The sequence below is a fragment of the Bos mutus genome, chromosome 23, assembly GCF_027580195.1.
Source record: "Bos mutus isolate GX-2022 chromosome 23, NWIPB_WYAK_1.1, whole genome shotgun sequence".
Taxonomy (NCBI): Eukaryota; Metazoa; Chordata; class Mammalia; order Artiodactyla; family Bovidae; genus Bos; species Bos mutus.
In genome coordinates, this window is record NC_091639.1 from 29,420,243 (window position 1) to 29,564,421 (window position 144,179).

The 144,179-nt window shown below is 42.5% G+C and overlaps 1 protein-coding gene and 1 pseudogene across 1 annotated transcript; one reads left to right on the plus strand and one right to left on the minus strand.

Annotated features, from left to right (window-relative positions):
* Positions 1-11,907: 11,907 nt before the first annotated feature.
* On the plus strand, positions 11,908-76,064 carry TNFRSF21 (TNF receptor superfamily member 21). The gene is given in 7 exon segments (XM_070360763.1): positions 11,908-12,450; positions 29,684-30,335; positions 31,866-31,909; positions 31,911-32,361; positions 48,756-49,021; positions 72,401-72,629; positions 74,195-76,064. Coding segments are annotated over 7 exon segments (1,959 nt in total). The 5' UTR covers positions 11,908-12,363; the 3' UTR covers positions 74,425-76,064.
* A 26,133-nt stretch (positions 76,065-102,197) lies between these two features.
* Positions 102,198-102,509, minus strand: LOC102283645 (peptidyl-prolyl cis-trans isomerase A pseudogene; annotated as a pseudogene).
* Positions 102,510-144,179: the final 41,670 nt, after the last annotated feature.

Below are 144,179 nucleotides of genomic sequence, written 5' to 3' on the forward strand. Positions count from 1 at the left end.
AATGCAGGGGACATGGGTTTGATCCCTGGTCTGGGAACTAAGATCCCACATGCCTTGGGGCAACTAAGCCTGTGTAGCGCAACTACTGAACCTGTGCTCTGCAACAAGAGAAGCCACCACAATGAAAAGGCCAGCACCGCAACTGGAAAGGAGCTCTTGCTTGCCAGAACTAGAGAAAGTCCACGGGCAGCAAGGGAGACCCAATGCAGTCAAAAAATAAAAATAAAAAAGAGTGGCCTAGTATCACTGAAACAATGTGGACTGTGATATTAACTTTGTTTTGAATCTGGACTTGGCCACTTCCTAACTAGCTAGGTAAGCCTGAACAGTCCTTTAAACTAGTTAAGATTTTATTTTGTTGTCTATGTCAGTCATAACAGACCATGCAGGATAGTTGCGAAGCTTAGAAATTCCATTTATAGCATGCCCAGGACACGGTAGGCTTGAAAATGGTGATTATTACTGGAGTGTCTTCCAGGGACCCACAGCCAGAGTCATGGATCAGGGACTAAGACTCTATCTTAGCTTGGTTCTCACGGATGGGATGTCTGTTCCCCTGCCAAACATCCCTCAAAGGGGAGCAGATTTAAGAAAGTAATATACTAAGGGATAAGATCCATTTCCCCACCAGCTCCCCTACTTCCAATCTCAAACCCTGTTTAACACCATTTGGCAAAACCATGAAATAAGAAGAAAGTGCATCTCTACCTGGTAGAAAGCCTATGAAACTTCTGTGCAAAAAGTTAATTTTCAATCCTATGTTCTTCATCTCTCACATAAGGGTAATAATAGTATTTTCCATGGAGAGTTATTATAGATAAGAAATTAAATAATACATATAAAACACTTATCAAGGAACCTGGTAGACAACAAGAGCTCAGTCAATACTGTTGCTGAGGTCCTGTCAGCAGTGATAGTGATCCTGAGAGTGTTAAGGGCGAGGATGGTGAGGACCATGATAATGATGATGATGATGCCATGAATGTGGCTTCCTGATTAAATTCAGGGGACACCCTGGGAGCTGACAGTCCTTACAGTCTTTTCTTTGGAGGGAAGAGGAGGTTTAAAGAAACATGAATTTATTCTCATCATTGTGCAATCAGAACTTTGAAATCAGTCTCACTGAGCTAAAGTCAAGCTGTCAGCAGGGTTGTTTCCTCCCGGAGGCTCTAGGGAAGAATCCATTTCCCTGTGTTTTTCAACATCTAGAAGTCACCTCCCGTTGTGGCTCAGCTGGTAAAGGATCTGCCTGCAATGGGTGAGACCTGCATGCGATCCCTGGGTTGGGAAGATCCCCTGGAGAAGGGAAAGGTTATCCACTCCAGTATTCTGACCTGGAGAATTCCAAGGACTGTATAGTCTATGGGGTTGCAGAAAGTCGGACATGACTCAGTGACTTTCACTTTAGAAGTCACCTACTCCCCTGAGTGCATAGCTAGCTTTCATTCATCTTCAAAGTATATCACTCTTACCTCTGCTTCTGTCATCACAACTCCTCAATCCTTTGACCTTCTTACCTCCCTCATATAAACAGCCTTGTGATCACATTTATGACCCACCAGACAACCCCAAGTAATCTCCCCATCTCAAGATCTTTAACTTCATCACATCTGCAGAGTCTTTTTTTGCCTTATGAGGTAAACTTTCCAGGTTCTGGGAATTAGGATGTGGATATTTGGGGAGGAATTCCTGTCACAGCCACGGATGACCATCTGTCCCTTCATTCCCACTTTCTAAGCATACCTTTCGGGATCCATCTCTGAGGCCCTCCTTGTAGGTAACCTCCATACCCTCCCCTCTCCCTTCTGCTGTAAGCTTCAACTTAAACACCCAACTGTTGTAAGTTTCAATTTGAATACCCAGCCCTCCACCAACTATATGTCTGCATCCAAAAAGCTTGATCAGTCTGGAGAAAAGCGTCACTGGGACACTGGGTCCCACTTTACATTTTTAGTCCCAGATCTGACACAGGTCCTAAGAATTACAGCAGAGAACCTGACACAGATCAGGCCACAGGCAGGCAAGGGAGAGGCAGAACGGCTCCTTTGGAGACAGCTGTCCAAGAAAAAAGATAGCTAAGGTTAAATGGGGATAAGACAATCTCCTTTGGATTAAAAAATGAATTGTGAGGGACATTTACTCTGACTGGGAAGAGTTTTTATGCGAAGCCCTCTGGGTGGGTGATGGAATTCTGAGGCAGAGGGAAAAGGTCAATACAGAAAGGGGGACTCTTTCCAAGTCTGCTAAGTGCTGTGTAAGCACAGGGCTTAATTCTTATGAGGGAGACAGAGTATGGTAAGATAAACACTTGAAGATAAAATACAGTGCCAGGTAGAGAAAAACGCTGATCAAAATAAAACAGGGAAGATTGCAGAAAATAACACGGATTGCTATTTTAGAAAGAAGAGTTGGAGTAATGACCTATATGGGGAAAGAAGCTAAAAGAAGAAAAAAAAGAAAAAAGACTGGATATATGTATGAAAGGAAGTGAAAGTGAAAGTGAAGTTGCTCAGTCGTGTCCGACTCTTTGCGACCCCATGGACTGTAGCCTACAATGCTCCTCCGTCCATGAGATTTTCCAGGCAAGAGTACTGGAGTGGGTTGCCATTTCCTTCTCCAGAGGATCTTCCCAACCCAGGGATCGAATTTGGATCTCCCACATTGTAGGCAGACGCTTTACTGTCTGAGCCACCAGGGAAGTCCAGATATATGCATATGTATAACAAAATCACCTTACTGTACAGCAGAAATTAACATTGTGAATCAACCATATTCCAATAAAGTTTATTAAAAAAAAGAAAGGAGTTGGAGAGAACATCTCTGAGGAGATGGCAAGTGAGTGGTGAGGGAGGAGGGAAGAGATAGGGGAGAAGGGAAGGAAATACAAAAGCCCTGGGGCAGGATTTGCTAGGTGAGTTTGAGAACCAGCAGGGAAGTGGGTGTGGCTGGAGAGGAGTAACCTTGGATGGGACTGGTAGGTAAAGGTGAATGGGTCTCCAGGGGCCACAGCATTCAGAGCCTTGGAGGACCCTCACGCCTTTGCTCGGCTGCTCCTCTGGTGGAATGTCTCAAAGGTAGAGCCATGCGGCCCTTCAGGAAAGCCCTCCTCATGTGTCACCTCTACTGAGAAGTCCGCCTGTATCCCCTGAAGGTGTAACTGATCGCGACCTCTTACACTCTTCCAAGGCCCTTAGAGTCTTCACTTTGGGCAAGTCTTCACTTCTCAAGATCCCAGCCTCTGCATGGGACCAGCTCAGTCTTCCTGTGAGACAAAGGGACCCATCCTTTCCAAAGCCCTGATATCTGAGTCATCACCCTATGACAGGTTCTTTCAGAGGATTTGCTTCTCCCTCTTATGTTTGGGAAGAAAATTGGCTTTCTTCTCCAGGGAAAAATGAAAACACTAATTCAAAAAACAAACCCTGGACTGGAAGAAACACAAGCTGGAATCAAGATTGCTGGGAGAAATATCAATAACCTCAGATATGCAGATGACACCACCCTTATGGCAGAAAGTGAAGAGGAACTAAAAAGCCTCTTGATGAAAGTGAAAGTGCAGAGTGAAAAAGTTGGCTTAAAGCTCAACATTCAGAAAACGAAGATCATGGCATCCGGTCCCATCACTTCATGGGAAATAGATGGGGAAACAGTGGAAACAGCGTCAGACTTTATTTTTTTGGGCTCCAAAATCACTACAGATGGTGACTGCAGCCATGAAATTAAAAGACGCTTACTCCTTGGAAGCAAAGTTATGACCAACCTAGATAGCATATTCAAAAGCAGAGACATTACTTTGCCAGCAAAGGTTCATCTAGTCAAGGCTATGGTTTTTCCTGTGGTCATGTATGGATGTGAGAGTTGGACTGTGAAGAAGGCTGAGCGCCAAAGAATTGATGCTTTTGAACTGTGGTGTTGGAGAAGACTCTTGAGAGTCTCTTGGACTGCAAGGAGATCCAACCAGTCCATTCTGAAGGAGATCAGCCCTGGGATTTCTTTGGAAGGAATGATGCTAAAGCTGAAACTCCAGTACTTTGGCCACCTCATGTGAAGAGTTGACTCATTGGAAAAGACCCTGATGCTGGGAGGGATTGGGGGCAGGAGGAGAAGGGGACGACAGAGGATGAGATGGCTGGATGGCATCACTGACTCGATGGACGTGAGTCTGGGTGAACTCCAGGAGTTGGTGCTGGACAGGGAGGCCTGGTGTGCTGCGATTCATGGGGTCGCAAAGAGTCGGACCCGACTGAGCGACTGATCTGACTGACTGACCCCCATATTCACTGCAGCACTATTTACAATAGCCAAGGCATGTAAACAACTTAAGTGTCCATCAATGGATAGGTGGATGAAGAAACTGTAGTATGTGTGTAAAAAAAAAGGAAAACTCATCATTTATAGCACATGGATGGAACTCAAGGGCACTATGCTAAGTGAAAAAAGTCAGACAGAAAAAGACAAATATCGTACGACTCTCCTATATGTGAAAGTGTTAGTCGGTCAGTCATGTCCAACTCTTTGCAACCCCATGGACTGTAGTGCATCAGGCTCCTCAGTCCATGGAATTCTCCAAGCAAGAATACTAGAGTGGGTAGCCATTCCCTTCTCCAGGGGAGTTTCCTGACCCAGGGATTGAACCCAGTTCTCCTGCATTGCAGGCAGAATCTAAGCAACCAAGGAAGCCCCCGAAACAAAACAAAACTCCCAAAGGCAAGCTAATAGACACAGAGAACAGATTGGTGGTGGCCAGAGGTGGAGGGTGGGGATGGGAGAAATGGGTGAATGGGATCAAAAGGTAAAAAAACCAAATTTTTTTTTTTAAACTTTCAATTGTTTGGCTACCTAATGGCTGGGGGCAGTGTACACAGTGAACTGAGAGAGCTGTCTTCAGCGAGGGTTGAAGGTAAGAGGAGGATGTATCTCAGGTTCTTTTCTGGTCTCAGGTTCTTTAACTGAATAAAGCTGTACTTTTCAAACTAGATCTGAGTTTCTGCCACCGACAGGTATCATCGCTAAGCAACTGGGTAGGATTTTAGCTTTATCACTTGGCCATATGAGCTTAGACCAGTCACTTGCCTCTTTGAAAATCTGTCTTTTCATCTGTAATACATGGTTAAGGATTCTTACCTCATAGGATTATTATAGTATGATTTTGTAAAAATGTCTGGCATAGTGTAATCATGCAAAGTAAGAGTTGATGTATGACCTGAAATTTCAAGTTGTACCTTTTTCTGAGTTCGACAGAAATAACACTCCACCTTCCATCCCTGGCTTTCCCGTCCCTAAATTCTGTGCTCTATCTACCTTGCAAATTCCTGTGTTCAGTGCATCTGACAGGAGAATTTCAAAGAGTAATAAGGAATTCCCACGCAGTCCAGTGGTTAGGACTCTGTGTTGCTTTCATTGCCAAGGACTTGGGTTCGGTCCTTGGTTGGGGAACTAAGATCCCACAAGCCATGCTGCATGGCTAAAGACAAAAAGAAAAAAGAAGGCGACAGAAATTAAGGTGAAGTTATTTAAAAAAATTTTTTTAATTGCTTGTAAACAGATATACTTATTAGGAAAGAAAGAACTTAATGCCTTAAAATGAAACTAGTTTTTACAATTACTTCTAAGAGAAAAATTGCATAAATTACCAGTGAAGTGATTTACAATCTTTATTTTTAAAAGTAGTAACTGTTTCTAGATTAAAGACAGAGTCTAACTGATTTGGGAATAGACATGAAAGAAGGATAGGTTTTCAAACAACCCTGTTCATAAGTCAATTCTAGAACAGACTACATTAAGATGCAATTATCCATTGTATTCACCATTATGAATTTTTTATTTAATATTAGTTTCAGTGCTGTGAAGAGAGATGGCTGAAAATCTTACAAAGTGACAACCACTTTGTTGATTACTCTTAAGGCTTTTGAATATTTAAGATATTTCCATAAAACGATTATTTTCCAAGCAAAATTAATGCTGCTTTAAAACTGACTTCAGATATAAGCAAGTTAGTCCAACTGAGCCTAAGACATTGAGTGTGCAGAATGTCCCTCAAATGTTAAAAGTGGTTTTTAAGCCTTTCATTATTTCAACAATGTATATGTTACAAACAACAAAAAAATCATTTGAAAGTGTTAATATGTCAAGTTTTATACCTTTATGCATTTTGGTGAATTTTGAATGGCTAATGTTTTAATTTTTGTTTGTCAAATATTTGCTAACTTCGATGAGAGGGACAAAAATTAAAATTAAATGTGAATTTTTTAAAACATTAAAACATGTGGCAACTGTATGAAAAAGTTTAAAAAAATGAAGCTTTCAAATAGTTTTTAAAGTTTGTAACATTTATACTTCTGAAAGTATTAATGTTTAAAATTCCAAGAAGAACTTTAAGACACACTGTGTCAAATACTATATATAGTAATTGCTGTAAAGAATAAAATTGAAAAAATATCAAATCAGAAGGGAAAATTCCCTCTCAAGGAAAAAAAAAAAATCCCTTTTTCCTTAGATCAATTGATGCAGGTAGGGCACCAAAGACGAATCATGCAAAAAACCCCTATGGGCTCTTGAAGGGGTGAGGCAGGGTGTGTAGGGATGGTGAATTGGGTGGTACCGTGGTTATATTGTGGAGAAGGCAATGGCACCCCACTCCAGTACTCTTGCCTGGAAAATCCCATGGATGGAGGAGCCTGGTAGGCTGCAGTCCATGGGGTCGCGAAGAGTCAGACACGACTGAGTGACTTCACTTTCACTTTTCACTTTCATGCATTGGAGAAGGAAACGGCAACCCACTCCAGTGTTCTTGCCTGGAGAATCCCAGGGACGGGGGAGCCTGGTGGGCTGCCGTCTATGGGGTCATACAGAGTTGAACACGACTGAAGCGACTTAGCAGCAGTGGTTATATTGACTAAATTTCCATCAGTAAATGATTTTGGGTCCAATTTTCTCTTTCTAAAAAAGTTTGCTTCTCTGTCCATTTTTCAGATGCTGCTTTTTTTTCAAGGTCTCCACTTTCATTTTTTATATTTTTAAAAATGCTTTTGTTTTATTGTGGTAAAAGTCACATAATATAAAGTATACTATTTTAACCATATTTAACCATACAGTTCAGTGACACTAAGTACGTTCACCTTATTGTGCAACACTCACCATCATCCTTTTACTGAATTTTTTACCTTCCTATACTGAAACTCTGTCCCCATTAAACATTAACCCCTTCCCGTCCTCTGCCCCCCTCCCCCCAACCCCTGGCATCTACCAATGTACTTTCTGACTGTGAATTTGACTATTCTAGGTACCTTGTATAACACTGCTGGTGAGGGCCTACTATACAGGCAGAGGGAGCGGGGGGAAAGGTAGAATCTGTTCATAGGACATATATTAAGTTAACCTTAAAATTCACTCCAACATACATTAGGTGCAGACAAACACTGTCAGAGGCTTTTAATGCTGCTCTTATCACTTATAAAAACAGAGAATGGCTCAGGAGAGGTGTTGGAGTAACTATTTATCCAAAGGATCTTCTTCAACCAACAGTCAGTTACTGTGAGGCCACCTCCTGTGCATTGGCTCAGCAGGTGAGCTATGAAGCTGGACTGAGACCAGAAATCAAACCTCCTGACTGTTCCACTTCTCTTGACACTATATTACATCATGTCAGAGTAAGCAATTTTTCTTTTCTTTTTTTTTCATTCATATAATAAACAGAGTAAGCAGTTCTTCTATCCATCTTAACTCCCAATTCTAATGGGTCTTGGAGTAAATTTCAAATTTTCCAACCTACTGTTTCTTCTCTATTTACAGTAGATTATAACAGATAAGCCTCTCAAAAAAAGGAACTTGGAGAAGGAATATTGAGTACATAGTAAGGGACAAGCCTTGTGCTGGTAATTTTACATCTTTTATCTTACTTATTCCTCCTAACAGCACTAGGAGATATTTCTTACTATGTTAAAAATGGGTAAACTCAAAAAGTTGAAGGTACTTGCCCAAACTTAATGAATAAGTAGTATAATGGAGATTTGATCCCAGCAGCAGCAAATCTATTGTCTTTTGATTAAACTATTAAGTGACGCCTACTTTCTCATCAACTCACCCATGAAGTGAGAAATTATTTGGGGCCCTGTGTGGAAAAGCATATAGCAAAATGGGAACATTACAGGTGTGAAGTATTGCACGTGAATGATGGACAATTCAAGGTCAATGCCACCTTTCACAGTGCTCCAGGTGAAGAAGAAACTAATTTAATTACCTCACTGTCCCCAAGATTGAAACAAAGGTATTATACCTTCAAAAGATTGGCTATTTTACCTTATCAAATCATCCCTCTCTTACTAGCCAAGAGAGAAGGAAGCTTTCAGAACCATGCCTGCTTTGCAGTTCTATTCCCATTTGATCTTATGCAAGAATGCCTTCTTTGTAGAATGCCTCTGTGGAGACTTGATCAAATCATGCCCACGTGCTTAAAATCGCAATGTGCTGCCGAATGGCTGATATTCCTTCTTAAGCCAAAAAACAGCAAGTTCTTTTTTAAATTTATTTTTTAAAAATTTCTTGGCTGTGTCATACAGCACGTGGGATCTTAGTTCCCTGACCAGGGATTGAATCACCCCCTCTCCTTGCATTGGAAGTGCAGAATCTTAACCACTGGACCGCCAGGGAAGTCCCTAAGAATGACAAGTTCTTAAATGAACTGTTTTAAGGAAACAAAGCTGAGGACAAAACACTTAAACCCAAGTCCAGGACATGGCACTTTAGCAAAACACATATTAAACCTTTTATTATTTGTATAACACAGCTCAGGATGTTTGATTTAAGGCTTGGAAAAGGAAAAGGTACATCAGGTGTGTTAACTGTCCCATGGTTTGTCAAACTTTTCAATTATGTTTCACTTGACAAATATTTATTGAGCCAGGTCAATATCTTGAATCTTGACTATGGAGATGGAAGATGATTAAGACACAGACTTTGGCCCCACAGAGCTCAAAATGTGGCCAGCAACACAGACAGGAAAACTAACTACAGTGTCATATCATATAAATAACAGAGACATGTAGGAAAAATCTTGAGGAAGGAACAAGTGTCTTTCCATATAAGGGTATAGAAGGTGAAAGAAGATGTTAGGAAAGCATTCTTAGATGAGGTACCACTTGAGGCTGGTCTCAACGGGTAGATTCATAGGAAATCAACAAGCAGAGGTGAACTGAAAAGAAAACAAAACCTAACAAGGACTCAGAAGTATGACAAAGACAAGGCAGGTAAGAAACACAATGATCTAGAAGAATTAGCATGAAGAATCTGGGGTTTGTGGGGACTGGCAGGCAGTGGGAATGAAACTGGATGTAGGAAGTAAAGGCTCCATGTGCCTTATCTGTATATGTTTACTCAACTTGCAGCCATGGGGAGGATTGAACCATAATCAGAGATTAGAATGAATGGTTTTACTAGGCCTTTGCTCTTCAAATTGAGAGTAATGAGGAATATTTGTTGGGTTTTTGGTGAGAGAAGGACATAATCAGATTTAGGTGCTAAAATGTTCATTATCCTTAGGATGTTAAGAAAAGTTTCTTTTGCAGGACTGAGAGGTCCAGGCAAAACATGAGACAGATATCATGAAGTCTGTGTAATCGTCTGGGCAGGAGTAGAAGGGGTATAGAGGAGGAGCTGCTGCTCCTGCTAAGTCGCTTCAGTCGTGTCCGCCTCTGTGCGACCCCGTAGGTGGCAGCCCACCAGGCTCCTCTGTCTCTGGGATTCTCCAGGCAAGAATACTGGAGAGGGAGCAAGGAAGAAAAAAATGTCAGAGACAAAATGAAACTACAATTAAATTGGAGAGAAATAGCAGGTCTTCATGACCTTGAATGAGAGGGATGATGGACAGTTAAGGTCTAGCCAGGGAGAATACTTCCCAGAAGACATGCATGGCCATTCTGCTTGGCCAGAAATTCGGTCATACATGGGTGTACTGGAGATGGGAAAATAGTTTTATATTCTGGATAGTTGCTCCGAGGCACATGGAAGCTTCCGGGACCAGGGATCAAATCTTCATCTTCTGCAGTGGCAGGTGGATTCTTAACCACTAGACCACCAGGGAAGTTCCCCAACTTCTTTTAAACAATACTTTTTTTTTTCCTTGTCAGGCAGCTTGTGGGATCTTATTTCCTCTACCAGGTATTGAACCCAAGCCCCTGCATAACCGTGCTGAGTCCTAACCACTGGACCACCAGGGAATTCCATAAACAAGACTTATGATGGTACTGATTAGTCATTTTGAAGTTTTGAAGAAATAATTGAAGCTGTTATCTATGGAGATACAATGCATCTCCCTCCTTCTGGAACTAGATTGAGAAATTCAAGTGCAAACATAATCCTCTCCCTCACATTCCATATTTAGTAGTAATGTTTCCTAGAACTTTGATTTTCACCAGACGGTACACATTATGCTCCAATATTTATCAACAATCATTTTCTTTACTGGCAGATGTTTGAAAGAACAGACTGGAATTAATCCTCATTAATTTTTAGCATCTTTCACGTGTGCATAGTTCAAAGGCCAAAGCACAATATTTTAATAAGAAAACAAATAGTTGGCACCTTTCCCTTGTAGGTTACCTTCAGAGGTACTGTACTGATTCTTGAAGCAGATAATCGAGAAAGTGTATTATCTTTAAGTAGAAGGGGTCAAGGAAACTAGGAGAAGTCCAGCACCATAGAGTTCACAAATGAGTGGTGTGAACCAGATGGCCAAAGAGGCAATTTCAGTATAGTGTGCCCTGTGCTGGGAGAGACGCAGTGGTAAAGAATCTGCTTGTAAATGCAGGAGACGCAGGAGATGCGGGTTCGTTTCCTAGGTGGGGAATATCCCGTGGAGAAGGACGTGGCAACTCACTCCAGTATCCTTGCCTGGAAAATTCCATGGACAGGGGAGCCTGGCCGGCTACAGTACACAGGGTTGAGAAGAGTCAGACGTGACTGAGCAATTGAGCACACAATGCTGTCAGAATCTAGACGATGGACACTATACCAGAAATGGTGGTGCTGCCGGGAGACTCTGCCTCCCGCCAGGGGAGACAACGAAAGGGATGGCAGGTCCTCACTCACATTCAGAAATGCAGGCGATGCCAACTATGGCCAGGAATGCTCTGGCTGCTCTTGTTTCCGATCCACCCACCTCCCACAAAGGCATTTGGAACTCAACTCAAAAATGTTTAATATGTTTTTGGAGGGAGAGTGTTTCTTATCTTTGTGATAAATTGATTCAGAGCTCTGGATCTTTTATTTAGGAAAATGCACCTGCCCACATATTTCAGGGGTTTCCAAGGCCTCTGGAAGACCATCTATGGATCCAACTTCCGTGGACTCCAGGTTTGGAATTCTTTAGTCTGGATTTCCTTAATTGCATTTATTAACCCAGAGGATTTCAAATTTTGTTCCAAAATCTCCCCAAATCACCCGGAGAAGTTAAAAAAAAAAAAAAATCCCAACGCGCCCAGACCACATTCTATTCCGATTCAAACAGAATCTCTAGGGTGGGAGCAGGCATCAAAGTTTGTTTTAAACATTGCAGGTGATTCTAAAGCGCAGCCAAGTTTGGGAACCAACTCGCTGATCTCTTTATGGCACACCGTTGGTCTAAATGCTTTTTGCTTTTTCTCTTACTCATCGAGCCAGAAACAATAGAAAGGCGTCTGTCACAGAAAATAACTTACTGAGAATCATCTTAGTAAAAAGAGGGAAATTTGGGTCAAGGGTGTGCATACCTTCGCAACGTTTTCCTTGGGTCAGAAAGCAGCTGCAAGTTCTTCAGCGAACAGCAGGGGGCATCCTGCACCTCCTTGCTTGTTCTGGACCGCCTTCTCAGTTCTGCTCGCACAAAGAGCCCGGCCTCCTTCGCGATGACATCACAAAGGGCCGATTCCCCGCCCCTTCGGCGCCACCACGTGTTTCCCCGCGCTCGGCGGCCACACGACTCAGTCCCTCGCCGGCCGGTCAGGGCAGCGGAGGACGGTGGTTGGCAGCGGCCGGAGGCTTCGCTATGGGAAGTTGTTCCTTCGTTCTCTCGCGCCCAGCCCTCCTCCCTGGTTCTCCGCAGCCGCTGTCGGAGGAGAGCACGGGGAGGTGCGGGTTGCAGCAGCGGCTGCTTCTCCCCGTCCGGACAGGCGCTCAGCTGGGCAGGTGCTAAGCGCCCCCGGAGCCTCGCTCGCCGCCTCCCTCCTGTGTCCGGCCGTCCGGCTGCCGCAGTGCACATGGGGTGTTGGAGGTAGATGGGCTCCCGGCTCGGGAGGCGGCTGTGGATGCGGCGCTGGGCAGAAGCAGCCGCCGATTCAAGCTGCCGGGGGGCCACGCGCCCCGGGCGCCCTGCGAGCCCCAGGCTCAGCCATGGGGACCTTCACGAGCAGCAGCACCGCCCTGGCCTCCTGCAGCCGCATGGCCGGAGCCACGATGATCGCGGGCTCCCTTCTCCTGGTGAGCGGTCCGGGTGGGGTAGACGGGAGCCGGGGGCGGCGGCCGCGCTGGAGCCGAGGACGCCGCGCTCGGGGAGCGGGGCGGGTCCCGGGGCCGGGGCTTCGGGGTGCTGGGTGCAGGGGGGCGCAGGTTGCGAGCGAGGGCAGGCAACAAATCCAAGGGCTTGGATCGGGTCATTTTGGGGGAGCCGCAGAGCTCAGCCCGACTCCGGAATGAAGGCGAATTGTTTTCCTTGCAGTCTGGCTGCGCCGGGAGAGGCGCTGGAGATGGCCACTCGGCTTCCTGCGCATTTCAGGGTTTCTTCACCTCCTCCGCCCCTCCGGGGCCCCCATCTCCTCGGCGCACCCCCATGGCCACCAGCCGCTACCCCCTCCGCGGGGTGTGGGGCCGGGGAGCCGAGGCTGGCGGCGGCCGCCGCTTTGTTGCAGCTGCAGTGTCATGTCGGGATGCTACTGCAGTGGGAGAGCGCGGGACCCGGGCGCGCCGGCCCCCCAGAACGCCGGGTACCTCGGCGCCTCGCCTTCGGAGCGGGCGCCTGGCCCCCTTCCCCCTTCTCTCCGCCTTGGCTGGGTGGGTCCCGGTTTCGGCACGCCCAAGAAGGAACCCTGAGACCCACTCTCAGGCGCCCCCAAAGCGCCGGCTCCCAGCCAGGCGGCCAGCGCGCTGACACTTGAGTGGGGGAAGGGGAGAGCCCACCATAAAGGAAGCTGAGTTTCCCCCCCGTTTTTCTCCATCCCTCGCTTACCTGTGGCCGGGCAGGTGCGCATGGAGGGTGGAGCAGCTTCCTTCTTCTGCACCCGGTCTGCATTCAGCTCCAGGGCGTGCCCTGTAGCTAGTTCTCTCCATCACTTATCTGGCCAAAGCCTGAAAGCACCTTCGACCCAAAACTTGTCCCCAACTTCCCCACATCCCTTCCCGGCCTTTCCATATGTTGGCGGGGGGATGGGATGAATTAGGTGGAAGAAGAAAATTGATTTGAGATCAAACCCACGAGCCACCATAAGCTTCCGTGCTTATCTTTCTGTGTCCGCCGGGTGGATGGAGATTCTTAGCTAAGAACCGAACAAAAACAAAAAAACAAGAGCCTATTTTCATGGCAGGGCCGTGTCAGGGAGAGGCAGGCTTGCTGTCTCCTTCCCGAAAAGGGCTCAATGCCCGGCCAACCAAGATCTCTTAGATCCCAGGGCACTGCAGTTGCTATGGCCTGGGAATTCATCCTACAGACACTCTGGTTCCCTGTGCGAGGCTAATTTTAAAGGGGAAGAGAGACACTAAAGAAAAGTTTGGTGCTGTTCGGATTTATAATGAGGCAGGTCCCAGACTCCCTTCAAAGACCCTTTTCTGCCCATTCTATAGCAGTGGCAAAGTCAAGATTTGTGTCCTTGACACAAGGGTGCTGGATGGTGGGCAGTAGGCTGTGAGGGTCCTTGAAAGCAGTGGGCATGGATTGGACAGTCGGTGTGGAGAGAAACCCATCTAAGTCCTGGGGAACATCGAGCCCAATATCAGTGGAGGTAGGTCCATCCTCAAGCTGCCTCCTTCTCAGTCTTAGATCTACTGCCCTACACCTATGCTCCCCTTGGAGTCCACTCCTGGATTAAGTCTTAAGTCAGTGCAATATTTCATTGACTTTACATTTCTGCATGAGATGCTTTAAGTAAGGTCATGGTGTAATTAAAGCATAGGTTGCTTTAACCTCCAGAGAAAGTTCTGAAATCATTAAGTCTGGTTGACCTAAAAAATTGTGCACTGGATTTGCAACTGAAGACTTGAGAAAGTAAGTTTGCCTGTCTTTTTTTGAAAAGTAATTTATAGTGGAGCTTAGATGCAACCTTGAGATATTAACTAAAATGAGAGTCCTTATTCTCTTGCTAATTATAATAGAAAAGTTCCACTGGAGTTCATTGAGTGGCCTGAGTTGACCCCTTTGTCCTGAAGGGAAACTGAGAGGGTGGACAGGGGTCACCAGGGTGGGGAAGCAATGTCTTTTATTTTTCCCACTCTACCAGCTACAGTCCTTAGCCCAGGCAATGATAGCATATGAAATGATGATCTCATGGTTAAGACTCCACGGTTGGGCACGGGTTCCATCCCTGGTCATGGAACTAAAATCCTAAATGCTGTACAATGTGGCCCGAAATAAAAAATGATGATTTCATGATATTGTTATAAGGATTCTTTATCCCATTGGGATTCTTGGCCCCGTGAAAATGACAGACTTCAGGTACTGCAGCTCAGGTCCACACGGCAGCATGCTCAAGGCACATGGTTTTCTGTTACTCCTCTTTCAAATATTTCTTCTTTTAGGGTGAAGATATTTGTTACTGCCATCATTTTTGATTCTTTCTTGTGATGACAGGCTAACTGAAGGAGAACTTACTGTAAGCTTTAAAAACCCTTTTTATATAATATATATACAGCATATAACATGATTATTGTATGTGACGGGTGCTTTATAGATAGTACCTATCTTAGTCCCAACATCTCTGTGAAGCCAGTGGGATGAGCTCAGTTTTCCAGTTGAGAAAATGGAGACTGCAAAAACTTCACTGGCAGTTCTGGTCACCCTGCTCCCAAGTGTTGCGGGCACTGGTACTGGGACCCAGGATCACTTGGCTCTCTCTCACAACTCACTGCCTCCCTCCTGTGCCACTCTGCAGGTTTCACAACTCCAAATTGCCTGATGAGGAAATGTAACAAGAGAGAAGACTCACTGGGGGAGAGTTGAGGCTGGTGGTTTGATTTGTTGTAGGACACTGATGAGAATTGCATGAATACTTTTGGAGGAAAGTGTTCTTGCTGCTTGCACTTGTGTTTCTGATGTGTTGAGATGTCTGCATGATATTGGAAAGTAAACCACACACTGAAAGGCAAAATATTGTGTGTTTCAGGCCAAAAATCTGGAGAGCAGATGAATGAGACCTTGAGGTTTGTGCCAGTGTTAAGAAATGCCCTAGAATAGGCTAACAACACATTCAGAGATGTCTCTTGCCCTCAAGGAGCTTTGCTTTGACTGCACAGATAGAATATTGGCAGTGGGGCAGTCAGAAGAAAAAGGAGATGCTATTGATAAAGAAAATGAGGTCTGAAATTTTAGAAACCACTAATCTGCATATATTATGAATTCCAGATAGAAGGACAGTTACTGTAAGAGCTTTCAAGTGAGTGCTCTTACAGTAAGACCTAGAAAGTCCCACATATGGGTGTTTGTCACTGTTGTTGAGACTAAATGTCTTGGTGCCATCTCCTGACCTTTGCTTGTTAAAGTTAATCATCTAGCATCCTGGCATTTGACTTCGGCTATTTGACTAGATTGGTGTGGAGTAGCTGGTTGGGGCTGAAGTCCTGAAAAGATTCTAGACTAAGTGACAAGTTCAAGGAAAACTTCAAATTAGAGCTAATGTTATATCCAAAAGATTTTCTCCTTTATATACACCTGAACTTCACAGTCCTAGAGTGTGAAAGCTGCAAGGGAAAACTTGGAGGGGAAAAACAGCGTAGATGGGGGAAGCAGATTATTTTTTCATGTTAACAAACCTACATTGAGCGCTTACTCTGAGAGGCACTGTTCTTGGTAGTGGGAACCCAGGGATGAACTAGAACTTGGATCTTGCCCTACAGGTACGAAGTATATGGTGTATAAACGTACATAGCTATCAGGAGTGCTGGTTGAGTTTCACACTTTCAGAAAGAACCCACAGATGAATGTACTATACTCAAGTCATACACAAAATGTGATGCATGTTAGCATCTTTAAACTACTTGAGGGACTTCCGTGGAGGTCCAGAGGTTGAGACTTCGCCTTCCAACGCAGGGAGTGAGGGTTTGATCCCTTGTTGGGGAGCTAAGATCCCTGATGCCTCACCACCAAAAAACCAAAACACAAAAAGAGAAGCAATATAGTAAACAAATTCACTAAATACTTAAAAAATGGTCTACATAAAAAAAAAAAAAAAACCACTTGAAGAAATTGTGGCTTTTAGTCTGAAAGTCAAAAGAAAAATTTTTGTAGTCTCAGAATAACATCTGTTAGTCTTGGTAGAGAAAATGACTCATGATCACGCAAGTCAGGTATGTTGACCTGTCCTGGAAGGCAGGGTTTCTCACATACGATGTGAATCTCCCATCCCTATTGTCAAACTGTATAGGATGGGATTGAGCTTTTTCATCCGAATTCTCAGCTGTTTCTAAAGTCATATGGCTGAATCTGCCACAAGCCCAGTACAAAGCAAATAAACAAAGCTACAGTATAAAGAAGACACACAGGCACATCAAATCAGCAAGAAAACAATTCCTTGTCATGGAATGCAGACTACCCAAAGCTGAGAAAATACCAGGAGTAGGTCAGCCTCGATCCACCAACTCGCTAAACTGCATATTTTAGTGTGGCTAAATTTGGACACAGTCTTTCCAGCTGGAGGTGATCAGCACAGTTAGTAAGGTATTTTCCAGCACCATTTGCAGCAGGCCCCTTTCTCCAAGTAGATGGAGTGAGTGGGTGTGGGTTCAAGTTGGCTTCAGCAGGTGCTCTGCATCCTGTCTATTTGTAGATCAGAATGAGGAGACATCACTTTTCAGCCTTAGGCTTGACTGTGAGGGGGAGAGGTGAAGTTTCTTTAGAGACTCTGGGGACACGTTGCAAATAGGTTTTGTGCTCATCTGGCCCTTTGTAAAGCATGTTAACTATAATTGGCTTAAGGGAACTTTATTAATTGTGTGTGTGTGTGTGAGTGTGTATGTGTGCAATGGGAAATGGTCAGAGGCATCATCCAGGGCCAGAGTGAATTGAGTGGCTTTTTGTCAACTGCAGTGCCTCTTTTCCAGGAAGCACTGACTCTGCTGGCCCTCTTCCCCCAAGCAGGCCTGGCAAAGACTTGGTGATACCAGGTCACTCGGCAACTTCCTGGAAGATTCAGGTGCTTCTCTTCAGTGACAGAAGTCTCTCATTGCCTTTGGGCTTGTGCCTGATGACCATTTGGAATGGATTCGGTTTGGAGCGTTAGGCGCAGATAATGTCTGTTGGACAGAATGAAAACTGAAGCTGCAAGAGGAGTTATCCTGGCCCCCAAGTTGAAACCCCCTTTAGCATTCGTAGGACACTGGGCGTTGTAGTTGGAGTAGCAGCTGCTGAGCTGCGATTCTTTAGGAAAGGGGCGAGATGGTGAATAAATACTGGCCTTGCCCCAGTGTTTGTATTTGTCAAATACCAGAAAGTAAACAGGCATCCTAAATTGGCTTGTGTGCTGCCACCTGGCTTCCATACCACCTTGCATGTCCAGCCTGAATCCAAGAGAGGAGAGGATCTGGGCAGAGCTTGTAAGTAGGAAGGAACTGGCTGATGTCAGCAGGTATCTGCTGAACACTCACGGGGGCTGTAGAAACACGGGGCTCACGGATGTTTAGGCTGTTGCTTCAGAGCAGTGGTGATCTCATTCTTCTTTCTCTTCTTTATGGCCACATCAAAGGGTAGATATGTGGCATCTTAGTTCCCCGACCAGGGATCGAACCTGTGCCCCCTGCATTAAGTGTGGAGGCATAACCACTGGACCACCAGGGAAGTCCCGTGATCTCACTCTCCTTGAGAGATGCTAAAGGCCACCAGGAAGAGTCCTTTTTCCTGGATTCTGGAAAAAAATCCCAGTCATCAGCACCCTGGCCGTGAAGATGACAGGTGCTTCTGTGGTGGGAAAGTTGTGCTCAAAGTGTCCTCAGGGTGTGGCGCTTGGAGCCATTTGCAAATCTGTTTTGGGAAAAGGAGCCTGAGTTGAATGGATTTAGCAGGGAGGAGAGGAGTGAGACGGGTTCTGGAATCAAATGAGCAGCAGTGGCTCTAAGAGGGCTTTGGTCCTGATAGAGGGGAGGAATATTAACGGCTTTTAAGATGAATCATTGATATTGATTTTTATCAAGCTTCTATTTATTGAGCACATACTATTGGCATTGTGTAGAATAGCTTCTACAAATGATCTCAATAGACCCTTCAAGTCCATGAGGCAGTAGCATTAGCCCCATTTTTACAGGAAATGAGGCTTAGGAGAAGCCATGGTCAAGAAATTGGCAACTGCCAGAGTGAGGGCTCGGAGAAGGCAATGGCACCCCACTCCAGTGCTCTTGCCTGGAAAATCCCATGGACGGAGGAGCCTGGTAGGCTGCAGTCCATGGGGTCGCGAAGAGTCGGACACAACTGAGCGACTTCACTTTCATTTTTCACTTTCATGCATTGCAGAAGGAAATGGCAACCCACTCCGGTGTTCTTGCCTGGAGAATCCCAGGGACGGGGGAGCCTGGTGGGCTGCCGTCTATGGGGTTGCACAGAGTCGGACACGACTGAAGTGGCTTAGCAGCAGCAGCAGAGCAAGGACTCAGATCTAAGTCAGCCTGACTTCATACACACTGCTCTTTCTGCCAAGGTGTGGGTCAGGCACAAGCAACCTTAATTTACTGGAATTTTGTTTCCTGTTAAAGGAATACTTTTACCTGAGAGTCGAACATTCTCTTTCCACTGGGTGAGTGGTTCTGCTCCATGGTGGCATTTGGAAGTTTAGCCTAAAGGGCTGATTATAGCGTAAGAGTAACCTGTGTGTGCCGATTGAAAGGGAAGGGCGTGGAGCCACTGGCAAGCATTTTCCTATGGTGTGACTCTGACTGGCATTGGTTCCACAGTTAAGATGGAAAGATTCTCTTGCAAACTGAAATGTTATAAATAGGGAAGAGATGCTGTGCTTTCCTGCTTCTGGGGTCATTTTGAAAAATATTTGCCTAGTGAGTAACAGTATGACATGAATTCTGCTTAGCAGGCTAGTTTCAACTCATCCTGAGAACTCGAGGACCTCTCAGGGTTTCCTTTGCTGACGGCCTGATTATTCATACAGGATCAGTCCACAGGTTTGCATCATCTGTTATTAGCATTTTCTTTGTTAACTTTTCATTTCAGGTCTCTTAGAAACTGGTTGAGCTCTGTGATTTGCACAGTCTCGTCTCACGTGAGCTGTTTGTATGTGGTTTATCAAACGTGGCGCTCTCTCCTAAGGGAACTTTTCAGCATGTCTTTTCATAGGTTGTAGATGCTGAGTAGACTAAAGAAAGGCAGAAGGTGAGAACAAATTTGATCATTGCTCCTGGAAGGAGGTTGGCATTCTGATGAATTATCAGATGTCATCTTAGGTATGGCCCGGTCAGTATATCCAGGATTAAAAGAGGCAAGAGGATGAGGAGGAAAAAAGGCAAATGGTGACAGCTTCCCAGAATAATCTAGTCGTTAGTCACTCCTTGCTCTTTACTTCTGCAAGTCCATGGCTCCTCTCTCTCCTTTGGTTGAAATCTTCTGTACCTGGTCCAGAAATACTGGATTAGATGAGGATTGGGTTTGCTTCTCCATACAGCATGCTCAAGGCCATTATTGTTATTATTCCTTTTCAGCTCCTTATAGACGACAGGCAACGCACTATTCATCTTTGTTTTTCTAGCTCAATGCCCTGACACACAATATTTAAGCAATAAATGATTGTTGAATGAATTCCAGAAGGATTTTGCTCTAAACTAACAGTTCATTCATTCTGGACAAGTTAGAGTGTAGTGGGAGCTTGAACTGAGTCTCAGGACTTTGAGCTGTATCTCAAGGGTGTTTGACTTACTAACAAAGAACATTTTATTTTTTACTTTTTTTTTTTTTTTGGTCTCATCTGGGATCAAACCCATGCCCCCTGCAGTGGAAACATGGAGTCTTAACTGCTGGAGCACCAGGGAAATCCCATGATTTCCTTGTTCTTAAGTTGAGTCTCTGATGGTCTGACTGCTTTGAAGTGGTGGGTGGGGAAGGAGCGGATAAGATTGGGTCACCCAAAGTTTGGGTGTGAATTTGAGGCGCTGTGGTTCACGTCAGTGCAGCCTTCCTGCCTGCCGGTTTCTATGCCGACGTCTCCTCTGGTTGCCAGTGTGTTGCGTCACCTTACTGTCGTTGGACCCGTGGTGGTGGTTCTCATTGTTTTCCTGCTGCAAGCAAACAGCACTGACAGAGTTGTCTCTGTACAAACCAGTTGCTCTTTTGTCTTTTGGGTTGTTCCCAAAAGTGAGGTCCTTTTGATGTGTGTTCTCCAGAGTGGAATTGCTGGGTCACAGGAAATGAATGAACCATTTTCTGGCTCTTGCTGCATGTTGCCAGATTGTCTTTAGAAAGACCGATTTCATTTAGATTGTCACCAGCAACCTATAAATGTACCTACTACCCCACAAGCTGGCCAACATTGAAGTTTATCATTTTAATTTACTTATGCTGCTTTAATAGAGAGATGTAAAGGTCCTTGGTTGTGCAAATTTACATTTCAATAGTTGCAAGGGATATTATCAATTTATCCATCAGGAAACTCGGTAGTAAAGAATCCACCTGCAATGCAGGAGACGTGGGTTCGATTCCTGGGTTGGGAACATCCTCTGGAGAAGGAAATGGCAACCCACTCCAGTGTTCTTGCCTGGGAATCCATGGACAGAGGAGCCTGGCGGGCTACAGGCCATGGGGTCACAAAAGAGTCGGACACAACTTAGCAACTACACAATTTATCCTTATAATTAGTATTCTGTCTCCACTGTTGAGTGCAATTTTTGTTAACCTGCTTTGTGTTAATTTTTTACGTTTTCAGTTATAAGCTTTTATTAGCTGTATGCTGCTAAGTCGCTTCAGTCGTGTCCGACTCTGTGCGACCCCAGAGACGGCAGTCTACCAGGCTCCTCTGTCCATGGGATTCTCTAGGCAAGAACACTGGAGTGCGTTGCCATTTCCTTCTCCAATGCATGAAAGTGAAAAGTGAAAGTGAAGTCGCTCAGTCATGTCTGACCCTCAGCGACCCCATGGACTGCAGCCTTCCAGGCTCCTCCGTCCATGGGATTTTCCAGGCAAGAGTACTGGAGTGGGGTGCCATTGCCTTAGTTCCCCTACCAAAGATCAAACCCATGCCCACTGCAGTGGGAGCCCAGAACCTTAACCACTTGACTGCCAAAGAAGTCCAACTTTGAATTTTATATTTGATCTTAGTAATGCTGGATTTGTTGACATTTCTGGACTTTAGCATGTTGCTGGTGAGAACTACATCAGTGTGTTGTGCAGGATGTTCATACTCCTGATGTGAGTAAAGGATTTCATGGTCACATAAGTTTGGGAAGCTTTGGGAAGCTAAGTCACCATTTTCTGCAGCCCTACTGGGTTGGGCTGGGCCTCTTGCAGCCTTCATGAGGCTGCCATGAGCTGTGCCTCTCCAAGAGAAGACTCCAGTGAGGATCATTTCCTAAACTTCTAGGCCAGGGGTTGGTAAACTTTATCTGTAAAGAGCTAGATAGTATTTCTGACCATGTGGACCCTACGATCTCTGTGGACACCACTCAGATCTGCCTCTGTGCTTTGAAAGCAGACCTAGGCAATGCCCAGAAGAGGGGTGTGGCTGGGTTCCAAGTCAACTTGATTTGTGGACACCGAAATTTGAATTTCAAATCATTTTCATGTACCATAAAATTTTATGCTTCTTTTGATTTTTTTTAACCCAACTATTAAAAATGGGAAAACTAACCTTAAGCTTGTGGGTTATGAAAAAGCAGGGAGCTGGCTGGGATTTATTCACCAGTGTTTTAGACCCTAGAATGATCAACATCTTGTGGGACAAGATCAGAAAAATTCCTTCTGGAAAATATTTCCCTAACTTTCCCTCCATTCATCTACAGTGTACCAACAAATAACGAATCCTTTCTCCTCCTGCGTTTGCTCATCTGCTCAGTACTGTGTATTCTAAATCTGTCTGGAAATGCCAGTTGGTTCTTGCTTCTCTTTTACCTCCTTGCCATGCAGTCTGTATTTTTGGTTTTGTGGCGGGCTCCAAGCCTAGTAGGGTATGTTTTAGGATTACAGTTTTTTAAAAATCTGGAGTCTTTGACACACTTATCAGGAATTGGTTATTGGCATATTGTTGTTTTTTTTTTTCAAATAAAAGAAGGCTACACCTTTATTTAACTAGTGTAAAAAACAGGGATTATTGTTATTTTTATTGAATTAAAGATTCTTCAAATTCTATAGTGCTTTGCAAATTTCGGAAGTTTCATACATATTTCTTTTTTGAAATTATTTTTTATTTTTGTACTGGCTCTTCCTTGAGGCACTCGGACTTTTCTAGTTGCATTGCCTGGATTTCTCTTGTTGTGGCATGCAGGCCTATTTGCTCCAAGGCGTGTGGGATCTTATAGTTCCCTGACCAGGGATCGAACTCAAGTCCCCTGTGTTGAAAGGAAGATTCTTAACCACTAGGCCACTCAACCCAGGAAGTCCCTTATATATATGATTTCATATAATTCCATAATAACCTTTTGGCCCCCCTTCCCCATATCATTTCTCCCCTTTTCCTCTTTACACTGGTAACCACTAGTTTCTTCTCTATTGGATATGTGTATTTTAATTGGAGTGTTTTGAAAAGTTGTCTAAGCCCAAGGGACTGAAGCTAAACTAGAGCACAATGATAAATAGAAGGAGTGATGATTAAAATAGCATTTGTGAAGAACTACCTTGTATCATGACTGTTTCACCTGCTCTTATCTGTAGTAACAATTGTGAAAATAATCCTATGGTTGTGATCTTATGTATTATTTTTATTGTATTATAAAAATTATTTTTAGTTTATTATTTAATTATATTATTTTTATTATCATCTCCATTTACTAATGAAGAAATGGAGACACAGGTTAAACTGCTTTCCCCCTCCCCCGCACCCCGATCAGGATCTGGTAGAGCGGGCTTGCTCAGATGCTTCAGCCTAAATTAGGTTTTGTTTATACAGGCTAGAGTCGCTGCCTTGGCTGGTGGTGGCAGTTTTAATGAGGATTCTGTAAATTCTTCACCTTCACCACTGTCTTATTTATAACTTGGCTTCTCCATGTAGGTGGGGTCTTAGCCTATAGGACTAGCTGTTGTGATGGATGACGGGGTGGGGTTCCCTGGTGACTCAGATGGCAAAGTATCTGCCTGCGGTGCCGGAAACCCGAGTTTGATCCCTGGGTCAGGAAGATGCCCTGGAGAAGGGAATGGCAACCCACTCCAGCATTCTTGTTGGGAGAATTTCATGGACAGAGGACCCTGGTGGGCCACAGTCCATGGGGTCACAAAGAGTCAGACACGACTGAGCAACTAACGTGACACACTAACATTGTGATGGGTGGCGGGCGATGTGTTTCTGTGGTCCAGGCCCCTGAAGGCTGAGTACACACACTCTCCTGCATTGTAGGTTCCAAGGAAGACAGCATCTGGGTTGGTTCTGTCTTGCTTTTTTTTCCCCTTTCCCCTCCATCTCCTCTGAGCTTGCCTCCTTCCGGTCCTGTCGTCAGCACATCCTAGCCTCAGCATTCTCTGGATTCGCCAGCTTGAACGGCAGTCCCTGCTTTTGCCTTAGCAACAGAAGGCTTTTTTAAATCAGAGAGGATAGCAGACAGTGCCAGAGTCGGCCAGATTTATATAACGTAACTGGTAACAGGTCTCTGTGCTTTGCAGAAGCTTTTTGCTTGGCACCTTTCTCTTGGTACATTCTTTTTCTCCCTTCAAATCTCTAGAATTCCAAGCAGCCAGTGTCTTAGGATTACAAATTTAATGTGATGTGGAAAATAAAATGGTCAGAACTTCTGAAAGTATCTCTACTCTGCCTGGCTTTTTGCCATATGAGCATCTGTTCGTATGTTTTATTTTTCTAAAGATGTTTTTGATGTGGACCATTTTTAAAGTCTTTATTGAATTTGTTACAATATTGCTTCTGTTTTACATTTGGGTTTTTTGACCGAGAGGCATGTGGAATTTTGGCCCCCCCGACCAGAGATCGAATGTGTAACCCCTGCATTGGAAGGTGATGTCTTAACCACTGAACCACCAGGGAAGTCCCTGTTGTTTTTAGAGTTACCATCTCAGGAATAACTTGTTTCCCTTAGTTATCATATCCAAGGAAGCTGAGATTCCTTTTGACATATTAGTTTTGGGCAGTATTAACAATTTTTCTATAGTAAGCTCACAAGCAGTCTTCCTGCTGATCCATTATGAATAGACAAAAGTTTATCACTGCCTTGAGTTTGCTCATTTTCTATGAAAAGTGATTGAGATTTGATAGGGAGCAAGAATGACAAACACATTTACTAATAAACTGCACAGGCTCTTTGCCTCATTTGTTAGAAGGATGAGGTCATGGGATAAGAATTGTTAAAGACAAGTAAGCGTCAGGACCTTCCTGGCAGTCCAGTGGTTAAGACTTCCAAAGCAGGGGGGTGTGGGTTCAATCCCTGGTCGAGGAGCTAAGGTCTCACATACCTGGCAGCCAAAAAACCAAAACAGAAAAGAGAAGTAGTATTGTCACAAATTCAGTGAAGACTTTAAAAATGGCCCACATCAAAAAAAAAAAAAAAAGAAAGAAAGAAAAAGGAAAACAAACAAAAATAAGCGTCAACATCCTGACATATATTAGCACATCCGGTGTCTCTTGGGCCCATCCCTGTGTCCTAGAGTAAGTGATATAACAGGACAGGTGTGATGCAAGTCATCAAGGTGAGCGTGGAGACCTTCCCTCCTTGAAAAGTGCTTTGTGTCCTGGGTTTTCCCTTTTAATCAGTTCGCAAGTGTTTGTCGTGCTTCTGTATCCTGTGCAGTTTGGGATGGTACACTGATTTTTGTCCATCTATCGTTGTTGTTGAAATAAGTGTCCTCTAAGTAAATGAAAATTTTCGAATAGCTAAACTTGAAATCAGGATGGGACATAGGTGACTTCTGGAGAATTAATCTTGTTATACTGCTTATCATTCTAATCACCAAGTTACTCTAATCTTTTTATGAAATGAGAGCTACATTTTCTTGTCATCTTAAGCACCACACAGAGCATAATTCTTATAAGCCAGTTACGGTTCTGTGAAAACGGAATGATATCCTCAGGGGCTTTAGAGGTGAAACTGTAATATTTACCCTTACACCGAAGGGTGCCAGCCTGTTTGAGATATGGTGGCTACATGGTGGAGGCATCTTGGCTTTCTGTCACTTGCTTTTATACCTGCGTTCATCCCCAGCAACCTCCTCCACTCCCACCCTTTACTTTGCTGCTTCTAATTAATTATGGTCTACAAATCCACTCATTCATTTAGCCAACACACCCTGGTCAGGTATACCATGCATTGAGTACTGTCCTCAAGGGCTTGGAGAACATCAGCATATAATATAGATTCTATTCTTATCCTCATGGAGCCTGTGGTCCAGAGGGGAAGACACACTACACAGATAAATGTATAACTACAGAATGATGGTTGTCATATAGGAAACAAAGGAATAGGGAATAGATAAACAACAGAGCCTTACTATATAGCATAGGGAACTATATTCAGTGTCCTGCAATAAACCATACTGGAAAAGAATATGGAAAAGAATGTGTATATATGTATAACTGAGTCACTTTGCTGGACAGCAGAAATTAACACAACGTTGTATTGATAAATCAACTATACTTCCGTAAAATAAATTTTAAAAACAAAACATTTATTAACCTAAGGAAAGGGCGTAAGGGGTGAATGGGAGACATGTTTTAAGTGGGGAAGGGGACAGCAGGGTTGGGATTTTGGAGGAAGTCCTAACTCTGGTAAAGATTTTGCATCCACCCTAAGTCATGTGAGGGGCCACTGAGAGTTTTAAACAAGGGTTGGAAGGATCAGATTTGGCATGTGAGTTGGAATGAGTGCTCAAGAAAGGAAGCCATGAACTCCATCCTCTGCTAGACTCTCCAAGGAGGTATGAGTGTTCCAGTGAGGGAGCTCCTGGTCCCTGCATTTTTGACATTTCTTTTGATTGCTCAGTATAGGGATTGGCAGGCTTTTTGTTTTTTTCCTTTGAAGAGGCAGATAAGTTTGCAGCCATGTGGTCTCTTGCAGTTATCCATCTCTGCCGTTATAGCATGAAAACAGCCATGGACAATACCTAAATGAATGCCTATTGTTGTTGTTTAATTACTAAGTCGTGTCCAACTCTTTTGCGACCCCATGGACTGTAGCCCACCAGGCTCCTCTGTCCATGAGATTTCCCAGGCAAGAATACTGGAGTGGGTTTCCATTTGCTTCTCCAGAGGATCTTCCTGACCCAGGAATTGAACCCCATGCAGGGATCTCCTGCAAGGCAGGTGGATTCTTTACCACTATACCACCAGGGAAGCCCAAATAAATGCCTAGGTTCCCACAAGACTTATTTACACGAACAGGTGGCATGTGGGATGTAGTTTGCTGACCCTTGGCTCAGAGGATGCTTTGTTTATCATTTCCATGGTCTTCATCATTGAGGTGGTTGAGCAAGGGAGGAAATGCAATCTACGTGGTTGTCCCTGGCCTCGAGCTGCTTACAGTCATTATGGGAAGATAAGTATATACACTTTGGAAGTCATCAACTAACATTACAAGGCAATATGTAATTAGGCACCAACATGATGAACAAAGAAACAGGAAATGTGATGAGTTTGCTCACTGGCTTGGAATGAGTGTCTAGGAATGGTTGTAAAGGCTTCGTGGAGAAGGTGGAACTTTGACAATCACAGACACCTTGAAGTTGAATACACCTTAAATTGAATACAACCTCGTCCAACCTGCTAATTTTACAAGCATGTGAACCCAGGCGGAATTGATCTTAAGGCAGAATCTGGACAAGATTCTCTACATCTTGGCCCAGGTAGTCTTTCTCTTTCAGGTCTGGTCCTCCCACAGTCTGAAAATACCTATCTAGTAAATTCGTAGTAGTAAAGAAGAGAAGGACCGAGAGGTTCCAAATTATGGGTTATATGGTGGCTTCTTTGGTCCTTGAAGAAAGGGGTTCTTAAAAGGCTGAGAATAGCATGATTGTACCTATTATTTGCAATGAGAAGGAAAGAAAAGAGAAACTAGTGTGGAGTGGGAAGGGAAGGAGGTGAATATGGATTATAGAAAGATGCATGGGTACCTGACATATGGACAAGGAAGCAATCTACCTGTCCTCAGTAAGAAGAATCTCTAAATTCTTTACATGTGCACGTTCAAAGGCATATCCGTGCTGTTAGAGTACTTGACTGCTATAAAGAAGGAAGTAGTCTGTGTGCTCTGATGTGGAAAGATTTCAGTGATGCAGTATTAGAAGATGAACAAAAGCAAGTCATAGAATAGTGTGTATATATAGCCTTTCCCCTTTATATATGTAAACCAAACCCAAACCTGAGGTAGCCAACTTGGCCAAGTGGAAGCATGTATGTGTATTTTATGTGTAAATGCCCAGAAAATGGTCTGGAAAGATGCACACCATAATCAAGAGAGTGTTTCTCTGGGGGTGGGTGGCTTTGAGCAGAGACTTAAACATTTCACTCTATTCCATAATTATTAGAGTGGTTACAAGGAATAGTTAGGGAATGTGGGTTTGACATGTACACACTGCCATATTTAAAATTGATAGCCATTAAGGACCTACTGTACAGGGAACTCTGCTCAATGTTATGTAACAACCTAAATGGGAAAATAATTTGAAAAAGAATAGATAACATATATAAGTATAACTGAATCACTTTGCTGTACACCTGGAACTAACTCAACATTGTTAATCAAATATGTGCCAATATAAAATAAAAAGTTAAAAAAGAATTTGTATTTTTGTTATAAATAATGATTTTAAAAGAGCAACATTAAAGCAATAAGGGAACTTCCCTGGTGGTCCAGTGATTAAGCTTCACGCTCCCAGTTCAACGTTAGGGTTCTCCTGGTTGGGGAACTAAGATCCCACAGGCTACACGACACAGCCAAAAAAAAAAAAACAGTAGAAAGTGCCAGGTTGGGTGAGGGTTGGAGCGAAGGATCTGACAGTTGAACTGGGTTGTCTCCAAAGTGGGTCTCGGAATCTCAGGTGATTAGAGCCCAAGGGGGCCCGTCTTGTTTCAGGAAGTCCAAAACTTAGTTGGGGATCAGAATCATTGGGAAAGCTTAAAAACCAAATCAGACAAAAACAGATTCTTGGCCTCATTGCAGATCCACCTGATCTCAGGTGATGGGCTGGGGATGTGGATTTTCAAAAAGCTTCTCAAGGTAATGTTGATGTTGCAGTTGAGGCCCCAGGCTTGCTTTGAAGCTCTGATTTAATTCCCCTGCCTCTGTATCAAGGAGAGATGGAAGAATCTCGATCAAAGAGAACCAGCCTCAGGTTTTCTGGCTCCTGTTCTCCTCAGCTTTTTTCATTGACTGTGTCTCTTGATTTAGATGTCTTCCCTAACATCAGCTTTTAGGCATCATCTCAGCTTGTTTTTACATTTTATAGGGAATTTTCTTAAATGTTGTTTTTGAACTTTAACTGCCCTCCTTCCCATGCTTTGTTCTTAGGCGCTTAGGTGGCTGCAGGTCCATGCTCCATTGAGCCTGGCCTCAACAGATAGGAGCATCTGAAAGTATTAACTCTGTTGTTTAAAGCTCATTCAGAACACCAAGGGCCTGCCTCTGGTTTACAAAATAAAAAGAAAAGGTCATTTAGCTTTGTAAAGACAAAACCTTTGGAAAAAAAATCACACTTTGTCTATTGGTTAACGCCAACTGGGTCACCTGTAGTAGCAGCTTGAATATTTGTCATCCTGCCATCTCAGCTGATTTGTCCAGCTATCAATAAATGGCTACCCATTAGTTGGGTTGTAGCAGGAAGACACTATTCGGCAAGTTACTTTCCTTTTGCATTAAGATTTTAATGTGTAGCATTTTTAATATGAGTCCCAAAGTGCTTTCATGTTCATATTCTCCATTGATTTTATAATCAGTTTGCAGCTTCACTTTACAGATGGAAAAAAAGAAAGCTGAGGCAAAAGTCAGGCAACAAAACCAAAACTTTGCAGCCAGAAGATTAGACCCCCTGTGGAATTGTAGTCTGTTTTTTTTTCTCTCTTATGATGTAGCTGTTAAAAGGGCACAGTACTGGGGACTTCCCTGGTGGTTCAGTGGTTAAGAATCCACCTTCCAGTGCAGGAGACTTGGGTTCAATCCTTGGTTGAGAACTAGATCCCACATGCCACCAAGCAACTAAGCCCCTGTGTGCCACAACTAGAGAGAATGAATGAATGTTAAAAAAAAGTGGCACAGTACTGGTCAGACTTTTAATGGGAATGATGATGGTCGGGTAGGGATTGTTCCATCCTTTCTCCTCCTCTTCCTGTGTAACATCTTCTTAGCTTTTGTTCCTCCTTTCCCCCTTTTTTTCTTTCAGCTTGGATTCCTCAGTACCACCAGGGCTCAACCAGAGCAGAAGGCACCAAGTCTCATTGGCAAATACCACCACGTCGACCGCATCACCGGCCAGGTGCTCACCTGTGACAAGTGTCCAGCAGGAACCTACGTGTCCGAGCACTGTACCAACACAAGCCTGCGTGTCTGCAGCAGCTGCCCCACGGGGACCTTTACCAGACACGAGAATGGCATCGAGAAATGCCACGAGTGTAGTCAGCGGTGCCCCTGGCCGATGATCGAGAAATTACCTTGTACTGCCTTGACTGACCGAGAATGCACTTGCCCACCTGGCATGTTCCAGTCGAATGGAACCTGCGCCCCCCACACGGTGTGCCCCGTGGGTTGGGGGGTGCGGAAGAAGGGGACAGAAATGGAGGACGTGCGGTGTAAGCAGTGTGCTCGGGGGACCTTCTCCGACGTGCCTTCCAGTGTGATGAGATGCAGAGCGTACACAGACTGTCTGAGTCAGAACATGGTGGTGATCAAGCTGGGGACCAAGGAGGCAGACAATGTCTGCGGCCTGCTCCCGTCCTCCTCCAGCACCGCCCCACCCTCCCCTGGCACAACCAGCCTTTCACGCCCTGAGCACACGGAACCCCACGATGTCCCTTCCTCCACTCTCATTCCCAAAGGTAACTTAACCTCATGAATCGTGTATGTGAGGAAGGCTCCGAGCCCTGTGGGGCGGTACCAAGAACGGGCGGGGAGCCACGATGCTTTCTCCATCTTGTCTATTCCAAAGTCACCCCTTGAAGATGGGGCTTGCCTTTTGTGGCTGTTTAAAGTCTAGCTTCCATGGACCTATTAGAAACATTGAGACTCAGAAGTGTTAGCTGTTAGGGAGGAATAAATATCTGAGAAGTAGGTGACATCAAGCTAGAAAATTAGAACCAGGAGAAACAAGGTCAGCATGTAGCCTTAGGGAAATCACTGAACTTCTGCAGGCCCTGGTCACAAACTTGTCAACCATATGACACCGTAAATGAGTGATTTGGCTCCTTTAAGGTCCTTTCAGATTAAAGGTTTTCTAACACCCAGCCAGTCCTGGGGAGACATAGCCGGAAGGTCAGGAGAAGGGGAGAAAAATACCACGACATCTGGAAGGGAAAGGTGAATGTTGGATCTGAGGGGAGTCCGAGAAAAGGAAGATCAGGCAGGAGTGTCAGGAAACAAGCAGATGTGTGTCATGTTGAAGGTAACTGGCGTTCACGTCTGGAAAAGAGTTTTTTATTTTTTTCCCATAGGACTTTATGTCCTTCATCAAGTATATCCCAGTTTTCCTCAGAATTCTTTGAATCTCAGGCAAGAATAACATTTAGCTTTTATTTTCAAATTCCTTTTGATTGAGTTTAATTTTCATGAGATGATGGCCGAAAACTGTCCAGCGAGCTCTCACATGCGGTTATGTTTGACCTTCTGATGAGACCCCATAAGGAAGGCCTTCTCACAACCGCCACTAGAAATGAAGAAGCAGCCTCAGAGAGCTCCCATGATCTCTCCAGGTTTCCTCAGGGGTCAGGTCCTGTCTCTCGGGACTTGAAATCCCTGGCTTTCACTCCTTAATGGAAAATTGCTTGTGGAAGCTTCTCTGAAAACAGTCCACTAAGCTGCCTGCCCAAATCTTGCTGCTCTATTACTAGCACATACTTAGCAAGTCCTGCTTTATTTTGTTCACTGAGAATCCCACCAAACCTTTCTCTGGTCCAACTTAGACTGGAGTTTGAACTCTTTCCTTTATCTTAGTCATGTTTTCATTTTACCACTGTATCTTGAAATAGCTAGTTGGTGGGAGAGGAAGAATAAAGAAATTAAAAGACAGCAGAATTCAATTGGAGCTAGTTTTCTAATAATCAAAACAAGAGTTGACGTGGTACGCGTGGCACAGGGGAAGCTACTGTGAAGCTCAGGCTTGGTCCCTGAGGATGCCCTTGCTTTTGGCAGGAGAGAGTGAGTTTAGCTGTTAAGCTGAGTTTTAACCTCTCACATAAAGGCATTGTCAAGGTCTTTGTGAAAATGTACAATATCATTTATTCTAAAGCTCCATAGGTCATCTTTTCTTGGATTATCTGACCTGGTTTGGAGATGACTAGGAAGAGGATGGAATGTGTAGATACCCCCCATATAGAAAAGCTCTTGCCCCCTCCTTACTCTTTTTTTTCTAGGCATCAACTCAACAGAATCCAACTCTTCTGCCTCTGTTAGACCTGAAGGTGCCAAGTGGCACCCAGGAGGGGACAGCCCCTGACAACACAAGCTCAGCGAGTGGGGAGGAGGGCGTGAACAAGACCTTCCCCAAGCTCCAGGTAGCGAACCACCAGCAAGGGCCCCACCACAGACACATCCTGAAGCTGCTGCCGTCCATGGAGGCCACTGGGGGTGAGAAGTCAAGCACGCCCATCAAAGGCCTCAAGAGGGGCCACCCCAGGCAGAACCCACACAAGCATTTTGACATCAACGAGCATCTTCCGTGGATGATTGTGCTTTTCCTGCTGCTGGTGCTGGTGGTGATAGTGGTGTGCAGTATCCGGAAAAGCTCGAGGACTCTCAAGAAGGGGCCCCGGCAGGATCCCAGCGCCATTGTGGAAAAGGCAGGGCTCAAGAAATCCATGGCCCCCACCCAGAACCGGGAGAAGTGGATCTACTACTGCAATGGCCACGGTGAGCCTGCCAAACTTGTTCCAAAAAGAGATTCCACAGTTTTTGGAATCTCTTTTTATACCAAGTACTGTTTGATCTGTTTGTGATAGGAGAAATCAGGTGGATAGCATGTGATGTGGTAATGTTCAGAGAGAATAACTCATCTCCCCTGGTTCCCCTGGGCATTTAAAGGACAGTTATTTCCGAATGAGACGTGACAGTGACCTTCAGGGTCTTTGTTCAACTTTGTCGTTTAACAGGTGAAGGGATCAAGTTCAGAGAGGTTTGGCTGCCTTGACCCAGGGGAATCAGTCTTTTGTTTCAGCGAAGGTGGGACTGAATCCGTATCTCCTGATGGAGGCTGCTGAGAAAATAGAGGGAGGAAAAAGGCAACTTGTCTGAAGTGCACTTTTTCAAATTTGAACCTTGCCTTTAGGTTCCTATCACTTTACCCACATGTATTTCCCCCCCCTTATATTTTTAGGATCTCATTTCTATTGGGAAGATAGGAAGGTTTTTTGGGTTTTAAACACCCAAAGCTTAGTATCTTGATCACCTGAGGCTGGCCCCATATCTCTTACCTAGTTATCAGTGTGTAGGAGTACGGGCTGGAGTATTTCAGCTTTTTCTCTTTGGAGGGCAAATCATAGCTAATGAAACTTGTCCTGGTAGCTAAGTGTGATCTGAAGGCTGCAGTTTTCAGACTGTGGCAGTAAAACTTCCATTTCTTTAATATTAAATAAGATTTCAGCCCAAGTTTTGATAATCCCATTCAGGATCTTTCTCCTTAAAGATAAAGGCATAAAGCTTAACTTCCTGTAAAGTGGTTTGACCTTTTGTATTGAGTCTTGAACTTGCTTATACTCTTTGGCCCAGCAGTTCTATTTCTGTGAATTTATCATAAAGATATAAATCAGAAATACTAAAACAAAAAAATTTAAGCACAAGGATTTTGAACTTTTAATTCAACATCATGTATAATAAATAAAAACCAAAAGTAATTGGAGGGTTGGTTTTAGGGAATTGACTAAATTGTGGCATATCCGTATTATGACTATGAATATTATGTTGAGGTTGAGGATTATGAGATTTTTTTTCTTTTTTAACCCATGACATGGGAAAATGTTTATACTAGATTAAAGAATAGAAAAAGCCACCATACTACGCACCTTATATAATATAATCTTAGCTATCTTAAAACTTGGGAATAAATTCCGAAAAGAAATATGCCAAAGTGACAATGAAGTTTCTTTCAGTTTGGTGGTGTTTATGTGGATTTATCCCTTATTGGTTTTGTTTTTTACCCAAATTTTCTTTAATAAGCACATGCTAGGCTTATAATCAGAAATGTGGAGGAAGTTTAACAAAACAACTCATTTTATTTCCCTTTGCTAATTTGTGTGAATGTCAAACCAAGTGAAAGACGGGTGAACTTCCTACTTGGGATGAGCCTGCACAGATTTGAATGAAACAACCTTTTGCTGGCAGCTGAAGAAGGAAGACTCCAATTCTCCCTTTTTTAAAAAAATCATTTTTATATGGATATAATTGCAAAAACACACAAGAATTGCAAAATCAGTACAAAGAATATATTCATGTCCCCACTTGACCTATTGCTAACATTTTGCCCTTCTGCATTATCATTTGCTCTTTTTCTATAAAAATATATATGTTTTATGTTATAAAATGTGCCAGGTAATTTAGTTATATATAAAATGTCATGTAACATAATATGCAATATATAGGTAATTTCCCTGATGGCTCAGATGGTAAAGAATCTGCCTGCAATGTGGGAGACCTGTGTTCATTCCCTGGGTGAGGAAGATCCGCTGGAGAAGGGCTTGGCTACCCAGTATTCTTGCCTGGAGAATTCTATGGACAGAGAAGCCTGGAGGGCTAGACATAAAATAGTTTTTCTGAACCATTTCATGAACATTTATGGCAGATACTTCAGTATTTATTTCCTAACAAAAGGATATAGTCTTAAAGAATAGCAGTTTTCAACTTCAATAAGTTTAACATGGATACAATATTTTAATTTACCATGCATATTCCTCAGTTGTCAGCTGACCCAGTAAAAGGCCTGTGATAGACAGTGTACTTTTTCCTGTGATATAGGGTCTTGCCTAAGATCTGATATTTCATTAAATTGTCCTTTAAGTGGCCAGGCAGAACCTTTGTTCTAATATATAGTTAGCAGAAAACAATGTGTCCATTCTGTTCAATTAAAGAAGCGACTCCATTCTTTCAGTAGCTGTGTTTATGGATTAGGTTATGGACAGCTGTATTTCTAAAAGTCTCTTGTGGTGTAGTTTTCAGAATTCTCGAGAATACAGGAAATTATAGAAGTAAATCTAGTCCAGCAACACAAAGCAACTTAATACAACGATCTTAGGCGTTTTTATGGCCGCCGTAACCTTGTAAACTACCATGTCTGTGTCCTTGAAACAATCCTATTTTGTAGAAAGAATGGAAAAGCCAAATCAAACAATACCTGACCCTACCTTCTGAGGAAGCAGAGCTTCAGCATTCTGTTTTTCCAGCTAAATCACAGTCATCTCATTCAGATGTTACTATCTCTTTCAGCAGTTTAACCTTTTTCTCTAGGATTTTGCCTTGGGAGGTTTATATTTAAGATTTTTTTTTTTAAAGGAAGATCTGTTCTTTCCAAATTGCTGTCCTCAAAGGTACACTCAGGTAAAATCCCATAACAAAGAGAAGTTCTGTTTCAGAAAAACCATTCCAGGTGCTCAGAGAGGCCTCTGGAAACAATACCTTGTTGATCTGATTGCAGTGAGTTCTGGGCAGCAGATAATCCTGTATAGTAAGATCATTTTCTGGTCCTTATCCATTTCACACTGAATTGTTCAGGAGGATAAGGGTAAGGATAAAATCACCTAGTCCTGGGTGTTCTGTATAAGAGGTCATTACCCCTTGCTCACCTTAAGCAGACGGTGCTGTATTCCTGAATGCCCTGTAGACCCCAGCACTCTGAAGCCAGACCAGTGGTTCCTACCTTTCTCATCAAGACCATCTCTTTTGTGGGGGGAATCCTCTCACCCCTTATGGATTTATGGTTCTAAAGTTGAATTCCACAAAACTGCTACCCTACTTTCATGGAATCCTAGTGCTGGAAACACAAGATGAGGTCTTACGTGGCCAGGAGGAAGGGAGACTGAGAATGCTGTGGCATTTTGTGTGTTTTATATGTTTCCTTCACTTCTAAAGTCATAGCAATTTTTTGCTTGGCCAGTTGGCACTGTACTCCTTTGGGCTTGGTCCAGTGTAGGAGAATTTGTCTTTGTTCAAATTTTTATTCATTTATTTAATTTTGTTTGTGCTGGATCTTCCTTCGTTTCTGCACCAGGGCTTTCTCTAGTTGTGGCGAGCAGGGGTACTCTCTAGCTGTGATGCACAGGCTTCTTCCTGCAGTGGCTTCTCTTGTTGAGGAGCGCAGGCTCTATGGCACTCGGGCGTCAGTAGTTGCGGCTCTCAGACTCTCGAGCACAGGCTCAATAGTTGTGGTGCAGGGCTTAGCTCCCCTGTGGCATGTGAGATCTTCCCAAACCAGGCCTCAAACTCGGGATCGAACTGGTCTTTATTGGGCTTATGAAGGAAGACCATTTCCCGGTTTCACAGCTCTGCAGAACTTCACCCTCTTTCCAGGAGAAGCAGTAAGAAACAATCAAATTGTAGGAAGGGAACTGTGATTGTGTTTCTCTTATAAATATTTCTCCGAAGTTGCAGGGGTTAGTTGGGGACAAATGCAGTAACTGGAAGCTGTGCCCTGGATGTATCTGAACAACATTAATATACTCTTCAATCAGATTTCAAGAATGACATAACATTTCATCTGAATTATTAAAGCCACCATAAGCAGTGTTCAGAAATGAAGAACAAATGAAGTGCATTAGGAATTCAATAATGAGTACTTTTCCACTTTACATGTTTCTCTGAAGTGGGACTAGGGGGTGTTTGCTACTACCCACACAGGCAAGATCTTGAGGTGATTTGGGGTGCAAATCACCCAAATAAACTGTGACTTTCTAATATGATTTTCTAACCTTATAAGAAAGGTTTCTGCCACCATTAAGTTTTCATTGTCTACTTTTCTTTAACAATGACTGGTACCGTCCTTGGGCTTACGTGGTGGCTCAGTCAGTAAAGCATCCACCTGTCAAATGCTGGAGACACAAGAGACTCTGGTTTGATCCCTGGGTCGAGAAGATCCCCTGGAGAAAGAAATGGCAACCCACTCTAGTATTCTTGCCCAGGAAATCCCATGGACAGAGGAGTCTGGCGGGCTATCATCCTTACTGAATGCCATATCCTGTTCTAAACATTTTTATAAGTTTAACTTAATTTTCTTAACCCTATGAGGTGAGCTACTGCCATCACCATTTTCACTTCAGTTCAGTCACTCAGTCGTGTCCAACTCTTCGCGACCCCATGAACTAACTGCACCACGCCAGGCCTCCCTGTCCATCACCAACTCCTGGAGTTCACCCAGATTCATGTCCATCAAGTCGGTGATGCCATCCAGCCATCTCAGCCTCTGTCGTCCCCTTCTCCTCCTGCCCCCAATCCCTCCCAGCATCAGAGTCTTTTCCAATGAGTCAGCTCTTCGCATGAGGTGGCCAAAGTACTGGAGTTTCAGCTTTAGCATCATTCCTTCCAAAGAAATCCCAGGGCTGATCTTCAGAATGGACTGGTTGGATCTCCATGCAGTCCAAGGGACTCTCAAGAGTCTTCTCCAACACCACAGTTCAAAAGCATCAATTCTTCGGCACTCAGCTTTATTCACAGTCCAACTCTCACATCCATACATGACCACTGGAAAAACCATAGCCTTGACTAGATGGACCTTTGTTGGCAAAGTAATGTCTCTGCTTTTGAATATGCTGTCGAGGTTGATCATAACTTTCCTTTCAAGGAGTAAGCGTCTTTTAATTTCATGGCTGCAGTCACCATCTGCAGTGATTTTGGAGCCCAGAAAAATAAAGTCTGACACTGTTTCCACTGTTTCCCCATCTATTTCCCATGAAGTGATGGGACCGGATGCCATGATCTTCGTTTTCTGAATGTTGAGCTTTAAGCCAACTTTTTCACTCTCCTCTTTCACTTTCATCAAGAGGCTCTTTAGTTCCTCTTCACTTTCTGCCATAAGGGTGGTGTCATCTGCATATTTGAGGTTATTGATATTTATCCTGGCAATCTTGATTCCAGCTTGTGCTTCTTCCAGCCCAGTGTTTCTCATGATGTACTCTGCATATAAATTAAATAAGCAGGGTGACAATATACAGCCTTGACGTACTCCTTTTCCTATTTGGAACCAATCTGTTGTTTCATGTCCAGTTCTAACTGGTGGGAAAACCGAGGTGCGGAGAGTCACTTGCCCAGGGTCACACAGCTATAAAGAAATAGTGCCAGGTTTTAATCTCAGGCACTGATCTGACTGTGGACACTGCTCTCTGATTCTCAGAGTCTGGATTTATAAAAAAATCTGGATTTTAATTTTTCCAATGTTAGAAATTTCTAGGTTTCTGTGGTTGACTTTTTTTTTTTTTCCATGCCCAATCAAGAAAAATTTACTTCCCTTAGCAAAACCCAACTTGTTCTGAAATAAAACAACCATAAAATTGTCATCAGTAATGAGTTTGCCTCCACGGAAGCCACTCCGATTTCCTCCTTCTCCCTTTTTCTTGGATTGCTTGCAGTGGAAGCATTCTCAAGCCAGGTACCCAAGGGCTGCAGGCTCTGAGGGCCGTTTGGAAACAGAAAAGCTGTTTCAAAGAAGTCCGAGGTGATGGAGTTGTGCTCATAGGAGCTCACATCTGTTGAACTTGGTAGTGCTTTTCTCAGCCCTGGATGGCAGCAGCAGTAGCAGCAGCTGCAACCGAGAAACCTTCCTTGCTTTGCCAGAAGCCTCCTGGACTCCAGATTCCAGACAGTCATCCTGTCTGTCAGCCCACATTTCCTATGGGAAGTAGACTTGAAGTGTAAACACCGGGGAGCCGGGCTGAAGGGAGCAGATTCTTCCATTGACGAGGCTGCCCAGTCCTTGCTGTGTCCTTAGGGCTGCAGTCATCTCACGGGGAATAGGCAGGAGCAGGCGGGCTGCTTTCCAGTCCCCAACTCTCCACCCTCTGTCTTTGCCACCTCTGCTTCCAGTAATGCTATTTCCAGCAGACGGCACCTTTCGGTGGATTCTAGGATGTTTGAGAATTATAAAGCACACACAGCCATTGTAGGAGAAAAGCCTCTTACCCCGACAACTTGAAAAGCATTACCTCGTGCAGAGTGGAGGGAGGTGTGGCCTTTGCTCTTAGAAGGCTGCTGTCCTTCCCAGGCCCACCCTATGGTGACTTCTTCCTCTAGACTTTAGAGGACAGGTATTTATGTTTTATGGAGGAGGAAACGGCAACCCACTCCTGTTACTCTTGCTGGGAAAATCCCATGGACAGAGGAGCCTGGCTAGCTACAGTCCCTGGGGTTCCAAAGAGTCAGACACGACTGAGCTACTGAGCATATTTGTTTTTGATGTATATTTTAGTCTCTCATTTATCTAACTAACAGTTTTTGAATTTAAGCTATTTGGGATACTGGAAAAACACATCAGCATTTTCACCACGTAGGGCTAAAATACAAGCAGGGAAAAAAAGTTCCTTACCAGTGAGTGTCCTTGAATCAACCTGGTCAGGTTTATGTAAGCAGATTTTGCAGAGGAGGAAGAGTTGCTAGAATTCTGTTGATCGCTCTTCATGAGTAATTAGTTATTACCCTTGTAATGTGTGTACAGAATTGGATGTGTTGGGTTGCTAATATGTCAAATTGTAAAAAGTAGGTGGGTTCGAGTTTACAAATTAAAAAAATTCTTACTATATTTTGTCAAATTAAAGATGCCACTGATTGTGGATGCACTGTTATTTTATAAGGAAAATAAGGAAAAAAACAAAAAACTGCAACTGAGCTATGGAAAGGCATTGATTAAAAACATATCACTTATATGTAGAATCTAAAAAAATGATACAAATGAACTTATTTACAAAACAGGCTCACAGATATGGAGAATAAATGTGGTTACCAAAGGGAGAAGGGGTGAGTGAGGGATAAATTAGGAGATTGAGATTAACAGATACACACTACTATCTATATATAGGGCTTCCCTGTGGCTCAGCTGGGAAAGAATCCACCTGCAATGTGGGTGACCTGGGTTTGATCCCTGAGTTGGGAAGATCCCCTGGAGAAGGGAAAAGCTACCCACTGCAGTTTTCTGTCCTGGAGAATTCCATGGACTATAGAGTTCATGGAGTCGCAAAGAGTCAGAAACAACTGAGCGACTTTCACTATATATAAAATAGATAAATGATAAGGTCCTACCAAATAGCACGAGGAACTATATTCAATATCTTGTAATAGCCTATACTGGAAAAGAATCTGAAAAAGAGTATCTGTCTTATCTGTCAGCCTGTCTGTGTATCTGAATCACTTTTCTGTATGCCTGAAATATTATAAGTCAGCTGTACTGCAATTTTTAAAAAGTGCTTTCAGATATCTTAGAATGTCTAAAATATGGTGGCAATCTTTTAGCCCCAGTCCTGCCTCTTCTCCATGAAGTCTGACAGCCTGATTCTAACTGCGTTGTTCAGTTCTGAGTTTTCCGCTATGGCCTGTTGGCTCCCTGGGTTCCCTTCTTCCTTCCTTTGGGTCTCCTCCCACTGCTCTGGCTGTTCCTTCTTCAACTCCTTGGCTAGGTCCTCCTCTTGGACTCCACCTCTGAATAACGGAGAGCAGGCTCCATTTGCACACATTCCCTCCCTGGGTGACCCATGGCTTTACATACCATTTATCCGCTGCTCATTTCCAGGTGCATCTTCCCAGCCTGGATCCTGCACCTGAACTCAGGCAGAATGCCTCCCACCTGCCTGATGGACCCAGATGTCCAATAGGCACCTCCCACTTCAGATGGGAAAATCTGAATCCTGAACCATCCAGTCCACATCAGTTACCCAGTGCAGAAGATGGCGCCTCCAGTCTTCCCCCTGATTAAAGCAGAACCTTAAAGTCATCCCTAGGTTGGGAAGATCGCCTGGAGTAGGAAATGGCAACCTACTCCAGTATTCTTGCCTGGAGAATTTCAAGGACAGAAAAGCCTGGTGGGCTGCAGTCCATGGGGTTGCAAAGAGTCGGATACGACTGAGCACTCATGCGTGTTAGAGTCATCCTTAACTCCTTTCCTTCTTTCTCACCCCATATTAGATCCATTAGCCAATCCCACCTGCTCTACCTTCAAAACAGATGCAGAAGCTGACCATTTCCCCTCCTTTTCACAGCCACCACCCTGGCCCAAGCCACTGTCACCTCTCTCCTGAATCATTGCCTTGACATCTTAACTGGTTGCTCCGCTTTTGCCTGTGGCCCTTTTAGTTTATTCTTGACACAATGGCCAGAGTGATCCTGTTCGATGTAAGTCAGATAGTGTCATTCGTGTCATTGAAAAGTCAAAGACCCCAGTGACTTTCCTTTGCATGCACAGCAGCAGCCTGGAGGCCCAGTGTGATCTGTGCTCCCCTGCCAGCCAGTCAGCTCCAGCCTCCAGTGCCTACCATGTTCCCCATGGCTCACTTGCTCCAGCCACACCGGCCTTCCTGCCCTTCAGTGTACGGGTCAACACCCTTCCTCCCTTCGCATCTGGTGTTCTCCCACAGGGCTCACTCCCTCACCTCTAGGGCTTGATTCCAACGTTAGCTCAGTGGACCCTTCTCTGAGATACCAGGGAGCAGGCCCGTATCTAAAATTGCAGCCCAGCCTGCTCCATCACTTTCCCTCTGCTTTCTTTTCTTCCCTAGCTCTCCTGGCTGGCTGTCTAACACATGGAATTTCATTACTTCCCGTATCCCCCAACTGAATGTAGGCTTCACCAGGGAAGGATTTTGTGTTGCTTCATTCATTGCCACTGCCCAGTGCCTAGAATTGTGTCTGATGCTCAGTAAGAGCTCAATGCATTTTTATTGAATGAATAAATCAGCATCTTTAGATACAGGCTAAGATAAAGGAAGAGGGCATTTTTGGCTTTGTGTTTTTTTGTGTGTGTGTTCCTCTGAGAAATGAAAGAAAAGGTTATTAGTTGTTCTCACAGCCTCAGTGAAATTGATATCTTCCATCTGGAAAACCATCTACTGTCTTGACAGAGTTTGCCCTTGGTAAACAGCTCCTCCGTAAACCACGAGACCTTTGCACGGTGGTTTTTAGCGGCTCCCTAGATTCATCTGAGCTTGTAATGATTGCCCATTGAACCTCCAACAAAATAGTGATGAATTCTGCCTTGGAAACCACGTTAGGGTTTCAAATGAAATCGAAACAGTTCCCCCAGCTTTTCACCTCCACAGGGAAGGAGTATTTTTAACTTGGGGCAAACCAAGTTCCCGGTGTGGATCAAGCAGTTTTCCGTGTGATGCTTTTGGGAGTGATCGTTGTAGACACAGTGTGTTTTTATTTTTATGTTTTGACCATGCGGGATCTTAGCTCCTCCACCAGAAATTGAACCTGTGCCCCCTGCAGTGGAAGCGCAGAGTCTTAACCACTGGATTGCCAGGGAAGTCCCGATAGAGCATGTTCTAACCGTCCTATGACATGCTGGTTACTGCAAAACACATTCATGTGTGCGGTGTCTGCTTTTAGGAGCATTTACTGTGTTATCAGGCCAGACAGACCGTGACTTGGATAGCTTATCTCTGGAGGAGGTTTCCACCCTGGTGGGACCTCTTTGCCTCATGAGCTCTGGGCTCAGATGTGCAAACAGTGGACCACCCTCCATGGAACCCCTGGCAGAGGGAGAGGTTCTTGCACAACACCTGGGTTCCTGTGCCGGGAAGCCTGGGTTCCCCTCACTGAAAGCCACACGTTGGCCTAACTTCTGATCATGATAAAGACTGTCGATCTGGCCAGACCACACAGCAAGGATGTGATAGCCTTTGGTCCCTCACATTCTCAGGGGTTTAAGTTACAGACTAAGGGGATGATAAATGGTGGGGGTGAGCAGTTTAGGCAAGAGGGACGGGATGACAAAATGGCTCCCATTCATTCATTCAGAGATGCTCATTGTACTTTTTATTATTGCTAGGTTCCGGGAGTTGGTGGGGATCATGGTGATGAGAGCAGGCGTGGGGCTCAGGCAAAAGAGGCCCAGAAAAGGCATCTCTGAGAACATGAGCGTTGCACAGGGCATCATGGAATACTAAAGCTAGGCTTTTATTCAGATTTCTGAACTTGACCTCCGTTGCTATACAAACATTATCTGTGTTGTGTCCGTCTTTGCCCTGTGTCTGCTGTTGGCAAACTTGAGATTACAACATGTGTTGGTGAAGAGCATGTTTGGGGTCAGGAGTCAGGCTGGGGGTAGAAGTGAAGTGGTTTTGAGCTCATGTGTCCTGTTTTCCTGAGACATGTATGTCTCAGGAGACTGTGTGTGTGTGTCTGTGTGTGTGTGTGTGTGTGTGTGTGTGTGTGTGTGTGTGTAGAAACCAGCACAGGGATAACTGTGGAGTCATCTGTCCTGGGAAGAGTTTGTGTACTAATTGCCTCCATGAGAGTTTTTTCATTATTTGTCCCTCCTCTTCCCCCACTTCTTTTTCTAGAAGGATAATGAGAACTGCTATACATTTCACAAGGATGGGGGATACAGTGGAAATCTTTTTAAATGATGAGAATGTAGTACCAGCAAAAAGCTTATACTAAACACATTCATCCCTTCGATGTACTCACTCCTGTACCTCATGGTTGTGTAGCATCAAATTCAGAGGGCTGTATCGTGGGGTCCACACGACCTCTGTTTCCTCTAGTTCCTTCATCACTGTTTCTTGTGTCTCTTCCAGGGAAGGCTTTACAGTGGCTTCTTAATGATGGCACTCATTTCAGATGTTTATCTCCAAAAGAACGGAGCTTTAATACTTTCTTTATAAAAGTCAGTTCAGGTTGTTATTAAAAGAGGATGAACCCTTTCTTGCATGCTGGCATTGACATGGAGCTTGAAAAGAAATGAGCCTCCAGAGAGGATTGTCACCCAGATCATATCTAACTCAGGGTTTTATAATGTTTGGGAAAATACTGTGTCTTTCATGATAACCTCATCCCTTTTTCTTGAGCTCCCTCAGGGTGGAGCTGGGCATTCTGCTCACTCAGAAGAGGGAGCCCCCGAGTGCTGTCTTGATACTCTGCGCGTGGCAGGGGAGGCGGCATTGACCTTTCACCCGTCCCTTTCTGTGGGTGGCTATTGTCTTGTGCAATGATGCCCCTTCGGACATATACTAGAGAGATTTCAAGAAACCCAGGAGGTTGGGATGCTGGAGCCTGTCTTCATCGTCCAGTGCCCGTGATCCTGGTGCTAACAGCCTCTGTCTTTGTAGAACAACTCCTACCTTTCAGATTCGTTGCTCCAGTGACCCTGGTCCAGAAGTGGAAGAAACAGAGGAAGGAGAAGCAAGGTGCTTTATAGTTTTAACACTTGACCCCATCCATCTCCTTATCCGGCCTATGAAATAAGAAGTGGTATTTTCATTTTACTGATGAGGACACTGAAATCTTACAAGTCATTTGCCCCAAAGTCACACAACTAACAGGTCACAGAGTTTGAAATCATATCTTGGGATTTATACATTTGTGATCTTTCTACTACTTGCGCCTTAAAAATCACAAGCCATTTCCCTTGGGCCAGGCCCACCTTCTCAGATGCAGCCCCTGGCTAGTACATCCCCTGGATTATAGGACTTGACTCCTTCAGTTACTTCTTTAGAAACTTCTACCATCCCCCAGAGCTCCAGGACCTACAAACACAAGAAAAGCGAAGTTAACCTCATTGCCCATCAGTCAGCACTTTCATGGGTTGACAATTATATTGCTTTTCAACCTAAGGAAAAAGAAGTTCGGCTAAACAAGTTGAGATTGATTTAACGCCTAGTGACTGTCTTCAGTGAAAATTCTCCGAACTCTGATGGACAGATGACCAGGGCGCCCTGCCAAGCAGGGACTTGGTCTCAATCTCAATTTCACTAGCATTTCACAGTGAGGTTAATCATTGGAGCAGGAACTTTCATTTTTGTGTGTGTGTTTCTTTTCACACAGTGCTTCTCTAAGTCTTTTTGCCATTTGATACTTCAGTCTTGTAACTGATGAGAATGTAGTACCAGCAAAAAGCTTATGCTTAAACACATTTGTCTCTTCGCTGTTTTCATTCCGTACATCCTGGTTTAAAGCAGTTTAAACTGCTGCCAGCACATGGGCTCGTTTGTGTTGCTTATGGCTGCTGTCACCTAACAACAGAATTGAGAACCTGCAGCAGAGACTGTATAGTTCTCAGTATTTACTCTCGCCCTGTACAGAAAAAGCTTGCTGAAACTTCCTTTTTTTTTTTTTTTAAAGGGACCGTAGTTTAAAGAACTATAGTTGGTATCCTCAGAGAAAAACTTTCCCAGCATCTGCTTGGTCAGTAATAACAGGCCAGGAAGAAGCACACACGTCATGGCCAACCCTGAGTGCATTCATATGTGGGCTGTGCCCTAGGAGCAGAATTCAAGTGAATAATAATGTTCCTCTATGACACCACATTCCATATGATCCACAGCAGGGGTACCACTAGCTAGCTGCTGCTAAGTTGCTTCAGTCGTATCTAACTCCATATGACCCCATAGACGGCAGCCCACCAGGCTCCCCGTCCCTGGGATTCTCCAGGCAAGAACACTGGAGTGGGTTGCCATCGCCTTCTCTGAGCTAGCTAGGCAGCCTTAAAACTAGTCTCTAGTCTTACTCCATGAGATTCCTCACCAATAAAATTAAACACTTAAAGAAAATTTATATATCCCACATAATAGTATGTGTATATATGAGTTGTATATGAATACATGTCTGTAGAAGTGTTATATATATATGTTACATATATAGCTTTAAAAGGAATAATAAAAATAAATATCAAGTACAGTAATAAAATACAAAGACCTGTTCTCCCACCATGCAGCTTTGGAAGTTGAACCTTGTGGATACCTTTGAAGTCCCCTCTGTGCACCTGTCCAGTAATGCCCCCCTCCCTCCCCAGAGGTAGTGATCTCAGTTAATCATTCTACTGCATTTCCTATACTTGCATTACTGATTTTGCCTGAAACTTTTTTTCTAAACAAAGAACACTTTCAGATCCCATCAAATTTTGTGCTCCATCGGCATGACTTCATTTTCTTGGTGCTAAACTCTTTGTCTTAAAATCTCACAAGGGCTTTCAGTCTCCAGCAAACAGTTAGCACACAGTGGCTGCCCAGTGAATACTCTTGAAATACTCTGCAGGTTTTTCTTTTCCCTTTGGTGGCGATGGTGGGATTGGGCAAGGTACACCTAGAGTCATGGGCTAGTTCAGAGTGGTCTTCTTCTGTGGTGGTCTGTGATCCTGTGCTAGGCTGAGAGGCTGGGGTCTCCAGAGCTAGTGGTTGCCTCTGCCATCTTTGTCTTTATCAGCTCTGCAGTGGGAGGGGCCAGGCTGGTTCACATGAGTTGACTCCATGTTTACATAGTAGAAGAATAAGGTGAAACCTGATTCATGGTCCTTAAATTTAGCTTCCAGTCAATCTTAGTTGAAGGAAAATCTCATTGCACCCATTCTTCGTGTTTTCCTCTTTTTTTTTTGTAATTTTTGTGGCTGAAAAAAAAGTATAAATGCTGGCTTTCGGAAGAAGGAGCTATTGTTAAGCGTAAGCCTTTTAAACTCTGTAATTACTCCATAAAGCCTGTGTGTTTGCATCAGAAATGCATTTTGTCTTAAGTTGTAGTGCTCAGTGTATGGAGCATTTATAATGATAGGGTACTTCCAAAAATAAATCGACTCTATAGAAAATGTTAATCAGCTGATCCCCAGGGACTGTCCTGAGTATCTCCACTGTACAAATGAGGAAATGAACATGACAGTTAGTGGTTTGCCCAAAGCCACACTGTCGCTGGCATCACGAAGATTTAAGCAAAGGTCCCACGTACAAGAAAACACAGTCGTGTTTCCATGCAAGACACTGTGGGCCTTCCTCGAATTGACCTACATTAAGATTCAGGGACGAAGCAGCCTTTTGGTGTTTGGAAGAATCGACTACATCAACCACAAATAACTGGTTTGCTTCTGAAAGTTACCTGCGGGGTTTTAAATAGGACTTTTTTTTTTTTTTTTTTGAGGAGTCTGTTTGCTTGAAATCAAAAGCTATGTATCGCTAAATGATTGCTATGAAAACTAACAAGCAGTGGGTTCAAGGGTATTTCACACCGCCAGGGAAAATAGTGTGAGAAGTACAGTCATTTCTCAAAGTGTGGTATCCCAGTTTTACAGTTTTCAAGAAAGCAGCCTGCTACCAGGCACTTACTTTCTGAAACCATTTTCGGGGGATTGGTTCAGGATATTCACAGTCTTCCAAGTCATCTGCCTCAGTGGCACGCTGTGACTGAGGAAGGGTTTCCATGGCTGTGCAAACCACAGAGTCTTCCATTTACAAGGACACTTCTGGAATTCTTAGTGCTCTCTTCTTAGGCACAAATGGATAGTTCATTTTACTTGGAGCAAAAAATGTTTTGTTTTTTTCCCTCCTGACTAACTTCTAGTTAATTGAAAAATTCAATTAACCATCCTGGTAAACTCTTCTTTCTTTGCTTTCTTCCCCAAGCTTCACTTGGGAACTTGACTCCATTTTTTTTTTTTTTTTTTTGAGTAGTAAATGCTTTAAAGACTTTTTCCCAAGATTTTTATTTTAAAAATTGAAGTATAGTTGATTTACAATGTTGTGTTAGTTTCTGGAGTACAATGAAATGATTCAGTGTGACACATATATATTCTTTTTCAGATTCTTTTCCATTGCGGTTTATTACAAGGTACTGAATATAGTTCCCTATGCTATACAGTAGGACCTTGTTGCTTATCTATTTTTTATATAGTAGTTTGTATCTGCTAATCCCAAACTCCTAATCCATTCCTCCCTCACTCCCTTTCCCCTTTGGTAACCATAAGTTTGTTTCTACATCTGTGAATCTGTTTTGTAACTAAGTTCTTTTGTGTCATATTTTAGATACCATATATAAGTGGTATCATATGTTATTTGTCTGTTTCTGAATTACTTAGTAGGATAATCTCTATGTCTATCCATGTTGCTCAAATGGCACTATTTCATTTTTTATGGCTGAGTAGTATTCCACCGTGTGTGTATACACCACATCATCTTTGCTAGCTACAGTTAGCCGACATTGTTAGCTATAATAACTCTGGTATCTGGGCATGTGAGTATGGCTATTGAACGATATGGTGTTGACTCAGAGGACTCATTCACCTGTCGTAGTAACTACCAGAGCCCTTACTGTGGGGTTATATTGGATAAATTTGGGCAAAGCCAATGCATAATTGCAGAGAGATGGTGCCTTATAGAGGAGGACACCAAATTTTGCCATGCAGGGAAGCCCCTACTTCACAGCAGGTGGATGCAGGTGCTTATCCTAGTTATCAGACCCCAAGATTTGATTTTGGCATTTTACACTCTGATCATCAGATCTGGGAACTACAGATCCACGCTGACAGATTTATAAGTAACCTACTATGAGCTAGAATGACTCAGTATCCAGTGAGTTGGGTTCAAAATCCAACCTGCCTACCTTTGTGATATTGGGCAAATTATCTTACTTTTCTTTTTTTTTTAAACCCAGACAATTGAAATGTTAATACTTTATAAAAATGTTCCAGGAGCTGATGCCTTCACATAATATCTGGAAGATAATAGCTATTGTTATTATACTGTCATTTTGCTGTTGTCTTCATTATAACTGTGCAAGTCAACTTAGGAGACTGAATAATAATAGATGAGAAAGTTGCCTTTTGAGTACAGTATTTTAAAGCGTGAGAAGGAATTGGACTGGATCAGATGGGTGTTTTGTCAGTTTGTGTATTGGACACCATAGCCTTGACTCTCAACACCCTTTACCCAGACAGTGCTGGATTAACTCCACTTCACTTTGAACCTGTGACTTACCTTTTTCTAGATTTCATGAAGTCACCGTTTTTTTCTTTTCATCTGGGAGCCTCTTGTTTATTTGATTCCAGTTTTTAGCAGCAAATAAAGGACTCACCTTGAGTACTTTGAGTTTGGCTTTCAAAACATCTTTAAGGGGTGATTTATTATTCTTCCAGGTTGCTCCTTCTTCTGGTTCCACTTTCCTGAGGTGACGTTTGCAGAAGGTGGGCTAACTCATCCCAAGGATGGGTGGCGTATGCCAAGCGCTTCTAGAAGACACTGCACTCCCTTGATTAGAGCATGGGAAAGCATGCTTCTTTAAGTTTGTTAAACCAGAACAGCCTTCTATAAAGCCCTCATGTTTCTGTACTTTTTCTTTATTTTGTTTTGTGTCTGGTATAGGTATTGACATCCTGAAGCTGGTAGCAGCCCAAGTGGGAAGCCAGTGGAAGGATATCTATCAGTTTCTGTGCAATGCCAGCGAGAGGGAGGTGGCCGCTTTCTCCAACGGGTACACGGCAGACCACGAGCGCGCCTACGCAGCGCTTCAGCACTGGACCATCCGGGGCCCCGAGGCCAGCCTGGCCCAGTTAATTAGCGCCCTGCGCCAGCACCGGCGCAACGATGTGGTGGAGAAGATCCGTGGCCTCATGGAGGATACGGCCCAGGTAACGCAGCCCAGCTGTCTGTCCTTCCCACTAACCTTTAGGTCCCTGAGCTCCAGATTTTACCAGGTGTATGTCAGAAGAGAAAAGAACTGCTCGTTGCTATTAAGCTTCACACACACACACACACACACACACACACACACACACACCTCTTCTAGGGCAGTGCTTCTAAGCGGTTTCCCATTAATCATCTAGAGAACTTTTAAAAAATTCTGGTACTTGGACCTCACTGTAGACCAAATTAGAATTTCTGAGGACAGGACTCAGAACGAGTACTTTTAGAAATCAGTATATTTAAAAGCCCTACAAGTGCTTCTAATGTACAAAACTGAGAATGTTTGCCTTTGGGATGGATTCTGGCATCAAACTGTACATCTATATCTATTCCCTTTTTTCCCCAATTTACGGTTTCATTTTGCATAACACACTTTGAACAAAAGCAAGAAGGAAGACTTTTTTCTATTCCCTTCCTCTAACAGCTGATGTTTTCAGTGATGTGGTTTAAGAAGGCTCCCTCGTATCACCAAGTAACCGCGAGGATGCAGGTGGGGCTGGCAGTGTTTAGTAACAAGATTGATATTTCTCCCTGGGCTTGTCCAATCAGTGTCTCAGATGAAACTGATGGGACCTGGGAGGGTGATTTATTTATAGTCGTTGGTCCATGAGCCCCGTTTTGGCATCAGGAAGCACGGGATAGGAACCCTGGTTCTGACACTAGCTGAGTGACCAAGTATGTTTCACTTCAACTTTCTCTGCCTCTGTTATCTCAGTTCTTACCCGAGTTCATTAAGACTCTAGGAGTAAAGTATATAAAATACCTGACCTACTGAAGGTGTTATACATAGCACAGTTACAGTTATGATATATTTACTTAGCCCTTCCTTAATCATAAAGTACTTCTCTGAAAGGCTGTGAATTAACTACAAATTTGGCTATTGAATCATAGTTCTCAGATTTCGATTGAAGTTTTGCAATGTATTATCAAGGAAAAACACTGCTGCTGAGACTTGATAAAAACCACTTAAAATTTAAAAGACCATTCTGCCTGTGTTCTTTTCCAGTGGTCTAAACTCATTACCTAAAAGAGTGAGGGAGAGAGTTTTTTCCCTGGTCCACTCTAATCTGCTATCATTCTGCACCACATTTGTGTATCAAGGGACTCAATTTTATATATTTAAGAAGTCCCAATGCCTTCATCTTTCTATACTAGCAGTGTACTTCATTATTGAAATAAACATTCATCAGGTGAATCTTTTATCTAAGTGACTGACTGGATAAAAGTTCGTTGGTGCTAATTGACTCTGAAGATAGTCTTTAAAGCTCCTAGTATACTTTTTAAAATTTATTTTTAATTGAAGGATGATTACTTTACAATCTCGGTGTATTTTTAACTCCTTTGAAATGTGGAAGTTCAGAAAAAAAGATTTACTAATAGAGGCAGGGGTAAGCATTCAAAGGCACACACGGTGTCTTTTGACTTTCTGAGAAACCATCTCAATTAAGTATGGTTCTCAACTAAAACAAGGCTTTGAGTAGCTGGATTTGGGGAAAGAAAAAGGAGATGCTTGGCCTCCAATTAAATAAAAGACTGCAGTTCAAACAAAGGGACTCAGGAGGCAAAACATTGTGCTTCCTTGGAGTCTCAGCTTTAAGGAAAGAACTGTCAGGGCAAGCAGCAGATTGAAGAAGGATTTAGATACTTGGGAATAAGTCACTGGATCACCTTGATATTGCCTCCAAAAAAGAGAAAATATAATTGATGCAGTGATAGGATTTGGTTAAATGGAATATTTAATAATGTGGAAGGATGATCACGAGGTATTGTTAAGGGTTCACAAGGAGGTTTCTGATTAGAAAAAACAAATATAAACACAGGAAAATGAAAAAGCATAAATGCTAATATTCTATTAAATTTAGGCAGTAGAATGAGAAGTGATTTTTAAAATTATTTTTTATAATGAAAATATTATTTTGTGATTTAAAACATTTAAAAAAATGACAGCTGAAAGGACCCACGAGAAAGATAGGTAGGGCTTTGTTTTACTGTGCTAACTTGAAAGAGGGAGCCATCCTCGTTTTAATCGAGGAAGAGCCAACAGTGGTTTATGTGCCAATCCATTCTTTCTTGGGAGGACTGGCTGAGGTTTGCGATGTTCGGTCAGATTTGCCTAAAACTTATTTCGTTTTTGGTTTCTGCACATCTGTGTCCTCTTGCTCTGTGTACACTCAGCAGTCATTTAGAATTTGTTCCTAGTCTATAAAGTACTTTCTTTTTGGGGTTGGTGATGACGGTAGTGGAGTATCGTCTACACCAGGTGACCTTGGCAAGTAACCTTGGTATGTTTCTCTGATGGTTCCATTGAGTTCCATCAACGGAGCACTTGCTTTATTCCAGGCTCTGTCCTAGGTCCTGGGAAAGGCGGGCCCAAAGATGCAGACTCCATGGAGGAGACTGCATGTCAGGGAAAGTAGTTTTTTCCTTGTTCATATCTCCTCCATATATATAAAATATTTTAGTATCTATTTTTTGTTATTTTTTAAGAGACAGTAGCACTAAAACATTCTGTAGCTTTCTCCTTGGTTCTAGTGTGGCCCGCATTTTGGGATGAAGGCTGAGAGGGCAGAAGCTTCTTGTTCCGTGTTTTAATTATGTCCATCATTGTCTGGCAGTGTTGTGGACCCAGCTACGATTCTAATTTTAATAGCCAATGAGCATGGATTTCTGGTTGCCAGCTCTTATTAATGGTGCAGCTTGTTCCTAGTTTATCTCTCAGATTTGTGGAGTCAAACAAGAGAATCAGAGAACACAGGGGGCCTAATTGAGACTTAGTTTTTCCATTTTCTGGTGGATTTGTATTCTGTGTGTATGGTGGTATTGCTGGCAATTTGAGACTTTGCCCCAGGAGTTAATGGGCTCTTAATGTGTGAAAATGACTTTGTGTGTGTGTGTTTAAAATGGTTAATGTTTTTTTCCTGTTCATGAGCCTGAGAACACCTATGTTATGTTCCACTCAGAGGATTGGTCCTGGTGTTCCTTTTGGTTACCTCTGTCAGGAACAGCTGGTCCATTATTAACCTTGGTGGCCTATTAGCCATTTATGTATTAAACACATCCAGAGTCTGACTTAAAAACAAAATTATGCATTAACAAATTATAAGTACAATTTACTTTATGGTGTACTGTTCTTTGAATTTTTTTAAAGACCATTTTTTAGAGCAGTTTTAGGTTTAAAACAAAATTGAGAGGGAAGTTACATGCACCGCCTCCCCCTCATTCACCATTATCAGTTATCAGTCAAAAGAGGGGTATCAGGGGTGTCCGTCAAAAGAGTTTCTACCAAGAGGGAACCTATAATGACATATCATAATCACCCAAAGTCCATAGTTTGCCTTAGAGTTCACTCTTGGTGCTGTACAGTCCTGTGGGTCTGGGTAAATGACGCATGTCCATCATTATCACACAGAATATTTTCACTGGCCAAACAGTTCCCCATGGTTTACCCATTTCTCTCTTCCCCACTCCCCACACCTCCCCCATCAACCACTAAGCTTTTTCAGCGTCTCTTACAGTTTCGCCTTTTTCAGAATGTCGTGTAGTTGGAGTCATGGGGTGTTTTTCAGATTGACTCCTTTCACTCAGGCGTCTGCATTTAAGCTTCCTGCACGTCTGTTTATGACTTGATAGCGGATTTGTTTTTAGTGCTGTTTCATTGTCTGGGTGTATCACAGTTTGTTTTTTCATTCACCTGCCTGACTCTTTTCTTATCTGAAGTGTGGCCTGAGTTTCTCAGGACACTCTTCTTTCAAGTTCAATAAGAAAATGGACCCCAGCCTTCCAGAATCATCTCTATTCTTTCCGTCCCAGGCATGAACTTTTGAGAGAATCAGCAAAGGACAGTAGTTGGAAATTACTGGGATTTTGCCAGAACTCTTTAAAAAACAAAACAAAAGCCTAATACAACTTTCCAAATTGTATGTTGTCTCTTTTTTCCATCCTTTAACTTTTTTTTCCTGTGTCTTATAAAGAAAGCCTTTTGTAAGTAAATATATTGAAGGTTTAAAAAAATCTATTCTAATAGTTTTGTTGTTAAGAAAATTTCAGTGTGGTAACATTTTTTAATGTAATTTAAAAATGCTTTCTTTACTCATATATTTGGGTTTAAATATACCATCTTATTATTTTTTATATTTGTCTTATCTGTTCTCTTCCCCTTTTCCTTTCTTGTAAATAGGGTGTTTTTATTATTCTACTTTTCCTCTCATTAACTTCTTAGGTACACTTTTTTTTTTCTTTTTACTTTACTTTTAATGGATACCCCAGAGATTACCACACACAGTTAAATTATGAACTGTTTTATAAATGTGTACTTTTTATTATTTTCCAGACAACACAACAGCCCTAAAAGACTTTAAACATATTTATCCCCCTCTTGTGTTTTGTTGTCATACATTTTATTTTTTTAAGTTATTAATAATTTTTATTGGAGTATGATTGTTTTACAATGTTGTGTTCGTTTCTGCTGTACAGCAAAATGAATCAGTTATATCCCCTCTTTTTTGGATTTCCTTCCCATTTAGGTCACCACAGATCCCTAAGTAGAGTTCTCTATGCTATACAGCAGTTTCTCATTAGTTATCTATTTTAATAGTATCGATAGTGTATGGGCTTCCCTGGTGGCTCCTGGTAAAGAATCCATCTGCCAGTGCAAGAGATACAGTTCAGTCTTTGGGTCAGGAGGATCCTCTGGAGAAGGAAATGGCAAGCTTACTCCAGTATTCATGCCTGGGAAATCTCATGGACAGAGGAGCCTGGTGGGCTACAGTCTAGGGGGTCACAAAGAGTCAGACACAACTTAGCAACTAAACAATAACATCAGTAGTGTATATATTTCAATCCCAGTCTCCCAGTCCGTCCCCTGGTATCCATATGTCCATTCTCTATGCCTGTGTCTCTGTTTCTGCTTTGCAAATATGTTCATCTGTATTATTTTTCTGGATATCATATATTAAGTGATATTATGTATTTGTTTTTCTCTTTCTGACTTACTGTCATACATTTTAACACTACACATTTCTTAGCCTCCCAAAGGCATAATTATTATGATTTTACACAGTCACACTCCATGTAGATTTACCTGCTTACTGATTTTTTTCTGTTGCTCACTCCCCATGTTTGCCTGAGATCCTTTTTCTTTGGCCTAAAGAATACTTAGCGTTGGTTTCCAGCAATAAACTCTGTCTTTCTTCATCAGGAAAATGCCCACTGACTAAAATAAATTGCATTATTTGGGCTTTGTTTTTGAAGGAGAGCCGGAAAAATGGAACTTAAACTTGACAGTTAGTTTTTCTTTCAGTACTTTCTAGCCCGAGTTTAAGTTGCCCCTGCTAAATAGCAAGGGAGAGGATGCAATTTTATTTTTAAATCTGTATTACATAACAAATTGCATGGGCACTATTATGCCAGGCACTTTGGGCAATGCAAAGACAAGGAAAAACGGAGTCATTGCTGACAGAGAAACCTGCTATTGAAGGGAAGAAAGGTGTACATCTTTTATCTAAGGGAGTAAACCCAGGAGGGAGGGAGGAGGGAATTGGTGGGTGTGCAGTTTATCAACATAAAGGCTCCAAGTCAGGATGTCAGTGTGAAGAGCGTACCGGGTTAAATTCCTGTCCTGGTCACATACGTGGCATCACTGACTCGGTTTTTCCATGAGAAAATGGGAACACCCTTAGTGCCTGTCCTCTGAGCTGTTGTGAAATTAGGTGAGTGTGACCCAGAGAAAACCCTTGGTGAATGTTTACCATGAATCACTGCAATTATTCCCAGGCTCTAGAGGCAAGAGAGATGGAAGAATGTTCTTGACTAGCTCCAACTCACGTATCAATAGATTCTTTAAATCCTGAACACCAAGGGTCACTGTGTCGGATAGGGAGAGACTGCCAAGTTCAAGACTGCTCGATGGGCAGACGGTTAAGCATGAGGGTTGCCATCTGCATTCAGTGCCCAAGAACTGGAAATTCCAGCTAGTTGTAAATATTTATTCTTGTACTGCCTGAGTGAGTGTTCCTAGGCTGGCAGGAATGTTTTCTCTAGTGAAGAAACAAAGGGGATGGTGTATGTAGACAACGGCCTGCTCTTTCAAGGGCTGTCAGAAAAAGGATACAGAATTGAGCAACTGGATTTCTAGGTTTCCTTTTATGTTGTTGCTTGTTTGTTTTTTTTTTTTTTTTCGGATCTTTTTATATTCAAATAGGCTTACCCAGTGTACTGGTTTTCCTTTCTTCCCCCTCATCTTGGACTTGCTTCTTTCTCTGCAGGAAACCTTAGGCAAATGATTTCTCTGTCTCTTATTTTTCTATTTAAAATGGGAATTCAAGTGGTATATTTTCTTTTTTTTAGCATTAAATCAGATAATGGCTTGTTAAACTATGGGATGTAAAAACGTAGGATATGAAAGTGATGCTTACTGGCTAGGTTCAGAAGTCGTGGTAATTTGAATTTCCCAGCCTTCCTTTAGAGTTTCATTTTGAGAAAGGGAGGGAAAAGGAATTTTATGTACATTTAAAAATGATAAACAAGGTCCTATCATGTAGCACAGGGAACTATTAATATATTCAATATCTCGTAATAAACCATAATGGAAAAGAATATGAGAAAGGAAGTATCTGTGAAAATGAATCACTTTGCTGTACATCGGAAACCAGCCCAACGTTGTAAATCAGCTGCATTTCAATAAAAGGGAATGATCATATTAAAAACAACCACAATCATTTAAAATAGTATAAAGCATTACTTTAGCTGCCTGCTTTGACCAGAGATTCACAAATACAAAGGGTTGGTGTTGATCAGGCAGAGGGTTTGGGGTGTCTCAGCCCTCTCTCCCTCCTTTCATGAGATTAGCTAGATTAAAACCATACTGTAATGTATGGTTTTATTGATGAATTGGTGAATCTGAAACCAGAATTGTTGTGGTTAATGTCTATATAGTAGAATGATTCTTTGTTAGAAATTCTTAATCCTTTCCAGAAACCACATTGGAGACCTCGGTCCCAGGGACAGTTCTCTCTCTCTCAACCATAGTGGACTCTGTGTTGGAGACTGAGTGGTTTTGCTCTGTATAATCTGCTGGGAGAATCTTAATTGTGAGATGATGAGCACTGGCATTCTGTCTGTGAGGACAGTACCACTGCTTCTGCTGAAAAGGGAACTATAGTTACTCAATTTTTTTTTTATCAGCTACAGGATGCAGCTGTCTTGATCTACGTTGTCTGAGAGCAGCTCTTTTCAGAAATTTAATATAGTGAGGGCGAGTGGAGGCAAATACCAGCTGTACAGTTAGCTGTTGACTTTTTGGCTTTTCAGATTTGCCCTTAACTTGCCAGTTGACCGTCTCTTAGAAAACAGGGATTACTGTCCTAAGGCCTTGAGATGTTAGCTAAACTGGCATGTATCGAGCCCTTGACTTCTGCTATGTGGCCACTGCATGGGGGTCATTTCAGGTCAAGTTACTTAATTTGCAGAGTGTGACTGTGGGTTCTGGGGAACTTGCCGTATGGTGAGAAGCCGACTCTGTAAAAGCATGCTGACACACGAAAGGCCAGATACTTTGAGCAATGCTTGTGTTTAAGGTGGTGGTTGTGTACAAAGGAGCCAGGCCTATGAAGAAGCCTTTAGACATTTAATGACATTTCAGGCCATTCTACTTATTGTCATACTCCATGGTTTCATTCAGTTAGTCAACAATCTTTTGTAGAGCAGCAGCTGTGTGCCTAGGACTATGTAAAGAAGAAAGGTGTGTGCCTTGCTTACTCACCGAGATGGAGACATATGTGCAAATAATGACAGTTTAGTGGCATAGGCAAGTGTTGTAATAGAAGTGTACATGAGGAATTGTAACATCAGAAGATAAGGGTACTCAACCCATGACAATATACCTAGAAAATAAGGACAGATGTATACATTTCTATTTAAAAAAAAATTTTTTTTTAAAGACAGACTCTAATTTCTTTCAAGAGTATATTTTGGTCTTCTTGTCCAAGACTTTCTCATGAGGTTTCTGCCCAGGGAGCCCCATCTGTTTTTTTTACACTAAGGTCTTCTCAAACTTTTGAGTCTACGAAGAACATGTATTTTCCTTGGAATTTTGTTTCATTTGGTTCAGTAGCAAGCTTATCAGAAGGTTCATTGTTCTGTAATAGGAAAGGTACAAGAATGAGGCTTCAGTGTCTCACTTCACATCAAGTGCAGGAGTTGGAACTTTGAATCTCCAAGAACTAGCAAAAGGAGCTGACATAACCAACAATTAGACCTTTGTCTCATAAACATCTGGTGAAATCTCATGTAAATAGTAGAGATAATGATTGTACATGCCCAGGCCTGCACTTGACATCTACTAGTGGGGCTCAGTACATCTTAGCTACTGTTTTATGGTTGGAATTTGAGTTCCATACACTCCTTTTTTGACTTAAGCAATAGCAGTCTACTTTCTGTAAATGCATGTTATGGAGAAAGTGAACCAGTGTTTGCCACATATCTGCCGTGTCCCAAACACTGTCTAGGTGCTTTGCATCTGCTTTTATCTAGCAAGCTTCATGGCCCTGTGAGAAACAGGTATTAGAATTAACATATATTTCTGTATTTTGTTGAAAGCTGTGTCAGCCATGTATGTACCATTATTATAGGTACCACTAAGAAAGCAATGAAAACATTGTGAATTATAGTTGTTAGATACAGCCCAATTTCAGACATGTTAAAGCATTTGAAGTGTGACAGGTGATAGAAAAGTCTGGGAAACAGATTCTTGGGATCTTGGGACTGGGTATACCCTCCCTCCCTAACACACACATACTTAGACATGCTTTCTTTTTTTTTTTTTTTTTAGTAGCCTTTACTTTTTTATTAATGAATTTTTTTGTTTGGTTGCACCACGTGGCATGCAGGATCTTAGTTCCCCAACTAGGGATTGAACGTGTGCTCCCTGCAAGTAGAAGCACAGAGTCCTATCCACTGGACTGCCAGGGAAGTCCCTTTCATAGCCTTTAAAGGTGGGATGGTTTGACACAAGCAATTTATTTAGCAAACATTAAAGGAACACCCATTTTGTTTCAATGTCTGTACTAGGCACTAGAGATACTAAATGAAAACACACATTATATACAATGGAATACCACTCAGCCATTAAAAAAAAAGAATGAAATTTTGCCATTTGCAGCAACGTGTGGACTTGGAGGGTGTTACGCTTAGATATCAGACAGAGAAAGACAAACACTATATAAATCACTTATATGTGGAATCTAAAAAAATACACCAGACAAGTGAATACAACAAAAAGGAATCAGACTCACAGATAATAGAGAACAAACTAGCAGTTTGGAAGGGAAGCAGGGAGGAGCAAAATAAGAGATGGGGAGAGGGAGGTAAAACCATTGGGTGTAAGATAGGCTAAAAGGATATACAGCTGATATTTTGTAATAGCTGTAAATGAAAAGTAACCTTTCAAAATTATATTAAAAAAACAAAGAAAACAGACACACACCAAAACACACAGAAACAGAATCATCGCTCAAGATGCCGGCATTTTATAGCAGGGGTGCATGTGTGAGCCAGATGTTGGAATATCCTCTGTGAAATGGCCATACAGGGGACTTGAAATGGGCTTTTCTTTTTTTCTTGGGACGGTGTCTCTACATTCAGAAAAGGCTGAGTCTATCGGTGGATGATAGAGATGGGGAGTGGGAGGTAAAACTATTTTCTGCCCCTTTAATCCACATCCTTACTGGCTTCCTCAAAAAGTGCATTCGAGAGAAACAGAATCAATATTGTGAAAAGAAGCTTGTTTTCTCCATGAATTACTGCTGGATGTCATATTTTGTTTTTTTAAAGCCAAAACTCATATTCAGACAAAGTTTAATATCTTTCGCTTTTGGCCTGGCTTCTCCATCCTATGTTCATGAGACTTGTCTCTTCATCTGTTATAACCCAAGTGCCAAAAGCATATACACTGACTGTTAAGGAATTATATTTCAGTCAGCAGTAGGCTTTATTGTACACTAGTTAATTTCATTGTTTTGATCACTTGTGCGTGCGTGCTCAGTCGCTTCAGTTGTATCCGACTCTGTGTGATTCTATGGACTGTAGCTTGCCAGGCTCCTCTGAAAATGGGATTCTCCAGGCAAGAATACTGGAGTGGGTTGCCACGCCTTTCTCCAGAGGATCTTCCCAACCCAGGCATCGAACCCGAGTTTCTTTTGTCTCTTGCATTGGCAGGCGGGTTCTTTACCACTAGCACCATCTGGTAATTGCTTATTCCTCACCATTTCCTTGAGGGAGAGACAGCTGTCATTTCTAATTTCCCCATTAATTTTTTTTTTTTGTAACAGAAGAAACTTTGATTTAGCCACAGTTTGGGCTGAGTCAGGGGCAGGCTGAAACGACCAAACATTAAAATGGCTTAGGGAAAAAAGTACTAGGGAAAGAGGTGGAGGAAGTGTTTGGTTTTTATAATCATTTATTTACACAATAAGTAAGTGTCTTTTGAGAATGATATGAAACACAGAAGCCATACAAGAAAAATTAAATTACTTAATATGTATATGAGCCAGAAAACACCATATACAAACCAAAGACAAAATAATAACTGGGAAAGTTGCAATATAGGGTTAATTTCCTTTAATAATGAAGGATTTTTGCAAGTTAATTAAGAAACCAACCATCCAAAAGAAAAATGGATGGTTTGTGAATAAGCGCGTGCACAGAAAAGAAATCCTGAAGGCTCTTAAAGGTATAGGGATTTTTTTTTGTAACCTTGCTCAAAATAGAAAAATTCAAATTGAAACCTGCACTGAGATGCAATGTTAACCTCTTAGACTGGCAGAGAGAGAAAGGTATAACTCCACTCTTGTGTTGTAAAGGGAATAGAGAAGGTGGAACAGTATCCATTGCAAATGAGTGTCCACATGAGCCCACCCCAGTGGAGGGCCACCTGGCATGGACCAAAATACACGTGTTTTGACCATGGAGCCCACTCCTAGGAATACATCTTACATATGTTCTTTTTTAAAATTTACTTTATTGAGGTATATTGTAAATCAATGTTGTATTAATTTCTATTGTACAAGAAAGTGTTTCAGTTCTCTCTCTATATATATACACACACATTTTCTTATTCTTTCCCATTATGGTTTATTACAGGATATTGAGTATAGTTCCCTGTGCTATACAATAGGACCTTGTAGTTTGTCCATTTTCTATGTAGTAGTTTGCATCTGCTAATCCCAACCCCCCAATCCACCCCTCCTCCACCTCATCCTACGTATATCCTTACATACATCCTACATACGTGCAGAATGGTTCAGGTAAATTATTCATTGTAGCATCACTTGCTAGTAACAAAAAGGTAGAGGCCACACAAATGCCCTTCAATAGCGAACTAGTTATGTAAGCTCTGGAACATCCATACAGTGGAACAGTACGCATTTATCCAAACCAGTGAGTCAGCTCTTTATGTGCTTAACCTCAAGAAACATTTTTAAACAAAAAAGTGCAAGGTACAGAACAGTATGGACCTAAACTGTGCTACCATATTGTAAAAAAAAAAAAATTTAAAGAATGAAAGAGAAGGTCTGGAATAGGGTGAAGAATATATGTCCAGATTGGTGTAAGTGTAGATTATTCTGGAAGAATACATGGGGAGTTGGTAACAGTTAACACTGGAAGGAAAATGAGAAGCTGACATCATTGATTAGTGAGGGGAAAGTATTTTCAGAGTTCCCTTTTGCACCTGTACCATGCACTGTGTACCACATATAGTCTAATTCTAATGGCATAAATTCAACTAAGATTTTTATTAAGTGACACTAATTTAATCAGATTTGGGAAATTCAGAAAATTTGAGTCAGAAAGATCAGCTTCAGCCTACTTATTTCAAGGTCATGTGTTTTTATGAAATTATTTTCTGTCCATACTTCTAAAAAAAACCATTCTAAAGCCTTTATTTAGCATCATGTAGACTATTTCATTATAATACTTGTTAACTTTAAGACAAGTATTAAAATAACTTACTGGCAGCTACCAAAGGCCCTTTGGAACAATACCTCAGCCTCTGGTTGGGTGGATCAATACCATAAGATTGATTGTCTGCATGCATGCTAAATCGCTTCAGTCCTCAGTCGGCCCACCAGGCTCCTCTGTCCATGGGATGCTCCAAGCAAGGATACTGGAGTGGGTTGCCATGCCCTCCTCCAGGGGATCTCCCTGATCCAGGGATCAAACCCACATCTTTTACCTCTCCTGCATTGGCAGGTGGATTCTTTACCACTAGCACCACCTGGGGGGAGGGGGAGGGCAGGGTTGCCTGGTGGCTCAAATGGCAAAGAATCTGCCTGCAGTGCGGGAGACCAGCGTTCAATTCCTGGGTTGGGAAGATCCCCTGAAGGAGGGTGTGGCAACCCACTCCAGTATTCTTGCCTAGAGAACCCCCATGGGCAGAGGAGCCTGTGGGCTACAGTCCATGGGGTCGCAAAGAGTCGAGCTCGACTAAGCACACTGCCTGGAAAGCCTACCATAGAATTAATAAACCCCAATTAAAGGATCAAAGCTACTGCACAATAAGTCTCTATACATATCTTAAGTACACAGGTACCTGGAAAATTATAAATTCACAGGACCTCCTTTTATATAGTTGGATACTTCTATCGTGTCTTAAGGCAAGCTTATGATTCTTGCAGTCTTTTTTTCGTGATTAGAGTAGTCCCAAGGCTTTTTTTTTTTTTTGTGGGAAAGGTTTCCTAATGAGCAATAGGTCTCACTGAGTTGAGGTTTAGGGAGCCCTGTCGTTTCCAACAGGGCCAGCTCCTCCTGTAATGATGGGGGCTGAGCCCTTGTAAGGCTGGGCGGTGTATTTGATTGTGAGCTGGCTCCAGCTGTGAACTCAGGGAGCCCCCTGACTTACTCTCCTCACTTCCGTTTTTTGAGAAAGCCGGTTGGTGAATCAGCTCAGGGTTGATGTCAGCAGCCTGGACAGCTTGCAGACACACACGCGCTCCGCAGCTGGGCGGCCACGCCCTCCTCGCCTCCCTCCGGAGCCAGCTGGTTCTTACCAGCTCTGGCAGCTTTATACCGCATTGCTTGTGGCTTCCTGTGCCTGTTACCCTGCACACCCAATTCTCTTAAGTTCTCTTGCTTAAGGCAAGGATTGGCTAGCAACCACACCTTGGCTTAAATGTGGCTGGTTTTTTAGCCCTTGGGATTCAGTTTTGAAATGAACTCTTAAGATCAGGATTAGCAAATGGCATGTATATACGCTATAGACAGATGGCTTCCCTGGCCCGTAGCTCAGTTGGTAAAGAATCTGCCTGCAGTGCAGGAGACTCGGGTTCGATCCCTGGGCCAGGAAGATCCCCTGGAGCAGGAAATGGCACTCCACTCCAGTATTCTTGCCTGGAAAATCCTATGGATAGAGGAGCCTGTCAGGCTTCAGTCCATGGGGTTGCAAGAGTCTGGACTCGACTTAGGGTCTAAACCACCATGTATAAGACTATAGCAACTGCCTTGACTGGGGCTTGAGATGCTTAAAGGAGAAACACCATGGCCAGCTAACCTGTTGTTGTTCGTGGCTAAGTCCTGTCTTCCTCTTTGCGACCCCATGAACTGTAGCCCGCCAGGGTCCCCTATCCTTCGTTGTCTCTGGGAGTTTGCTCAGATTCATGTCCATTGAGTTGGTGATGCTTATATAACCTGGGCTGATGTTTATATAGAATCTTAAGTAAGGTTGCAGTTGAAACACAATTCTTGAATTATTCTGTGCTTGGACCAATCTAGGGTGGGTTGAGGGTGTCTTTCAAAATAATACTCCAGTGGTTTTGGCATGTTTGGGTCAAGTTAATCCTGAGAGCTTCCTGAGGGTGGGTGAGTTTGTTCCACACGTTCTGCTGTTGGCTTGCAGCTCACCTGGGAAATGCATATTTTAGTGTTCACTCAACTCTGCCACCTCTGTTGTCTGGCACGGGGGTTCCCAGGGACCTTGAACATCTTGGCATCTTGACATTGTACTTCTGTTGCTGCTTCCATCTCCTGACCTCTAGAAAGGAGATCTAGAAAGCATTAAGGCTGCAGTGTCTTAGTGGCAATCATCGCTTGCCAGTTGATGATTTAGATTTAAATGTTAGCTCTGTCCCCTAGTTATGCAATAGAAGCCCCTCTTTGCTTCCCTTTCCTATAATCTGGGTTGGGCGGGAGAAGTTAAGAAGGAAGATCGACAGAGCACTTAACAGTCAGAAGCTTAGGAAAAGTTTGGGGAATTTTTGCCTTCAGGTTATTTGGCCCATAGCCCTTCTTTATGTATTTATTGTCCTCCCTTTAAAAAAAAAGACTCAGGAAGCAAAGAAAAATTAAAGCATAGTACAACGCACATGCATAACCTACCACCTAGATTGAACAATTATGTTTTGACATCTTTGCTTTATCTGTGTTTATGTGTGTGTATGTGTATATGTATATTTCCACTCCACGTTTCTTTCTATAAGACTTCCCTCCAAATTTGTTAGAACTGCCAACCTTTCTTTTAAAGGTTTAGGAATCATCGTCTTCTCAATTTCCTCTTTTTTCTTTATGTTTGCAAAATTTTTTCCTGAGTAAACTTGGCTGCTGTTTCTCATGACCCCTTTCTCTGGATTGTATTGAAACAAGAATTCACACTCAGAAAAATAAAGTCATTGTTTCCTATCAGCAGGGACTTTAACGAAACTTTCCCCTTTTATTGGCGGTGGGATTTTTTTTAAGGGAGAAATCATCTTGTACAGGAATTCTTTAGTATCTGAACTTAGGAATTAAATAGATTCAGGTACATATTTTGAGGAGGTGGGGCTGGTAACCATCATTATCTGAACTCTCATTTAGATCTGAAGTCCAGGAACCACATAACTTTGGGTAACAAAACCTTTCTTATTATCTGAATTCCTTTTCTCTAAACAGAGGAACCACATAGATTCCAGTATCAGGAGATACTTGTATGGTAAGGAGGAAAGTGCTGGTTTTTTATCAGAACCCGGTCTTACATACCTACGTAGACCTATCAAAGGTCATGAAATTTAATTTGATGTTGGCAGCTGGGAGAGTGGGGGAAACAAGCTTGAGATAATATCATCATCCTTAAATAGTTGTAGTTATCTCTTTATTTGTGACTGTAATTCATTTGAGATAGACCTTTAGTGGAAATTGAATTTGTGTTTTTTTAAGTAGTCACTGGTCTGTTGGGATCTGAAATATTTTCTAATAGAAAACAAGGTTATTGGCCACAGTTGAAGTATCTGGTATTTACATAATCTCTCATCTTTACCTCCGGGCAGCCATCCAGCCTGGGTGCAAGATCTGCCATTGAGTTATGGGTCCTCTGGCTCCTGCAGTCTGATGGACAGGGCAGAGCAGCTCCCTGTGGTCATGTGATATCTTTGTATTGAGTTTACAGGGTTTGTCAGTATCTGTAAATACAGTGAGTCTAGACAGCAAAGTGATATGACACAGCAAAGAGGATTAACTTGGATGGAAACTGGATCAAACCTGATCTTTTTTTTTGAAGTTTTGTGGTAAAATACACATAACATGAAATTACTATTTTAATCATTTTTAAGTGTACGATTCAGAGGGATTAAGTCTGTTCCCAGTGCTGTGAACCTTTATCATCCATCTCCAGAACTTTTTCATCATCCCAAACTGAAACTCTCTGCCCATTGAATGATAATGACACATGATCTTTGCTCCTCTGTCTCTGGTAACTACTGTTCTACTTTCTGTCTCTGTGAATTTGCCTATTCTATGTGTGTCTTATCAGTAGAATCATGTAATTTTTAATCTTTTGTGTCTGGTCTGTTTCATTCAGCATTAACAGTTTCAAGGGTCATCCATGTTGCAGCATGTATCAGAGTTTCATTCCATTTTAAAATCTGAATAATATTCCCTATATGTATAAACAGCATTTTGTTTAACTGTTAGCCTGTTGATGGGCATTTAGGCTGTTTGCACCTTTTGAGTATTGGGAATTGGCTGCTCTAAACATTGGTATACAAGTATCTGTTTAATTCCCAGATTTCAATTATTTTGGATACATATGCATAAGTGGAATTGCTGACTTATATGAGAATTCTTCATTTAACTTTCTAAGAAACAACTACAGATTTTAAGTGAAAGTGAAAGTTGCTTTGGCCACCTGATGGGAAGAGCTGACTCATTTGAAAAGACCCTGATGCTGGGAAAGATTGAGGGCAAGAGGAGAAGGGGACGACAGAGGATGAGATGGTTGGATGGCATCACCGAATCGATGGACGTGGGTTTGGGTGGACTCCGGGAGTTGGTGATGGACAGGGAGGCCTGGCGTGCTGCAATTCATGGGGTCGCAAAGAGTCAGATACGACTGAGCGACTGAACTGAACTAAACTGAAAGTCGCTTAGTCATGTCCGACTCTTTTGACTGTACAGTCCATGGAATTCTCCAGGCCAGAATACTGGAGTGGGTAGCCTTTCTCTTTTTCAGGGGATCTTCCCCACCCAAGGATCGAAGCCAGGTCTCCCACATTGCAAGTGGATTCTTTACCAGCTGAGCCACAAGGGAAGCCCATGAATACTGGAGTAGGTAGCCTATCCCTTCTCCAGTGGACTTTCCCAACCCAGGAATCAAACTGGGGTCTCCTGCATTGCAGGCGGTTTCTTTACCAACTGAGACATTAAGGAAGCCCACAGTTTTAAAATATATTTTAAATGTAATTGTGACATCATATTTTTGTGTGAGTGAAATTTGATCAAAATCTGTATTTTAGTTAATAATACTGTATCACATGTTAATTTCCTGTTTTTTTTTTTTTTACAACATAGTATTTCTGTATATTCTCAGAATTGGATTAGAAGTTTCAAACCTCATTCAATTTTTTTTTTTAAATCACTAGATAGTAAGCTTTCTAGCCTTTTAGCAGTAACACTAGATGTCTGAATAAGTGGAACTGTATCAAAATTTTGAGTGAATATAAATTAGAAATTTAGTATTCTATTCATACTTAGTTAAACAAGTGGAATCAAAATGTCATAAATTTTTTAGCTAGACAAAAATGGAGAAGTTTTCTAAAATGTATATTACATTATAATACTATTTATGTATTTGTGTGTACAAATGCTTTTCTATTACACTTGATAAAAGCTTGAAAAAGAACAACAATGAAAGAGAGACAGAGAAACTGGAGAACGTAAATGAGATGGGAGCGCTAAACATGAAACAGAAAAAGAGAAACAAACAATGAAAGTAAAAGATGACCATATAGTCCAGTTGTTTTGAAACATGGCTGCTCATTAGAATCACATCTGGAGCTTTGGAGAAAATAACAGTGGCTTCTGTCATCTTGGGGAGGTTACTTAAACCCCTTTGAGCCATGGTTTGCTCACCTGTAAAATGGAGCTAATAAGAGCTACCTTAGCATCAAATAGATTTGTATATTCGTGTTGCATCATTTAGCTGAGCATTGATGATGACGTTTTTTTAAGTCCTTTTTTGTTTACTGGAGCTGAGTAACAACTGGTCAACTCAGATGGAATAACAATTAGTTTCCATTGAATTTAGCAAATGTGTTTTTGAAAACCATCTTTAAGTGATAGAAATTTTCACAAATGTGGCATAAGAATTCTTCCTACTTTCTAAGTATTGGATGAGATCCGGAGGGAAGGTTCAGTTGGAAGGGAGACTTTTGATTGTAAGGTGCTTTCTCCTTAACCCTATCAGGCATATTTGGCTACAGAGGGGAGAGAGAAGGGTCTTATGGAATCTGACTGGGTGATGCCAGGAGCCAAGGGGTTAAGTTGAACCATTTTGGCAGATTGGCAAAGGGCATTCAGGCTGGGTAATTAAGGCTTCATTTCAGGAGATCACTGATGCATCAAAGTTGTTAATTAGTTTTATGAAAACAGATTGTACAACCACGGGGAGATTGTAATTGGGTAGTAATTGAAAATAACTCAGTGCTAAACCTTAGTTGAGGAACCAGTGGGAGTAACTTGGAAGGAGAAAGGGAGCTGGGGGGTCTGCAGGTGGTGAGGGGAGAGAACGAAAAAGCCGTAGTGAGACAAACAATAAGCGAGACAATGTGAAGAGAGATGACCTAGAGTAACCTTATTCTTTTAGAAATGAGGAAACAAGTCTGAAAAGGGACAAGGTTTTTCTAAGACCATACAGCTAGTTATCCATAGGTTTCTTTTCTTCCCTTGCCATGGTGTTCCAGGATTGGCATGACTTTGATTCTTAGGAGTTGACTTTGAAGATCATGAAACATGCTGAAAAGAAGGCTTCTGGGGCTGGAGTCCTCCACCCTTTCATGTTTGCAGAGTATCCTCAGGGATGCTGTTCCATCACAGGAGAGAAGCAAAGTCTTCTCAAACCCTTGTTTTGTTGATTTACCACCCTCGCCGTAACTACATCTTTTGCATCCACGGTCCACCATCCCTGGGGCTGGAGAAACTCTTCAGGCTTCCACAGTGCGTCATCCTAGGAAAGGCCAGTCAACAGGGAAGTGAGTTTTGGTTTGATATTAAAAGAGGAGAGTTAATTTTTCATTGGGGTATAGCTGATTTACAATGTGGTGTTAGTTTCGGGTGTATAGCAAAGTGATTCAGTTATACATCCACATATATTGTGATATTGTTGTTTAGATCCTTTTCCTGTAGATGTTGTTACAGAATACTGAGTTCCCTGTGCTACATGGTAGATCCTTGTTGATCATCTGCTTCATCTATGGTAGTGTATGTGTGTTAAGAGGGGAGTGAGTTTTGAGCTTCAGTTTCAGGTTGTGATTTGACTGCGCACCCAAAACGGGCAGGTGGATTTGGGGAGCTGGTTGAGGGAGGGAGGGGTGGGTTGCAAGAATAAACTAGAGTTTGCTCTTTCCGGTGCTACCTGGGACAAGTTACATCATTGTTCTCACCAACGCTGCCCAAGCCTCTGTAACCCAGAGACATTCAAGGCCACAAATCTCAGTCAATAGCTTGTGTACCTAATCTCTTTGATTGGTTCCTTGTACTCAGTGGTTCTGGTAAATCAGAAAGGCAAGTAGTCAGCAGTGAAGCTTTAGGTATGACTCAGGTGTCAAGTATGGTGAACCACTTATCTCTCTTTTCTTATCCGTTTGGACCAATAAATACAGTATCTGGAAGGACAAAGTGCATTTGCATGGAAACTAATCAGGAGAACATTTGGGGTTCATTTGGCCAAAATCATTGGGGTTTAGCTGATTTACAATGTGGTGTTAGTTTTGGGTGTATAGCAAAGTGATTCAGTTATACATCCACATATATTGTGATATTGTTGCTTAGATTCTTTTCCTGTAGATGTTATTACCGAATACTGAGTTCCCTGTGCTACATGGTAGGTCCTTGTTGATCATCTGCTTCATCTATGGTAGTGTATGTATGTGAAGAGGGGAGTCATGTCAAATCGTGTGGTCTTGAGCTTCACACCATAGACCCATATAGATTTGGGCTACTTGGGAAGCTCTCTCCTCACAGTCCCTGCTCCCTCCCCCTTCTTGGTCTGTCTTTCTGTCTAACCCTTATTTCTCAACTGAGTCTTCTAAGTTAGCATGATTACCTCATGGCTATAGAGCAAAAACAACTCTACTATTCAAGTTTCTCCAAAGGAACTTCAAATATCTATCTGGTGGATCCATTGCCTTTACTGGCCAAGTTTTCCCAGAGGCCTTTAAGTCAGTATTTGCCTCGCTGCAATAAGTTGGGAGGACTGTTGTCCTTTTGTACGTGTGAACGCTTAAGAAAAGTACAGAGAGGTGCTCAGTCAAGTAGATGATTTTCCAGCTGTCCTGTTCCGTGGCTATCAATAAAAATAAGAACTATTACAGCCACATTTTCAAGTTAACAGAGGGAAAACACACTTACCAGTGGTGAGTGTGTTTTTAAAATAACATTGTTTTTCTAATTATAAAAATCAATGTTCCTGTAGAGGGGCTCTGTATCAATATAGAGGGGTGGGATGGGGCGGGAGATGGGAGGGAAGTTCAAAGGGGACGGAATATATGTATACCTATGGCTGATTCATGTTGAGGTTTGACAGAAAAAAACAAAATTCTGTACAGCAATTATCCTTCAATAAAAGAATTAATTTAAAAAAGTTAGTGTCCCTGTAGAGCATTTGGAAAGCTTAAAGAAGAAAAAGGAATAAACTAAGTTACTCAGGATCTCTTTTGTGGATATTTTGATAAGTTTATGTTCAGATCTTTTCCAGGAGGATATAGCCTGTTTCTGTAGACATCTGGCTTTCTTGTTTAGAGCATTTCTTCTTTTTTAGTACCTGAATCTTTTTATAAGTGCTCTTTATTTGCTATAAACTCAATACTGAACCATGAACTTTCTGAACTGATAAAGAATTAATTATTACACACATCCTGAAGCCCCGATTTCTTTTTTTGTTGTTTATTATTTTTGGTTGCACTGGGTCTCCCTTGCTGTATGGGGGCTTTCTAGTTGTGGTGAGCGTGGGATACTCTTCGTTGCAGTACTCTGGCTTCTCATTGTAGTAGCTCCACTTGTTGCACAAGCTCTAGGTGCCTGGTCTTCAGTAGTTGAGGCTCGCAGGCTCTAGATCACAGGCTCAGTATTTGTCGAGCATAGGCTTTAGTTGCTCCACAGCATGTGGCATCTTCCCAGACCAGTGGACTCCTATCCACTGTACCACCACTCAAGTCCAAGCCTCAATTTCTTGTTAGAGAAAGCACAGGTAATACAATGTTTGAGTTTCAGTGTTGCAAACCAATTTTGATAGATATTGTCAACAGAAAAATAAAGGGAGGAAAGAAGTTTCTAGGGGCAGTTTTTGCTTTTTCTGATAGGCAAAAAAATGCAGGTAACTCTAGAGAAATCTGGAATGCAACCAACTACTGTGTATCTTGTACCTAGTAACAGATATCTCTACTTGGTAGCAAAACTGATTTTCTAGAAAGAAATCTAGACAATCGACTGCTTGTCAAACAGTCGATTGTGAGCGCTATTGTGGAGATGCTAAAACCATTCCTAGTGGCATTTTCCCATTCACTCGACTCACTGCTAATGTTTGGACAGCACCGCTTCAGCATTCTGTCTTTCCAAATTGTGTTGGGAATCATGTGCTTAATTTCCACTGATAAGATCCTTTGGTAAAAATGGGGGGAAAATTAAATAATGAACTGAGTTCAGGAAACAGGTGGGTGGACTTCTTAGTCTGTTGGCATGTGACTTGTGGGTGGGAATTTCTTTTTAAAGCAAGAATAGTGCACTATATATTGGCTGACTGCATTATCCGTGTACTGGAGTGTAGACAAGTGTTCTTTGTCTAATTGAGTTCATGAATGGCCGTGTGCATTTTCAAGGAGGAGGGGCGCATGCCAAGGCCTAATGAATTCAGATCTTCAAAGCATACCTATAAGGGCTTCCCTGGTGGTCCAGTGGCTAAGACTTGCTCTTCCAGTGTACGGGGTACAGATTAGATCCCTGGTCAGAGAACTAAGATACCACATGCCTCAGGCCAAAAAACCAAAACATGAGACAGAAACAATATCGTAACAAATTCACTAAAGGCGTTAAAAATGGTCCACGTTAAAAAAAAAAAAAAAAAACGTATCTGTAAAGCTTGGCTGTGGATCAGAAGGGGACTGGTGGGAATGCATGTTATCCAAATCTTAAGCTTGCACTGGCAGCAGAAGCAGGATGTTGGTGGTTTGTACAGGGGACAGATGCTTTGGGGACATTAGACACGCCATCATCAGAGGTCTTCAGAATCTGCACTCAGTTGCAAGAATTTATCTGGGCTCAGAGGTTGTAAAAGAAGCAGTTGTGCTTTTCTTTGTACATTTTACCACTGGTCAGCGTCAGGCTTTGAGATGAGGGTCAGTGTCCTCCTGATTGAGGAACTTGAAAGTGTTTCGCTTGACATGCATGGAGTCAAGTCATGAGGTTTATAATGAGGGTGATTAATAGTTCTGGGAAGAGCACACATCATCCCTTGAACCCTGCCCTGTGTCATCTGGCCACCTGGCTCCCGGATATCCCTCCCAGCCAGAAGAGCAAATAAAAAGATAAGTCAACCGACTGGGAGATGCCACCAGTGCCTGCCACATTTCTAACCTATGGTGTCAAATGACAAGGGCAAGTAGAGATAACCAGCTGGGCTGAGTTGAACATTGGCTTTCTCCCAGGATCTGTGTGCCCTCTTGGGCCTCAGTTATTTCACCTGCAAAATGGGGTGATACTGCTTGTCACTTCTGCCCATCTTCCATGTGCATCCTGGTACAAGCCACAGTTATACCTCACTTGGCCACCATGGCATCATCCTACCTGGTCTCCACACGGTTGAGTCCCAGAGCTAGTTTGAAATGGAAATCAGGAGATGTAGGGTCTAGTCTGAGTCTCAGCCACTTCCTGGCTGAGTGCCCTGAAGACAGTCACTTATCTTCTCTGGGCCTCTTTCCTTACCTGTAAAGAGAACGGTATATTCGTTTGCAAGGGCTGCCGTGATAAAGTATCACAGACAGGGACGCTTAAGCATCCGAAGTGTATTTTCTCACAATTCTGAAGATTAGAAGTTTGAGATTAAAATGTTGGTAGGGTTGATTCTCTATGGTGTGCAGAAGATGACCATCTTCTCCGTGTCTTCGTGTGGCTTCCCCTCTGTGTGTCCGTGTCCTCATCTCTTCTTACAAGGACATTGTTCACATTGGATGAGGGCCCAGTTGTACCTTCATTACCTCTTTAAGGTCTTGTCTCCCAAAATAGTCATGTTCTGAGGTATCAGGAGTTATGAATTCAACATATGAGTTTTAGGGGCACACAAATTCATCTCGAAACAGACAAGAATATGCTGTATATTATCTAACCTATTTCCAGTGGTACAAAATTATATTGTAGGTTGGGGATCTTCCTTTTCACTTTCTTGTCCAGTTACACTCCTGTGAGGTAACAGCTTGATATACACATAATTCCTCATTTTTAATCTTCATACATAATCCTCAGGTGTATTTTGAAGGGTTTATGAGTCTGTGTGTATGTGTATGTATTGCTAGATAGCAATAATGTAAGTTATGGACTGTCAAAATGGGAGAATTTCTCTATAAAATGTTAAGTGGAACAAAAAGTGTCTGGAAAGGGCTTTTAATTTCATTTTTCTCTATAATTTTTTAATTAAAAATTTTATGTTTATGTTTTCAGTTGAAGTAGAGTTGATTGACCATATTCTGTTAGTTTCTGGTGTGCAGCAAAGTGATTCAGTTATATATATATATATATATTCCTTTTCAGATTCTTGTCCATTATAATTTCTATAATTTTGGACTATGTAGTTCACAATGGTTTGTTTCTTCCCACAGCTGGACACTGACAAGCTGGCTCTCCCCATGAGCCCCAGCCCGCTCGGCCCCAGCCCGATCCCCAGCCCCAACACGAAACTTGAGAATTCCACGCTCCTGACAGTGGAACCGTCCCCTTTGGACAAGAACAAGGGCTTCTTCGTGGATGAGTCTGAGCCCCTCCTTCGCTGTGACTCCACTTCCAGCGGGTCCTCCGCGCTGAGCAGGAATGGCTCCTTTATAACCAAAGGTACAGATGGCTGGCAACCCGCATTCGTTCTTAAGTCTCCTCCAGAACAGCCCCTGGGATCTCTCCCTCTATCAGTTCCTCGTTCCAGTAGGAGTAGGATCAGCTGAATGACCTACTCTGGCCTCTGAGGTGAGGCTAGCCTGTGAGAAACTACATCATTACCCACCCGGGACCTGCCTGGAAAATCTTTACAGCCCCTCCTGTCTGGCTGGGAGCCTGTGTCCAGGAGTATCAGTCACCCTTAGTCCTCATGATGTTATCAAGTGTTTCGGGGAAAGTCCGATAACGTGTAGTCTGGCAGGGTTTTCTTTTTTCCTTTTTGCAAATTATTTACCAGGCTTGTAGAACACAGGGATTTAAAGTATAACTTATCTTGAGAGTCTGGAGTATAGGTTTTATTGACTCAAATTAAAATTCGCTCTATTAAGCTTGGTTGCAAATAATGTTTTAAAGATTCTGGACTGACGCTTTTGGTAAATAATCTGCTACTTGCAGTTCTGAATAGCAGGGTAGGGAATTAACAGGTATACTATATTGATGACTGACTTTTGTTAGAAATTTCCTAGTTTGGGTAACACCAGTTATATTTTACTGAAAGGGCTATATTTTATGTTATAGTTTACATATTTATAAAATATATTCTATTTTACATGTTTATATTTTATATAGTCATATATTTATTCTTATAAAGATTTATATTTTAGTTTGTAATTTGGTACATATCATCTTTTAGAGAATACATTTTATAATGGTAATAATAGTTTAGTTTCTTACCCCATTTTAAGATATGACCCAACAAAGCATTATTTTATTTATGTGCCTTGGCTCTTAGAAGTTTACTTTTAAAATATAACAAAGTGAAAGTCGCTCAGTCGTGTCGAACTCTGTGCGACCGCATGTACTTCTCCAGGCCTGAATGCTGGAGTGGGTAGCCTTTCCCTTTTCCAAGGGATCTTCCCAACCCAGGGATCGAACCCAGAACCCAGGTCTTCCATATTGCAGGTGGTTTCTTTACCAGCTGAGCCACAAAGGGAAGCCCAGGAATACTGGAGTGCGTAGCCGACCCAGGAATTGAACCGGGGTCTCCTGCAGGCAGGTTCTTTTACCAACTGAGCTATCAGGGAAGCCCAAAATATAACAGTGTAATTAGAAAGTCAGATGAGCTGATTATTAACTTGGAATGTTTGTGGGGGAAAGACTGGGCTGATCTTTGCTTCCTAACACACACTACAGATGGGAAAAGTAGTGACATTTCTTTCTTTTAAGTTTTTTTAAGTATTTCAGCATCCTCCTGAGTTTTGGAAGAACTTAGAAGTCACTTGAGTCCAGGCAAAATGTCATGTTCCATTAACAACCCAATCAAGCATATCCTTAGGCCAGTCTTGCTTGTTATCTTACGCATAATATTGGCAAAACCCACCGTGTTGTTTACAATGTGCCAGAGCTTCACTCCCTCACCTTGTCAGGGGTGGGGACAGCCTGGGGAGGGGATCACTGTCACCTTAACCCTCCTGTTCCCTAACGCGGTCCCTTTACAGCTGTCCTCTCCCCTCTCTTCCCTGCAGAAAAGAAGGACACAGTGCTGCGGCAGGTGCGCCTGGACCCCTGCGACTTGCAGCCTATTTTTGATGACATGCTCCACATCCTGAACCCTGAGGAGCTGCGGGTGATTGAAGAAACTCCGCAGGCCGAGGACAAGCTGGATCGGCTCTTTGAGATCATTGGAGTCAAGAGCCAGGAAGCCAGCCAGACCCTCCTGGACTCTGTTTATAGTCACCTTCCCGACCTGTTGTAGAACATGAGGAATACTGCACTCTGGAAATTACTCAATTTAGTGGCAGGGTGGTGTTTTTTTTTTTCTTTTTTAATTTTTATTTTTTTGGTGTGTGTGTGCGCGCGTGTGTGTTTAACGGAGTATATGGCCAGTGTTTTGAGTTCTTTCTTTTTAAAAACCCATCTGGGAAATTAGCATATAAGCCTTTTCGACTGTTTCAGAATATCCACCACTGAAGTTTTTTTTTTAGGTTCCCTATTTTCTCTGTTTTGCCTTTGTATGTATTCTCAAAATTGTTCTGTGCACTTTAAATTCACTTAATGAACCACAAAGGCAGTGTGGCTTTTCTCACACACTGGATTGTGAGGCTCTTAACTTCTCAAAAGTGTCATGGCATCTTATGAATGCTATAAGCCGTCTTTGTGTCTCAAAATCCACTTCTGCTTTTATTATTACTATTTTATTATTCGTCATTTATGGATTTTCTTAAGGGTTCAAGAAATGTAAGACCCCATTGAGTTACTGTAATGCAATTAGATTTTGAGTTATCTTTTTAATATGCCTTTTTGGATAGTTCATATTCATGGCTGAAACTTGACCACACTGTTGCTGATTGTATGGTTTTCACCTGGACACCGTGTTGAATGCTTGATTACTTGTGCTCCCCTTACGCTAATCTGCTCTGGGCTGGAGACATGAAGTCCTCACAAGCCATCACGACTTTACTATTCGAGTGGCTTGACAACCAGGCCACCAAAGAACTTGAACTTCATCATTTAGGGATTGAGCTGTTCTGGAACCTATTGCTGCACTTTGGAAAGTCACAATTGAAGTGCTGGTGACAACCGGCACCTTTTCCAAAGAGAATTTGCCCAGCTTTGCTTGACAAGATGTCTTGTTTTTATACACACATAGTCAATAGGTCCAGTCTGCCCTCAAGGCCTTGGTCTTGGTGGGTTTCCTTCATTCAATCACTTTAATTAAAAATGGCTGCAGCTGTAAGAACTCTTACTGATATATTTGCAACTCTGCTCCCATTTATAGACGTGCTGTCTGATGCTCAGTTGATGGATTCTAGCAGAGGTGGTGTGGACTCCCTTTGTGTGGGTGGGGTTTGTGGGTATAATGGTGAGGGACTGATATCAGAAAAATGCCTTCAAGTGTACTAATTTATTAATAAATATTAGGTGTTTGTTACTTGAGTAGTTGAAGTATATTTAATCCTTGTCTTATCTGTGTGTTCAAGGCAGAACTCTTTAATCAGTCTCTTAGAAAAGTATATTCTAAAAACTTCAGCTTTTCTAGGGACTTCTCTGGTGGTTCAGTGGTTACAAATCCGCCTTGCAATGCAGGGGACCTGGGTTTGATCCCTGGTCGGGGAACTAAGCCCCCATGCTGCAACTGCTGAGCCCACATGTTCTGGAGCCCGTGGGCCACAACTAGAGAGCCCACTCGCCACAACCGGAGAGTCTGCGTACCTCGACGAAAGACCCATGTGAGGCAGCTAAGACCCAACACGACCCAAGAAGGAAAGAAAAAAGCATTTCAAAAATTAAAAAAATAAAAACTTCAGCCTTTCTAATTTGTGAATCATGCATATTAGCAAAGATTTGTGTTTGAAAAGGCACCTGGAAATTTCATAGACAAAGACTTCCAAGCGTTGAAGGTGACCAAGCGTTTCCTAGTTTTGTGGAGATGAATCTGAGGCTTGTGCTTTTGAAATTGTCTCTACTTTAAGAAGTGAGGATTTGGAGGTGGAGAGGTTTTAATTGCTGACTAGGCCTTGGACTCTATGCTTCTTACTCATTTCCATCTAGGAAACTAACACTCGTGGGTGGATCTATACAAGTTCACAGACTTCTATATGAAGCCCCATTGCCCCTGAATAACTATGGGGAACTTTCTGGGAAGTATGGCATCTTATGTGGGTGGGACATATTACTTTCCATTTCATCTATTATGTTATAGTTTACATTTCCCTGCATATCCCCCTTAGCTTGGGAACCCTGGCTCTACGGAATTCTCACAGTCAGAACCCTCAGCAACTTTGAGTTCCTCTTTAAGTAAGAAATTGGAAGTGTATACCCAGTCTGAACACTTTGACACCCATGTCAGTGACATGAAAGGGGTTTTCTGCTTTTGTCTACTTCCATGTGGCTGGTTTCTAGAGAGCCATCCTGCGATTTGGTTTCACGGCTCTTGGGCCAGGTTTCCCTTCCTCTTTTGTCAACAGAGCACAGAAACTCTTCACAAAAGGAAAAGCTAAACCAGAATGGGTCCTGGATGGTAGTAGAGACAGATTTTTGTTTGTTTCTCATAAAATTTCAGGAGCACTGTTTACTTTATGTGGGGGTGGAAGACATGAATGAATGAGTCAGCATTGTGGTTATTAAATTTGTAAATTCTTCATAGCTTGGGGATGCTTTTGTTTATTATTTACACAGCTTTATACTTTATTGTGGAGAAGGAAATGGCAACCCACTCCAGTACTCTTGCCTGGGAAATCCCATGGATGGAGGAGCCTGGTAGGCTGCAGTGACTTCTCACATTTATCCTATAAGATAGGAGCTATTATGCCTTTTTATAGATGAAAAGTAGGCTTTATTTTAAAGGCTAAGGAACTTGCTTAAGGACCAACAGAAGAGCTGTAGAGATCAGACTTGAACTTGAATCTGGAGACTGTTTTTTCAGTACTAGAACCTGAACCAGTACACGTTTGTCAGAGATCACGGTGATGAAATGTATCTGGGTTATAGGGGAAAATGCTATACTTAAGTTGAATGAATAAGGTGGCTCAGATAGTAAAGAATATGCAGTGCAGGATACACAAGTTCGATCCCTGCGTTGGGAAGTTCCCCTGGAGAAAGGAATGGCTACCTGCTCCAGTATTCTTGCCTGGAGAATTCCATGAACAGAGGAGCCTGGCGGGCTACATTCCATTGGGTTGCAAAGAGTCAGACACGACTGAGTGAGTAACAATTTCACTTTTTCACTGTAGGGAAAAATGTTATACTTAACCTGAATAAATAATTATGAAAATATAGCGATAGGCTGACAGCTCTTGGTGACGCAAGGGGAAAGGAACATAGGAATTGTGGTTAAACAGAAGTTTAACATTTTTTAAAAATTAATTTTTATTTGAGTATAGTTACTTTACAATGTTCCCTGGTAAAGCGTTTGCCTGCAATGCGGGAGATCCGGGTTCAATTCCTGGGTAGGGAAGATCCCCTGGAGAAGGAAATGGCAATCCACTCCAGCACTCTTGCCTGGAAAATCCCATGGACGGAGGAGCCTGATAGGCTACAGTCCATGCGGTCGCAAAGAGTCGGACACGACTGAGCCACTTCACTTTACAATGTTGTTAGTTTCTACTGTACAGCAAAGTGAATAAGCTATATGTATACATATACCCCATCTTTTGGGGATTTCAGAAGGTTAATATTGAATTAATACGACACATATAGCTATTCTTAAAAAAAAAGCTAAGGCTAGTTGCACTATTAAAAAACAGCTTGTTCTGGTCAGAGTTAATGATGATATGATTCGTATACTACGTTGCTCACCTTGGAGGTTTTCTCTCTGGTTGGAGCTGCCTTACTTTGAGGGGTCTGGGAAACTGTAAGGTCTCCAGTGTAGGGATGAGGGGAATAGACAGGAGAGTAAGAAACAGGAAGGGGAGCAATTGTTGGGAAATCTACACTTGATGAAGATCCATGGAGGCAAGAGAAACACTATCTTGAGTAATCTGAAAGGCTAAGGAAGGGACAGTTTATTTTTCTTTAGAGAGTCATGCTGTTTCCTGTGGGCCAATTTAGGCTAAATGCAGGGGAGCTTTGAAACAATTAGAGAGGGCTGGTTTTTCAAAGGAGAGAATGGTTCCCACTCTCGGGAGACGTTGGCTGTGCCTCAGTGCTCCTCTTGTGTAAGCAAGCATTATCTTGGAATGAGCAGGTTGTTAACAAGGCAGATTTCCAGACAGTATGATTCAGGAGATTTGTGGTGACATGGAAAATGAGCTTCCCCCATAATTTTTCTGAACACCCTCATTGGGCCACATTGACAAAAGTGGTTTAGATTCTTGACTCTGTGGACCAGAGACCAGCCAACTACACCATCTGGGAGCTTTTAGAAATGCGTAGTTTGAGGCCACTTTGCTGTGCTCCTTAAACTTTAATAAGCAATGAAACACTTGGAGATCTTGTTAAAGTGCAGATTCTGTTTCAGCTGTTGGGGGTGGGGTAGGTACCTGGACTCGGATGCTGCCGGCCACCAGATCACATTGAGCAGTCTGAGATTAAGCTTTGGTTTCAAGGAGGCTTACAAAGAATAGCACTTATATGAGAGAAGTTTATACCAACTCCACAGGAGAGATGATCCAAAGAGATTTCCAGAGTCAGGCAATCCTGGTCAGAACCTACAGCAACTGGAATCAGCCAGGGGAGCTTTGAGAAATGTAATGCCCAGGCTAAACTCCAGACCATTTATGTCAGAATCTCAGGGATGGGACCCAGACATCCTGTCCCTGGATGGGGTGTTTTTGAAAGCTCCCCAGGAGATCCTGATGTTTTCAGCTTGGACAACTGCTGATATAAGAGTGAATCAAGAGTGTGCTTCTAAAGCCCTACCCCAGATCTGATGGGTAAATCTTACAGGGAGGTAACCTGGGAATCTTGCTGTCACCAGTTGCACTCAACTCTGCAGACTTGCTTTAGGCCCCAGAGCACGCATGCTCAATCATGTCTGACTCTTTGTGACCCCATGGACTGTAGACAGACTCCTCTGTCCATGGAATTTTCCAGGCAAGAATACTGGAGTGGGTTGCCGTTTCCTCGTCTAGGGGGTCTTCCTGACTCAGGGATTGAACCCACATTTCCTGCATTGACAGGCAGATTCTTTACCCACTGAGCCACCTGGGAAACCCTTTAGGACCCATAACCCTGCTTTAACGTGTTACATAACTGTTAGGAATGTATACACTATCAAGTCCAGTTGGGGCAACAATTTATGGCTTAATTGCTCTGATGAACCCACCTGCAACTAATCAATTCTTGTGGCTTTAAGCATAATATATAAGGTATGATTAATCAAGAATATTTAGGAAGGGATGTTATGAATGCATAATTAAACAAAAACACTTGGGAAGTGATGTTATTCTGATTTATGTTTCCATATATATTTGATTGAAGGTTTACCAATTTTCAAAGAAATGAAGTAAGATATCATGAGACATAAAAGCTGCACTGATTGAATCGTAGAATCTCAGACTTCTGCAACCCCTGGACCACTGGGGTGTCAATCTCATTGTCCAGTCCTGTAGATGCAGCAGCTAACCTACCTTGGCCCTCAACTTGAGAAAAGTAAATCCAATCTTTTTTTTAGCAAAATTGTAAAGTCCTTACCTTTGTACGGAACCTTGGATATCATCCAGGGAGCCTGTGGTTTTCAGGTGGGAGGTTAGGGCACTGATATGAATCACGACATTGTGGCATCCTGGAAAGAACACTGGATTTGGGATCAGAAGTCCTTAACCTACAGCTGCTGTTGGTTAAGACCAGAAAGGTCTGGGACTTCCCCGGTAGTCCAGTGGCTAAGACTCCACACTCCCAATACAGGGGACCTGGGTTCAATCCCTGATCTGGGAACTAGATCCCACATGCCACAACTAAAGATCCCGCATGCCATAATGAAGGCCCCACCACTAAAATATTTCTGTGTGTTTCAGTGAAGATCAAAGATCCTGCTTGCCGCAGCTAAGACCTGGCAAAGGAAAAAAAAAAAAAAAAAAAGATCAGGAAGGTCTGAGCACATCTGTGCTCTCTATCAGAGTAAGGTAGTATCCCAGGGCTAAGGAGGCTCTGAGAGTTCCAAGGAAGCAAGAGACATAAGACAGACATTGTTACCATGGTCAGGTCAAGCTCTGGGTCAGAGACCAGGATTCAGACATACTAGAAAGAAAATTGAGATGAGAGAAAAGCAACTAGAAAGTGACAATGTGGAGCTGATAACTGAGGAAAGGCTCTAGCAGAGCCAGAGATTTCACTTTCACTTTCTCCTTGGCCCGAAACCAAGTCCAGGGTCGTAGGCTTGGCAGTGGGTGGGACAGACTAGGGAATTATGGACTATGGATTATGAGCCTAGCTTGAGTCAAGACAATCTGAAAGTTCATGTAGGAGCCCAGCTGGGAGAAATAGTTGGAGGCAGGTCCCAGAGGGTTTGTGTCCCAAGGATCTAGAAAAGAACTTGGTGGGTCAAGGACAATTTTCAAGGCTGACCAGTTTAAAATTAAGTGGTGGCCACCAGCAGGAGCACGGTGGGAGGTGAGTCAATGCCCAGAGGGCAGGATGTTAGTACCTAGAAGGCCAGCAACATGGATGGCGCATGCAGCCCTTCAAAGATTGGAAATAGGAGTAGAAGCCCCCCTCATGATGATTTGAGAGTGGGGAGATTGAAAAAATAGGGATTTTAAGCTCAATACATGCTTTGTGTGTGTGCTCAGTCACTCAGTCATGTCCAACTCTTTGCAACCTTTGGACTGTAGCCTGCCAGGTTCTTCTGTCCATGAAATTTTTCAGGCAAGAATACTGGAGTGGGTTGCCATTTCCTCCTTCAGGGGATCTTCCTGACCTAAGGATCAAACCTGCATCTCCTGTGTCTCCTGCATTGCAGATGGACTCTTTACTTGCTGAGTCATCAGGGAAGCCCTAAGTACTCCCCAAATAGACCTACTTCTTCCAAGATCAGATTTAGCCCTCAAGTTGGGGGCACAATTGCCATTATGGATGAAGGTGAGAGGTGAGTGAACAGACACTCACAGAACCAAGCAAGACAATACAATCAGCATAAAAATCACCAGAAATGAGGAAGATGGGTGAGTGAGCCCCTGATTCAAAGGGGGAGCAAATGAGTGCAGATGAAGTCACAGCTGGATGCAGGGAAAGTGGAACTGTTCTGGAACGAGATTCTTGGTGGTCCCTGAACCCACAGCTCATAAAATATGAAACTAGAACTCAGTATGAACACTTCCACCTAACTGGTCATTGAGTCATCTTTCTGAAATTTAGTTTAATTCTAACCCCAACCCACTTCTGACTCTCCTTGCCAGCCCCCCAAGGGGAGGGTGTCCATCAAAACACCGCCTGTCCCACGGTATACGGTCTCTCTTTGACCATACTAGGATTCTTAGGTAGAAATTAGCCTTTTCCTTTTTAAGGAACATCAAAAGTGATAATTTTAAAAAAACAACATATGTAGTTAAATTTCATAGCTCCAGATCTCTATGGTCCAAGGACTAGAGTATTATGTAAATGGGAGGAACATTAGAGGTCATTTAATCACATTTCTCACTCCAAAACACTCTACTGCATACTTCATGGCATTCAGATTCATGACCCGTGAAACTTAAAAACATCCATCTAGCCCTTGAGCTCTAAAAGCAGTCAAGTGCAACAACTCAAGTGCAAAGTGTGAAATTTTTAACTGCTGAGCAAATTGGGGCAGTAATGATAGAATAGATGATTCCATGGCGAATGATTATCTACATACTCCAGTCCAGTGGTCAACTGGTCAACTCTAGATTTCAAGTTCTACAGGTCTAACCGAAAGCCTCAGCTACATGATTAAACAATTCTTAGACTACGAAGTGATTATTTCCAAATATATTTCCACAGGTGCAATGCAGATACAGTCAATCTAATCAAAACAACCACCATAAAAGTGATTTATCTATATTACTGCCTTTCAGCTAATGGTAGGAAACCCACCTGCCAATGCAGGAGGCATAAGAGACGCAGATTTGACCCCTGGGTCGGGAAGATTCCCTGGAGAAGGGCATGGCAACCCACTCCAGTATTCTTGCCTGGAGAATCCCACGGACAGAGGAGCCTGGCAGGCTGCAGTTCATAGGGCTGCAAAGAGTCAGACACAACTGAAGCGACTGAGCACACATCCCAATTAACATCTGTTTTATTGCTCCAAGTGGAAGAAATAGATAAAAATAATAAGATCTTGTCCAGCTTCTGTTTTGAAAATGTTTTCAGGGAAAACAAATGTTTGCAAACAAAATAAATGTGCCTGCTTGGGTCTTATGCCTACTTCGACAAGTTGGTTCTTTATCGAGGAAAAATCTTTGTGGGAGGAGGTCTTTAGTAAACCAGCAAAGAGATATGCTAGTCTTGGGAGCGTATTGTCCCAGGAGATGCTGTGGAAGTTGGAAAGACTTCCAGGTGCTTGCAGAGTGCATCCTAGCTGTGTCTCCATCGTGGCAGGCCTCCTTTCTCCCACCAGCTCTAATCCAACCAGTCCCCACCCCAACCAATCCATACTGTCCTCCAAGGACTGTACTGTGTTTAATTCGACATTTACAATCCTTATTGTTCTCCCCCTCTAGCCACTCAAATTTATTGGTCCAGCTACATGGTACATTTTGTAGTTTCCCAAATAGACCCCAAATTTTCTTCATAGACCTCTGTCAAGGCTGCTTCTTCTGCCTAAAATAATCCTCCTGCATTCTCCACTGCCTTCCATCTGCTTTATTGGCTAATTCATTCTTACTCTTCAAAACTCAGCCACACTCAGCCACAGACCGGGCCATGGCATTTTCACTACTGTGGCCCAGGTTCAATCCCTGGTTGGGGAGCTAAGATCCAGCAAGTCAAGAGGCATGGACAAAAAAAAAAAAAAAATTAGTAAATAAATACAGGGTGTACATATAGAGTGGAAAATCAGTTTAAAAGGAGTACAACTAGTCACTTTGTGCTCATCCTGTCTCTTCAGTGCCACGTATGCTTTGCTTTAATGTTTGTAAATGGTATATGTCCCTTCTCCCTTTCCTTAAAAAAAATTCTCATCAGAAATGATAGTGTTTCTGGATTTGCCTCAAAATAATGTGGGCTTGGGAAGAGAGAGGGTGGATTATCCATGAAATAACCCTGGTCATGAGTGGACTATTGTTGAATCTGGGTAATGAATACCCTGGGGTTTATGAAACTTTTTTGCTTTTGTTTATTCATAATAAAAAATACAAAATAAATCCTCATTGAGAATATGAGGTCTGTTCTGATAAAGTAGCTTACCAAGCTGAATGATGCACTAACCGCATATGTATATATGTCTTAATGTGTTGGATACTTGACAAGGAAGGCATCACATATATACTGTGATCAGCGCAACTGTCCCTGTGTTTCCGGCTTCCTCCTCAGTCTGAATCCTGGTTGTCCTGAACCCTGGCTCAGTTCATGGATGATTTATTCTGGAAGAGATGGTCTCACAACTGAGAAGTCCTCCTACCTTCCTGTTCTTGAATACTGGCTTTAGGGACAACGTTCTCACTCCCTTTCTCCCATTTTAGAGGTTAACTTTTTCTCTCTCTTGTATACCTGAAGCCTGGATTACCTTAGGCTAAATCTGATCCCCTGACTCCTCAGATATACTATTTTTGGCTCCAGGGTCTTTCAAGTTGCCCATCATGAGATGCGGTGATATGACGGCAAAGGAAAAAGAAGAAAGGGAGGCAGATGTAACAGTGGCCGTCTTGAGAAATGACTGATGCCTCTCCTCTTTCTGGAGGTAGCTCATCAAAGAGGCAGTGACGGCTCCTGACAGTAACACCCGACAGGACAGATCCATGCTTGCAATGCTGAGCACTTTGTATCAGTTTTCTTACTTAATTCTTAGAACCGCCCAGTGGGGTAGGCACTATTATCTCCTTTTCACAGATGAGGAACTGAGACTGATAGAAATTGAGGACTTGCCGCAGGGTACACTGCTAGGGCGGCAGGCCAGGGATTGGCACCAGGCCTTCTGTGTACCAGTGTACAAATAGGGGCACCACTTTCTTTCTTTATTTTTGGCTGCGTTGGGTTTTCATTGCTGCATGGGCTTTCTCTAGTTGTGAGCAGAGGCCACTCCCGGTTGTGGTGTGAGGGCTTCTCATTGCAGGGACTTCTCTTGTGGAGCGCGGGCTCTCGGGCATGTGGATTTCTGTAGTTGTGGCGCACAGGCTTATGTGCCCTCCAGCATGTGGGATCGTCCTGGACCAGGGATCGAAACAGTGTTGGCAGGAGGCATCTCAACCACTGGACCACCAGGAAGTCTAGGGGCACCCCTTTCTAATGGGCACAAAGGTGTCATACAGGCTGTTGGATGCCCCAAGTGAACCTGCCCAAAAGACTTGGGAGTCAGACCACTGACTCTTCATCTCGCTTCCCAGGAGTCAACGTGGGCTTTTCCCAGAGCACAGTCTGCATTCCCAGGTATGTGCTGGATTGTTGCAATGACATTTTGAGAAGAGAGAGTTCCATGTGAATTGGTAAAGTAGCAGGATTCATGGGAGAAGTCAGTGCAAGCCATCCTGGGATGGATAAGCCGATTATTTTTAGGCAGGAAGAAAAGAAGACAGGATGTCCTGGGTAAAAGAAGATGGGGAGAGGCAGTCAGGAATGAGCAAGCAGAGTAGGTGTGCAGGGAGGGGTGGGATCTGAGGATGCCAAGGAGGCAGGGGGTGGACTGGGGGGTACCTGCCAGGGGACAGAGCAGTTGAGACTTGAAACAGGAGGCAGTCAGGAGCCAGGAGAGTGATCTGATCCAGGGAGGGGTGAGATGAAAGCATTTTTCAGGAGGATTAGGCTGGCTGAGGCACAGGATGTCTTGGTCTTAGGCAAGTTCAGGCCAAAGGTTGATGAGAAGTCCCGAAGGAGGGGTCCTAGTCCGACGTTGGGCCCCCAGGTGCAGTGACAGCAGCCTCCTTAGGAAGGATGATTTCCCCGGGGACCCCGACTGGGTGTGCCTGGGACTCATCCTACCGCCAGCTTTGCCTCCACCCCGTCCCCTCACCCGCCACTTCCAGGTCCCAGGAACCAAAGGATCCATCAGGCTGGAGTGTTCAGAGGCCATTCCCAGAACTTGCCTGATCCGGCTCTCCGCCCCTGCTGAGACGAGACAAGGCATTGTTCAACTTGGCCTCTGCTATCATGTGCCCAGGGTTGACCTCAGCTTCCTTGTGGCTCATCTCACACCCCTTCTCTCTGTGCAGCCCTTACTTCCTCCTGTTCTTTCACTGCCCTCCTCAAAACCGTCTCTAACTTTTTCTGGCTCCTTCACATGGAGCCACAGAGGAGAAATTCCACTGCCAGCTTCTAGGGGCAAGTTTTGGAAAGACACTGTGTGCTGCCAAGCCTGGGAGGGTGACTTAACGAGAGAGTGAGCCACATGCCTCCTTCTCTCAGTCATTGGTGGTGTCTTAGAGATGACAAAGGCCCCTGGTGGGCATCTCTACCCCACCCCATGCAGGTCAGGAACAGAGTCTGAGCTGACTTTCTCACTCAGTCAGAGTCTGGTTTTGGCTCAGTGTCATTGTGCCTGCCTGCTAAGTCACTCAGTCGCGTCCAGGTCTTTGCGACCCCATGGTCTGTAACATGCCAGGCCCCTCTACCCATGGGATTCTCTAGGCAAGAATACTGGAGCGGGTTGCCATTTCATTCTCCAGGGCTCTTCCTGACCCAGGGATCGAACCCGTGTCTCATGTCTCCTGCATTGACGGATGCGTTCTTTACCACTAGTGCCACCTGGGAAGCATCATCTCCAGCTCCTAATTCTCCATCGGGCAATGGTTGCAGAGTGGGCAAGTCTTGCTAAATCCTTTCCAACTCCATCCTTCTGGATCCCCTGAGGACCGTCCCATTCTCAGCCCTGGCCGAGGCAGAGTCCTGGCTCCAACCAGGGCTGCGGCTGCCCGGGGAGGGCACATGAATGCCACCTCTGTGTAGGAATCACCTCTGCAAACAAGAGTCACACACATGCTCACACACATAGACACACACACATCTCTGCTTCTTGTGATTCTGACTCATTTCTCTCCAAGAGGATGCATTTGAACCACACTTCTCCCAAGAAGCTTCCATGAATGTACCATCTGTGCCCTTATCACTGGAATCCTCCTGCATCATGAAATGGCCCTAGGGTGAGACAAAGCTAAGGGGAATTTTATATGTTTAATGGGCTCATGTGGTCCCTAAGTTAGAGAGTCTACCAGACCCTTGGATCTACCCCTTTTCTTTGGATAGCCAGATCTTCTTCTTTGCTATTCTTGACCCACAACAGGAGATGGGTATCCCAGGTCCTCAAGACTCTGGCATGACCCATGATGCTGTCCCAGACCAGGGCAGGCCATGGTTTTAGCTTGAAGGAAGGTATCAGTCTGGCTAAGAGAGACAGGTGATGGGCCCTGCAGAGAGGTTTATGTGATAACTACCCAGAGAGGGGCCAGGCTGTCAGTGGTACAAGGGTCCTCCTTTGTAGGAGCTGATAGGCTCAGGGGAGCTTTGTAGAGGCAATTCTGGTTTCACAGATGCAAAGACTGGAGGCTTTGGTATGTGGCATGGACTCAGGGAGATTTCTCAGGAGAACATGGGCCAAGACTCATGTGAGAAAGATGGGGTCTCAGATGAGCCTGGGCTTGCCTGTCTGAAGCAGAGTTCATGGGCAGTGGGAGATGATGTTGGAGAGAGAAGGAGGCATCAGTCAAGGATGCTGGGGATGAGCTCAACAGCTGGCACCCGGAATGGCGGGTCCAGGCTGTGTGTGTAGCTGCTGAGGAAGTGAGCTGCTTGTCGTGACTTAGTTATGAGTGAGTTAGCACTGCCCAGGAATCCTAAGACAGCCACCAGAAATGACCACTGACAAGAGCTCAGTTTGTTTTCCCAGCCAATACCTTTCCTGAGAGCTGAGGTTCTGTTGTTCATTCTACTCCCTACAACTGCTTCAAGCGATGCCTCATAGACTCTGAGGATGGTTTTCTTGTGGGCAGAAAAAATTGCTAGCCAGGCTGCGTGTTTGTGTGTGTGAGAGAGACAGAAACACACACAGAGAGACAGAGAGAGAGAGAAAGAAGGAGACTGATACAGGATGGATGGAGAGATGACATCATGAAGAGGCAAGAGAGAAAAAGACAGTCTACTGGCAACCCACTCCAGTACTCTTGCCTGGAAAATCCCATGGACGGAGGAGCCTGACGGGCTGCAGTCAGTCCATGAGGTCGTGAAGAGTCGGACATGACTGAGTGACTTCACTTTCACTTTTCGCTTTCATGCACTGGAGAAGGAAATGGCAACCCACTCCAGTGTTCTTACCTGGAGAATCCCAGGGACGGGGGAGCCTGGTGGGCTGCCGTCTATGGGGTTGCACAGAGTCGGACACGACTGAAGTGACTTAGCAGCAGCAGCAGCAGCAACTGTCTTACTGTTGGCACTCAGTAAAAGTTCGTACTTAATAAATGCTGTTGTATTAAACTGGAGGGCAAGGCAGAATTAAAGAGCTGGATTGGAGCCACCACGCATTGCCTTATTTGTTTGATGGACTCTTCGACCAAATATAAATCAGCACCATCTAGTCACCTTGATGCAACAGAAGTGCTGCACCATGAGGGAGAGTGGATGTCAATTCCTTGGGGATGTTTTTGCTCTTTCTTAGGCTCTGTAGTTCTTTCTAGCATTGGATTTATTAACTTTGCTCCATGCTGAGGCTATTAATAGTACCTGTAACTCCAGGTCAGTCACCTTATAAATGCACAGCCCCTTGAGACTGCAATTGGTTCCGCATTAAACTGTCACTATTCCTGAAGTGACATGAAGGTCTCCTGAGTTTGGGCCAGCACTGCCATGGTCAATGATAAACGGCAGGTGACCCCTGCCATCTTTCCCAAGAAGCTGAGGTCTCACTTCTGCTAAACAAGCAATCAGTTAATCAAATCAGTACTAATTGGATGTCTATTACACCGTCAGTATTTGGAGACAGCCTCTCTCTTCCTTTGATACTCCAGGAATTTTAACTCTGACTTGAACTTTTCCCTACCTTTACTCCAGAATCACATGGCTTCTCTTAACTATTTTTGTTTCTGTCTCTGGCAACTGAAAAAATAGCCTTGACCTAAGCACTCTGGGGGCAAGTAGAGAAATGGGGTAACTAAGAATCAGTACAAGGAATTCTTCCACTTATTGAGTCTTCCAGGAATTTTGGACAACATGGATATTTTCCTTCTCATTTTTTTTTTTTTTCCCAGTCACTCTACAGGACTTGTGGGATCTTAAGCAGTAGTAGGACTTAAGTAGTTCCCAGACTAAGGATCTAAGCCAGGTTCCTGGTGATGAAAGCACCAAGTCCTAACCATTGGACTACCAGGGAATTCTCCTCATTTTAAAGGCATGAATCATTTCACACCGAGAAAAGAACAGAGAGTAATACTGCAGTCTCCTGGATTCTCACTACCTCATTGTGTCAGACACTAGCATTTAGCCATCACAACTTCTGAATTTCATTTTCTAAATAAATGGAGCTTTGGAAATCCAAAAACAAGGGGATATATGTATGGCTGATTCATTTTGCTGTAAAGCAGAAACTAATATTGCATTAAAGCAACTATACTCCAAGAAAAAGAAGAAAAGAAAGGCATAGAGCTTTGGACTTTGATCCCAAGTCTATTAAGTGACCTAGAGATGAGTTGGCCGTTTCTGTGCTTTGTCTTTAAAATGAGGTGAAAGGTGTAGCTTTGAGAGGGACAAAAGTTCCAAATTTTATTTTAGAAGAATTATGAAACAGGCCTAATAGAAATTTTAAAATATTTTAAAACTATTAGTTTATCAATTGTATGAATTTAACAGAGTTTAAGTAGCTCTTAATTTCCCCAACTACTAAGTTTTTTTGGGAAAGTTTTTGGAAGTCTTTCTGTCTACAACATAATAAATCCATTTATCACTCTATGGTCCTTATCCTCTTCAAATTAGCCAAATCCAAATACTCACGAAGTAAGTAGAATCTAAGAATATGACTTATTCTTTTGGTTTCAGTGGTTAGAAATTCAAAAGTTCAATGTCATTTTTCTATTTTGGCTTGGTTTAACATTTCCTATGTTGTTCTTTGGAAAGAGAGATATAGGTGAATATTAACTTCATTGCTGCTACGTCGCTTCAGTCGTGTCCAACTCTGTGCAACCCCATAGACAGCAGCCCACCAGGCTCCCCTATCCCTGGGATTCTCCAGGCAAGAACACTGGAGTGGGTTGCCATTTCCTTCTCCAATGCATGAAAGTGAAAAGTGAAAGTGAAGTCACTCAGTCGTGTCCGACTCTTCTCGACCCCATGGACTGCAGCTTGCCAGGCTCCTCCATCCATGGGATTTTCCAGTCAGGAGTACTGGAGTGGGGTGCCATTGCCTTCTCTGATTAACTTCATTAATGAGCTGCTATTTGAGTCTTCTGAGCTTAAGAGTTGAATGGGCTGTTTTCCTTGAATTAAAAAGTTAGCTTGTATTGATTCATACAGAGAACCAATTTGATAAAACTTTATAGAATTTAGAATATGTAAAGCATGTGAATAATAGTGGAAAGATTTTGAGAGATTAAGGATAAGTCTAGCAAATCCTAGGGTTATAGGTACCATTAAAAATCATTGTCTCCAAGGACAAAGATCATGCCAAGCATAGCATGTGCTTATATCAATGCAAGATAGAAAGCAGCCAGTAGAGTTCAGTTTGGATGATGACACTGCCCAACACACTGAGAAACTATGAGAGGCTTAAAGATGACTGATGCCTAGCTAGTTCATCATCAAAACATATAGTCAAGTTGTATAGGCAAGCAGGTATGACTAAACAGATTATGAGGTAATAAAGAGCCAGTGCTGTAACAGACATACAAGGGGAATTCCATGTGATGAGGTGGGGACAGTTGGCTAATTCAGCAAAGATTTATGAAGCAAGTACTGAGCAATCTGTCCTAACTGCCAAGAGTGCAGAGCAGCTCAAGATAAGTTAGTGTTTGATCTTAAAAAAAAATGGCTAAGCTTTCAATAGGAAGAGAATTGGGGATGGCAGTCTAGGTAGAATAGGGAAAGAATCAGGAGAGGAAAAAACTGGTATAAATGAGGATACAACATAAAGATGTACTGGGTTTTGAATTTCCTCAGATTTGTCTGTAATTGCAATGCCTCACCTTTAACTTATTTCTCTCTGGTAGCTCAGATGGTAAAGAATCTTCCTGCAATGCAGGACACGTGGGTTTGATCCCTGGGTCAGGAAGATCCCCTGCAGAAGAGAATGGCAACCCACTCCAGTGCTCTTGCCTGGAGAATTCCATGGACATACGGGTTTGCAAAGAGTCGGACACAACAGTGAACGGCTGTCATTTTCACTTTCTCCGCTGCCATCCAGCTTCTGTCGACATCACTTGCTCTGAGGGCTTCTGGCCAGGTCATCAATGATTTCTCCATTCCAAATCCAACGGACGCTTTTAGTCCCAAGCAGAATAAATCCAAGGAGGAACACACCGAGACACATAATAATCAAACTGAAAAAAATTAAAGGTAAAATACTAAAAGCAACAAGAGAAAAACAACAAACAACATATAAGAGAACTCCCATAAGGTTATCAGCTGATTTCTCAACAGAAACTCTACAAGCCAGAAGGGAATAGTATGATATATTTAAAGTGATAAAAGGGAAGAAACTACAATCAAAAATACTCTGCCCAGCAAGATTCTTATTCAAATTAGATTGAGAAATCAAACGCTTTACAGACAAGCAAAAGTTAAAACTCAGTACCACCAAACAAGCTTTACGACAAATGCTAAAGGAACTTCTCTAGGCATGAAACACAAGAGAAGGAAAAGACCTACAGAAAATAAATCCCCCAAAATTAAGAAAATGGTAATAGGATCATACACATTGATAATTACTTTAAATGTAAACGGTTTAAATGCACCAACCAAAAGACATAGACTGGCTGGGTGGATGAAAACGTGTATATATGCACATCCACTCTCTACATCACTCGCTTGATTCCCCAAATTGTATGTAATTATTTTATATCATTAGGTTAATCATGTTCCCATTATGGCTTGCAATTGTGATTATCTTTTATTTTTGTCTGACATCTATTTCTGCTTTATTGACTATACCAAAGCCTTTGACTATGTGGATCACAATAAACTGTGGAAAATTCTGAAAGAGATGGGAATACCAGACCACCTGACCTGCCTCTTGAGAAACCTGTATGCAGGTCAGGAAGCAACAGTTAGAACTGAACATGGAACAACAGACTGGTTCCAAATAGGAAAAGGAGTACGTCAAGGCTGCATATTGTCTCCCTGCTTATTTAACTTCTATGCAGAGTACATCATGAGAAACTCTGGGCTGGAGGAAGCACAAGCTGGAATCAAGATTGCCAGGATAAATATCAATAACCTGCCATAAGGGTGGTAGATGACACCACCCTTATGGCAGAAAGTGAAGAGGAACTAAAAAGCCTCTTGGTGAAAGTGAAAGTGGAGAGTGAAAAAGTTGGCTTAAAGCTCAACATTCAGAAAACGAAGATCATGGCATCCAGTCCCATCACTTCATGGGAAATAGATGGGGAAACAGTGGAAACAGTGGCGGACTTTATGTTTTTGGGCTCCAAAATCACTGCAGATGGTGACTGCAGCCATGAAATTAAAAGACGCTTACTCCTTGGAAGGAATGTTATGACCAACCTAGATAGCATATTCAAAAGCAGAGACATTACTTTGCCGACAAAGATCTGTCTAGTCAAGGCTATAGTTTTTCCAGTGGTCATGTATGGATGTGAGAGATTGACTCTGAAGAAAGCTGAGTGCTGAAGAATTGATGCTTTTGAACTGTGGTGTTGGGGAAGACTCTTGAGAGTCCCTTGGACTGCAAGGAGATCCAACCAGTCCATTCTAAAGGAGATCACAGTCCTGGGTGTTCTTTAGAAGGACTGATGCTGATGCTGAAACTTTAGTACTTTGGCCACCTCATGTGAAGAGTTGACTCATTGGAAAAGCCTCTGATGCTGGGAGGGATTGGGGACAGGAGGAGAAGGGGATGACAGAGGATGAGATGGCTGGATGGCATCACCGACTCGATGGACATGAGTTTGAGTGAATTCCAGGAGGAGGGACAGGGAGGCCTGGCGTGCTGCAGTTCATGGGGTCCCAAAGACTCGGACACAACTGAGCGACTGAACTGAACTGAACTGATTGATTGTGAAAACTGATAAACATCTTTTACTATTGTGATTATGCAACTATTATTCATTTCAATAATTGTATAATCATTGGTCAAGAGAAAATAATAGAATTCTATATCACTAAAGTAAAAGTGAAAGTGTTTGTCTCTCAGTTGTGTCTGACTCTTTGCGATCCCGTGGACTCTAGCCCACCAGTCTTCTCTGTCCATTGAATTCTCCAGGCAAGAATACTGGAATAGGTTGCCATTTTCTTCTCCAGGGGATCTTCCCAACTCAGGGAACGAACCCGGGACTCCTGCATTGCAGGCAGATTCTTTACTGTCTGAGCCACCAGGGAAGCCCTTATCACTAAAACTATCATTTAATAGAAAAACCTGTAATCACTTTTTAAAACCCTGATGCACATTAGAATCATCTTGGAATTTTTTGAAAAATGCAATACCCAGGTATTGTTTTTTCTCCAAAGCCCCAGATATGATTCTAATGAGCAGCCATGTTTAAAGCCCCATGTTTAAAGCCATGTTCAAAGCCCCAGATATGATTCTAATGAGCAGCCATGTTTAAAAACAACTGGACTACATGATGATCTTTTACTTTTACCTAGCTTGTTTCACTTTTTCTATTTCACATTCAGTGCTTCCATTTCATTGAGTTTATGTTTTCTAGTTTCTCTATTTCTCATTTTTTTGTTGTTCTTTCTCAAGCCTTTATCAAGTGTAGCAGAAAAGCTCTTGTATACATATATATAAACAGTGTATATAATATATATATTTTAGAAAATTTATGAATTTCTGCCTAGCTAAAAATTTATGACATTTTCATGCAACTTGTTTGACTAAGCATGAATAGAAAGTTAGATTTCTAATTTATAGTCAGTCAAAACTTTGATATGGTACATTTATTCTGGCATCTTGGCTTCCCTGGTGGCTCAGTGGTAAAGAACCTGCTTGTAATGCAGGAGCTGTAGGAGGCTCGAGTTCGATCCCTGGGTCAGGAAGATTCCTTGTAGCAAGAAATGGTTACACACTCCAATATTCTCCCCTGAAGAATCCTATGGACAGAGGAGCCTGTTGGGCTATAGTCTATAGGATTGCAAAGGGTCAGACACGACTAAAGTGACTTAGCATAGCATATTACTGCTAAAAGCCTAGAAAGCTTATTATCTTAGTGAGTTTTTTGAAAAGAATTTGAATGAGGCTTGAAACTTCTAATCCAATATTGAGAATATAAAGAAATATTGTTTAAAAAAAAGAAATTAACAAGTGATACAGTATTATTAACTAAAGTACAAATTTTGGTCAAATTTCAAAAAAAATTAAAAAAAAACAAAACAAATCCAACGGAAATTCTTTAATCCTCATCTTATTTGACCACTTGGTAACATGGCTACCACCTTCCGCTCTTGCCTTTTCACTCCTCCTTTGGTTTCTACAACATTTCTTTTTCCCTAAGCTCTATTCTCAGTTCCCTTTCTCTGGCCATCCCTTCTTGCCTCAATTCTTTATACGTACATTTTCTTCTCTTGCAATAGACAGTCCCTTCTCATATTATATACAAATCATTCTTTCTTGAAGTATTTATCTATTTATTTTTGGCTGTGTTGGGTCTTGGTTGCGGTGCTCGGGCTTCTCTCTACTTGTGGCCCATGGGTTTAGTTGCCCTGTGCCATGAGGGATCGTAATCTCTCAGCCAAAGATCTAACCTGAGTGCCCTGCATTGGAGGGCAGATTCTTAGCCATTGGACCACCAAAGAAGTCCCCCAAATAGTTCTTATTTACTTTTCAGATCTCAGCTCAATTATTTTTAAAAAATATTTTTTATTTATTTGGCTGCACTGGGTTTCAGTTGGTGCACTTGGGATCTTCAATATTCACTGACACCTGAGGGATCTTTAGTTGTGACCTGTGAACTCTTAGTTTCCATATGTGGGATCTAGTTCCTCAACCAGGAATAGAACTCAGGTCCCCTGCATTGGGAGCTTGGAGTCTTAGCCACTTGAAGTCCCTCAGCTCAATTATTACTTCCTTTAGGAAGTCTTCCCTACTCTACTCCCAAAATCTTGCCCTTACATAGTCAGCAGCCTCTAGGTGAATGCCATAGTACTCAGATATCCTCCTAGATCAGTACTGGCAACACTGTATTTTCAATACTTGTATCATCTAAATCTAAATACAGAGCTATTGTTCACCATTATATTCCTAACACTTAGGAGAGTGGTGGGCTAATACCAAGCTCTTAATAAATGCTTCTTAAATGAATGAATGAATGGTTTATTCAGGTGACATCAAGAAATCTGCATTGGTTAAAATGGGTGCATATAGAAAGAGATGAGGGGAACAATAGATTGGGAGATATTCTTGGCTTTCAAAGAAAAAAGTTTTACCTCCACTCTATAGACAAAACGGACCCTTGAAAAACACCTGGGCTACAGAATGCCATGTTCTAGCATTAGCCTAGTGGCCTGTCCTGTTAATGGGTGTAGTGTGACTGGAGAAATGAAACACAGGATAGTCTGGTCGAGCAACTGTAGGGACAGTAAGATGATCATCCACTTAAGATGCATAGTTATCAAAGTATGCTAAGGGCTGATGAAAGAGGATTCATTCTCTTATCACTACCATTCCCTGGGACAAGGAGTGCAGAGGGAGAGCCAGGATTAGAAGAAATTAGATTAGAAGAGTGAGATCATTTTCTATGTGGTTTGAGTTGATAGGAAGGATACTTCAGAGGCATTGCTAAGAGACAGTTGGAAATTCCAGCCTGTAGCTCAGAGAAGGTTTGAAAAGAAATGTGGAGTTGAGAGACATTTGAAAAGAGGTAATGGCTGAAGATGTGAAAAATCCCCAGGGAGAGAAGAGAAAGCAAAGAGAGAAGGACCTTGAAGAAATCTCCCCTTTTCAGTGGAGGAACATAAAGTCAGCAAAAAGCAGATGAAGAGATTTTTCCAGAAGGAAAGGCAGTCACACTCAAATATTGCTGTGGTTATAGTCTTCAGAATGTGGAAAAATAAGTTGAAAGTTGGTAGATAGCAGGACAAAGATGGAGAGAAAGTGATAATCTGACATGGATTTCAAGGGAGAAGAGTTTGTTGAGCTCAGAAGGTAGAAAGTTTTGCAAAGATGATCCAGAAGCAACAGTGGAGTGTAAGGTAATGAGAATGTGAGCTTTCTTGATTGAGATGTAGGAGAAATTAGGTATAATCTCAAATTACACTTGAGAGGGTAAAAAACTAGGTTAAAGAGAAAGTTAAGTGCTCATCAGTGCAAAGAAATGAAAAGGAAAGAAAAAGGTGAGTGTTTAAGCCCAAGGTCCAAAGTGTAAATGAATTCACTGACAGTGGAATGAGAGGTTTTTGAGATTACAGTAACAAGGTTTACCCAGTCAGTGCATTTTCACCGAGTCAGGTCAACCTGAAGATATAGAGCATCTCATCAACTATCTGCACAGATATGTAAATTACAGCTCTGTTACCTTTTATCTTAGTTAATTACATGTTTCATAAAAATAATCATTAATTAATCATTAGCATTCCCCCTTGCTGATTTTTGATCTTTCAGACAACTACCCTCTTCTTCTTATTTTCTTTAAATGGACTCATGCTTTCTTTTTTTAAATTTTATTTAATTTTGGTTGAAAGATAAGTGCTTTATATCTGCCATGCATCACTAATTCTGCCATACATATGTTACATACATGCATCTGCTATACATGCATTAATTCTGCCATATATCAACGTGAATCAGCCGCAAGTATGCATATGTCTCCTCCCTCTTGGCCTTCCCTCCTATCCCATCCCCACCCCACCCCCACCCACCACTCTAGGTCATCACCGAGTACCGACTTGAGCTCCCTGTGTCCACAGCAAATTCCCACTGGCTGTCTATTTTACATATGCTGTATATTTCAATGCTACTCTCAATTCATCCCACCCTCTCCTGCCCCTGCTGTGTCCACAGGTCTCTTCTCTATACTGTGTCTCTATTGCCATTCTGCAAATAAGTTAATCAGTACCATTTTTCTAGATTCCATATATATGTAGTAATATATGATATTTATTTTTCTTTTTCTGTCTTATTCATTCTGTATAAAAGACTCTAGGTTCATCCATCTCAATAGAACTGACTCAAATTTGTTCTTTTTATGGCTAAGTAATATTACATCATATATATATATATATATATAAGTATACACATACATATACATATATATATATCTCACGGCTTTATCCATTCATCGTCGATGGACATCTAGGTTGCTTCCACATCCTAGCTGTTGTAAATGGTGCTGCAGTGAACACGGGTACATGTATCTTTTAGAATTGTGATTTTCTCAGGCTCTATGTCCAGTAGTGGGATTGCTGTTTCATATGGTAGTTTTTTCCTAGTTTTTAAAGAAATCTCCATACTGCTTTCGATAGTGAGTGTAGCAATTTACATTCCCACCAACTGTGCAAAGGGGTTCCCTTTTCTCCACATTCTCTCCAGCACTCATTGTTTGTAGATTTTTTTGATGGTGGCCATTCTGATCGGTATGAGATGATACTTCATTGTAGTTTTGATATGCATTTCTCTAATAATAAGTGATGGTGAGCATTTTTTCATGGGTGTCTTCTTTAGAGAAATGTCTGTTTTGATCTTTTGCCTTAAATGGACTCATTGCTTTCTTATCCTCATTCTAAACAACAATATCAATTAAATCACTGGTTCATATTTGTATTTTTATGTTCTGTAAATTAAATATGTAACAGTTAAAATACAAAATGTATATACAGGTAGAGCCTGGGGTCTGGTACCTGACAATTTAATTCACATCTTATCTCTACCACTTACTAGCTGTGTGACCTTAGGCAACATACAACACCTCTCTGTGCCTTGGTTTTCTCTTACATAAACTGAGGATGTTATTGGAAGCTCTGGTCCACTATGATTGCCTCCTCCTCTCAAACTCTAAACTCTTCTTGTCTTATTTTCTGAACAACCTACTTGTCACCTATCATATACTACCTTCAGTCTTCATTCAGGAAAATTATGGAGCACTTACCATATGCCAGTTACCTAGAGGCTGAGTCCTGGATTAGGTCCTCAGTAAGGTCACCAAATAAAACTTCACTTGCAACTTTTAGGTTTTGCATTTTCCTTTAGCTGACATTTTCAACACCAAAGCGCTCTCAGCATTCTTACTTTGACTTGCTATCTCATTTCCTAAGACCAGGGACAATACTGCTTTGTTGGAACTCCAAGGCTTACCTGATGCAGGGACAACAGAGAAGTCACTTAGATTTGGGCTGGGAAAGGATAAGGAACAGGACAGAGAGTTAGTGCCTGGAGAAGTATGATTCAGTAAGTAGAAGGAATGTCCCCATCTGTCAATAAGATGTAAGATGACAGACTAGACTTTTAGCAATCCTTTCCTCCCTGCTTGGGACTTACCGGAGCACTGAAATCTTGGTTCACATTTGAAATCTCAACCTGAAGAGATTCAAGAAAAACTCTTTAGTAGTTCTAGTGAATAAACAAAAAGCAGACACAATGCTACATTATCAACGAATTGATTGTTGCTATCTTTCTCCCCAGGTGTAGAACGTTTCTAGGCTCCAAGTGAGCCCTCTTCATTGAAGAAGCTCTGAACTTCAAAGGCAGTCCATCATGGTCTTTGATATCTGTTGAACTGAATTTGGGAAACTGCAAGGAATCTCATTTTCAATTTAAGATGAGGGAAGGTTCTGGATTTTAAACAAAAGGGTTGAAACTTCTCTGGAATCAGTAGTCTGTCTGGTTAATCAGAAGACCTTTTGGATAAACACCAGTTACTTCTCTGACTTATCTCTGAAGTACGAAGTGCCTTCTGAGTATCTTGATTACTTGAATTCTAGAAAAGAGAACGCGGAAGTGACGACACTCTTTATAGCTTTCCAGAACTACGGATTTGCCATTTATTTTGTGTATCAGATTGCAGCCATGAAATTAAAAGATGCTTGCTCCTTGGAAGGAAAGTTAAGACCAACCTAGACAGAAAATCAAAAAGCAGAGACATCACTTTGTTAACAAAGGTCCATCTAGTCAAGGCTATGGTTTTTCCAGTGGTCACGTATGGATGTGAGAGTTGGACTATAAAGTAAGCTGAGCGCCCAAGAATTGATGCTTTTGAACTGTGGTGTTGGAGAAAACTCTTCAGAGTCCCTTGGACTATAAGGAGATCCAACCAGTTCATTCTAAAGGAGATCAGTCCTGAGTGTTCTTTGGAAGGACTGATGTTGAAGCTGAAATTCCAGTACTTTGGCCACCTGATGCAAAGGGCTGACTTATTTGAAAAGACCCTGATGCTGGGAAAGATTGAGGGCAGGAGGAGAAGGGACGACAGAGGATGAGATGGTTGGATGGCATCACCAAATCAATGGACATGGGTTTGGGTGGACTCCGGGAGTTGGTGATGGACAGAGAGGCCTGGCGTGCTGCGATTCATGGGGTCGCAAAGAGTCGGACACGACTGAGCGACTTAACTGATCTGAACTGAACACCACAAAGGCAAGCCTATGCTCATCAGTGATAATTATGAACTAGATGCAAATTGAGATCTAGTTATTGGACATCTATATGCCATTTCAAACATTTCATCACATGTAATCATATTAATCTTCATGAGAAGTTAATTATTAATTCTGTCATTATTATTATTAACATATTGTTAATCTTGTTCTAGAATGAAGAAATTCAAGAGATTCAAGGTCACTTAGCTAACACCTTCCTCAAATGATAACCACAAGAAAATCATTTTTCTTTTTCTTTTTTTTTAAATTTTATTTTATTTTTAAACTTTACATAATTGTATTAGTTTAGCCAAATATCAAAATGAATCCGCCACAGGTATACATGTGTTCCCCATCCTGAACCCTCCTCCCTCCTCCCTCCCCATACCATCCCTCTGGGTCGTCCCAGTGCACTAGCCCCAAGCATCCAGAATCGTGCATCGAACCTGGACTGGCCATCTCGTTTCATACATGATATTTTACATGTTTCAATGCCATTCTACCAAATCTTCCCACCCTCTCCCTCTCCCATAGAGTCCATAAGACTGTTCTATACATCAGTGTCTCTTTTGCTGTCTCGTACACAGGGTTATTGTTACCATCTTTCTAAATTTCATATATATGCGTTAGTATACTGTATTGGTGTTTTTCCTTCTGGCTTACTTCACTCTGTATAATAGGCTCCAGTTTCATCCACCTCATTAGAACTGATTCAAATGTTTTCTTTTTAATGGCTGAGTAATACTCCATTGTGTATATGTACCATAGCTTTCTTATCCATTCATCTGCTGATGGACATCTAGATTGCTTCCATGTCCTGGCTATTATAAACAGTGCTGCGATGAACATTGGGGTACACGTGTCTCTTTCCCTTCTGGTTTCCTCAGTGTGTATGCCCAGCAGTGGGATTGCTGGATCATAAGGCAGTTCTATTTCCAGTTTTTTAAGGAATCTCCACACTGTTCTCCATAGTGGCTCTACTAGTTTGCATTCCCACCAACAGTGTAAGAGGGTTGCCTTTTCTCCACACCCTCTCCAGCATTTATTATTTGTAGAGTTTTGGATCGCAGCCATTCTGACTGGTGTGAAATGGTACCTCATAGTGGTTTTGATTTGCATTTCTCTGATAATGAGTGATGTTGAGCATCTTTTCATGTGTTTGTTAGCCCTCTGTATGTCTTCTTTGGAGAAATGTCTGTTTAGTTCTTTGGCCCATTTTTTGATTGGGTCATTTAAGAAAATCATTTTTAAAAAGATATTGTTTGTATAAGCCTGCAGAGCTAGTAACCGACAGACATAGTTTCAAGTTAAACTCTTAATCCTGAAGAATGCATTCTTTGTTCTGTGCCACAGTCCCTTGTTTATTCTATACATTTCTGACCACACAATTTTTAGATAATTACAACTTCTCTGCCTCATTTGTAAATTGAGGATATTGATGAAAGATTGTCAATGAAAAAATGACACTATATATCTTCATATAGTGAAACTCAGGTATCCATGAACAAATGAAGGGAAATTCACAAATAAATCTGTAAAGTATAAAGTTATAAATCAAGTGTCATGAGATTAACTATAAATGACTTTAGGGTTTAGGCTATGTCTCATTTTTGTTTCATCCCCAGGCCCCAGTTGAGAGAGAGATTTAACAAATGTTTGTGGAACAACGTGGGTAAATAATGATAATTTCCCTGGGCCTTGGATAAATGTTTATACACTTGAATGAAATAATGGAATTCTAGAACTGGAAGAGATCTTGGAACTGTCTATACCCATGGTTCTTCAAACATTAACGTATGGCATCAGAATCCTCTGGAGAGTTTGTTAAAGCACAGATCGCTGTGTTCCAGACCCGCAGAGTTCTTGGTACACAAAGTCTGGGATGGGCTTGAGCCTTGTCATTTCTTTTTTAAAAAGATGTATTTATGTATTATTTGTGTTTTGACTGTGCTGGATCTTCCTGGCTGTGCTCGGGCTTCCTCTGGTTGTGGTGAGAGGGGGCTACTCTCCACTTGCGGTGCGAGGGCTTCTCACTGTGGAGGCTTCTCTTGTTGCAGAGCATGGGCTGTAGGCACATGGGCTTCAGGCTTTGTGGCACATGGGCTTAGTCGCTCCTCGGTATGGGGGATCTTCCTGGATGAGGGATCCACCCATGTGCCCTGCATCGGCAGGTGGATTCTTAGCCAGAAGACCACCAGGGAAGCCTTGAGCATTGGCATTTCTAACAAGTTCCCACGTGAGGCTGATGTTGCTGGTCCAGGGACCACACTTTGAGAATCACTAACCTGCCACAACAATAACTAATATTTATTAAGGGCTAATTATGTGACAGGCACTGTGCTAAAGGTATAATTCATATTAGGTCATTTAATCATTACGATACGTCTACGGATGGTGACATTATTAGCGTCCTTATTTTAGTTATAAGAACACTGAGACCCGGAGAAGCTAAGTATTTTACCCAGACTCATCTACCTAATAAGTGATGGAACCACGGTGATGCATTCAGGCTGAGTAATGCTACATCTGGCTCTCTCGGGTGATATTATAACTTCACAGAGTGAGGTGCCTTGTACATCAGCCTAGATGAAGAAATGGAGGCCCACTGGAAGTGACTCCCCCAAGGTCACATGATGAATTGGAAGAGGAGTATGAATGAGAACACTCTTCCTAATTCAGCATCTGCCATCTCCTGCCATAGAGCACGAGGGGCAGGCAAGGGTTCTACCCCTTCTTTCAGTGAATTCCCAAGGCCATCACCTTCTAATCAGTTTGAATAGTATAGATGTCCTTATGGTGCTCTGCTATATTAGTCATTTTCCTTATTTACCCACTGTTTCATAACTTAAGGAGGTGGTGGTGTCTGTAGAGGAGAGAGTAGGGGTTGATGGATGAGTCATGAGGCTGGAGGCTAAAGACCCAGAAAGGAAAGGGGTTAATCAGACTGATGAATGGCTCAAGAGTGGATGGAAGAAATGTCTCCACGTGTCTTGGCAAGTCCTCTGTAATATTTCTTCCCACACTTAGAAAACCCAGCTCTCAGGGACTTTAGGTCACTGTACCTCAACCATCCGAGTCTCCCAGGGATGCTGGAAAGGAAAATTAAGAATGTTTTGTTTGGGAAAGATTGGGCCTAGGAGGGCTCTTAAAATTCTCAATTCAGTCCCCAGAGGCTCTGTCCTTAGATATGCTGTACTCTCTGGTTTCTGTGCCCATAAGTTTGTTTGTTTTCAAGTAAAAGGCAAGTCAAATTTATTAGATTTGTCCACGGTCACCAATGGTGATCTTCTTGCTGGTCTTGCCATTCCTGAACCCAAAGTGCTCCATGGCTTCCACAATATTCATGCCTCCCTTCACCCTGTCAAAGACAATGAGCTTGCCATCCAACCATTCAGTCTTGGCAGTGCAGATGAAAAACAGGGAACCGTTTGTGTTGGGGCCAGCCTTTGCCATGGACAAGATGCCAGAGCCTGCATGCTTCAGAGTGAAATTCTCATCAAATTTCTCACCATAGATGGACTTGCCACTGGTGCCATTACGGCATGCGAAGTCACCACCCTGGCACATAAGTCCTGGAATTATTCTATGAAAGCAGGGACCTTTATTCCAAATCTTTTCTTCCCAGGGCTCAATGAACAGGGTGGGGTTGACCATGGCTGAAGGCTCCGGGGTGGCTCTGTCTCCAAGGCTGTACCCATAAGTTTTGCTAAACAGGTGTCTTTGAGCTGCACAGTGCTCAGGGTAAAAACATTTGAAGTGAGTTTAACATCAGAATTAAAGAAAAAATTTGCCCATTATTCAAAGATTATGCTGTACCTGACACCAAGCAAATACCATCAAACAGCAATGGCTCGGTCACGCGGGTAGTCAAAGCTGTCCTTTCTCTGGCCAGGAAAGGTTAATATCCCTGTCTGCAGAATCTGATTTCTTTAAGGACCCTCTGTCCCTCATCCCTCCCTCCCTTTTCCTTTCACCTACCCGCCCCCCATCCCCAGGCACTTTATGCACAAAGCTCCTCAACACTGAGATCATGGGTATGATTCGAGAGCTTCAGAGGCATGAGTAGCCTGTGAATGTCTGTGTGGTCAGTGAGTTTGTTCTTTAGGATGAGAAACCTGGTAAGCACGCAGACCCCAAATATCAGGTGCTCTCAAATGAGTCATTGGTAATGAGTAGACAAAACACAAGGCACAATTGTCCACATTTCCTGCCCCGGCCCCTTCCACCCCCTCTCCAAAATCTACCTTGCCCTTCCTGGCCTTCCCCACCCCCTGCAGGTAGAACAATTGGCTGAAAAGATGCATTTTTTTGGTAGCCAAGATAAGGTTAGAATGACTGTTACCATGACCCAGCTTCAGTTCAGTTCAGTTGCTCAGTAGTGTCCGACTCTTTGCAACCCCATGGACTGCAGCACGCCAGGCTTTTCTGTCCATCACCAACTCCCGGAGCTTATTCAAACTCATGTCCATTGAGTCGGTGATGCCATCCAATGATCTCATCCTCTGTCTTCCTCTTCTCCTCCCACCTTCAATCTTGCCCAGCATCAGTGTCTTTTCTACTGAGTCAGTTCTTCGAATCAGGCGGCCAAAGTATTGCAGTTTCAGCTTCAACATCAGTCCTTCCAGTGAATATTCAGGACTGATTTCCTTTAGGATGGACTGGTTGGATCTCCTTGCAGTCCAAGGGACTCTCAAGAGTCTTCTCCAACACCACACTTCAAAAGCATCAATTCTTTGGCGCTCAGCTTTCTTCAGTCCAACTCTCACATCCATACATGACTACTGGAAAAACCATAGCTCTGACTAGATGGACCTTTGTTGGCAAAGTAATGTGTCTGTTTTTTAATATGCTATCTAGGTTGGTCATAACTTTTCTTCCAAGGAGCAAGCGTCTTTTAATTTCATGGCTGCAGTCACCATATGCAGTGATTTTGGAGCCCAAGGAAATAAAGTCTCTCACATTTCCATTGTTTTCTCATCTATTTGCCATGAAGTGATGGGACTGGATGCCATGATCTTAGTTTTCTGAATGTTGAGTTTTAAGCCAACTTTTTCACTCTCCACTTTCACTTTCATCAAGAGGCTTTTTAGTTCCTCTTCACTTTCTGCCATAAGGGTGGTGTCATCTGCATATCTGAGGTTATTGATATTTCTCCCGGCAATCTTGATTCCAGCTTGTACTTCTTCCAGCCCAGTGTTTCTCATGATGTACTCTGCATATAAGTTAAATAAGCAGGGTGACAATATATAGCCTTGATGGACTCCTTTCCCTATTTGGAACCAGTCTGTTGTTCTATGTCCAGTTCTAACTGTTGCTTCTTTGCTTCTTGACCTGCTGCTCATCAGAAAAGCATTTGCAAAGGCTGCACAATCATGGATGAGCTTGTTAAACTGCGTTTGTCTTTGTTTGATTTACAACAGAGAGGCCACTTTTTTTTTTTTTTTGAAATAAGTGCTAAATGAATGCAGTACCTGGAATACTGATATTTATCTGGAGCCCAAAGTATTTTTGGCCAATAAAATGGCATGGGCCTGCTTGGGGTCCCCAGTCACACTATGTTACATGTCCTGGGGATGTCCACACAGCGTATGAGTTTGGAGTGGTGGGGACAGACAGCTTCCGGCCGACTACCAGCTTTGTGGCCCTGCCTCTCTCCTGGCCCCCAGTCCCAAAGGTTCTGGCATCCGTCTGTTTGCTAGGGCTTGGGCACGTAGTGTCCTTGGATGGTTGCATCTCTCCACATACTGAGTTATTCTTAATTAAGCCTATAGGACTCAGCTTGGCAGTCTAGTCCTTGGACAGTCTGTTCCCAGCCAACGGTTGTCACTGGCTTCTGCCCTGTGAGACCTGTGCCTTTTCTCACTTGGTAGAATGTCCTAGGCATGGGCTCTGGAAACAGAAAAGCCTGGCTTCTGATCCAGCTCAATCCATGGTTCTGAACTAGATGGGGCTATGACTTGGCCTTTCCCGCCTCCCCGCCCTTGCTCATACCATTATCTTGGCCTGAAATGCTATCTCTGCTCCTTCACACACAGGCAAACCCTATTCACCTCTAAGTGAATGTGTAAGTGTTAGTCACTCAGTCGTGTCTGACTTCTTCTGACCCCATGGACTGGAGCCCACCAGGCTCCTCTGTCCATGGGATTCTCCAGGCACGAATACTGGAGTGGGTTGCCATTTCCTTCTCCAGGGGATCTTCCGAACCCAGGGATTGAACCCAGGTCTCCTGCATTGCAGGCATACTCTTTATGGACTGAGCCACCAGGAAAGACAGGCTCTAAGATTGCCTCTAAGGTCAAGTGCAAATACCACTGTGAGCCCTTCTTAACCGCACAACGAGGTGTGATCTTCGGACTTATCTCAGTGTCCCATTTCTTTGTCAATGTTAATATCTTGGGTTTAATTGTTCTCAGAGCTCTTTCTTTCCTGTGTTTCTGCTTTTAATCTCTGCCATTAAACTTATTACACAGCAGGGTTGCCAGATAAAATACAGGACGCTCAATGAAGATTGAATTTCAGCTAAACAAAGAGTACATTTGTTCAGTATAAATATGGCCCAAATATTATAAGGGGGAAAGCTTACGTTAAAATTTTTCTGTCATTTATCTGAAATTAAAATTTAACTGAGCACTCTGTATTGTATGTGTGTATCTGGAAGCCCCTCACACCTGACTCTTTTTAACAGTTGTAGACTTCTCTGGATCCTTCATTGAATGGCACAAGATGTGACAATAGCAAGCTTGTCTGCAAGGATTCATCTTTGCATCCTCCTGTCTCTTCCTCCAAGGAGTTGCTTAGTGAAGTCTTGTTGGTAAGTAAAGGGACTGTCACACCAGCGGTCACATAACCAGCGGTTATGAGCACAGTTCCTAAGAGCCTTAGCTTTGGAATCAGAGGAACAGAATGTGTTGTGTTCCTATCACTAGACTAACTACGTGTACCTTAGCAAGCTACCCACTCATGTCTGTAAAATGGGAAGAAGACAGGATACCTTTTATTTAGGTACTACCTGCCTTCTATGCTTTGAATGTATATAAAGGGCCTAGCAGCTATTCAGTCCACAGGAAATGTTCAGTAATTGTTAGTTGCTATTACTGTAAATGTTGAAACATAGTCAGAACTGATAGCTTGAGTTTAGCAGCAACCATTTTACTATAGATGATAAGGACTATATAAAGGATACAATTATATGTCATTTAGGGGCTGCCCAGGTGGTGCTAGTAGTAAAGAACCTGTCTGCCAACACAGGAGGAGACATGGATTTGATCCCTTGATCAGGAAGATACCCTGGAAGTGGAAACCCACTCCAATATTTTTGCCTGGAAAATCCCATGGATGAAGGGGCCTGGCGGGCTATAGTCCTTGGGGTCACCAAGAGTTGGACACGACTGAAACGACTTAGCACACATATGTTGGTTGCAAACAGAAAAATGCAGAAAGGATCCCAGTCTTCCTTTCAAGAGGCATCTTATTTGGCTTTTCTTTCCAGTATCTCAAGTCAAAGGTATGTCCTTCTCTTAGGCTAATGTACTTGTATGGCTTTTTAAGATGTCAGTTCTTTGTCTCTTATTCGAAGACTCCTCTATAGCTCCCCGAGATGGTATAGGCTTTTCAGTTCAGTTCAGTTCAGTTCAGTCACTCAGTTGTGTCCGACTCTTTGCGACCCCATGAATCGCAGCACGCCAGGCCTCCCTGTCCATCACCAACTCCTGGAGTTCACTGAGACTCATGTCCATCGAGTCAGTGATGCCATCCAGCCATCTCATCCTCTGTCGTCCCCTTCTCCTCCTGCCCCCAATCCCTCCCAGCATCAGAGTCTTTTCCAATGAGTTAACTCTTCCCATGAGGTGGTCAAAGTACTGGAGTTTCAGCTTTAGCATCATTCCTTCCAAAGAACTCCCAGGGCTGATCTCCTGCAGAATGGACTGGTTGGATCTCCTTGCGGTCCAAGGGACTCTCAAGAGTCTTCTCCAACACCACAGTTCAAAAGCATCAATTCTTCAGTGCTCAGCCTTCTTCACAGTCCAACTCTCACATCCATACATGACCACAGGAAAAACCATAGCCTTGACAAGACGGACATTTGTTGGCAAAGTAATGTCTTTGCTTTTGAATATGTACCCAGCCCTTTATGACCATATTTTACCTCCTTCTTCTCACTTTCCCCAGATCCTGGGTGCTTTGTTCCCTAGCTAGAAATCACTTGCCGCTTCCTTTAGATACTATTGCCTTTTGTGTGTGTGTAAGGTGTTAACTGTGTGTAATGTGCTAAGTGTGTGTGTATGGGTGTGTGTAGGATGGGAGAAGAAATAAGTCATTCTGGCTTCTCCTACTTACCCAGGCACAGTTGGATGAGTGGCCATTAGCAAAATCACTCAAGTCTGACAGGTATTTAACACTACTAGGCTAAGTGCAAAACCCACTCTCCCTGTCTTTAATGGCTCCTCTACCAGGCACCTTGAGATGCTTGGCTTAGAGTGTTCCGTTGAATATTCACAAGCGCTCCTAGGTTTCTGTGCTTATCTCAAATTTGTGGATGAGGAAACAGAATGAAAGAGGTTAGTAACTCACTCTAAGGCCTCAAAGCTGGTAACTCCTAGCTGCAATTCAAACCCATTTTCCTGACTCCATTGGAGTCAGGAAATGGGTTTCTCCAAAGCCAGTGGTTCTTTACCCTGGCTGCACATTTTAAATCAACCCATATGTCCAAAGGACTGATGGCTGGACCCCATTCCCAGAGATTCTAATTTAATTGCTTTTGACAGCCATTGCAATTGTACTGCTGTCCTCTTGGCTTGTTTATTAGGTCATAAGACAAAAGGATCAAACACAGTCTAATTTGATCTCCCCCTCCCGTTGTCCCCACTGGTGGAATCTGGGCCCTTAAACTTTTTCATGATTTTGAGAAATATTTTGTATTTTGTGCCTTGAAATTTTGCACATTAACAAGTGTTTATTTATTTATTTCCGGCTGTGCTAGGATCTTTGTCACTACACAGGCTTTCTCTAGTTGTGATAAACGGAGGCTACGCTCTGGTTGCAGTGCCTGGGATTGTCCTTGTGGTGGTTTCTCTTCTTGTGGAACACAGACTCTAGAGCTCATGGGCTCAGTAGTTGCGGCACACAGGCTGACTTGCCACTTGGCACGTGGAATCTTCCTGGGCCAGGGATCGAACCTGTGTTTCCTGCATTGGCAAGTGGATTCTTTACCACTGAAGCACCAGGGAAGCCCATTTTCTATGATTTGTAGTCAAGGATTATTTGTCTTGTTGCTGGGATCAATCCTAGCTATAAGTACCTTCTGTGAAACTGTGGAAATGTGGACACAACTGCTCAGAAGTGCCGAGGTGGAAGCAGCAGCATGATCTGCTCTCCTGCTGTGTGGAAAGACTTCTTAAAAAGGTATTTTGGTGATTCTTCCCCAACTTCTTATGTTCACTTTACACTGCTTTCTTATTGAATCTTCCGCAGCAAGTTACCCCATTTTCAGAGATTTGTTTCTTCTCTCTTGATCTTCACTCTTTCACTCCATCTTTCTCCAGGCCAGAATGGGAGCTGGCTGAGGCTGTACAATTCATTTTTTTGTGCTCAATTGAATTGTCTTCTTTTTCTTTCCATTTTAGTCGAAGGATTTCTCTGATTATATTCACTTCCCTCTTTTCTCTCAACTTCAGGGCACCTTAGGAAGTCTTCCCTGCCAAGAAAATTGTCATGTGCCATTAATGATCTACAATTTGAAGTTGATCTTTCTTTCAATACCATTGGCCTACTTATTTGGACTGTGATCTTTGGCCAGTTTCATTTTGGAGAATTTCAGGGCTTTTTAGATTGCTAAATGAGGCATAACACAATCTCGCACTCATGATTTCCATGAACATTCATTCTCTAAGCAAAATTGGCATGTTTATTTGTTTAATATGTCTCCTCCACTCAACTGTAAGCTCTTCTAGGCACCAAGCCTGTTTTGATCACCACTGTGTACCTGGTGTCTAGAATCGTGGTGGGTTTAGCAGGTGTTTATTAAATGTTGCTGGAATGTTGACTGTTGAGCTTGCTGGGTTCTGAGTGCCTGCTGCACCACTTACAAGCTGTGTGTTTGTGACCTTGAGCAAGTTAACTTCTCTGAACCTTCATTCTACATTTGTAAAATAATAATATTCTTGCCTCGATAACTCCCATGGACAGAGGAGCCTGGCAGGCTATAGTCCAAGAGGTCACAGAGAGTCAGACACGACTGAGGGACTAAGCACAGAACTGTACTAGTAGTAATTGTAATAGTAGCAATAAGCCTCATATGGTGGTTGTAAAGACTGGAAGATATATGCATATACAGAAATCATTTCAGTGCCTGGTACATAGAATTTCCTTGTATCTGCTAATGAGGATGTTGGTGTTGCTGATAAATATTGATTTTCACAATAATATTGCTGGGAAGCAGAAATATATTCCAAAATTTAAGAGCTACTTACTTTAAAAAAGAATAGCTATTTAGTTCCAATGAGATAAATGAAACAGAAGTTTGTCCACTTGCCTTTTCTTATATATAATATTTTCATGCTGAAATGAGTTTTTGCTCAAGAAGAAAACGAACAAGTTGAGAACAAGTTGAGTCAATTCATTTACATGCAAATAACCAAGAACATACTCTGGTAATTTAAGGGAATATAAGTATCTTCTCAGGGCTTCCCAGGTGGCTCAGTGGTAAAGAATCCACCTGGCAGTGCAGGAGATGCAGGTTCGATTCCTGGTTGGGAAGATCCCCTGGAGAAGGAAATGGCTACCCATTCCAGTATTCTTGCCAGGAGAATCCCATGGATAGAGGAGCCTGGTGGGATACTGTCCATGGAATCACAAAACAGTTGGGGCCATAGGAGGCTGCTGATGGGATGCAGGAAGACTTTCAAAAATATTTAATGATTTATTTGGTTTTGCTGGGTCTTCATTGCAGCATGTGAAATCTAATTCCCTGACCAAAGATTGAACCCCAGCCCCCTGCACTGGGAGTGTGAATCCTAGCCATTGGACCATCAGGGAAGTACCAGGATTCAGGAAGATTTTTAAAAGAAGGTGGAAAGGAGCACCCATGCTATGGAACCAGAGGCCTCTGGGATCATCAGCAGCTCATTCAAGTGGCAGTTGTAAGGTCCATTTATTTGACTTTCTTCTATTGGTACAAATAGAAACACCCCATAGGGTTTATTAAGAGCAGATGTATTAAATATCAACACTCAAAACTGGTTTAACGGGGAAACAAATGAGCAGTAAAAACAAACAAAAAAGAGAGAATAAACAGGAGTCATGAGAGAGTAATGTGACAACTTTCAAGAATGCTAGCCAGGAGAAAAGTGCCCAAATCAAGGTCATAGCCAGGTATGGTCAGTCATAATGTTACTCGCTAAGTCATGTAGACTCTTTTCGACCCTATGGATTGTTGCCTGCGAGGTTCCTCTGTTCACGGGATTTCCCCAGCAAGAATACTGGAGTAGGTTGCCATTTACTTCTCCAGGGAATCTTCCTGACCCCGGGATCAAACCCAGGTCTCTGGCATTGCAGGCAGATTCTTTACCATCTGAGCCAAATGTTTGTTGCTAGTCACAATGGGAAGAGAGCAAATAACACTCATTTCTTTACCATTTGTGCAAGGAACAGAACCAGCTTCCTGCCTGGATTGGTTCTTTGATGCCTCCTTGCCAATCCTGGGATTTCTAAGGGTAGAGCCCATGGGTCTATACTTCAGGGCAGGATGTGATTGGCAAGACCATGCCACTTTGTACTGTGGAGTGCTCAGGGCCCAGCTATCCAGTGAACACCCTGTGTACGTCACAAAAGGAACCTTGTAGGTGGATGAATTACAAAAATGTGCCTCTTCCTCTGGGCTGGCACAAGGTTTGAGGAGAGGACTGTTTGCTGGATTTAAGCCCCCAGGTCCCCCTCAGCTGGGTCCTTTTGTAGAGAGACCCTACATCTTGTAATGGGCTTACTTTACCACACTTTTTACCACACTCAGTGGTAAAAAATCTGTCTGCCAATACTGGAGATGCAAGAGATGAGGGTTCCATCCCTGGACTGGGAAGATCTCCTGGAGGAGGAAATGGCAACCCACTCCAATATTCTTGGCTGGAAAGATCCATGGACAGAGGAGCCTGGTGGGCTACAGTCCACGGGGTCGCAAGGAGTCAGACACGACTGAGCGACTGGGCATGGCACACTCTGTAACTGTTCATTGTGGCTCTGAAAAGTTCTTTACTTTTCTATAAGTGTGTCTCCCTTTCACCAGTGGGGAAGCTAGGAGACTGAAATCTTTATTTATTTGTTTTTGGTTATGTTCGGTCTTCATTGCTGCCTGCAAGCTTTCTCTAGTTTCGGTGACTGGGGGCTACTCACTAGTGCTTGCTCACTCCAGCACTCTTGCCTGGAAAATCCCAGGGATGGAGGAGCCTGGAAGGCTGCAGTCCATGGGGTCTTGAAGAGTTGGACATGACTGAGCGACTTCACTTTCACTTTTCACTTTCATGCATTGGAGAAGGAAGTGGCAACCCACTCCAGTGCTCTTGCCTGGAGAATCCCAGGGACGGGGGAGCCTGGTGGGCTGCCGTCTCTGGGGTCACACAGAGTCGGACAGGACTGAAGAGACTTAGCAGCAGCAGCTCTAGTGCTTGTGCTTCTCACTGCAGTGGTTTCTCTTGTTTTGGAGCATGGGCCCTAGCGTACAGGCTCAGTAGCTGAGATTCATGGATTCTGTTGCCCTGCGGCAAGTGGAATCTTCCTGGACCAGGGATCACACCTGGGTCCCCTGCACTGGCAGGCAGATTCTAACCACTGGGCCACAAGGGAAATCTGAGAATAAAACATGCATTGACCAGCTCAATAGTCATAGACTTTTTGGGAGGTACACCATTCCCAAAGTGGGCCTTCATCAGCCTCATTGTATAGAGCACCTACTATGTGCAGATTACTCTGCCAGGTTCTAGGGTATGGGCTATGTAAATGGTTGCACCTTTGGAATATAACTTTGAAGGTAGGCAGTGCAAGCTCCCTTCTGCCCGATTGCTGTGGACTGGGAGAGCAGGAGGAGCTCCCAAGAGAGAGTGGACAATCACCCTTTTCTGGTACAGCTACAGAAGATTATTCCATATAAGACTTGAGTTGAGTGAAGATTGGGTAGGGCTGGGGAAACCAGAGAAGACCAGGCAGGATTGCAAACAGAGAATACAATGTTAGCGATGGTGTGTGGAGAGGCTGTACCTCAGCGACCCCAGTCACTCCACAGCATCACCCCTGCATGGCACCCAACGACGATGAGCTCTTCTGAAGCACAGACTTCATTCCAGAGCGCAAGGCTTTCTTCCGCAGAACTTCCCCAGCCTACATCTCACGTGTGTCACATCCAGTGGGCACTAGTTAGCTACATAAGAGACTCTGGGGTTAGGTATTACTATATGAAAATGCAGTGAAAGGGAAAGTCTCTTGTGTCTGACACTTTGCGACCCCATTGACTATACAGTCCATGGAATTCTCCAGGCCAGAATACAGGAGTGGGTAGCCTCTCCCTTCTCCAGGGGATCTTCCCAAGCCAGAGATTGAACCCAGGTTTCCCGCACTGCAGGCGGATTCTTTACCATCTGAGCCACAAGGGATGCCCATTACTATATGAACCCACCCACATAACTGAGGTACATTGAGATGAAGAATTTCTGGACATATTGCTATAAAATATTTCTAAACTTTTGAAATTACAAGTAGGACAGAACTCGTGGTATCTATTACTGTGCACTAAATTCGCCTCAAACTTTGCACTTTAAGCAGCAAACATACCTCAGGGTCAGGAATTCAGAGGCTGCTTTTGTTGGGTAGGTTTGGCTGGAGACTTTTTGTTCTTGTTGTTGTTGTTCAGTCACTAAGTTGTGTCCAACTCTTTGCAACCCCATGGACTACAGCATGCCAGGCTCCTCTGTCCTCCAGTGTCTCCCTGAGTTTGCTCAAATTCACGTCCACTGAGTCAGTGATGCCATCTAACCATCTCATCCTCTGCCACCCTCTTCTCCTTTTGACTTCAGCCTTTCGCAGCATCACAGTCTTTTCCAATGAGTTGGCTCTTCACATCAGGTAGCCGAAGTATTGGAGCTTCCATTTCAGCATCAGTCCTTCCAATGAATATTCAGGACTGAATTCGTTTAGGATTGATGCGTTTGATTTCCTTACAGTCCAAGGGACTCTCAAGAGTTCTCTATCATGACAATTCAAAAGCATCAATTCTTTGGCATTCAGCTTTCTTTCTAGTCCAACTCTCATATCCATACATGACTACTGGAAAAACCATAGCTTTGACTAGACAGACCTTTGTTGGCAAAGTGATGTCTCTACTTTTTAATATGCTGTCTGGTTGGTCATAGTTTTCCTTCCAAGGAGCAAGCGTCTTTTAATTTCATGGCTGCAGTCACCACCTGCAGTGATTTTGGAGTCCAAGATAATAAAATCTGTCACTGTTTCCATTGTTTCCCCATCTATTTGCCATGAACTGATGGGATGAGTTTGTAATCAAGATATTGGCCAGATGCTGTCATCTGAAGCCTTGACTGGGGCTGAAGGGTCTGATTCTAAGCTCACTCATGTGGCTGTTGGCAAGAGGCCTGCTTTGAGGCTCTCTCCACATGTTCTCACAACAAGGCAGCTGATTTCCCTTGGAATAAGTGATGGAAGAAAGAAGGCATGAATAGGAAGCTTGGTGCTTTTTATGACTGAGTTTCTGAAAGCATCACCTCTGCAGTTTTTTACTGGTAATGCAGACCACCATCCTTGATACAACATAGAAGGGAATTATACCAGCAGGTGGCATCACTAGGGACCATCTGAAATGCTGGTACCACTGAAATCATATTTTGGGGAGATTAGAGCTTTCAAAGGGGGTTCCCTGGTAGCTCAGCTGGTTAAGAATCCGCCTGCAGTACAGGAGATACTGGTTCAATTCCTGGGCCGGGAAGACCTCCTGGAGAAGGGATAGGCTACCTGCTCCAGCATTCTTGCCTGGAGAATCCCCATGGATAGAGGAGCCTGGCGGGCTACAGTCCATAGGGTTGCAAAGAGCCAGACATGATTAAGCGACTAAGCACAGCACAACACAGAGTTTTCAAGATATGTACCAGAGGTCATAGGGGGCCCTGGATATCTAAAATATTTTCATATTTAAAATATCTATCATTTTTGAATAAATATTTAAAAAATATTTCAGAAGTCATCATATGCCGATTGGAAAGTAAAAGGCAAAATGAACAAATAAATGAGGAAGCAGAGAGAGAAGTGAATGGTTAAGCTGAAGGCTCCCCTGGGGGCATCTTTCTATCTTCAAGTGACCCAGAGAGTTGGTTTTAACTGGTTTTAATATCTGCACAGCCTACGTGAGACACAGCCAGGGACTCTGAGAAGTCAGATCACAGACCCTCTTATAAAGTACCTTGTCCTCAAAGGATATCTCCTCAGTGACAGCTGAAACTTGGAATTTCTGCAACTCCATTTCCCCACTGAAGAGGACAGAAAAGAAACTTGCCTGCCCTACCAGCTGCTGGATAATAGGACGAAAAAGCTGAGAATTTATAACCAGTTACACATGGACATCACCAGATGGTCAACACCGAAATCAGATTGATTGTATTCTTTGCAGCCAAAGATGGAGAAGCTCTATACAGTCAACAAAAACAAGACCAGGAGCTGACTGTGGCTCATATCATGAACTCCTTATTACCAAATTTAGACTTAAATTGAAGAAAATAGGGAAAACCACTAGACCATTCAGGTATGCTGCTGCTACTGCTGCTGCTAGTCGCTTCAGTCGTGTCCGACTCTGTGCGACCCCATAGATTGCAGCCCACCAGGCTACCCTGTCCCTGGGATTCTCCAGGCAAGAACACTGGAGTAGGTTGCCATTTCCTTCTGCAATGCATGAAAGTGAAAGTGAAGTCGCTCAGTCGTGTCCGACTTTTAGCTACCCCATGGACTGCAGCCTACCAGGCTCCTCCGTCCATGGGATTTTCCAGGCAAGAGTCCTGGAGTGGGGTGCCATTGATGACCTAAATCAAATCCCTTATGATTACACAGTGAAAGTGAGAAATAGACTTAAGGGCCTAGATCTGATAGATAGAGTGCCTGATGAACTATGGAATGAGGTTTGTGACATTGTACAGGAGACAGGGATCAAGACCATCCCCATGGAAAAGAAATGCAAAAAAGCAAAATGGCTGTCTGGGGAGGCCTTACAAATAGCTGTGAAAAGAAGAGAAGCGAAAAGCAAAGGAGAAAAGGAAAGAATCAAGCATCTGAATGCAGAGTTCCAAAGAATAGCAGGAAGAGATAAGAAAGCCTTCCTCAGTGATCAGTGCAAAGAAATAGAGGAAAACAACAGAATGGGGAAGACTAGAGATCTCTTCAAGAAAATTAGAGATGCCAAGGGAACATTTCATGCAAAGATGGGCTCGATAAAGGACAGAAATGGTATGGGCCTAACAGAAGCAGAAAATATCAAGAAGAGGTGGCAAGATTACACAGAAGAACTGTACAAAAAAGATCTTCACAACCCAGATAATCATGATGGTGTGATCACTGACTTAGAGCCACACATCCTGGAATGTGAAGTCGAGTGGGCCTTAGAAAGCATCACTACGAACCAAGCTAGTGGAGGTGATGGAATTCCAGTTGAGCTATTTCAAATCCTGAAAGATGATGCTGTGAAAGTGCTGCACTCAATATGCCAGCAAATTTGGAAAACTCAGCAGTGGCCACAGGACTGGAAAAGGTCAGTTTTCATTCCAATCCCAAAGAAAGGCAATGCCAAAGAATGCTCAAACTACCGCACAATTGCACTCATCTCACACGCTAGTAAAGTAATGCTCAAAATTCTCCAAGCCAGGCTTCAGCAATATGTGAAACGTGAACTTCCTGATGTTCAAGCTGGTTTTAGAAAAGGCAGAGGAACCAGAGATCAAATTGCCAACATCCGCTGGATCATAGAAAAAGCAAGAGAGTTCCAGAAAAACATCTATTTCTGCTTTATTGACTATGCCAAAGCCTTTGACTGTGTGGATCACAATAAATTGTGGGAAATTCTGAAAGAGATGGGAATACCAGACCACCTGACCTGCCTCTTGAGAAATCTGTATGCAGGTCAGGAAGCAACAGTTAGAACTGGACATGGAACAACAGACTGGTTCCAAATAGGAAAAGGAGTACGTCAAGGCTGTATATTATCACCCTGTTTATTTAACTTCTATGCAGAGTACATCATGAGAAACACTGGGCTGGAAGAAACACAAGCTGGAATCAAGATTGCCAGGAGAAATATCAATAACCTCAGATATGCAGATGACACCACCCTTATGGCAGAAAGTGAAGAGGAACTAAAAAGCCTCTTGATGAAAGTGAAAGTGGAGAGTGAAAAAGTTGGCCTAAAGCTCAACGTTCAGAAAACGAAGCTCATGGCATCCAGTCCCATCACTTCAAGGGAAATAGACGGGGAAACAGTGGAAACAGTGTCAGACTTTATTTTTTTGGGCTCCAAAATCACTGCAGATGGTGACTGCAGTCATGAAATTAAAAGACGCTTACTCCTTGGAAGGAAAGTTATGTCCAAACTAGATAGCATATTCAAAAGCAGAGACATTACTTTGCCAACAAAGTAGCAAACAAGTAGACTTGACTTGTCTAGTCAAGGCTATGGTTTTTCCAGTGGTCATGTATGAATGTGAGAGTTGGACTGTGAAGAAAGCTGAGGGCTGAAGAATTGCTGCTTTTGAACTGTGGTGTTGGAGAAGACTCTTGAGAGTCCCTTGGACTGCAAGGAGATCCAACGAGTTCATTCTGAAGGAGATCAGCCCTGGGATTTCTTTGGAAGGAATGATGCTAAAGCTGAAACTCCAGTACTTTGGCCACCTCATGCAAAGAATTGACTCACTGGAGAAGACTCTGATGCTGGGAGGGATTGGGGGCAGGAGGAGAAGGGGACGGCAGAGGATGAGATGGCTGGATGGCATCACTGACTCGATGGACGTGAGTCTGGGTGAACTCCAGGAGTTGGTGATGGACAGGGAGGCCTGGCGTGTTTCGATTCATGGGGTCGAAAAGAGTCAGACACAACTGAGTGACTGAACTGAACTGAACCTTTATGCAGGCTTGCAGCCAAATTCACATTTTTACTGTGGTTTGAAAACCCGCCATTTATAGTTTTAATGTGGGCCAAAGTTTTCAGTCTAGAAACAAATCAAATCCTCACTGAAGGAATCACCTTTATCACAGAACTTTCTGATGCCCGGATCTAAGATTCCACGGAACTGGAATTCACAATTAAAAAAGAATCACAGGGCACTTGAGGAAACAAGGCCCCCTGAGACAAGCAGGAAAAACAGACAACAGACACTGGCTGACATCCACTTTGACTATTCATTTATTGATTAGGGAATAAATTGAAGTATATTTAGTATGCTTACCAAAGAAAAGATGCAGTCAAATAGATGAGTAAAGAGATTATTGTGGGCAAAGGGGGTAGGAGGGAAACTCAAAAGGGAGAGGGTGTAGTATACATATAGCTGGTTCACTTCATTGTACAGCAGAAACTAAGACAACATTGTGAAGCAATTATATACTCCAATAAACAAAAGAATAAGAGAGCATGGAAAATGACTAGGCCACTTGGAGAACCAAATATAACTTTCAGAAACAAAAACTGAAATTAATAAAAGAAAAATATAGTTGCCTTTGAAAGGGCTGCATAAGCACCTACATGATTTCTTTGGTTTTTGTCTCTTGGTTCACAAAGCCTAAGATATTCACTAACTGGCCCTTTACAAAAAAATGGTGCTGACTTCCACAGTAGAGGCATTTGCATGAGAGACCCTCAGTCAGCCTGAAAGGTCAGCTGAGTATCAACCAGGCAGAACTGACCACGGCAGAGGGGGAACATGAGGGGATTGAATGAGCGAAGCTAATGAAGACTCAGTTGGGCAGTGCTGGGCCTCCCAACCGAAGGGAGGCTGTTTTTCTGTGTCCATAAATAAAACTGGATGAACAGCTCAAACGCCCCCAGAGGCATATTGGAACCCAGAGGACTTGCCTTCTTAACTTTGATGTACGGGGCGGGGGACATCAATCTTCATTGTTCTGGAGTCTCAAGAGTTGAAAGCCTGAGTGTGAGGAAGTCTGGGGCAGGAAGAAATTGGTCCATGAATATAACTATTAAGCAATTATGGATGGCATTCTGCAAACAGAACACATTAAAAAGGAAAGGGAGAATGGAGGTTTCTTTGCCTGCATACCCACTGGTGCCCCTGGTTTGCCACACATGGATCCAGACCAAGTGCTTTTTATGGCTATTGGCTGCAACTGATGGGCTTCAAAGTTCTGTTTCTCAACACAGAGTGCTGACATGTTTGCCCTGAGAGGACTCAGGGAGGGGTGAGGATGCTGGCAGGAAGCTGTGTGGTGACCCCGGGGTGGAGTGAGTGGCAGGAAGCCGCAGGGGGAAGTGATTTGGGGAAAGGAAAACAAGAGGGTCACCACACCCTGGGGTGTTCCTCTGAATGTGGACACCATGCCTGGTTGGTCCAAGGTCCCCCAGCCCTGTGTGCTCATGTCTGCCTCGTGCTTCAGAAGGAGGCAGCAAGGATGGAGTCTTAGAACAAGGAGCCTGGCCATGAGTCATCATGTTCTGCCAGGTACTTTAAACAACAATTTCATAGAGTAGATATTGCCTTTCCCATTTTGCAAATAAGAAAACTGAGGCCCATTGAGAAACATTAAGAACCAGGGCCACAAAGTGAGTTAGCAATGAATTCAGTTCTGGCTCCAAATTCAACTCTTTCTTCCCTACCAAGCAGGTATAGCCAAGGGCCACATGAAGAATCACATGTCACCAGCAAGAACCTGAAGAAAAACAGAAAATTAAGTCCTGCTGCCCTAACACCTACTCCCTGGTTTGACATCCAGGGTAAGTCTGCTAAACAGAGCATATGTGTGTGCAGTTCCGTCACGTCTGACTCTTTGTGACCTCATGGACTGTAGCCCACCAGGCTCCTCTGTCTATAGGATTTTCCAGACAAGAATACTGGAGCGGGTTGCCATTTCCTTCTCCAGGGGATCTTCCCAACCCAGGGGCTGAACTCACAACTCTTGCATCTCTGGCATTGGTAGGCAGGTTCTTTACCACTGGTGCCACCTGGGAAACCGAAAACCAAGTAATTTGCCCCTAAATGTCTCTAGTGACTTATCATGGCTCTTTTTGTCTGACGTGTTAACAGTAGCCTCAGTGAAATGACAACAACAAAAATTCTATTCAGGACCTTGCCATGGAAATGCTCATGGGTTGGAGTGGAGAGGTACAGAATGGTCTGCTGTGATGTACGAAATCCTTGGTTTTGGGGACGTTAAGAGAGTCAAACCCTGATGCTGGAGAAGTTGATGGGCAGCACAGAACAGGAGGAAGGTTCTATCGGAGAAGAGAAGGTGGATCACCATGACAACTCCTGAGTAAGGGGGGGTCACTGTGGGTAGACAGATTCCACTCACAGGCTTCGTGATTGTCTCGAAAGCTGGAGTTAGATCTCACTTTCAACTGGATGGATCAAAAGGACAATGAGAATTCTAGCAACAGGTAGAGGGAAGGAAGAGGAAGAGCACTGTGATGGTTGTTGCCCTTGAGGGCACTGCGCTAAGTGAAATAAGTCAGACAGAAGAAGATCACTACCATATGATCTTGCTTGTATGTGGAATCTGAAAAAGCCAAACTCACGGGAAACAGAGGACAGGTTGGTGGTTGCCAGCCTTGGGGGTGAGGGATGGGAGAAATGAATGAAGGTGATCAGAAGTTACAGACTTCCAGTTACAAGATAAATAAATCCTGGAGATGTTGTATACAGCAGAGTGACTACAGATGACAATATTGTGCTGCGTAATTGAAAGTAGTTACATGTCAACATCTCAGTAAAACTAGAAAAAAATATAATTCTTGTATTATATACTACATAATATAGATTGTATTATATTATACTATATTTTGTATGTTGTACTCAATCGCTCTGTCTTGTTTGAGTCTTTGAAACCCATGGACTGTAGCCTGCCCGGCTCCTCTATCCATGGAATTTTCCAGGCAAGAATACCGGAGTGGGTTGCCATTTCCTACTCTAGGGGATCTTCCCAACCCAGGGATCAAATCCAAGTCTCTTGTGTCTTTTGCATTAGCAGGCAGATTCTTTACCACTGTGCCATCTGGGAAGCTGCATACTATACTATATACACTATGCTATATTATATAGTATGTATTATATCCTACATAATATAAGAGAGTATATATATTTTGTTACAAGCATACCTCATTTTCCTGCACTTTGCTTTATTGTGCTTCACAGATTTTTTTTTTTTTAACAAACTGAACGTTTGTGGCAACTCTCCATCAAGCCAGTTTACTGGTGGTGTTTTTCCAACAGCATTTGCTCATGTTGTGTCTGTGTCACATTTTGGTAATTCTCTCAACATTTCAGACTTTCTCATTATTATTATATTTGTAATGGCGATCTGTGATCAGTCATCTCTGATGTTACATTTGCAAAAAGATTGCAACTTGAATGCTCACATGATGATTAGTATTTTTTTAGCAATAACATTTTAAAATTAAGCTATGTACTTTTTTTTAGACATAATACTATCGTACGCTCAATAGACTACAGTATAGTGTAAATGTAACTTCTTTATATGCTCTGGGAGACCAAAAACATCCATGTAACTCATTCTATGATGGTGGTCTGGAACCAAACACACTACCTTTCTAGAATCTTCCTGTACTGTGCTATGCTTAGTTGCTCAGTCATGTTTGACTCTTTGTGACCCCATGGGCTGTAGCCCACCAGACTCCTCTGTCCATGGGGATTCTCCAGGCAAGAATACTGGAGTGGGTTGCCATGAACTCCTCCAGGGGCTCTTCCCAACCCAGGGATCGAACCCAGATCTCCAGCATCACAGGTGGATTCTTTACCATCTGAGCCACCAGGGAAGCCAGAATCCTCCTATTTTTTTAGTTTGAAGTATAGCTGATTTACAGTGTTGTGTTAGTTTCAGGTGTACAGCAAAGTGATTAAGACATATATGTATATATATATATATATATATATATACGCACATATACATACTCTTTTTCATATTATTTTCAATTATAGCTTATTACAAGATATTGAGCATAGTTCCCTGTGCTGTTGTTTAGCTGCTAAGTTGTGTCTGAGTCTTTTGCAACCCCATGGACTGTCGCCTGCCAGGCTCTTCTGTCCACGGGATTTCCCAGGCAAGAATGCTGGAGTGGGTTGCCGTTTCCTTCTCCAATAATTCCCTGTACTATGCAGAAGGTCCTTGTTGTTTATCTATTTTATATACAGTGGGGCTTCCCTGGTGCCTCAGTGGTAAAGAATTTGCCTGCAAGGCAGGAGACTCGGGTTTGATTCCTGGGTCGGGAAGATCCTCTGGCGCAGGGAATGGCAGTGCACTCCAGTATTCTTGCCTGGAGAATCCCATGGACGGAGGAGCCTGGCGGGCTGCAGTCCATGGGGTCACACAGAGTCAGACACGACTGAAGTGACTAAGCAGCAGCCGCAGCAGTGTGTATCTGTTAATCCCCAATTTATCCCTGCCCTCCAAGTTTGTGTTTGTAATGTGACTGACACAGAAAGGACACTTTTCTCATAGGAATTTGTTCTGTCCCATTGGTCACTGTGTATTAATGCTTTGGAAACTGGAGAGCAGAAAAGGTATCTGAGAATCTTTGTGAAACATAATGTTAAAATGGTACTTCCCTAAGAATAGCAACCACAAGAAATTTGCCAAGTTTTCCACATTGCAAAATGAGATTTTAGACTATCTAATTTACTGTTTCCCTCTGAAAAACTCAACAGGGACCAATAACTGTAAATCAAATGGGTAAACCATTTTTTTAATCGTTGTGAAAGAAATGTGATTATAATGAAAACACAGAAGAGTAGAAGGAAAAAAAAACCACCTTTAATTTCTTGTACCTGAGAAAACTGCCATTAATGATTAAAAGCCTACATATAATAATAATGGTATCTTGACCAGGGGAACAACATTGACTCTTGGTTAATTTTATTTTATTATGATCTTATCATAGTACATTATCACGCTATTTTAACTTTCAATATAGCAAGCATTTTTGCATGTTATCATAAACTTCTTGATATAAACAGAAAATTTGATTTCCCTCAAGTGGATTTTCCATCAGCTGACAGCTCTAAGACCTTGGACAAATCCATTCACCCCTGTGAGCTAAATTTTCCTAACTGTAAAGTGAGCTGGTTAAATTAGACAGGTTCTAAGGTCACTTTCAGTTCTGAAATTCAATGATTCCAAGGCATGCATGGTCCAGTGTGTGACCCCGCTCCAACCCTTGTTATCTGATTCTTGTTTCCCACTCTTCTTACTCATCCACCTTTCTTTCTGTTCTGTTTTTGACCCATGCCAGTACATGCTATCGTTCCTGACTCAGCAAGCTGTCTTCTGGCCTTGTTTGTTTATTTACCTGCATTGGGTCTTAGTTGCAGCATGTGGGATCTAGCTCCCTAACCGGGGATGGAACCTGGGCCCCTGCACTGGGAGTGTGAGTCTTAGCCACTGGACCACCAGGGAAGTCTCTTGGCCCTGTTGTGAGACCTCCGTATCCCATTCCAAACCCTTTCCCAGAAGCCTATAAACAATATATCCAGGCTGCTTGAGACACAGTCTTCTCATAGGCCCTGTAAGTTGACTTGTTTTGATGACTTCCGCCTGGTGGAGATTAAAAATGAGAGATGGTGCTTGGTGGCTCACATAATCAGTGTGGAAGTCATTTCATCTAAATCTCTGCTCTCCTTTCCAACTCCCTCCTGACTTGGAGGGAATTCTAGTAGGTGAACTCCAGGGCCTGTCACACATGCTTTTAATCCCAAAATAGTAATGCCCAACATGTATTTGACCTGACAAAGAAGGAATATTTCCAGCAATTTTCTTAAATAAGATCAGAGTAAGATTTCCTGAGTATTGGCAGATTTCAAGATGGCAGTGTGATTGAAGGGGAGGAGGTAGAAATGACTAACACGACTGGACCATTTATAAAGTCAGAACTCCACGGGAATATGAAGTTCACTAAAGGAGGTCAGTCCTGGGTGTTCTTTGGAAGGAATGATGTTAAAGCTGAAACTCCAGTACTTTGGCCACCTCATGCGAAGAGTTGACTCATTGCAAAAGACTCTGATGCTGGGAGGGATTGGGGGCAGGAGGAGAAGGGGACGACGGAGGATGAGATGGCTGGATGGCATCACTGACTCGATGGACGTGAGTCTGAGTGAACTCCGGGAGTTGGTGATGGACAGGGAGGCTTGGAATGCTGCAATTTATGGGGTCGCAAAGAGTTGGACACGACTGAGCGACTGAACTGAACTGAACTGAACTGAAAGGAGGTACAGGCATGGCTCCAAGAAGTGAAGTCCGTATCTTCACAAGGTGTTGTATTGACCATGAGCAGGTAAAAATCGAGTAGAACTATCCTCCCAAAGGAATGGAAAAGGAGGTGTGACTTATTTGAATAATAGATGTTTTTGGCAGACCCAGAACTCATGGAAATTTGATCTTCCACTATGGGGAACTTCCACTGGGAAATCTGGAAAAGTATGATAGGAAAACAAATATTTTGGCCCCAAATAAAAATAAAATGGAAGTGGGTGTACAAGTATATTTGCCGAAGAAACCAAGAACACCTTAATTATGTTCCAGACCACAGTCATGTTTTTCTATAAGAGCACTGAAGGAAATACAACAATAAGGAACATTTATGTAAAACTTCCTCTTGTTCTAGGTACTGTTCTAAGCTTTTTGGACTTAAGCTTATTCAGTCCTCATAACTGATGCCATGTAAAGAGAAGATTAGCCTTTTGGATGGGTCATCCACTTGGGAATTGAAGTTAACCTAAACGATTGCAAGATATGAGGCAGAGAGGAAAATGGTGGTCCAGGGATAAAAAATCCATGATTATGGAAAAGTCAGAATATACTTGCATTTTCAAGGTGTCAAACCAATTTAGAGATCTCTCAATACAGGTTATTAGAGGATTGACCTTTTTTTCAGCCAGATTTATTCTCTAATAAAAGTGTACAATCAGGGTGTTTTTTTGTTTGTTTTTTTAACTTAATAGAACTCTCTTTCACTTATTCTTTAATTGATCCATTCAGATGGTTTGTCAGTTTCCGGTTACCTAATGATGACTACCAGTTACTGCTCAGTCACTCATTCAGTAACTATTTCTGACAATACTTTTCTAAAAGTTATATGTATAAAACATAAAATTTATAGTAGCAAGGCACTTAATATGTCATCAGTAGACATTCATGTTATTACGAAGTACAAATGGAATTAGAAAGTACTTAGAAATGATTCAGAGAAGGCAATGGCACCCCACTCCAGTACTCTTGCCTGGGGAATCCCGTGGCCGGAGGAGCCTGGTGGGCTGCAGTCCATGGGTCTCGAAGAGTCGGACACGACTGAGCAACTTCACTTTCATTTTTCACTTTCATGCACTGGAGAAGGAAATGGCAACCCACTCCAGTGTTCTTGCCTGGAGAATCCCAGGGACGGGGGAGCCTGGTGGGCTGCCATCTATGGGGTCGCACAGAGTCGGACACGACTGAAGCAACTTAGCAGTAGAAATGATTATCATCAAGAATTTTACAAGCTTCCCTACTCCAGCTGTGAAACTATTTGTCCTGAAGCGGCAGAAATTGTGAAATAAAAGAAAAGGAGTCACAAAGAGTTTAGCTTGACATTAGGGAGACTGGATAGAAAACGAAAAAGTTCCCTGAGAATGTGTTGGAAACTATCTTCTTTCCTATTTCTCTTTCTCATGAGTTGCCCACCTTGGGCACAGAAGCTGCTCCAGGGGGCTGATCATTCATTGATGTGGATGGAGGAGTCTCTGAAAAAAGTCTTGGTGGATGTCAGGGCGAGTTCTTTTGATTATCATAATCATTTCTACCCTTTTGAAATATTGTCCTATTACCCTGCATCTTAGTGAGCCTAAGATACGACAGGAAAATGCTCCTATATCCCTTCAAAATGGACCTTAGGCTTGTGACAAAAGAACCAAAGTGTCTATCCTTCCTTTCCTGCTTTGAAGACTTTCATCTCAGGGGCAAGAGCCTGAGATTTTTGCTTTGTTCAAACTGCCCTGCCCCCACCCCCAACTCTGACCTCATTTGCAGCCCCCTGGTGCTTTCTTCTGCAACTTTCCCATGTGAACTTATTTATCTTCCTTAACTGTCTACTTAATTTATTCTGGCCGAATGTTCCCCCAAGCTCTGTTGATAATTTATTCCAGTGCTGAATTACTACTGTAATCGCAAACTTAAAATAGCTAAGATTTCTCATGCAGCTGCAATCACCCTGTACTCTGAAATTCCTCCATGTCTTCCCATTGCTCTGAGATAAAGTCCTCAGTAGGGCCTTGGAAGCTTAATATGATCCAGCTTCTGTATGCCCCTCCAACCTAAATTTGGGCCCTTGCATGTTATACCTGCTCCACCTTGTCACTCAAGACTCCAGGCTATTTCGCTTTAAGTAATTCTTGTTCTTATTTGGTCTCATCTTGGTGAATTACCAAGGAGCACAATTACTAGATTGTATAGTAGGAGTATGTTTACTTTTGTAGGAAACCATCAAACTATTATACAAAGTGGCTGTATCATTTTGTATTCCCACCAAATGTGAATGAGAGTTCCCGTTGCTCCGTGTTCTCCAAACCAGCATTTGGTGTTGTCAGTGGTTTGAAATCACATCATTCTAATAATTGTGCCATTGTATCTCATTGGATTATGCCTTTGGTGTTGTATCTAAAAAGTCATCGCCATACCCAAGGTCATTTAGGTTTTCTCCTGTGTTATCTTCTAGGTATATCCTTCATTTTCTGATAAGGAAATTGAGGGACAGAGAAAGAGAGTGACTTTACCCATCACTTAGTAGCTGAGGAAGAGAAGGAGCCATGCGGCTTCGAGCAAAGTAATTCTCTTTAGCCAAGGTAAATATTCCAGAGCGCTGACAGCTGAGGGAATCCGCACAGAGCACTCCCAGCAGGTAGAGGAAGAAGATCTTCAGTGCTGATGGGGAAGCGAGGCAGGACATCATTGCATACACTAGTCTTTCCTTTATACCACTTAAATCCATGCCTTTAAGTTCTGGAAGCATCTCCTCTAGAATTCTAGGGAGGGTGATGAAGGATGGGAAGATTCTTTTTTTTTTTAAAGATATATATATTTTTTAATTTAAATTTATTTATTTTAATTGGAGGCTAATTACTTTACAATATTGTATTGGTTTTGCCATACATTAACATGAATCTGCCACAGGTGTACACGTGCTCCCCATCCTGAACCCCCCTCCCATCTCCCTCCCCGTACCATCCCTCTGGAAGATTCTTTTGAGGGAGACTTAGAAGAGGAATGCTAGCCCTGGGCACTACAGCTGGTTTCAGGGTCAAAACTGAGGGTCGTGATCTCCTTTCTCTTCAGCCATTGTTCTACTTCCTGGTCAGCACTTCTGGCTTACTGAGAAATCTTGCTTGTCAAGAAATCTTGACTATTTTGATTGCTCAGAAAAGTTGTTATTTTTCTATAGCACTGGCCCTGCTCGTGCTCCATCCTTCTTGTATCTTAGACAATCCATGGTTATTAGACCTATCCAGCTTTGTTACTCTGTGGGTCTAACAAAACTCTGACCATGATGGATAGTTTTGACTCCATGATCTTTGGTGTCTCCTGATCAGTCATTCCATCACTGCCTCACAGCACAGTCAAAAAATTTTTTAATTAAAAATTAATTTTTAAAAAGGAGATAGAAAGGGAAAGAATTTCAAAGGTAACACTCATTTCCTTTGTTCCCCCAGGACGTAATATTCTTTTTCTCTTACTACCCTGCTAGGGGAGCTGTAGTCCATAGGGTTGCAAAGAGTGGGGCACAAATGATCAACTGAGCTTAAGAACAAGGTGACATTGTTCTTCCGCATTACACTTCCATCCAGTCTTCCGCATTACACTAGGCCAAGAACCAGTGTCAAGCAATGTCAACCTATTACCAGATATATCTTCTCCAATTATACACTAGAGACTGGAAGAAAGACTCCAGACTGAGTCCATGTGGTGGACATTGAGTGAACATTGTGCTTACCAAGAACTACCCAATTTCACTATGATACTAGATAGTGTCATTTAAGAATGCTTTCTTCAATGCTTTCTTCGCTAATGGTTTCTTAGTGGCTGCTGCATCCTCAAAAGACAGGAAGTACTTTGCACATGGTCATTTATTAATACACATCTGTTTATTTGGACTGGAAGCTAGTAAGTGATGAATGTCTGACGTCTTTATGGTTAATACCAAAGCAAGGTGCCAGCTTGCCTGGCATGAAAGCCTCAAGGCTTGGAGTTGACCTTGTGGAAGGGGTAGATTCAGGTTAAGGAATTTAATGAACTCAATTCTGCCTAACTACAGTCTTCAAATCAATTCTCCTTCTCTATGAAACCTTAAAGCACTTGCACTACATGCCAGAAAGTGTAATAATTTAATGCTTAATTGGCTCACTCTTGCTTCATTTGTGATCATCTTTTTCCATAAAAGTATATGAACTCTTTCAGCATAAGGATCATTAAAAAATATTTATTTATTTGGCTACATGGGGTCTTAGTTGCAGCATGCAGGATCTTTCCTTGAGATGCACAGACTCTAGTTGTGGTGCATGGGCTCATCAGCTGTGATGATTTTACTAATCATCATTAGTAAAACTAATGCTCTGTGGCTTGAGGAATCTTCATTTCCTGACCAGGGATCAAACCTTTGTTCCCTGCATTGCAAGGTGTTTCTTAACCATGGAACCACCAGGGAAGTCCTAGGACCAGTTTTTAAACATCTCAATTTCCTACAGCACTTGGCATGGTACTAAGGACTTAGAAGAAGCACCTTTGCCCATCAGTTGACCTCAAACCCACCTAGCAGGTGGTTTATACCCCCCACATTTCTAAATAATGGCAGAGCAGTTTTCACTATAGTTTGCCGAGAATTTGTCATACTGAAAGACACTAGGGGAGAAAGATGTCACAGATGAAGGGGGAAAAAAACCAACAACACAATAATCCCAAAGGTGGCATACTTCTCTGTCTCTTTCCATCTCCCTCTGAATTTCATCACCATGAATAAAAAAATTGCTTTTTTGCTTTTCTAGGTCTGCAATGAATCAGCATTAGTATTTTTGTTTAACAGAAACATCTTCCATATTCCTCAGTTCAGTCACTCAGTCATGTCTGACTCTTTGTGACCCCATGGACTGTAGCACACCAGACTTCTCTGTCCATCACCAATTCCCAGAGCTCACTCAAACTCATGTCCATTGAGTCACTGATGCCATCAAACCATCTCATCCTCTGTCATCCCCTTCTCCTCCCACCTTCAATCTTTCCCAGCATCAGGGTCTTTTCAAATGAGTCAGCTGGTTGCATCATGTGGACAAAGTATTGGAGTTTCAGCTTCAACATCAGTCCTTCCAAGGAGTATTCAGGACTGATTTCCTTTCGGATGGACAGGTTGGATCTCCTTTCAGTCCAAGGGATTCTCAAGAGTCTTCTCCAACACCAGAGTTCAAAAGCACAATTCTTCAGTGCTCAGCATTCTTTATAGTCCAACTCTCACATCCATACATGACTACTGGAAAAACCATAGCTCTGACTAGACGGACCTTTGTTGGCAAAGTAATGTCTCTGCTTTTTAATATGCTGTCTATATTGGTCATAGCTTTTCTTTCAAGAAGCAAGCGTCTTTTAATTTCATGGCTGCAGTCACCATATGCAGTGATTTTGGAGCCCAAGGAAATAAAGTCTCTCACCATTTCCATTGTTTTCTCATCTATTTGCCATAAAGTGATGGGACTGGATGCCATAATCTTAGTTTTCTGAATGTTGAGCTTTAAGCCAACTTTTTCACTTTCCTCTTTCACTTTCATCAAGAGGCTCTTTAGTTCTTCTTCACTTTCTGCCATAAGGGTGGTGTCATCTGCATATCTGAGGTTATTGATATTTCTCCCAGCAATCTTGATTCTAGCTTGTGCTTCATCCAGCCCAGCATTTCGCATGATATTCCATATTCCTAGAATCACTCAATTGAAAAAAAAGGAAAAAGGAAGGCTTCCTTCTCTATTTGCTTCACAGACCTTTGAAATGGATTCAGTGCATAATATTGGGTTGTCGTGGTAGCTTTAAAAATCTCTGGTTTATGCAAATAGGGATAACACTTGGAATTTTGGGGTCAGAACTCTGAATTCCCTGTGTTTTCTAGCTGCAGGCTTTTCATTTATAGTCCATTAAAAATCTGCCTCAAAGACAGGCCTGACAGTGTGAGGATTGTGCTAGCTTCATCTTGCTCCACGTTTTAAGGCCATCCAAAACCAAATGCTATTTTCCTGTTGCATTTTGCTAGCAATGTCACTGTGAGATATAGTAAGATGAATGAGATATGTCTGTGCCTGAATCTCTAGGCTTGTCAGCTAAGGAAATAATCTTTATGAGTGACTGCATGAAATAAGGAAGATTGCTTCCTTAAGGAAGAAGCAACTAGTATCTACATTTTTCAAAATGCTCCAAAACAAAAACAAACACTCTGGACTTTAAAAGACAAAATTCTCATTCACCTGATTTTATTACATTATATGTGCTCCAAGAAGGCAAGTCTTGTTCAAAAGTTTCATTTTACTGTGGTATAAATTTGGGGGTCAAAAGTTTTAAGTTCAGTAAAGAAGATGTGGTATGTATATACAATGGAATACTACTCAGCCATAAACAAGAATGAACTAATGGCATTTGCAGCAACACGGATGCAACTAGAGATGTCATACTAAGTGAAGTAAGTCAGAAGAAGAAAAGGAAATACCATATGATTCACTTCATGTCACATCTAAAGTATAGCACAAATGAACCTCTCTACAAAACAGAAATGGACTCCCGGACATAGATGGCAGACTTGTGGTTGCCAAAGGGAGAAGGGAGAGGAGGAGGGATGGACTGGGGGTTTAGGGTTAGTAGATGCAAACTGTTACATTTAGGATGGATAAACAACAAGGTCCTGCTGAAGAGCACAGGGAACTATATTCAGTATCCTAGGATAAACCACAATGGAAAAGAATATAAAAAAGAATGTATATATATATATAACAGTCACTTTGCTGTATAGCAGAAATTAACACAGCATTGTCAATCAACCATACTTTAATAAAGAATAATTCTTTTTTGTTTTGTAAATAAGTTCATTTGTACCCTTTTAAAAAAGATTCCACATATAAGCAATACCATATGATATTTGTCTTTCTGTGTCTGACTTACTTCCCTCAGTATGACAATCTCTATGACAGTCCATCCATGTGGCTGCAAACAGCATTGCCTATGTGCTCAGTTGCTCAATTGTGTCTGACTTTTTGTGACCCCCTGGACTGTAGCCTGCCAGACTCTACTGTCCATGAAATTTTCCAGACAAGAATATTGGAGTTGGTTGCTATTTCCTACTCCAGGGGATCTTGCCTACCCAGAGATTGAACCCATCTTTTGTGTCTCTTGCAAATGGCATTATTTGCTTCTTTTTACCATGTTCTTTCCAACAAGGTTTCAGCTGCTAATATTCCTAAGAACTGCACAAGCCACTGATGGATTCCTGCTTCCTTGGGGTAACTGTGCCTAGTTAGAGCCCCTCTTGCCAGATTTCCTTTATGAAAGAAGGTGAGAGTTCTTCCCACCCCACTCCCCACCCCCTTCACAAACACGAAAGGACAGGAAGTCTCTCTTTTCCTCATCTGCTCTCTTTTCTCCAGGGGAGGGGAGAAAGCATATGCTGTTACTCACAGGCCCTTGAGGCAGGCCCCGTTGGACTATTTTTAGAGAGGGGCAATAGCATCTGTGAAAACACCAGTTCTGTATGGAGTGGTGTGGCCTCACTGGGCTGTTGCTGACAGCAGGATCTTGGAAGCAATGGGAAGTTCTTTCTAGAAAGCCCCGTTAAAACAGCTTTTCCTGTTTGAAGGAGAAGAGAGGCATGAAAAGTAGTAAACGTAGGTTTAGAAGCCCTTCATCAAATAACCTTGAGAATGACTGGCCTTATGCACTGGTTCTCAAACTTTGGTGTATTTCAGACTCACCTGGAACAATCACTCCTTCTCTCTCACTGGCCTTACTGATACCCTTGGAAAAGTCACTTGAAGTGTGAGGCCAGACTGACGGGTCTGAATCCTGACTGTGCACAAGAGCCCCTGGGGAAAGTTTACAATTATACAGGCTCCTGTCTCCTGTTCATGAACTGACTCACCAATGGTGGGGATAATGCCCCCATCATGGTCTCCCCTACTTCCTCTCCCACCCCCAAAAAGGAGAGAATCTCAGAGCCCTGCATGGCAATCTGAAGAGGGTAGTCCTGCCCACCTCTCCAGTCTTCTTTATATAGATAGATAGATAGTTATAGTTTAAATTTTTTTTTTTTTTTAGTTCTACCTTGTGGCATGTGGGACCTTAGTTCTTACCCATACCCCCTATCCTGCAATGCAGAGTCGTAACCACTGGACTGCCGGGGAAGTCCCTTCTCCAGTGTTTTAACCGCAAGATTTCCACCCACTTGACCTGGGGACTTCTCTTTTAGTCCCTCCTGAGGTTCCTGGCTCCTTCCTGAGAAGGGCCTTTGCTCAAATCCTCCCCTCTGCCTCTTATGCCTTTTTCTCACCTTGAGTCGGATAAATGCCCCATCCTACACTTTCTTCAGAATTCAACTCAATTAACACTTCCTCAGGGAACATTCGACCATCTGTCTAGGCCTGAACATTCTCAGCTCTCACAGAACTGTGTACAGTCCCTTATACACTCATATCTGATAAAATTCTGATTAATATCAGTATCTCTTTTGAACTACAAAGCTCCACAAGAGTAAGGGCCTTTTCCCTTACAGTAGGAGGTAGATGTTTATCATGGGTGTAGTCATTGGGTATGTTCAAACTGCCTTTTAAAATTTGGCCAGTTTTCTTCATTGTGAGTCTTACATCTTAAAGAAAGCAGGCAGAAGTCACATATCTTCCCTTTCGACTTGAGTTCAGGCAAGTGGTCCAGGCTCTGCCGCTCACACTAGCCTGCTTGAGGCTGATTGAGAAGCACCAGTATGAAGAAGCAGGATCCATGAGGAAAGCACATCTTAGCCAGGATGGTGGTGAAGGCCTCACGTGTTTAAAAGACAAGAGTGGTAAAGGTTCTGGCATCTGGCATTCAGCCATGTGGGAACAGTCTGCTCATGTCGTCATGGGGCTGTGAGCTCTGCCTGCAGTAGGTCTGCAGTTGTTCATGCCTTGGCAGTCTGAAAGCCAAATTCTCTGGCTGTCCTGCAGATTCTGAGAAACAGATAATACAGATAAATCATTCAATTCTTCAGATTGAATTGGCTAGGATAAATTTGGAACTGAGAACCCCTGTGCTTACAGTCTATCCCTGGCATCGTGCATAGGCTATAAGAGGTGTTCTGTGATGTTTGATGAATTGCAACATTTAATGAGTCTTTACTGTGGTTGCATATGTGCATGCATGCTCAGTTGGGACTGTAGCCACCAGGTTCCTCTGTCCATGGGATTTTCCAGGCCAGAATACTGGAGTGGGTTGCCATTATTTCTCTTCAGGGTATCTTCCCAACCCAGGGTTCGAACCCAAGTCTCCTGGGTCTCCCACATGAGCAGGTGGATTCTTTAGCATAGTGCCACCTGAGAAGCCCTGACTATGGTTAGGCATCTGCGTAAGAAGTTGTGTGGACTGACCCAACAAACTTATTGACATCATCTACCCCAGGAGACTGTAGAATCCCTCAAGATATTTGATGTCACTCCTTGGAAAGGATTAAACTGATCTGCCTCACTGATGCAGGCTTGGCCATGCCTTGCTTTAGCCAGTGAAATCTAAGCAGAAGTGGTGTAATATATCACTTCTGAACAGAAATTTTAAGAACCGGCATCTGAGCCTCTGTGTTCGTTTCTTTCCCTTCTCTGCTAAGAGTCAGGCAAGATTCCAAAAAGAGGCAGCTCTGCTAGCCGGGGTCCTAGAGAGAATGTGACACAATGAAGGGATGAGGATGATCTGCAGTGAACATGGGAAACAGTGGAGGGCGAGTCAGGGAGATGTTGGGAGGTTGTTGCCATGACATAACCTAATTTGCTCTAATGGATACACTCATTTATAGATGCAGACGCTAAGGACAAATGGTAATTGAGACAGTATTTGAATGGAGGTATTCTTACATGAGCGCCCATTACATCTTAACCATATGCTAACCCGACCCAGCTTAAAGAAGAAGACAAAAGGAAAAACCATCACCAATCACGAATATAATTATAAATGAGAAATTAGAAATAACCATACATTCTGAAGATATTTGTTGTTGTTGTTCAGTCACTCAGTTGTATGTGACCCCATGGATTGTAGCACACCAGGCTTCCCTGCCCTTCACCATCTCCCAGAGCTTGTTCAAATTCATGTCCATTGAGTCAGTGATGCCATTCAACCATCTCATCCTCTGTCATCCCCTTCTCTTTGCCTTCAGTCTTTCCCAGCATCAGGGTTTTTTGCAATGAGTCTGCTCTTTGCATCAGGTAGCCAAAGTATTGGAGCTTCAGCCTCAGCATCAGTCCTTCCAATGAATATTCAAGATTGATTTTCTTTAGGATTGACTGGTTGGATCTCCTGCAGTCCATGGGACTCTCAAGAGTTTTCTCCAAAACCACAGTTCAAAAGCATCAATTTTTTGGCACTCAGGTTTCCTTGTGGTCCAACTCTCACATCCATACATGACTACTAAAAAAACCATCAGATCAGATCAGATCAGTTGCTCAGTCGTGTCTGACTCTTTGCGACCCCATGAACTAACTGCACCACGCCAGGCCTCCCTGTCCATCACCAACTCCTGGAGTTCACTCAGACTCATGTCCATCGAGTCAGTGATGCCATCCAGCCATCTCATCCTCTGTCGTCCCCTTCTCCTCTTGCCCCCAATCCCTCCCAGCATCAGAGTATTTCCCAATGAGTCAACTCTTCGCGTGAGGTGACCAAAGTACTGGAGTTTCAGCTTTAGCATCATTCCTTCCAAAGAAATCCCAGGGCTGATCTCCTTCAGAATGGATTGGTTGGATCTCCTTGCAGTCCAAGGGACTCTCAAGAGTCTTCTCCAACACTACAGTTCAAAAGCAGCAATTCTTCAGCCCTCAGCCTTTTTCACAGTCCAACTCACATCCATACATGACCACAGGAAAAACCATAGCCTTGACTAGATGAACCTTTGTTGGCAAAGTAATGTCTCTGCTTTTGAATATGCTATCTAGGTTGGTCATAACTTTCCTTCCAAGGAGTAAGCGTCTTTTAATTTCATGGCTGCAGTCACCATCTGCAGTGATTTTGGAGCCCAGAAAAATAAGGTCTGACACTGTTTCCACTGTTTCCCCATCTATTTCCCATGAAGTGATGGGACCGGATGCCATGATCTTCGTTTTCTGAATGTTGAGCTTTAAGCCAACTTTTTCACTCTCCACTTTCACTTTCATCAAGAGGCTTTTTAGTTCCTCTTCACTTTCTGCCATAAGGGTGATGTCATCTGCATATCTGAGGTTAACCATAGTTTTGACTATATGGACCTTTGTCAGTAAAGTGATGTCTCTGTTTTTTAATATGCTGTCTAGATTTGTCATAGCTTTTCTTCCAAGGAGCACGTGTCTTTTAATTTCATGGCTGCAGTCACCATCTGCAGGGATTTTGAAGTGCAAGAAAATAAAGTCTGTCACTTTTTCTGTTGTTTTCTATCTATTTGCCAGAAGTGATGGGACTGGATGCAATGACTTTGCTTTTGAATGTTGAGGTTTAAGTCATCTTTTTTCACTCTCCTCTTTCACTTTCATCAAGAGGCTTTTTAATTCCTCTTCACTTTCTGCCAAAAGGGTGGTGTCATCTGTGTATCTGAGGTTATTGATATTTCTCCCGGCAATCTTGATTCCAGCTTGTGCTTCATCCATCATGGAAATTTCGCATGATGTACTCTGCATATAAGTCAAATAAACAGGGTGACAATATACAGCCTTGATGTACTCCTTTTCCAATTTTGAACCAGTTCGTTGTTGCATGTCTGGTTCTAACTGTTGCTTCTTGACCTACCTTTGGCTACTTGATGCAAAGAGCTGACTCATTGGAAAAGACCCTGATCTGGAATTCCCATCTCTTCAAGAATTTTCTACAATTTGTTGTGATCCACACAGTCAAAGGCTTTAGTGTAGCCAATGAAGCAGAAGTAGATGTTTTTCTTGAATATATTTAATATTAAAGCACTATTAAATATGTCTTTAAATGTATTTGGAGACTTGAATGAGAAGATCATTTTCTAAGTAGCAGAATTAATTCCAGAAGATACAAAGACATGAAAGAGAACAACCACCACAAAAGAAATGGAAAAGATTATTAAAGATCTACCACCCACCTCCTTGACTTCTATATCCACTGGCCACTGCTGAAAATACAGCCTAGATTGCTTCATGGATGAGCTGCTTCAAAATTTTAAGTAATAGATAATTCCAGTGCTATTTAACTTGTTCCAGAGCACAGAAAAATAAACAAAGCTTTCAAATTATTTTTAGAAAACCAAAACATTGTATCAAAATCTTACAAAGATAGCACTAAAGAAGAAACCTAACATCCAATCTCACTTAAGAAAAGAGCTGAAAAATATTGTATTAAGTATTAAAAGTATATAATTCAACAAGACATTAAAATACAGCAAATGAAGTTTGTCTTGAAAGCTAAGTATTTGACATATATTATCATAATGCACTATACTAATATAGATCAAAGGAAAAAATCTTTATCTCAGTCAATGGCCTAAAGACAGTTAATAAAGTTTAATAATTATTTCTGATTTAGAAACACAGACAAACATGCAAACTCATAGGAAAACTATAATAGAAGGATACTCTCTTCAGTTCAGTTCAGTTCAGTTCAGTCGCTCAGTCGTGTCCGACTTTTTGCGACCCTATGAATCACAGCACTCCAGGCCTCCCTGTCCATCACCAACTCCCGGAGTTCACTCAGACTCATGTGCATTGAGTCAGTGATGCCATCCAGCCATGTCATCCTCTGTCGTCCCCTTCTCCTCCTGCCCCCAATCCCTCCCAGCATCAGAGTTTTTTCCAATGAGTCAACTCCTAACATCCTGGTGAAAGGAGCAGTTTAAGATAAGAAGAATTCTTAGAAATTTAAAATATGAGAGAAGGAAACTAAAGGAAAGTTTGAAAATAAAGTTAGAAAAAATATTCTTGGATGTAGAACAAAGAGTAAAAGAAACCCTGAAGAACAGAGAAAAAATAAGAATCTTGGGCAATCAACCTAGTAGATAAAAAGAATTCCAGAAATAGAAATTAAAAAAAAAAAAAACCTGAGGGCAGGGAGAAGAGTATCAAAATATCAGTAATAGTAATACAACTAAACATTTCACAAGAATAGAATTTGAGCTTTTTTGACAGAAAGAATACACCATGGACCCAGTACAATGAAAGAAAAAAAGGTGATTCATACCAATATGCTTCATCATGAAATAACCATAAATGGGAATAAAAGAAACAACTGAAATGTTTACAGGAAGAAAATTAGATCATTGTTAGAAGAAGAAGAATGGTATTTATCTTCTCAGTATACAAATGGGAGGCAAAAAAAAAATAAAACAATGGAAAAACATTCACATTTTAAAGAAATAATTACTCTTATTTCTGTGTATGTAGCGGGGGAGCTGTATTCTATACCCAGTCAAACTAGCAAAACAGGGGTAACAATTGAATACGACTGTATTTTTAGGCTAGCAGTGTCTCGAGAAATTTATTCCCTGTAAACTCTTTCTCAAATGATACTGTAGGATATGCCTCTCAAAAAGAAGAGATTAAACAAAGCAAGAGGAAAATTGTGACCAGAAATATGGGAATGGAAAGGAAAGTCTTAGGACCACAGTGGAATAAATCACTCTCAGTAGAAGTGGAGAAGGATGGCCCAGGGGAATTTTTTCTTTAGGGAAAAAATTGCACTGATAGAGGTTTTTTTTTTTAGGGAAATAACCATGTGGAAATAGACTGAGAGGGATTTTACAGTTCTTTGGGAGGACTTGATAGGAATTATCATCAGTACATCTATCCACTGACATGTATTAGGGAAGTCATGCTCTAATTTTTTGCTCATTCTTTAAAGTACAGGACTAGCTTTCAATAATTTTTATACCTTTCCAATGATAAAGCATTTCAAAATGGTAAAATTATGACTCTCCTAAAACTGTAAAGTGAACACATGTCAAACATTTTACGTAAGTCATCGATTAATGAGTAAACCGGTAAGATGTCACAACCAGTTCAAGGAAAACTCCATAGAGCAGACATTTAAATAGGCAATCAGTAATACTGAAGTGGATTTTCTAATAAATCCAAAACCGGTGTCTTCCACTGGGGAGAAACTGAATGAATTTCCACTGGACATATTTCACTTACATCTTTAGTATCAAGATTCACTTGCATTACTGTCAGTTTTCTGTAATGTATAAAGTTGTAAAGTGGCTCAAAGACAATGGAAGTCACAGATCCGATGGCATCGAATAACTCGAAAAGGTCCACTAAGAAATATTTCATTGGAAGAATATTTAGTATTTTTTGCCCTTTTCCAAGTTTTCTACATTTTTTCTGACATGCTATTAAAATTTAACTTTTAAATTCTATTTTTATTTAAAAGCAGAGTGGAGGAAAATGTATGCTATCGTCCTATGAAAAGGATATGTAGCTTTTTGGATAGTTGATCTGAGTTCTTAGAGCAGTTTATCAAAACTGTAGGCAGAATTCTAAGACGGGCAAATTTTTGAGCTACTTCAGCATTCCTGAGCCTGTGACATGAAGCTTGTTGAAATTAATGCTTATTGCATATTCTAAATGTTATGTGCTAGAACCTTGAAGTCAAACATTTTAGTTCTTATTGACAATGATCTTTTCCAGAGTAGCTAAATGGTAACAGTAATGGTCATAAAAGGAGGATGCCAAAAAGCTCAGGGGACAGAAACTAGTTTTTAGTCCACAAATCTTGTGTCTGAGACATAAAACCTAAGTACAGTGCTCAGTACTTTTAGATGGGTGTATAGCCATGAAATTTTCTTCTTCTTCAACAGCACCATCTCCCTTTCATCTGACCTTTAGGATCTGTCCATGGAAACAAATAAGAACGCAGATTTGTTTGAGAATCCTAACTGTATGGAGGAGAATGCCTCTTAAAAGGATCACTACTTTTGGGTAGTAATGATCAAGAATGAGGGGAAATTGCTAGACTTGGAGGAGGAATTACTAGAACTCAACTCTAAGAAGTAATCAATGCTGATGTGGTTATTAGACTACATAGAATATTGAGGGTGAGGAAAGACAGAGACCACAGCTACATAGATCTTAATTTACTGACAATATTCTCATTTGTAGAGTGCTAACAGAGTCGCACCCAACTGAAGCAACTTAGCAGCAGCAGCAGCAACTCAGACATGGAGAATGTCCTTCATTCCAGGTACACATAAAATGTGTTTTCTGGCAACCCACTCCAGTGTTCTTGCCTGGAGAATCCCAGGGATGGCAGAGCCTGGTGGGCTGCCGTCTATGGGGTCGCACAGAGTCGGACACGATTGAAGTGACTTAGCAGCAGTAGCAGCAGCATGTTACTCCCAATAGCGGTTTTTCTTTAAAGACCCAACCTAAAAGATGTTCTAACCCTATACATTGAGAGTCCTTATTTCACTCTTCCAAAGACAGTTTACAGCACTGAGTTATAGATCAAGTTAAACAGGAACCTATGATGAATGTCCTTTCTCTTCCTAGCTTCTTGGGGAAGGGTGAGAGTGTGTGTGTGTGTGTGTGTGTGCGTGTGTGTGTAGAAGGATCTGAATGTCAGGGAAAGGGACTGAGCTTATGTGATGATATCACCATGAGTCAGGCTCACTGCTATGTCTCTTATCCCATGAGATAGAGGTTTTATCCCAAAATTACAAACAAGGGCATCATGGCACTGCCTGGAACCCAACACAAGACAGCTATTAATCTGACTCGCGGCTGTCCTGATAACAAGCCCATTGTTTCTGCTTTACCAAACTGCCTCACTAGGTATGGTGGCTGGGGTTGTGCTGGTCTGATTCCCAGCTGTGAATCCTCTTGTGGAGCTCTTCTCCTTGCTCCAAGTTTCATCTTCCTGTGTTGTGTGTCTTTATCCTCGAGCTACCCACTTTCAGTGTTCCTTCCTGGCCCCAGTCCCAACATCCCCTTTTGCATTGTCTGTGCTTCTTGAAATATCCTATTCAGGACCCTTCTTGGGGTAGCTTTGAGCCTCTTCAAAGGTCTACTCTCTCCTCTGACTTCTTGCATCACTTAGAATCAATTCTACTTTTCATTGAGCATCATGTCTTGCCTTCTGTTAAGTGTTCTCTTTTCTACAGGTTAGGACTTACTTAGATCCCAAGTTGTGCTATCAGACCCTAAGGGCAGTGATGTGGTCTTAAGCTTCTTTGAAAGTCCCCACTTCAACTCCAGGACTTTGCACAGAGAGGGTGCTCATATATAGTAGGTCCTTGTTGACTAGCTATTCTACATATAGCAGTGTGTATATATTAATTCCTACCCCACCTCTTCCCTTTTGGTAACCATAAGTTTGTTTTCTAAGTCTGTGAATCTGTTTCTGTTTTGTAAATAAGTTCATTTGTACCATTTTTTTTTTGGTAAGATTCCACGTATAAGTGATATCATATGATATTTGTCTTTGACTGACTTACTTCACTCTCTAGGTCCATCCAATCCATGTTGCTGCAATAAACACTTGTTAATTACATTAATGAATGACACCCTTTGCAAGCATTTCCCATCGCCTTCTCTCCACTGTTACTATGGAAATAACTGTACCTATTTCATCAGAATTCCTGCAAAAAGGATAGCTTCTGGTAAATACAGACTTTCCAGGACTACTCTTTTCCAGGACTACTCATGAGTAATTAAGATTTAATTTATTCCAACATTCCCAAGAACTGCTTATTTGCTTTTGTACCAGGATCTGCATTTTTGCTCTTAGGGAGATAGATGGGGATTTCAGGGCAAGCTGAAGGGGGAATTGTTTTACTCAGAAGTGTGTACACTTCCCCTTGTTGGGGAGACTGAGAGAGACCCTGAAGCTCAGACTTACACAGAGCAGGACTGTCGTAACTGATGTGCCGCACTTAACTATGCTTCTCCTTCCTTTGTCCCCTCCTACGTGGATTCTCAGGACACCTTTGTTCTTCCTAACTACCATCTTTTTCCCCCCTGTTTCTGCAAAGTGAGAGCACGTGAGGCTGGCCTGATCCCAGCTCTGTGACTCTCCCTTTCCAGAGTGTTCCCCAAAGAGAGGTACGGTCCATCCTGCCTTTCTCCTGCGTGCCTCCAATGATGACGAGCTTGGCCCAGCCACTTCCGGGGTATTTTCCCACAACAGAAATCTTCAGGATAACCCCATAAAATCCAGGTCAGCCTCTGTAATGGAGACCATCCACTCTAGCCATCTTTATTTTGTTCCCATGGTTTCCAATACATTTCTTTCCAAAGTGCCGCTTACAAGACACGTAGCCACCTATCAGTTTCTAAATGTTTTCTGGTCCATTTGGTTCCAGGAATTGGATTTCTTCAGAGGAATCATTGCCCAACCTCTTGTTTAAATGATTTAAGACAAAGCTTTTCAATCTAACATGATAGACTTCAAGAGAATAGGCTCCAATTTTCTGTGAAAGAATCTGAGATACCCAAGCTTGAACCACTTCTGTTGGTTCCCACAGAATGGGAAAACCAGTCTGAACCTTCTGGGCTCAGTTCCCCTCCCCGCCACCAACAGCTTTGTAAACTTGCATTTGCGTTTTTACAGTCTCAATTCATAGAAACATCCCACTTTGCCTTTTAAAAGCCAAGTAATAATGTTAGAATAATTTGGCAGTGAAATGACATTCTCAGATATAAACAAGGGAGGGAAGGGAAGCCATTAGTCTCCTATCCATCCTGGGGGAAGGGATGGGAAATGCATCTTTAAGAAATTAAGGGAAAAAATAATTCCATTTAGAAATCATTCAAATTTCTTTCTGACATGTCACACTTAATATCAGTTACCCATTTTCCTTTCTCTTTGTGCTTGCCTCAGAATTCTTCCTGACTCAGAAGCTAACTTTAATCTTCTGCTTTATTATTAAATTAACCTTTTTTTTTTTCTTTTCATTGGGAATGACTGATTACCAAGCAGACATTAAATTTAAAAATTCCACTCTGTGAAGTGGATTTTCCCAAACCCACTAGACCTTGCTGGCAATAGGAACAGTATGTCCAGTAAAACTGGGTTGTGGTTGCCAGAAAGACGACTATGTCTTGGACCACACCTGGAATAACAGATACCAGGAGCTGTTAATCTAGTCTTCTCTCCCTGGAGGGTGAGATTTCAGTTTTCTTAATGTCCAGGGTCTTAGAAAGAGGATAAGAAAATTTCAAAGTCCTGAGGACAAAGGAATTTGGTAAGAAAGAATTCTGATAATTGTAGAATTCAGAACTAAAAGGCTCCAAGTATATAATCTAACTCCTTCATTTTAAAGATTAAGAAAATGAGATGCAAAGTTGTTATGGCTGCAGCCCACAGGTTTATACAGGTCTGGCTAGGTTTCCCGTAAGTACTTTCTCTAATGCACTGTCCTCTGAATGCAGGCACTGGAATGTATAATCCAGTTTTATTCAGCTTGTTCGGGATGTCAGTTAATTGCTCTCCCTTACTGGGTGTTCCATTATGTGTCCCCCAATGCCACAGTCCATTCCTTTCTGACCTCTCTTTTTCATATCTTCCTTTCCCTCTTTTATGCTTTTGTTCTCTCATTCTTTTTTTTTTTTTTCTTTTCTGGGCCTTGCTGCAGGGCTTGAAGGATCTCAGTTCCCTGAACAGAGATCAAATTTGGGCCTCCTGCAGTGGAAGCACGGAGTCCTGACCACTGGACCACCAGGCAATTCCTCCTATTTTTTTCATTTCTGATTACTTTTATTTATTAAAACAGCTAAATCCTGAATAAAGAACCAGGCAATAGATTTATAGGTGGTGCTAGTGGTAAAGAACTTGCCTGTCAATGCAGGGACATAAAAGATGCGGGTTTGATCCCTAGGTTGGGAAGATCCCCTAGAAGAGGAAATGGCAACCCACTCCAGTATTCTTGCCTGGAGAATCCCATGGATAGAGGAGTCTGATGGGTTTCAGTCCATGGGGATGCAAAGGGTCAGACATGACTGAAACGACTTAGCACAATAGATTTAAGGTTCGTGATAAGGAAGATGATGTTGGTACTGTTAACAATACCTACATTGTTCTTTCCAGGTTGCAAAGCTCTCTCAGTTCCATATTCTCTTCCCCTTACAACCTAGAGATGAGTTAGGTCAATATTATTTTTATTATTTCATACGGAAACCAAGGGTAAGGTGAGTGAACCTGTATGCCTGAGGACCTTACCTCAGGAAAGGAGATGAACTCAGGCATAAAGCCTGAGGTTTAGGACTCAGAACCCAAGAGTCTTAAACTATTTAGAACTTTAGAACTCTGCCTGTCTGGAGTGTGATTCACTTAGAGAGCAAGTCAAAAAACACAGCCAGGAAGTACAAGATGATAAAACTATCACAAAGGTTTTGGGTAAACATAAGGGAAAAACAAATTGTTGACTAGTCAATAAAAGGGAGAAGGCAATGGCAACCCACTCTTGCCTGGAAAATCCCATGGATGGAGGAGCCTGGTAGGCTACAGTCCATGGGGTCGCACAGAGTCGGACTCGACTGAAGCGACTTAGCAGCAGCAGCAGCAGTCAGTAAAATATGGGAATCATTTACAAAAGGAGATTGTGTAGTAACTCCCTTAATAGAGGGTTTACCTGATGAAGCAGGTTCCTAGTTATTCCCTGAAGCATTCCCAAGTGTGTTTTCAGAAGATGTTTTGGCAATATGTATCAAAAACAGTAAAGACGTGACTAACAGCAGTTTCTCTCAGGCAAATTGCTCATTATCTTCTAAATTGTTTCTTCATCTGGTAATAACAGGGTTTGGGGGAGGATTAAATAAAGTAATGTTAAACATCCTGGCATAGTGAGGGCATTCAATAAATATTGACAATGTTTAATCATGATAATATTTTCACTTGTATGAGGAAATAATAAGCATTAAAGATTTAGTGATAAAGACTTTCTTAGCTATGTTTTTATAAATAATAGTGAAAAGTTGGAAAGAACCTAATGTCCAGCAATAGGGAATTGGTAAAGCAGGGCCTTCTGGTACAGCTACATGCTAAACTGTTAAACAGTCACTTAAATGATTACAAAATATAATATTACATAGTAAGATGTTCATGGTTTATTGTATTTTTAAAAAGCAAATTATAAAATATTAAGGATTATAAAATATAAAATGTTATAAAATATTAAAATCAAATATTAAATTGATTTTTTGTTTAAGTGATTTTTTAAACATTTATATATATATATAAACATACTTATATATATATATATATGAAAGATGTTTTGTTTAGTTGCTAAGCTGTGTCTGACCCTTTTGTAACGCCATGAACTGTAGAGGAGTCTGCCAGGCTCCTCTGTCCATGGAATTTCTCAGGCAAGAATACTGGAGTGGGTTGTCATTTCCTTCTCCAGGGGTTCTTTCCAACCCAGGAATCAAACCAGCGTCTCCTGCATTGGCAGGCAGATTCTTCACCACTGAGCCACCTGGGAATCCATAAGAGAGATGTAGACATAGATAAAAATCTGGATGGGTTAATGATAAACTACTGGGGACAGGATTATGAATGCTTTTAGCTTTCTTATTTTTACTTATCTGTTTAAAATGTTTTTTCCAGCAATGAACACATAGTGTTTGTGAAAAAATATTATGTTTATTTGAAAATTTTCAGGTTTTCTTGCCTTCCATCCTCTTCCTCATTTTTGGTGCTAGGGACTAGAGACAGACAACATTCATTAAACCTTCACTTAACAAGTTTCAGTTCAGTTCAGTTGCTCAGTCGTGTCCAAATCTTTGCGACCCCATGAACCACAGCACGCCAAGACTCCCTGTC